General features: G+C 47.0%; 1 protein-coding gene across 2 annotated transcripts; it reads left to right on the forward strand.

Annotated features, from left to right (window-relative positions):
* The first annotated feature begins 19124 nt into the window (after positions 1–19124).
* On the forward strand, positions 19125–86128 carry pdk3a (pyruvate dehydrogenase kinase, isozyme 3a). 2 transcript variants are annotated; one of them, XM_038802237.1, is made up of 11 exons: positions 19125–19479; positions 30323–30464; positions 39993–40064; positions 50652–50836; positions 63327–63416; positions 65537–65614; positions 66393–66469; positions 70242–70343; positions 72948–73058; positions 77222–77335; positions 84240–86128. In XM_038802237.1, exons 1-11 carry the CDS (start codon positions 19167–19169, stop codon positions 84381–84383), a joined length of 1428 nt encoding a protein of 475 aa, XP_038658165.1. In that variant the 5' UTR covers positions 19125–19166; the 3' UTR covers positions 84384–86128. The 2 variants fall into 2 exon arrangements, with proteins under 2 accessions (XP_038658165.1, XP_038658166.1); XM_038802238.1 differs by lacking the exon at positions 77222–77335.
* The last annotated feature ends 46082 nt before the right edge of the window (positions 86129–132210 follow it).

Genomic DNA, 132210 nt, shown 5'->3' on the forward strand with positions numbered 1-132210 from the left:
TACACCAGATACATCGATGACATTATTTTCCTTTGGACCCACGGCGAAGAATCACTGAAACTACTACACAATGAATCAATAAGTTCCATCCCACCATCAGACTCATCACGGACTACTCTCCAAATTCTGTTGCATTCTTGGACACACTCATCTCCATTAAGGACGGTCACCTCAGGACTTCGCTTTACCGCAAGCCGATGGATAACCTGACGACGCTCAACTTCCCCAGCTTCCGCCCTAAACACATTAAAGAAGCCATCCCGTATGGACAAGCCCTCCATATACACAGGATCTCCTCAGATGAGGAGGAGCATAACAGACATCTACAGACGCTGAAAGATGCCCTCGTACGAACGGGATATGGCGTTCGACTCATCGATCAACAGTTCCAACACGCCACAGCAAAAAACCGCACCGAAGTCCTCAGAAGACAAACACCAGTCACAACCGACAGAGTACCCTTCGTCGTCCAGGATTTCCCGGGAGCAGAGAAACTACGACATCTTCTTTGCAGTCTTCAACACATCATCGATGAAGACAAACATCTTGCCAAGGTAATCCCCACACCCCAACTACTTGCCTTCAAACAACTGCGTGACCTCAAACCATTGTTTGCAGCAAACTACCCAGTCTTCAGAACAGCGACCACGACACCACACAACCCTGCCATGGCAATCTCTGCAAGACGTGCCAGATCATCGACATGGGTACCACCATTACACGTGAGAACACCACCCACCAAGTACACAGTACATACTCGTGCGATTCGGCCAACGTTGTATACCTGATACGCTGCAGGAAAGGATGTCCCGAAGCGTGGTACATTGGCGAGACCATGCAGACGCGGTGACAATGGATGAACGGACATCAGGCGACAATCGCCAGGCAGGAATGTTCCCTTCCAGTCGGGGAACACTTCAGCAGTCAAGGGCATACAGCCTCTAATCTCCGGGTAAGCGTTCTCTAAGATGGCATTCAGGACGAGCAACAACGCAGATTCGCCTCAACCGGGACCTGGGATTCATGTCACATTACATTCACCGTCCACCATCTGGCCTGGGCTTGCGAAATCCTACCAACTGTCCTGGCTTGAGACAATTCACACCTCTTTAACCTGGGGTTACCCCTATCTCTGGATCTGTAAAGACTTAATTACCTGCAAGTGCTCGCATTCAAAGCATTGTCTTGCACCTTTGACTTTGTCTATATACATGTTTCTGGAACTTACCTCTTCATTCACCTGAGGAAGGAGCAGTGCTCCAAAAGCTAGTGATTTGAAACAAACCTGTTGGACTTTAACCTGATGTTGTAAGACTTCTTACTGTCAAATTCTGGACAGCCTTCTTCGAGGCAATGTCCAAGGTTGTGGGGCTGCCCGAGTGTGGCAATTTCAGGGCATCAGAACAGCCAGAGATCCACATAGGGAAGAGTTCTGATGCCCTTGCTTTCACTTCCTTCTTTTTTGAAAATCTTTTTATTGGCTTTTCTCATATTTATAAACAGTTGTGTATATACATGACATTTTTCTGCCCGTGCTAATTTACTTTATTTTACAGAGAGGTTTATTTTGTCCTTCATTTAACTAACTGCATGTACATTTCATTGCCCTCTGGATCAGTCTATGATCCCCCCCCCCCCCCCCCCCCCCACCTCTATTGGCTTTAGTACCCTTCCTCCTTGGTTATGGTTTCCCGACCTTCCATACAGCCCCCCCCCCCCCCAACACCACCACCCCCCACCCCGGGTTGCGCAGTCCTTTGGTTCCTCATCTATCTTTTTTTTCCTAGTTTACTCCTCGCTGCTGGCCTCGAACAGGTTTTGGAACAGGCCGACACAATGCCCCCAAGTGTCCAGGAAGCCTTCCTCTGACCCTTGGATGTACTTAATCTTCTCCAGGTGGAGAAATTCCAAGAGGTCAGCGAGCCAGTCTGCAGATTTGGGTGGTGCTGCCGATCACCAGCTAAGCAGGATTCTGCGGCGTGCGATTAGGGAAGCGAAAGCAAGGGCGCTGGCCCCCTTCCCCATGTGAAACTCAGCTTTCGCTTCCCTAATCGCATGCCGAAGAATCCTGCTCGGCTGGCGATCAGCAGCACCACCCAAATCTGCAGACTGGCTCGCTGACCTCTTGGAATTTCCTACAGCTGCACACTGGCTGGTAGACCTGGTGGAATTTCGTCGGAGATGATCAAGTACACCATCCGAGGGTTGGAAGATGGCTTCCTCATGCATGGGGGCAGTTCGTCAGCCTGTTCCAAGACCTGTTCGAAGCCAACAGCAAGTAGGAAAAAGCGAGAGATGGGAGAAAACAGACAGGGACACACAACTCTAAGGGGAGGAAGAGAGAAGGGAACTCAGGGGAACTACAGCGAGAAGCATGGGTGCAGAAACCCCTCCCCCCCCGACCACCCGCCAAACCCACGAGGCAGGCAACAGAAAATATAATGGGAAGGGGCAGGGAAGGAAAGGGGAGAATAGGAGCTAGGGGACAGAACACCCTGAACGAAAGAGGGGGATGCCAAGGAGGAACCATGGAGGTGGGTGGGGCTAGGAGTAGGGAAGGGGGGGGGTGAAACACCAAGAACCAATGTATACATATAAGAACCGCACGTGCAGTAAATATTGAACGTAAAGTGTAACTGTGTATAATTGAAAATGGCAATAAAAATATTCAAGGGGTCACCGATTTAGGACAGGTAGGAGGGGAATTGTTTTCTCTCAGAGGTATTGAGTCTTTGGAACTCTCTTCCTCAAAATGTGGTGGAAGCAGAGTCTTTGAATATTTTTAAGGCTGTGGCAGATAAATTCTTGATAATTAAGGGTTAAAATATTATCTGAGGAAGGCAGGAGGGTGGAGTCGAGGTTATACTCAAATCAGTCTGGCTCGAGGGGCATTCACATGCTTGTAACCGTTCAGACATGTTCTGCCATTCAGGGATATTCTGGTTTATCTGCAACCTAACTTCACAGTTTGCTTTGGATCTGAGATACTGAATGTGCAATCCCCAATGAAGATTGTTTCAAAAAGAACCATCAGCTTTGGGGAATTGGATTATGGAACTTAAAAAGCTACATGTTTGTTGATCCTTTTTGTTGGTGCATTTGGACATAGCAGTCTCTGTCCAGCGACGCCAGAAACATGAAAGGTGTTTGGGCGGAGAATCATGCATGAGGTGAAAATCGTGGCCGGCACCGGGCACCCAACAGAACACCATGCTCCAGTGCCTCGACAGCGGCATCAAAGCATTCTCCACCACATGTACAGTGCATGCCGGTGGGATATCATTAACGGGTCTGACCAGTATTTTACGGGGTCTCTGCAATGCTCCTTCTCCACCAGGAGGAATTACTGACAGCAAATATCACTTGTGGTTTTAAAACTGGAGAAACAGGTGCCATGGCTGCTGAGGGAAAGAGAGGTGGGAAATGCTCCCAGAGGCGTGACCGTGGGCTGCTGGTCTTGTGGGCTAGCTGTGGGGTTGGCGTCTGCTAGAGCTGGCGGTGGTAGTGGTGGGGAGGGGTATCGAGGGGTGACCAGGGGATGAGCCGTGGGGTTGGGGTGAGCGCCCCCAGGACTGGGGTATCCAGGCACGGAATGCCATTTTCACGGCCTGCTGGCAGCCATCTTGCTGCGCACCCAATGACCGCCCACCATGGCCCATTCTTGTGCAGAGTAACACCAGCCAAATGGATGCTTCCACCCCACCATATCCACTCCAACCCCACCCTCCGCCCCAGCACCCCCACCCTCCACCCCACCATATCCGCACTGCAACCCCCACCCCAACCACCCCCCCCTCCCCACCCCACAAACACCATCCCCCCCCCCGCCAACCGGATGTCACCCGCCAGCGGGGAATCATGAGACCCACGCAAGGGCAATGCCCACAGAAGCCCCTACAGGATGGTGCCGCGGAGAGTACTGCTAGCATGGGTAGGGCCTTCCATCCCTTCCCCTGAGGCAGGGATGGGTGCCGGGACCAGAGGCCCCTGCGGTGCCAGGCACCGCTGGGGTCATGTGTGTGGTGCGGAGTGACAGGTGAATGGCTGAAGGTGAATAGCATGCGGAAGGGGTTGGGGGGAGGAGGACATGTGGGGCAGGGGCTGCAGTGCAGGTCGGGCCACCGTGCAGCCTGTTGGACCTGGTTGGCATGGGGGTACACAACTTGCTACCATGTCGTCCTTCCACCCCCTGCAGGCAATGGCACTTGGAATCCAACCAGGAATGGTGGCCTTCATCCTGGCCACCAAGCCCTGGGTTGGACTGTACGAGCGGTGGAGCCTGCTCCTGAGGAACATAAGGCAGTTAGTGAAGATGGAAAGCCGGCCGCCCAACAAGCTGAGGAGGAGGAGGGAAGGAGGCGCCATACGAGTACCCGTGCTTCGAGGATCTACCAGACCGGGCATGCTGTCGAAGACTCCGGCTGAGTCGGGGGACCGTAAGGCATATCTGCAGGATCATGGATCACCTGGCACCGCGGGGATATGGGGGAGGACACCCGCTCCCTGTGGCTGTCAAGGTGACGGTTGACCTAAACCTTTACGCCATGGTTTCTATCCAGGCGCAGAGTGTGGACCTGTCTGGAAACTTAGAGCTTGGTGCACAGGTGCATCTGCGTCATCACTGAGGGTCTGTATGCCCAGTCAGCACAAAATATCAAATTCAATGTGGATCGAGACCACCAGGATGCCTGGGCAGCAGGGTTCGTCATCCTCGCCTGGATGCCCCAGGTCCAGGGGGTGATTGATGGGATGCACTGGCCCACGACGGGCCGGTCCTCACAAATCAAAAGAAATCCAGGTACGACCTTTGCAAAGCCATCAGGGATGCCATGAGACAATACAAGACTAAGCTAGAGTCAGAGGCAAACGACAAGTTTGTGGCAAGGCTTAAACAACATAACAGGCTACAAAGCAAAGTCAAGTAGAATCTCCAGCAGCGGTGCAGGCCTTCCTGATGAACTCATTGTATTCTATGCTCGTTTTGAGCAGGACACCAACAAACCGTTGTCACCTGTCCCAGGAACCTCGGGCACACCCATACCTATCGTCACAGCTTCCGCAGTCAGATCGGCCTTCTTGAAAGTGAACCTCGGGGAGCAACGAGGTTGCCTCGTTCGAGGAGGATGGGCAGAACATGGGGCCAAGGCAGCCACAGGAGGCTGCAGAACAGGTGTGCCTGGGCCGCGTGCAAGTGGCGCCCTAACCACCTCCAGGTTCACCGACTAGGGGGCCTGGTCCGCGGCACGGACATCCCTTCTCACACCCCTTCGCGGCCAACACCCCCTCCCATGACCACTCTCACTGCGCCACCTCTCCCCCCCTCCCCCACCCACCCTTGCAACTGTGGTGATATGCATCACTGTAAATACACAAGGGGTTAATGTAAATACACGTAGACTAGACAGACACTAGAGGGAGCACCAGAGACATGACACACTGACATTCAACCAATAGGTCAGTAAGATAGGACACGACCAATGGGCATTCACGACACACACAGAGGTGACACTACCACAGGGGGGCATTACACCAACCCATATAAAAGGACACGGCACACATGATCTTTCTTTTTCCAGTGGAGACACTCAGTGAGAACAGACACAGGGTTAATTTGAAACACATCACACCCACCACGTGGATTGTAGCAGACTGGTTCGTCAGTCTGAGTAGCTATAGCAGGATTAACAGAAGAGTCGAATCCAAGTAGCAGAATTGTTAACAGTTTAATAAATGTGTTAAAGCTATCTCCAAGTCTGAACCTTCCTTTGTCAGAGTGCACATCAAGGAAACAGCTTATGCTACGTCAAGAGCATAACAAAACATGGTACCCAGGAGTGACCTGTTTAAATCCATATAGTTACAACTCAGCAAACAGTGACAACTACCAACAGCACCCAGGCAAGATAATGTTCAAGATTCCGGTTCCACAGCAGCTCAGGTGCCAAGGCAATCTCAGTGAAAACTGGCGTTGGTTCAAGCAGAGATTCGAGATCTACCTGGTAGCGTCTGACTTAGATAGCACGGCGGATGCTGAGAAAATAAAAACTTCTACTTACCATCGTGGGTCCAGAAGCAGCTGAAATCTTCCAGACCTTCAAATACTCAAAGGGGCAAAACAAGAGCGACTTCCAGGCAGTCGTGGACAAATTCCAAGAATTCTGTGAGGAACATACAAGAAAAAACAGTAAAAGAGGTGCCAAAACTCATCACGAGGCGAAGGTAGGCTTTCCATTGAAGAAATCTGCAGTTTTGATTGGCAGCCATCTTGGAAAAGGAGCCACACATGCGCAGTGGCGCGCAGAGCGCACAGAATGGGAAGGTCCGTTTGCACATGCGCAAGAAGCCGCGCATGCGCAATTGCGAAAAAGGCCCCGAGTAAAGGAACAGCGATATGCGCATGCGCTTCCTACGACCTACGTCACACGCTTCGTGACGTCAGAGGCCCCAGACCACGCCCACTTAAAGGGGAAATGTCCCAAAACATGGAAAAAAATTTAAAGCCGTAAAACCCGATTCTTTCACCTGGAACGACAGCACAATGCCTGAAATTTGACCAGTCGCTGAAAGTAACCTCCGCAGAACCCTGCAACAAGCCGTTAGCACCGCCCAAAGAGATGATACAGTCCTTGAAAACTATGACACAGACCTTGAATTCTTCTTTCGACATCGCAAGCCCAATGCCAGCTCCGACACAAAACGTGACGATATGGTCTTGGAAGACAACGACTCATACGAAGATTTCACCTTGGGAGGTGGCTACCCCAGTACCAAATCCAAACCGCAACTGGAAGAGTTGTACATTGATGACCCCGATGACGTGTTCTTTGGATTGGGGAATCTTCAGTCCAGCACATATGACATCCCGACTCGTGAATGCAGCATATGCTGCGGCCTGACGCCAAGAGACAGAGAGCGTACAAGCCCACAGAGAGCAGCCTGCTGCCACACAGAGAGTGGTCCACGCAACATGAAGAGTCCCTGCCTTCACACAGAGATTGGTCCGTGCACCGCGAAGAGTCCCAGACTCCACACAGAGAGTGGTCCACGCACCGTGAAGAGTCCCAGACTCCACACAGAAAGCGATGAAAGACTCCACAGCGAGACAACCGCACGTCTCCACACAAGAAGTGACTCGAGTGACACAAGCCTCCACAGCGAGCTCATGGACAGCCTCCACGATAGAAGGAACGCAAGACTGCAAAGCACAGTCCTTGCATGAACAAGACCATGAGGGTCTAGCAACCTCCTCTGCGCAACCAGCAGTAGACGATGCTCAAGTGAACAACAGAAAGACTATGACAGTCTGCCACGCTCAAGTGCACAGCAAGAAGACTATGACAGTGTACCACGATCCAGTGAACAAGAAGAAAATTCTGACATTCTACCCAGCTCAAGTGAACAACAAGAACACATTGAGGCTCTACCCACTGTATGTGCGACAAGTGACGACGGCATCCCCTTCCCATACCAAGAGCGAAATTCTCCCCTACCCGGCGGGGGGTCCCGGTGTAGCGGAGTGACACCAACCACTCCGGCGTCGGCCTCCCCAAGGCCCATGCCGGAGTGGCTCCCGCTCCGCCGACTGGCGCCAATGGCCTTTGGCGTCATGCCGCCCGGCATTGGAGCTGACCGAAAGGCCTTCGCCAGTCAGTGTGAGTCCGCGCATGCGCCGGAGCGTCAGCAGCCGCTGATGTCACCACCGGCGCACGCGTGGTGGAGGGGGTCTCTTCCGCCTCCGCCATGGTGGAGGCCGTGGCGGCGGCGGAAGAAAAAGAGTGTCCCCACAGCACAGGCCCGCCCTCCGATCGGTGGGACCCGATCGCGGGCCAAGCCACAGTGGGGGCACCCCCCGGAGTCTGATCGCCCCGCGCCACCCCCAGGACCCTGGGGCCCGCTCGCGCCGCCTGCTCCCGCCGGCACAGAGGTGGTTTACACCATGTCGGCTGGAGAGGGCTGACAGCGGCGGGACTTCGGCCCATCGCGCGCCAGAGAATCGCCGCGAGGGGCCCGCCGACCGGCAGGGCACGATTACCGCCCCCGCCGGTTCCCGGGTGGGTGGAGAATTCCGGCCACGGCGGGGGCGGGATTTACGCCGGCACCGGGCGATTCCCCGACCCTACGGGGGGTCGGAGAATTCCGCTCCAGATGTGCAACGTGACAGACCTCAGCTAGAATGTACAGAGGCACTCGACATTCACAGTGAGACTACTGGTGACTCCGGTGACACCACGATACTTCAAACCTACTTCAAAGTAGGCTCTCCACAGGCAAATGCATTCCTGAATGTTTTGACTCTGGACAGGGAGCATGAAGAAACCTCAGAAGATGCAAGTAAACCTCAAATGACTCCAGACGGGGAGCAACGACAAGCCAAAACTGACTCAGGTGAAACAGACCAGACGGCAGATGGGGAGAATCGACAAGCCAAAGCTGATTCAAGTAAGCCGTACATGACTCCAGAGGGGGAGCACCGCGAACTCAGTGACGGCATGCTCAAGAAGACAGCAGATGCCACAAAGCACGCTGCCACGAGTAACTGTGTGAAGGACTCGTATTATCCACAGAGTGTGGTCCTTGAGCGCAGCAAACACGACAACAAAACCAACCAACACAACAACACCATCAAGGACAGTAACAAGAAGCGTACCAGAGGCAATGCTGACAACAAGCACGACAAAAACAACACCAATGGAACTACAACTGGTACGACATAGTACAACTCTGCCCATGAGGGACATTGTTACTGCTCAGCTCAGTACAATGACATACCATGGCAGGACGACACAGATTGCATACATCGCTACCACAAGCATCGAAAGAAAAAAAAGACTCCAAATCAGACAACAAAGTGATGTGACCACTTCTTGGTTCCTTACGCACAGGGACACTGAAGGCGTTTACAAAGCAATGCCACAATCAACATCACCACCTCACCAACCAAACAAGAGACTCGACCACAATAATTAATGAATTTTGGACTCATGCATATGATTTGGACTTATTGTTTAGTCATCATAACTTGTACATAGCATCACTTACCTTCCTGTTTTTGTTCAATTTTTTTTAACACTGTACAGAAAATATGTAACACAAATAAAGGGGGATGTGGTGATATGCATCACTGTAAATACACAAGGGGTTAATGTAAATACACGTAGACTAAATAGACACTAGAGGGAGCAGAGACATGACACACAGACATTCAACCAATAGGTCAGTAAGATAGGACATGACCAATGGGCATTCACGACACACACAGAGGTGACACTACCACAGGGGGGGCATTACACCAACCCATATAAAAGGACACGGCACACATGATCTTTCTTTTTCCAGTGGAGACACTCAGTGAGTACACAGGGTTGATTTGAAACACATCACACCCACCACGTGGATTGTAGCAGACTGGTTCGTCAGTCTGAGTAGCTATAGCAGGATTAACAGGAGAGTCGAATCCAAGTAGGAGAATTGTTAACAGTTTAATAAATGTGTTAAAGCTATCTCCAAGTCTGAACCTTCCTTTGTCAGAGTGCACATCAAGGAAGCAGCTTATGCTACTTCAAGAGCATAACAAAACAGCAACCTCCTCCGTGATTCATACCTGCCTCACTACGGGGTGCGGGCCCTGGGTTTGTAGTAACAGCAGGTCTGGCCCATGGGATGGAGGATGATGATGGCCGGCTTTCGGATGAGCTCTGCTGCTCCACATCATCTGACAACGTCTCACTCCTGCCCACGGTAGCACTTTACACCGTCCACCTGGGTGATCCCTCTATGCAATCTGGCCATTCCTTCACCCGGTCCCATCGTCCCACACTGGCCTGTTACTCCATGCTGATATACTGACACCAATTTTTACCTTGGTTTTAAAATTCTCATCCTTAAACCTTGGGGTGGCTGAGGTGGGGATAGTGAGGGAGAGTTTGAGCTGGAGAGGGATGGGGGTGGCGTGGAGTACCAGGGCGGGAAGCGGTGGTTGAACTGGGGTCCCTGGCTCGGGCCTGCCCTCAATGTCTATCCATCTCCCCCATCCCCTGCCCCCCAGCACCTCCCCAGCAGCCAACCCATACCCTTCTCACACAGCACCAAGGCTGGTTGCAACATTGTGAACAAATGTTTATTGTGAAGTGGTGAATATTTCTGCACAGGATTTTGTCCTAGCCCCCAATGCTATATTGTGCGCTGCACCCATGTCAACTTAACTGCTGTCTACCTTTCTGGCCTTACGGGCCCTAATGCTACATCTAGGTGAAACCAGGGGAAGGAGTCTGAGGCGCTGTGCAGTTCCGGCACCTCCCCTGCGGGAGTAACTGGCACAGGGCCCATCAGTTCTTCCTCCCTTGGGGTGCCCAGTGGCCCCCGGGCTACCCCTTGGGACATGGGTGCGACCGGAGCTAACCCCCAAGGCTCCTTCTCAATGCTCACGGCCATGGAGCATAGAGAGAGTGCCACATCACCCAGTGACTGTGTCAGTCCCTATGGGACTGGCCACCTCCCTCTGGGACTGTGCCACATCACCCAGTGATTGCGTCACCTCACTGTGTGACTGACTCAGGTTGGCCGGCGCCCAGGCTGATAGCCCCACAGCTCTACATTTGCATCTTCACTGTCAATTGGACCGCCCTTTCCAGAAATGTTCCGGCAGCTAGTCCCTGGGTTCAGGTCGCCCTCCAACTGTCCAACCTCGCGTCGATCCTACCTTCACCCGATGTACTGCAGCATGTGTGCGGTACGTTCCAGATAGTTCCCCAGGAGCCTCTTCACTAACAGGCCCAACCAAGGTGAGTGTCTCTGGGATGGCGGCAGGTGTTGGGGAAAGCTGTGACAGGAAGCCAGTGTAGTCCCCAGACGGGTTCTCGGGGGAGTCTCGGGCTACAGTTTGGGGGTTCTCGTCGCTGTCCGCTGCCTCGTTGTCACAGGTATCCACTTGGGGTTGGGTTCAGGAGTGGAGGACACCAGAAGGGCCCGCTTTGTCACCAGGTGATCCTGCAACACACAATACGTAACGCATGATTGGAGTGGTGGGTAGTGGCGTGGGGATGATGACGGGGTGGTGTGGGAGTGGTGAGGGGTTGGCGTGGGGGCCGTTTCACACGTGCCATGGTGAACCGCAACTCCCAGGGGCTCACTTGCTCACCCGATGCCAACCTCCACCTCGGCAACTGCACTCTCCCCCAGGCTCACCAACTAGGTTCAGTACCCCTTATTCTGCTGCGGTGAGGTGCTGCAGATCTGACCATCTCCCTCCGGTCTTCTCTCTCTCCTGGTGGTTATGCATCATCTTCTCCTGTCGGGGAGGGGGTGAGGAGAAGGGGGAGACAGAAAGTGGATGGTATTCGGTGGTCGGAGGCTTGAAGCACAGGGGGTGGGCAGCTGGTGGCCTCCGTAGCCAGGGCACCTGACCATGGCGACCGGTATGGGTGGTGGCATTTGCCGCAGGATGGATTGGATGCGATCACCATCCAGTTTTGGGGGGGGGTTTAACGGGTATGTGGAATGGGTGTTAGTGTCAGGGACACGGTGATGCCTACTGAATTTGACCGCCCTAAGTAGGTCATGCAGCTTTTTACGGCACTTCTGGCCGTTCCTTGTGGTGGGGCCCTCTGCCACCTGCGCCCAGGCTGGTGTACGCCAGTGGGTGCAGCCTCCTTCCCACCCCAAGGTACAGGATAGCTCGACTCTCCTTCAGGGCAACCAACAGGGTCTCCAGCTCAGCATCTGTAAACCGGGGTGCCGCTCTCCATGCTGCCATTATGTTGGCTGGGGTGAGTGTGTGTGGGGAGTGGAGTGCTAATATGTGGCTGCAGCTTGTCAGCCTCTCGAGTGTCAATCCCGACCCTGGCAAATTGGACACTGTTTTTAATTGGAATTGCTCGAGTTCCACGTCGCGCTGGTTGCGAGCCCAATAATAGTTCATGAATTGATCCATGACCAGCGGCAAGTCTGTTGTCGTAGAAGTCCACCGATTCAGTCCTTGTGTTAACACTTAGGGCTGGATTCTCTGATTTTGTGGCTAAGTGCCGGCGTGGGAATTGTGGAATTTTCCAAAAGGAAAACACAACGCAACACCCGCACAGGTTCAGTTACTTTAAATGGACTAGCATCTTCGCCATGTGGAACGCAATCAATTCCATGGAAACGGTGCCGGATTCGCTAGGTCCGTGACTGGCGCCCATGAGGCTCACACGCCAGAGCCTTAAACAGTCCTTCCGCACGCACACAATGTCCCAGCTAACAAGATGGCTGGAAGGAGAGCAGCACCACGGTTCACGGACGCTGAGCTGGACACCCTCCTGGACGCCGTGGAGGAGTCAAGGATGACCCGGGAGGAAGGTCAGCAGGTGCTGCCGTTCGTCGTGCCTGGGCGCAGGTGGCAGAGACAGTCAGCACTGTGGGCAACATCGCCCGGACTGACATGCAGTGTTGCAAGAAACTCCACAACCTCCTCAGGGTGGCCAGGGTGAGTGGGCTGGCTGTGTCCCTGGCAATAACCCCGCCCCTCCCACACCCGTAACCCAGCCCCTCCCCCTCGGGGGATGGCCAAACCCCAATCCTGCCCCACATGACAGCACCCATGCCATCCGCCATTGCTGGGTCCGAGGGCACCATCTGCCCAACCCCTGGGCTGCATGCATCGGACCGTCTAACGGTGTTGTATGTGTTTGCCCCCCAGAAGAAGGCTGCACACAACTGCCGGAAGCGGGTGAAGACCTGGAGGGGACCACCAGATCTTTTTTAAAACCAATTTAGTGTACCCAATTAATTTTTTCCCCAATTAAGGGGAAATTTAGCCGTGATCAATCCACCTACCCTGCACATCTTTGGGCTGTGGGGGCGAAACACACGCAAATGGGGAAATGTGCAAACTCCACATGGACAGTGACCCAGAGCCGGGATCGAACCTGGGACCTTGGCGCCGTGAGGCAGGAATGCTAACCACTGTGCCATCGTACTGCCCTGCGGGGAAGTCACAGAAGTAGAGTTTGGCAGCGGCGAGGAAGTGAGACCCGGCTTAGTTGCGGATCACCATAACACCTGTGTGGAAACCCTCCCCCCCCCCACCACAACCCCTCACCCCACCCCCCCCTCAGACCCACCCCACCCCCCACACCGCTCCCGGCCCACTGTCTAATCATACTGTGGTAGTATGACTAGGGGTATAACAGTACCTTGGAAGTGAGCTGCTATTGGTGCAGAGGACTCGCTGCCCATTGGCCCGGGTAAGTCATGTGCCTTTCAGCCTATTGGCTGAGGGGTAGGTAGCTCCGCCTACAAGGCGGGATATAAGAACCGGTGCTTCCCGGCAGTCAGCCTTTCTTCTGTACGTCTGCTGCCGGGCACACATCTTGTGCATTAAAGCCTATCGTTTGGATCTCATCTACGTTTCGTGTCCATTCATTCTGCATCACATACATGTCGACTTGTGTCTTACAGGACCTTCCGGAGATGGTGCCGGTCCATCCGGAGTCCCCTGCCCCCAGCCAGTGCCAGAGCCGGTGCCCCCCAGACAACTGAGCACTGATGGGGAGAGCATAATAAGACCATAAGACAAAGGAGCAGAATTAGGCCACTCGGCCTATCAAGTCTGTTCCGTCATTCAATCATGGCTGATATTTTTCTCATCCCCATTCTCCTGCCTTCTCCCCATAATCCCTGATCCCCTTATTAATCAAGAACCTATCTATTTCTATCTTAAAGACACTCAGTGATTTGGCCCCCACAGCCTTCTGCGGCAAAAAGTTCCAGATTCACCACCCTCTGGCTGAAGAAATTCCTCCTCATCTCTGTTTTAATAGATCGTCCCTTTAGTCTGAGATTATGTCCTCTGCTTCTAGTTTTTCCTACAAGTGGAAACATCCTCTCCACATCCACTCTATCCAGACTCTCAGTAACCTGTAAGTTTCAATGAGATCCCCCCTCATCCTTACAAACTCCAACGAGTACAGACCCAGAGTCCTCAATCATTTCTCATATGAGAAGCTGTTCATTCCTGGGATCATCCGTGTGAACCTCCTCTGGATCCTTTCCAAGGCCAGCACATCCTTCCTTAGATACTGTTCTTGAAAATACAGAAAAATATGTCATTTGAAACATGGAAGTCTGGCAATATCTGGTCTGAGAGGATACAGGGAAAGATCCCACAAAAGGTTAATAGCAGCTGCAAAGAGCAGGATTGTAAAATACAGATTATCAAACACACAGGTTTCATGTGGTAAGCTAAAGCAAAGGCTCACACCTTCATGGAATGTAACTATCTCAGGAAGTATCTGGAAAGGCATGGATGAGAGTTTCAATTGACGAATGTTTAAAACAGGCAGGTCTTTCAGTTAAATTTTAGCATACAGCTAAAAGCAAAGTCTCACACCTTAATTGAAATAAACTCTTAGTAAACAGCTGGAAAGGATGGAAGATGCTCAGTCGAATTTGGTGTAAATTCTAAAGTGTAAAATTCTATGGACATCAAGTCAATTAAAAGAAAATTGGAGACGACCTGTCTACGGGAGACACAATTTAAAGTCAAAATCAAAGGCAAAGTTATGAGCTGGGGACAATTGGAAAATTAAGCGATTCGAAAGCACAGAAGTGGAAGTAACACCTATTGAAACCAAAGGAACTTTGAACATCACAAAGGTAATCAGATCTGAGGTGATGTTATGCCCAGGATGAATGATTAGTTGTATTCAAGTGTTTGCATCGAAGATACTTTTTGACAATCAAAGGGAAATAAGTTAATTTACAATAAGGTTCTAAAAACTTGGTAATTGTGAGAAAGAGAATATAAACCCAGGGAGCAGCAGCAACAAAGACAGAAGACAGAGCAAAGAGAAACAGCAACAAGAGATAAGGGGAGGCGAACTCAGAGAGAGAGAGAGAGAGAGAGAGAGAGAGAGAGAGAGCTCGGTCATGGGAAAGACAAGGCAAGCAGCCGAGTTTAAACAGTTATACATCTAAGGAAGACTAGAATTTAAACAGGAGTCAGAGTCAGCTTAGAGATAGCTAGCAGAGTTAGCTCTTATAGCTCAGTACATGGATCGCCAAGACAGCAACAGAGCTAACCAGCGAATACATCCCAAGAAGACCAGAATTTAAAGAAGATTGAGTGTCAAGGTGGGCCTGAAGGTCCCTTCAACCAACAGGAAGGATCCAGAAGCAAGATCTTTTTTACCTTTCTGTAAAGAAAGTGTTTGCAGCTTTTAAAAGAAAAAATATAATAATAAAATAACTTAACTTAACCTGCAAAAGTGGTTTATTCCTGAAAGTCTACGTTACTTACTTAGCAATGCAGGACCCAGGACATCGATGCTACTAAGTGGTAAGTAGATAAAATCTTCGGTGAAGGTATGGGTTATACTGGGGGATAACTTGAAAATATAGTTTGACCTGAATGGCACCCACCGAAGCCTGCATCGGAGTCAGGGAGTGAGAATCCCTGTTCACCATTTAGAATATTGGCCCTTTTTGGTATAGGGGGAATTCTAAGAATAGTGGTGTGTTTTCAAAAACAATACGGGGACCAAAACTGCTCACAATGCTCCAAATAGGGTCTGATCAGAGCCTTATACAGCCTCAGATGTACATCCTATGTCTTGTATTCTAGCCCTCTCGACATGAATGCTAACACTGCATTTGCCTTCCTAACTACCGAATGAACCTGCATGTTAACCTTAAGAGAATCATGAACAAGGACTCCCAAGTCCATTTGTGTTTCTGATTTCCTAAGCATCTCCCCATTTAGAAAATAGTCGATGCCTCTATTTCTCCTTCCAAAGTGCATAACTTCACACTTTTCCATTGTATTCCATCTGCCACTTCTTTGCCCACTCCCCGAAGTCCTTCTGCAGCTCGCCTGCTTCCTCAATACTACCTGTCCCTCTCCAGATCTTTGTATCATCTGCAAACTTAGCAACAGTGCCTTCAGTTCCTTCTTCCAGATCATTAATGTATATTGTGAAAAGTTGTGGTCCCAGCAAAGCACACCACTAGTCACCGGCTGCCATCCTGAAAAGGACACCTTTATCCCCACTCGCTGCCTTCTGCCAGTCAGCCAATCCTCTATCCATGCCAGGATCTTACCATTAACACCATGGACTTTTAACTTATTTAACTGTCTCCTATGCAGCACCTTGTCAAAGGATTTCTGGAAATCTGAATAAATCACGTTCACTGGTTCTCCTTTGTCTAACTTCCTTGTTACTTCCTCAAAGAACTCTAACAGATTTGTCAGACATGACCTCCCCTTGACGAAGCCGTTCTGACACAGTCCTATTTTATCATGCACTTCCAAGTATTCCGCGATCTCATATTTAATAATGGACTCTAAAATCTTACCAGTGCTATCCAGTGCCACCATGCTGCCCCTCCCTCCCTTCTTAAACAGCTGTGTTACATTAGCCACTGTCCAGTCCTCTGGGACCTTTCCTGCCTCCAGTGATTCTTGAAAAACCACAACCAATGCCTCCACAATCTCCTCAGCTATCTCGTTTGGAACCCTAGGGAGTAGTCCATCCGGTCCAGATGATTTATCCACCTTCAGATCATTCAGTTTCCCCAGAACCTTCTCCTTTGTGATGGTCACTGCACTCAGCTCTGCCCCGATTCTCCTGGAACTCTGGCATCCCACTGGTGTCTTCCATTGTGAAGAGTGATGTATTCCGTTCCTCTGCCATTTCTTTTTTTCCTATTATTACTTCTCCAGCCACATTTTCCAGTGGTCCAGTCTATTTATGCCTCTCTCTTATCTTTTATATATTGAAAAAAACGCTTCCTATTTTCCTTTACAGTACTAGCTAGTTTGTACTATTTCATCTTCTCCCCCCTTATTGCTTTTTTAGTTGTCCTCTGCTCACTTTTAAAGGCTTCCCGATCCTCTGGCTTCCCACTAATCCTTGCCACTTTGTATGCTTTTTCTTTTGCAGCCCGAATAGCAGCCCTCTGCCCGAGACTCAGGATACCCTGGAGCTCGGGTCGGAGGATGTCACAGCTGTCTCCTGCACCCTCCACCATCCCAGGGACTATCAGCTCGGTTGGGCACATGAGTGAAGAGGCTCCTGGGACAATATCTGGTGCGCACCACACAACCACGTTCGGTACAGCAGGTGGAGGTAGGAGCAGCCAAGGGGCCGGACAGTCGGAGGGCAGGACGGCCCCAGAAACCAGCTGCCATCCAGACGGGTCCCGGGCTTCTGGAGCATTTGCCACAGTGCAGATGCAGTCAGAGACCAAGGGACCACAAGAGGGAATGACAGGGAGCATCCAGCACCTACAGGCACAGGAGTCCTTCCATGTGCAGGAGCAGGGGTTGGTGCCAGTCAGGCGTGCCACCCAGCCTGACACCGCACGGGTGGCGTCCGCAATGAAGGCATTAGGGGCGATGGTTTCGGCTATGGATCAGCGTGTCCAAGGCCTGGGGCATTCTGCGCAGGCGGTGGCCGAGGCCCAGGACAGGGCAGCCCTCTGACAGGCAGCCATGTGCCAGAGCCACCTGGTCATTGCAGCGGCGCTCCTCAGCATGGCCCAGTCACAGTGGGCCATGGTTGGGAACATCGGTGGCATTGCCCAGACGCTGGCCGGTGCTGCGCAGACATTGCGCGGGGTGGCCCAGTCCCAGAGGGAGATGGCCCAGTTGCAGCGTGATGTGGTGCAGTCCCAGACTGAGATGGTCCACTCCCTGTGCTCCATGGTCGCGAGTGTGCAGACCCTGGTCGAATCCAGAGCGGGCTTCCAAGGCTGGCTGCGTCAGGTGGGGGGTGGGTCGGGCCTAAGGGCATGGCTCTGCTCGCACCCCCGGTCCAATGGAGTAGCCTATGTCCCCTAAACTCACTGAGACAACCCTTTTCCCAAGCAACATTCAATTTTAGCAATTCTATAGGTCAAATCCTATTGTTGACACAATACAGCCCAGGCGACTAAGCCCAGGAAAACATCTCTAACTGGTTCAGGCAGGGTGGCATTAAGAGTTTAATGACTGTAAAAACACCCTCTGCAGCATAATTTATTTGTATATTTATTTGCCAAATGTGAACTGCCTGGGAACAGAGGAAGCTCCGAGGAATGTCTATATCTGGCTGGGCTGCTATGATTGACCTCTGATAAATGTTCCTGTTTCAGATCTGACACAGCCACTCGAGGGTGAATTACTTCCCTTTACTCTGCTAACCGTCAGTTTTTTTTAAAACCCAGAGACTCCTCAGTGCTGTATCTTGATCGAGGGCTTGTGGCAGGACCAAGAAGCTGGGGTGGGTGGGTGCGTAGGTGAGCAGCTAATTGGCGAACGGGAGGAGGACGAGCCCCTTGATGACACTATTTTTGACATGTAATCGTTCTACTAAAGAAAGGCGAGGAGAAATAGCTATGCAGAGCCCTTTACTCATGTTTCCTGATGTCAGTGCTGCCCTCCTTCCCTGGCAACGTGCACTTCTGAACGTCGCCGAGCTGCCAGACTCACATGCTCTCCATCACGTCCACCGCATGCAGATGAACCGGAAAGGAGCATCCAGCGCGCGCTAAACGCACACCACTAAAATAAAAAGAAAATCCGCACCCGCGGGAGAGGGGCACGCGCGCCCTTCACCAGGCGTGCGCCCTGGTGCCGAGGTTCTGTGAGCTGTGCCCGGGAAGTGCACGCGCGATCTGCCAACGGGTTTTTGAAACACAAACAACGAGCCTATCTCGCGCGCATCCGGAGGCGGTGGGCGGACGTGGCCGAGGGAGGGAGTGGTCGTGGCCTGGGGAGGGAGTGGGCGTGGCCTGGGGAGGGAGTGGGCGTGGCCTGGGGAGGGAGTGGGCGTGGCCTGGGGAGGGAGTGGGCGGGGCCTATACAGGGAGTGGGTGGGGCCTATACAGGGAGTGGGTGGGGCCTATACAGGGAGTGGGTGGGGCCTATACAGGGAGTGGGTGGGGCCTATACAGGGAGTGGGTGGGGCGCGGAAAGGGAGTGGGCGGAGCCGGGGAGGGAGTGGGCCATGCCGGGGAGGAAGTGGGCGGAGCCAGGGAGGGACTGGGCGGAGCCGGGGGAGGGAGTGGGCGGAGCCGGGGGAGGGAGTGGGCGGAGCCGGGGGGAGGGAGTGGGCGGAGCCGGGGGAGGGAGTGGGCGGAGCCGGGGGGAGGGAGTGGGTGGGGTGGCGGGCCAGCTGCCAATGCGGACGCGAAAGAGAGGAGTGTGACGGATGAAGGTGGTGAGAGAGAGAGAGAGAGTAGGGAAGGCCGGTAGACAGCGAAGTACATCGCACGGTTCGGTGGCGCAGCGGCTTCGGGTCATCAACAGCACTCACCTCGATGACTGGCTCCGAAAGCCTGGCTCGCTGAAAATAAAATCCTGGTCAGGAAAGCCGCAAACTTGGTCCGTCCGGAGAGGAGAGGGTGGGGGAAGCATCATGCGGCTATTCGGCTTTCTGATGAAGAACCCCATTCCTAAACAGGTTGAATATTACTCTCGCTTCTCCCCATCTCCTCTATCGATAAAGCAGTTCCTGGATTTCGGTGAGTTGGAAAGTGTTGTGTGTTGGGTGGCTTTGGCGAGTGTGTTGGGAGGTTTGTTTTGGTGTCTGTGATGTGATGGACAAGGCAGCTCGATGCACCGAGTGAGTATTTTATTGTCTGGAGACTGCGGGACGTGCCGCCTCTCTGCTTTTAACCTTGTCTTGGCTGCAGCTGGTCTCCCCGGCCACTTGGCTGGATTCAAAGTTCAGCCACGACAGCGTAACAACTAAAACATCCTCCATAAGTACCACAGGACTGGGCACCCTCTGGCATGAGTGTCACAAGTCCCCTTAAAAGGAAACGAATTAACTACGTTAACAAAACGTCTGGAATAGGGAAATGGATACTAGTTTCTTAATAATAGAAGTTAGCATATGTTTCAAACCAAACTTTGTGCTCAGGTATTTATGATCCTTGGGATAAGTTGAAGCAGTACTATTAGGACAGATAGTAAAATGCTTTATGGATAATAAAATTGCTTCTCTGAACCCCAAACTGTATTGCATATTGCAAAGTGTGGTATTCTTTTCAGAATGTTTGCAAAATGAACTTTGAGCTGGCTTTTACAGTACTTGTGGGAAATCCTGGCCGAGTATCAAAATTAAGGAATAATAATAATCTTTATTATTGTCAAAAGTAGGTTTACATTAGCACTGCAATGAAGTTATTGTGAAAAGCCCCTAGTTGCCACACTCCGGCACCTGCTAGGGTATACTGAGGGAGAATTCAGAATGTCTAATTCACCTAACAAGCACGTCTTTCGGGACTTGTGGGAGGAAATCGGAGTACCTGGAGGAAACCCACGCAGACATTAGAAGAAAGTGCAGAATCAAACCCGGTCCCTGGCACTGAAGCAACAATGCTAACCAATGTGCGACCCAAAGAAAAGATTTACTAGAATGGTTCTTGTGATGAGGGATTACAATTGTGTGGATTGACTGCAGAAGCTGAATTTATTCTCCTTCGAGCAGGAAAGGTCGATAAACATGGTTTGCCAGTGCAGACGCAATGGGTCAAATGGCCTCCTCCTGTGCCTTAATAATTCTGCGATTCTCTTTAGATAGCAGTTTTGATGAAGGGTTACAGAGCTGAAATGTTAAGTGTGTGTGTCTGTCTCTTTCTCTCTCTTTCCCTCCCTCATTAGATGCTGCCTGACATGCTGAGTATTTGATTTTATTTCAGCTTTCCAACATCTGCAGTATTTTGTGTCCTATTTCCATGACGTTTGCCCAGTTTCTTTGAAAATATGATGTGCGACCCCTACAGAAGACATTAAGATTCAGCCATGTAATGTGGGATCATAATGGTTTTCAATTTTGCTATCATCTGATTTGTAACTAATCAGATCCTATTTTAGCAGTAAATGGGCTGAGACAGGAACTGAGGCAGGTAGTGTTATGCTGGTTGAAGTAGGTTGTTTTCATGGCTAGGGCAAGAGTCCAGAATCACATAGGCCTTAAAGGTTCCAAGTAATCTACTTCAAACTGAGCCTGGCTGAGAGGAAGATTAAATCTGATGCAAGCGGAGTTTATAGACCAGGCCAAAGAGTATGGCTTAACTTGGGGAAAGTTGCTGCTCATCAAACTGTAGCAAGATGTATATTGGAGAAAGAGGAAGTATCAAGGTAGACCCTTAGTCCAGAGATAATGGATGGGATTCTCTGGTCTCGTCCATGGTGGAACCCATTGTGAGCGAGAATGGAATATTTGCTGTTCCAACCAAAACCCCATAAACTTTTAATGACACTGGAAATTCACAGCCACGAATGAGGACGGGAGATTTTGGCCATGTGGATAAAGAGAGAATAACATTTTTAATAATATTTTTAAAATAATGAATAATCTTTTATTGTTACGAGTAGGTTTTCATTAACGCTGCAATGAAGTTACTGTGAAAAGCCCCCAGTAGCGTCATTCCAGCGCATGTTCGGGTACACAGAGGGAGAATTCAGAATGTCCAAATTACCTAACAGCACATCTTTCGGGACTTGTGGGAGGAAACCGGAACACCCGGAGGAAACCCAAGCAGACACTGGGAGAATGTGCAGACTCCACACAGACAGTGACCCCAAGCTGTGAATCGAACCTGGGACCCTGGAGCTGTGAAGCATCAGTGCTACCTACTGTGCTGCTGTGCCGCCCTAGTAGCCACTGTTGTTGATGCTGTGGCTAGAAATGGATGGCTAACAGTCAAGCCAAGCGAGGGCTGTATTCCTGAGTTGGACATTTTTTCAAAAGGGCATGTGAAAGATAGTAGAGAGGATCTGAAGGCATTATGCACCAGCACTGTAGAGGATGCCATTGGGACGATAACTGGCACCATTTCTGTGCATGGCAAGATGAAAACTTAATTGAACAGATTCAGGCATGGAGTTGTGGGAAAGATGTGCCCAAATTTGGGAGATGACAAAATTTTTGAAGAACTTTAGAGAAGAAAAGGAAGTTGGAAATGTGGTAGTTTGCAAAGACTGAACAGTCAAGAATCCTTTTGTGGGGAGGAGTGAGCTGGTGGTGGTAGGAAAGGGTACAGCTTAGGGAGGATGAATCCGTTACATTGTCAGCTAAAGTGAAAGGGGGCAGGTAGGGAAACTGGATGGCCATCATTTTAATAGGAATGAGGTAAAGGGAACATAGAACAGTACAGCACAGAACAGCCCCCCCCCCCCCCCCCCCCCCCCCCCCACCGAACCTGGGACCCTGGAGCTGTGAAGCATTTATGCTAACCACCATGCTACCGTGCTGCCACATTGTAGTTCTTATGGAAAAGGTGATCTTGGGCAGAATGAGTGAAAACAGGAAAGAAACTAGTGAAAGATGGGCGGGATCCTCTGTCCCGCTGCACCAGTTTGCAGCGCCCCCACCGGCAGTGGGATTCTTGGTCTCGCCAATGGGGTTTCTCATTGTGGGAAGCCCAACTCCGTCGGGACATCCCTGGGCGTGGGTGTGCTGCTGCGCAGTGGAGAATCCTGCCAGCAGAGAATCCAGCCTGTAGATAGTGCAGGAGATTTAGCATGGCAGGATAAGAGTTGCAGAAGGCAACTGAACAATTGTTTTCAGTCTTGCAGTCAAAACGTCCATTAACTCCTCACACTTGTTGGAGGTGGTAGAGGAGAGGAATTAGGAGAAAGGGTGATTACATTTGCTTTCCATGATGATCCTGGGGTTGTGAGCAGTTTTGGGAGAGGAGACCAAGATTATATGGTGCTTGGTGTAACTCAAAGATCTGCTATTGAATGGCTATAAAGCTCTGTGCCAGATGTGCCCAAGTACATCCCTTGGATTGAAGGGGTTAAAGAAGGCTCCAAACCAGGTGTAAAGACTATTTTGTGCGAATACAAGGGTTTTACTGGGACTGAGGGCATTAAAGGTAGAGGTGAGCGAGTGTTTAGAACTCATCTGCGGAATCATCATGGGGAACGAAGAATCAAAAGCTGGAGAGTTGAAAAATTGAAAGTTCAGGTGTAAGTGATTTGGAAGAGAGGTTTCTCCTCTTGGGAGGAGGTTCAGAACGAAATGGGGTGGCTACCATGTTGAAGGCAGTAAACATCAGGAAATTGAGACCATAAGGTGGATGTGAATGAGGAAGGCCCTTTGATGTCTCTTTGCTTATCCATCCAGAAAATATTTAGCATTTTCTTCCATTCATCCCAACATCTTTCAGCGTTTAGTGTCAGAAGGCTTTTCCACTTATTTATCATTCTTTGTATAAGGATGTGCATTAAGATAAGTTTTCAGCTCTTTAAACCAGTGACTCCAGACTTACTTTTAGGTAGACTTAGGTCTACCTTGAAGTAGTTTTTCAGAAATGGTATCCATTTAATAACTTTTGACATTGACGTGAGACTCCATCTTTGAATTGCATTATAAAGTAAATAAAATTAGATTTTGAAAATTGACTTTAGCTAGTATTTCACTAGGAAAGCTTGTTTCTGTCGTGCGGAATGTGAAGTTGGGTTGTTTGGTTCGGTGCCCAGTAGCTCTTTGAACTCTACGGTACAGTGAATACTTCATTTTACGAAATCACACCAAGACAGATTTTGAAGAATGCAAACTAGCGCACAAGCAAATTGTGTCTTTAAAATTTTTATTTGATTGGTATTTGGTTAAGATTGAAGCGTAATTTTTATTTTCCTTGGTCACTGGCAATGTCCAAACTGGTGCAAACACTCTAAATCTTTTAATTCAACCCTCAGTTCAGTTGCATTTAGAGCATTTATTTTGCTTCATTTTTGTTTTAGTCTGTCATTTCACTTGTTAGTATTGAATTTTATCTGCCTCAGCCATTTACAGATTTGATCTAGCAATTTATGATATCCTTTGCTGTCTCAATAGTGTCCACTGGCAAAAGTGTCCCATTTCCACTGTGCATCTGAATCCAAATTGGTGATGTAAGTTAAAAGGAAGGGGACCAACAATGTTGTGGTGAGCAAAGCTGCTGTGTCTTCTGTTATACCTAATGTACCGGTTAACTTCTTGAAAGGGGAAGAAAAGTTTTGCTTCATTTCAGCAATTTTTAATTTGAAAAGAAATGATCTTGCATCATGCAATGTCAATCAAAAGTTATATATTTTATTTCATGATCTATGCTCTATGCAAATGGCATAGCCAGCCACTGAAGAAAAGTTCATAATCTAAATGATTTTTGTGACATCGAAAGGGACATTAATTTGCCGTTTATCTTTTCCTGGACCTTCTTGTTCCCAAAATGTAGTTACCGGGTATTCAGTTCCCATCAATCAACAAGCTTCACCAAAGTACAAGTAGCTCCCCAACAGATGGTAATGAATCTCAATTGTTAATTTTCTCAGAATTCATAGCAGCAATATCACACAGGTGATAGAATCAGCCCATCATCTTTTCAATGTCTGCTGAAATCACAGCAGTCTCTTAACATCCAGGGATGATTTGGTAATTTGGCAGCGGTTTGTTTGTAAAAAGGCTAAACCGATTCCATTGTTAACATAGGTGGATAATAAATGTCTGTAACGAGCAACTGAATTGAGTGGTTCAGACATTCCGATCAATGTCATCTAAATCCAGAAATTTTGATACTTGTTGAATTACTTATTGTATTAAGCATAAAAAAATGGTTAAGTGTAGTTACAAAAAGGCTTTACTGTTAAAGATAAGCAGTTATTAACAGTTAAAGAATGCCTTTCACAATCTTGGAATGCTCCAATGTACTTTACAGTTGAAGTCAGCAAATGTAGTGACCAAATTGCCCTCAGCAAGGTTCCACTGGTGTTGATTGCGGAAGAGATGTTTGCATGCAGTCCAGGAGAAATCCCCATCTATTTTTCAAATTATCCCATTGGGTCTTTTACATCCACCTAAGAGGGCAAACAGCATGCCCCTGACAAGGCAAATAGCATGCCTCTGACAGTGCAGCACCTGCTCAGTAGTCCGACTTAAACCCATGACTTGTGGTCAAGAGTGCTATCACTGAACCATGTTGTACAGTGTCTTTTTTGCACAGCTATTGCATGTGGAGAAGCAAGCTGGTTTTCATTTTCTTTTCATAAACAAGTTTTGTGCAGTAATTAATGATATTTGAGAATAAGTGGCAGATTTGTCATGTCATCTTTTCTTCCAATTGCAGTTACTTCAAATTTTTATATCTTTGGTTAAGGCAATTTCACACATGTTCCAGAACTTCTTTTCAAGAATCAGAAGTACAATTTCAAAATGTGGGTCACAAAAAGTTGAGGGAGCCAGGGTTCGGGGATATCATTAACACTGGAAATGAAATGAAAATTGCTTATTGTCACAAGTAGGCTTCAATTAAGTTACTGTGAAAAGCCCCTAGTCGCCACATTCCGGCGCCTGTTCGGGGAGGCTGGTACGGGAAGACTGAGGAAGACTGACTAAATCAAGCTCACTACCAAACATCCAGTGGGTCTGTAAATGGCAAATGATTATCAATTCACACTTATCTATATTGAAATAATGATAGGAATAAGGAAACCATCTACTTCTTGGAAAGTGAGTCCAAATGCTAAATCCGATAAGGGATCGAGGGATACAGATTCACATATGAAAAATAGCAACACAGCTGAACATAGGAATAAAACATTCAACAAAGCACTGGGGTTCATTTTCTCAAATCTAGAATTGATGAGCAGTGATTATATAATTTATTATAATCTTGTCTAGACCTTGGTTTTACCATATTTTAGAGTACTTTATGTACCCTACATATTATAGAAAAATGATGGGAGCATTGGGGAAAGTGCAGATAGATTGAAAAGGCTGACAACTGGACTGAGAGGGTCTATCTGTCATGAAAGGATGAATAGGCTGGGGCTCTTTATCTGGAAACAAGACTGAGAGGTGACCTGATGAAGGTGTTTGAAGGTATGAATGTGTTTTATAGTTATGACATAAAACTTACAACACAGAAACAGGCTATTTGGCCTGACTGACCTTTGTTTCATACAAGCTCCCTCCAACCTAACTTCACTTGAAAGGCCCCTGTTGATGCATTGATGTTGAGGAGATGTTTCCATTTGTGGAATAGTCCTAATCTAGCAATCATATAAATTAGTTGAGACATTCCTTTACTCAATGTGGAGCTCGCTACTGCATGGAATGGTTATGGCAGATAGATTAGATGCATATAAGGGGAAGCTAGGTAAGTGCATGAAAAAGAAGAGAAGGGCATGTTGATACTGAGATGCATGGAGGTGGATGGAAGCTCGTGTGGAGCATAGATATGCATAAATCTGTTGTGCTGAATGGCTGGTTTCTATGCTCTAAAATTCAAAAGCATCAATTTCTAGTCAGGATGAGGAGATATTTGCTGTATATTTCCTATATGACAAATTATTTTTTTCTTATAAATATTGTTTTCACCGTGCCCATCCTCCTTCCCATACCAAGCTATCAGGAAATCTCGTGATCCAGATGTTGCTTTCTGGACTCCTAGCTGATTGATTAATAACCGATGACAGTACTTTGGATTTGCAGGCCAATAGTCATAAATTCCCGACAGTCCTGTAGATTGAATGACTTTTAAATTCGTAATTGGTCAAAACTTTGGGAAGATACAATTCAAGTTGCTGTCAACAAATATTAAGAATGAATTCAAATGTAATTGTGGCTCCCTGCACATTAAAATAGCTTTAATGGATGTACTGTGATCACAAAATTGTTCATTTAACTCATTTGTTCTTTAGTTGAATGAATACATGGTTCTTTGCAAATATTTGAAGTGTATTAGTTCATCTGAACATTTATGCCAGGGTGCTGGCATGGGACTATGCACCTGCAATTCACTGTAAGATAGGTCCAAATATCGGTTATTGTACAAATGAAGATCTAATGAAAAATTAAAGGGGTAGTTGCTAGCCTCTTTATCCCATGGGAGTTTGAATTTACCAGCTGTTTCCTTTTTAATGGGACATACATTTGCAGTTTCTTTAAAAGCATCAATCCTGTGTGCCAAGTTTTCCTTCCACCATACCAAGCTCACTTTAAAATTTACTGGTGTTCTAGCTCCTTACTGACTATTTTAAAACATAGAACAGTACCCTACTCAAACCCACGTATCCACCCTATACCCTTAACCCAACATACCCCCCCCCCCCCCCTTCATAAGTCCCCTCATCAATGGGCCCAATGACACAGTGCTTGAAGAAGGAGCATGGATGTTGGAAATTAGATTCCCCTTTTTTGTCTGAGTCTGTATGTGGCTAATTAAAGTCTCCTAGAATAATGCCTCTAACCTGGCAGCAAGTCTCCACTCTTTCTCCCCACTATTGATTGAACACCTACTTTTGTTGCAAACCCCTTTTATCCTTGACTCTGTACCTTTTCATTGTATATGTCAACAACATTATTCTTACCACAAAATCCAAGCCAGAACAGAAGGAATTAACATTTATATTGCACCACATCATGTCCTTGGAACATTTCAAAAGTGCTACTTGCTAATGGATTAACGGGTAGTCAGGGTTACGTGGGTAAATACTTAAAAACAAATGTTAAAACAATTGACACATGGCAATGCTCAGTAAGCATTGCCAGAGTGAAAATACTCAGGGAGTCCGGTAATAATAGCAAATACTCAGGGAGTCTGGTAATAATAGCAAATACTCTGGGAGTCCGGTAATAATAAGAACAAAGAAAATTACAGCACAGGAATAGGCCCTTCGGCCCTCCCAGCCTGCGCCAATCCAGATCCAATGAAGATAGCTTCATTGAAAATCTTGAGGCAGTTTCGCCAACACTTCGGGTTGGGGCAGGGTGAAGGAAAATGCCGATTCGGGGGAACCACAGATTTGAGCCAGAAAGATGGGATGGAAATTTTCGGAAATGGGAAGAGGTGGGGATTAAGATGTTAAAAGATTTGTTTCTTAGGGGTCGGTTTGCAGGATTGAGGGAGCTGGAAGCGAAGTATGGCCACAATACCATCTGTAGTTTAATGTTTTACTGTAAAACCAGATTATTTGTTGTTCTGATTTAGTAGTCATTGTAGAATGCTATTTGCTTGAATTTTAGAGAAAGACATTTCCAATTTGTAACTATAAATGAAACTTCTTTCAAACAGTGGGGAAGCCATGTCTGTGGTAGAGCTTCTAACATAATCTGAGTTACACCTAAATGGGAAAATAATTTGGATGAATGCTGTACATGTCCCTTCTAGCATATAACCTGCTGGAACTTTATTACAAATTGAAATTCATTACAAATTGTAACTAGTGATACAATATTGATCAATACAATGCAATATTACTTTTACATGGTAGAGGAACGCAACAGTTCATTAAAATATTGTGGGTGGGATTTTCTTTTTGTGTCTTTTTGCCTTGGGTGTGAATCCCATTATGGCCGCTAAATCTGACGAGAGCTATAACGGTATTTGCATCGGCGAGACCGTGGCCTAAGATTTGCGCAAATTTACATTGATTAAAGTATAATTAAACGACTTTACCCCATACCTTCCTGCCCCGAAACATTAATGTTCCTCCCTGGTGGCATGATGTCATACTGGTGTGAATGACTACTGGTTTTGGAAAACAAGAATCAGTGTGATGACTACGCCAGAGGTGCCTGGAAGACCTGGGGTCGAGGGTCAAGGCTGGGCAGTACCCCCTGGCAGTCGTGTGGCAGGGGTTGGGGAGACGAAAGAGTGGCCTCAGATACTTATATTGTGGTGGTGGTTGGGGGCGGGGCGGGGGGGGGGGGGGGGGGGGGTGTCCTCCATGTCTGTGGGCAAGAGAGTTCGATTTTCTTTCTGATCGGGGCACCATCTGATGTCTGTGCAGCTCGGCTTGCTGGCTCTCCGGCCTGCCCCACCCTGCCAGAGTAACTGGCAAACCGCACCCCCAATTTTGTACATGACAGTGTCAGAAGATCTGGACAGAAAACTTGGCTGTGTTTCTGGAGAGAAAAATGTCAGTTTTCAGTTAGTACCTGACACTTTGCTATTTGTTTGGAAATCCCGCCCTCTGCCTTTCAACATTTATTGTAACTATCTCGTACAGATTATACAAATCTGTAATCTCCTTGGTTATTGTAATTGATTTTTTAACAAACCTGATTTTAAGAAAAGAACAGTGCACAACACTTGCTGGATATGATCTTAGTTTGTAATATATTTGTACCACAGTTGCTGTAAACAAACTTGCAGCAAAGCATTGACCTTCAGTACAAGGATATTTATAGTGTGATCAGATTGCAAATGTCATGTATATGTACATGTATTCTGGATTACTGTTGTGAACGAAAGATGTAGCTACATTAATACATTCAATCAGGGAAATTTTAAAAAAGGTTTGGCATCAAATTAATCTTATACAGTACCTGATAGGGCTTCTAATGGCTCTGATCACAGAACAATTCTAGGCCAAAGGGTTAAACTTTGCTTTTGTGTATACTTCATAATTTCTGTTAAACTAACAATTCTTTTCCTCAAGGTGGAATTGTCATTTGGATTGGCTTGTTACTAGAGTAGCCTTTTGAATTCCAATGACAGCCGTTAAAAGTTTCAAAAATGCCAACCTTTCTGATTCAGAGTTGCAAAAACATAAAATCAGAAAGTGGTGGAAAAATTCAGGATGCCTGGCAGCATCTGTGGAGAGAGAAACAGAGTTAATGTTCAGAGAACTTGAGTCCCGAAGAAACAGTAACTCTTTCTCTATTTTTAGATCTCAACATCCACACCATTTTGCTTTTATACAATAACCTCACATTGTTTCCAAATTTTAAACTTAAAATCACAACTAAATGAAATGTAATCAAGGTGTTTGTGTGTCTAATGTATTGAAATCGGGAAACAGTTATTTTCACAATTTAAAGTAAAATCTTCTATGGTGCTTCATGTTTCTGCTGTAAGTATTTATAACAATCTAATGTTATGAGTGCTGTTATATTTGCGCCTCTCTAGCAGATTACCTGGTCATTTATTGCTGTTTGTGGGATCTTGCTGTGTGCAGGATGGCTGTCTTTTTCTCACTAGCTTTGCAGTGGATGCCATGAGGGAATGCAAGTTGTCACATAAATGCAAGCTAATTTTTCATTGTTTATTACTGAATTGATCCAATTAAAATAAACACCACTTAAGGTAATTGGCATTGGACACTGAACAAAAAGAAATTGGCTAATTTGGCTTTTATGTAAAAGCTGGGATGGCAGCCTAGCCAGTCATACTGTTTTTGATCTCTCAGTTTTTGATTCTGGAGTCAGGATTCAACGGGGCTGAATACCCCACAAATGCATTTTATTTCAACACCTTGCAATGGGTATGAGCCCATATGATTGTCCAAACCCTGCGCTAATTGTGTGGCTATTGAATACATTTTTGCAGTAATGTAGAATGTTTAATTCCTTTTTTTTGCCCTCAGGCCTTGATAATGCATGCAAAAAGACATCTTTTATGTTCTTGCGAAAGGAGCTACCAGTTCGATTGGCTAATACAATGAGAGAAGTGAACTTGTTACCTGATAACTTGCTGAGCAGGCCCTCTGTGAGACTTGTCCAGAGCTGGTAGGTACATACCATACGTTAGAGATTAGCATAGGAATGAAGTGGACTGTGTTTTTATAGAATTTATAGTGAACACCAGTACAGAGAAATTTCTGTACATGAAATCTATTCAAAAATCTAATTCGCTGTACTAAGATTAATGTGGTCATGGTGAAATTATACACTCGCAGTATAAGTTTTAATATAGTTTCTCATGATTTAGAAGCAATTGTGTGCTATTTTCATAAATAACAGCAGATGACTGATTTAGCTAGTTATACTTTAAAATTAACATTGTTGAGAATTGATGTATTTATCCTGTGTAATTTTTTGGCATGATTCTATGATCAGTGTTACCCTGTATAGAAGTAATCTATTTTTGGTGACATAATATAGCACGCAAGTTTCAAAACTTGCATGTGAAATTGCCAAATATTGTTGAGGTTGACAAGCAATAGTTAAATTGATGCTCCTTGGGTTCTTTTCAAACTTATTTTGTCACAGTAGGAACTGGCAGATACTAGACTAAATATCAAAAAAGTATCTGTGATATTCCTTTTACAGCAACTCCTAGTCCCATAATGGCAAAGGAAAGCATGCTGTTTGTTTTATACTAATCTTACAATTTGAAATGAAACATACAGAACTTACTGATGAGGTTTTGCAGGTATTTGCTCTGCTCTCAACAAAAGTGGCATTTTAATTTTTTACTGGCAAAACCAAAATATTCTTGGCACCTTTCATACACTTGGGACATTTCATTGCATGAGAGGTAGAGACATGTAATGTATGATTTTACATTGTGGTTATGTGGGAATGCTTGTGGGTGTGGTGAATGTGATTCACACCAGATCATAACCTGTATATACATGTGTCTATATTGTACGTATATTGTAAGTGCAGTTGCACTATCTGACCTCCAGGGGGAGTAGCTCTGGGAATGCTTGAGAGTTGTACGGGCCTCCTCCCTTGGCTCCGCCCAGGACTCCTCCCCCGGGAGCTGCTGTATAAAGATCAGTGCCACAGGGTCAGCCGGCCAGTTCACCGAAAGTTCAACGGCTAACAGGCTGGCTCTGTTGTAAGTATATTAAAACCGCTATTCTAATCCTACAAGCACGTGTCCGTAGAATTGTTGGTTCCAACAATTTAATGTACTTAGGAAACAGTCGAAGAAATCATGGAAGCAGCCCTCAAGCCCGGACGCCTAGAACTCGACCCACAGGATGCAGAGGCTAAGGAAATTTTTTCCCACTGGCTGAGATGTTTTAAAGCCTACCTGGCAGAAGCCAACACCGCTGGAACAACGGAGGAACAAAAGCTCAGCCTACTGCACGCTAGGGTAAGCCACAGAATCTCCACACAGTTGAATCTGGCCGGTTACTACACCGCAGCGCTGGCAATACTGGACAAAATGTACGTTAGGCCCATTAACGAGGTTTATGCATGCCACGTGTTTACAACTCGCCGTCAGCGGCCTAGAGAAACGCTTGCTGAATTTGTAAGGGAATTGAACAACCTTTCCAATGAATGTAATTATCAAGCCGTTACCGCGGCTGAGTATAGGGAGCTTGCGTGCGGGACGTTTTCGTTGCGGGCCTTAGGTCTAACTATGTGCGCCAAAGACTGCTAGAAAAGGGGGCCCAGGACTTGGACACTACTGTGGAGGCTGCTACCGCTATGGAAGTTTCCTTCCGCAGACCCCGCGACCCCATCGTGGACCCCCGACCAACAGTCCCCCCGGGCCTGTGCAGCACGGCCCCCCAGCTACCGCGCTGCCAAAGCCAGTTACTCTGCTGCCCCAGCCAGCTACTCAGCTGCCCCAGCCTGTCATTTCTGTGGCCAAAGCCAGCACCCGTGGCAGCACTGCCCAGCCCGATCTGCGACCTGCAGCAGCTGCGGGAAGAAAGGCCACTATGCCAGAGTGTGCCTCACGAAAAAGGCCCCTGTTTTTAACTCCCCTGCAGAGAGAACAAATCGCTCCCAACACCAGCGGGGCCCGAAACGCTGCGGCCTACTCTGCCTCCTCCTGCCACGTGCGATCCATGGGGGCCGCCATCTTGGCAAACCCCCACCATGCGGCCGGCCACGTGTGACTCATGGGGGCCGCCATCTTCCTCGCCGCTCACCACGTGCGATCCACGGGCCCCATCTGCATCGGCATGCTCAGAAAGCTCACCTGAAGAATACGACTTTCTCGGGCACTCGCCACGCGACCCGCAACTCAATGCGGTCACCCTGGATCAATCCCGCCCCAAGCACCTAGGAAGTTCGATGGCGGAGGTCCAGATCAACGGGTACAGCACGCTATGCCTCTTTGACTCCGGGAGCACCGAGAGCTTTATACACCCAGAACTGGTAAGACGCTGTTCGCTTTCTATTTTCCGGTGAGCCAAACTATCGCCCTCGCTTCGGGCTCCCACTCAGTCCAAATCCAAGGACGCACTGTCGCTACGCTCACAATTCGAGGCGCTAGTTATTCTAAATTTAAACTTTATATCCTGCCCGACCTCTGCGCGCCACTCGTATTAGGCCTGGATTTCCAGTGCAACCTCAAGAGCCTCACCCTCAGCTTCGGCGGGCCCTTGCCCCCACTCACTATCTGCAGCCTCGCCACGCTGCGCATCTCCCCCCCCCCCCCCCCCCCCCCCCCCCTCCTCTCTTCGCCAATCTCACTCCAGATTGCAAGCCAGTAGCTACTCGCAGCAGGCGATACAGCCTACAGGATAGGGTCTTTATCCGATCGGAGGTCCGACGGCTGCTCAGTGAGGGGATCATAGAGGCCAGCAATAGTCCCTGGAGAGCTCGGGTGGTGGTCGTTAAGACCGGGGAAAAATTTTGCATGGTCGTCGACTACAGCCAGACCATAAATCGCTTTACGCTCCTAGATGCGTATCCCCTCCCCAGAATTACTGACATGGTTAATCAGATCGCCCAATATCGTCTATTTTCCACGGTGGATCTGAAGTCTGCATACCACCAGCTCCCAATCCGCCCGGAGGACCGCCACTACAAGGCGTTCGAGGCCGATGGCCGCCTCTTCCACTTCCTCCGGGTTCCCTTCGGCGTCACCAACGGGGTTTCGGTGTTCCAACGAGCAATGAACCGAATGGTAGACCAGTACGGGCTGCTGGCCACGTTTCCGTATCTGGACAATGTTACCATCTGCGGCTATGACCAGCAGGACCACGACGCCAACCTCCACCGTTTTCTCCAAACGGCACAGAAATTAAATCTCACTTATAACAAGGAGAAATGCATTTTCCGCACAAACAGACTGGCCATCCTCGGCTACGTCGTGGAGAACGGAGTCCTGGGCCTAGACCCGGACCGCATGCGCCCCCTCTTAGAACTCCCCTCTCCCTCATTGCCCCAAGGCCCTCAAACGGTGCTTGGGGTTCTTTTCATACTACACCCAGTGGGTCCCTCAATATGCGGACAAAGCCCGCCCACTCTTTAAGGCCACACGATTTCCCCTGTCTGCTGAGACGCGCCAGGCCTTCAGCTGCATCAAGGAGGACATCGCCAAAGCAGCCATGCGGGCGGTGGATGAATCCACTCCCTTTCAGGTAGAGAGCGACGCCTCAGAGGTAGCTCTAGCAGCCACTTTAAATCAGGCAGGGAGGCCCGTTGCATTTTTCTCCCGTACCCTATCCGCTTCAGAACTCCGACACTCCTCAGTCGAGAAGGAAGCGCAAGCCATCGTGGAGGTTGTCCGTCACTGGAGGCACTACCTCGCAGTAAGGAGGTTCACCCTCATCACCGACCAACGATCGGTTGCCTTTTATGTTTGACAACTCGCAAAGGGGCAAAATAAAAAATGATAAAATCCTTCGGTGGAGGATCGAACTCTCCACCTATAGTTACGATATTAAATATCGACCGGGGAAGCTCAACGAGCCCTCGGATGCCCTATCCCTCGGGACATGCGCCAGCGCGCAGATCAGCCGTCTGAAAGCCATCCACGTGGACCTCTGCCATCCAGGGATCACCCGGCTCGCCCACTACATCAGAGCCCGAAACCTGCCTTTCTCCAACGAGGAGGTAAAAGCGGTCGCCAGGGACTGCCCGATCTGTGCGGAGTGCAAACCGCACTTCTATAGACCAGACAGGGCCCACCTGGTCAAGGCTTCTAGGCCCTTTGAACGCCTTGCGATCGATTTCAAAGGGCCACTCCCCTCCACTAACAAGAACATTTATTTCCTCAACATCATCGACGAGTTCTCCCGATTCCCTTTTGCCATTCCATTTCCTGATATGACCTCCCACACAGTCATTAGGGCCCTGCATAGTGTCTTCACCCTGTTCGGTTTCCCCAGCTACGTGCACGGCGACCGGGGTTCGTCATTTATGAGCAATGAGCTGCGTCAGTACCTACTCGACAAGGGCATCGCCTTGAGCAGGACTACCAGCTACAACCACAGGGGTAACGGGCAGGTGGAGAGGGAGAACGCGACGGTCTGGAAGACAGTCCTGCTGATCCTCCGGTCTAGAAAACTCCAAGTCTCCCAATGGCAAGAAGTCCTCCCAGATGCGCTCCACGCTATCAGATCCCAACCTCTGTACAGCTACAAATCAAACCCCTCACGAGCGACTCTTCATTTTTCCTAGGGGCACTACCACGGGAGTCTCACTTCCGGCGTGGCTGAGGACACCAGGCCCGGTCCTCCTGAGGAAGCACATCAGGGGGCACAAAACCGACCCCCTTGTTGAAAAGGTGCGCCTCCTCCATTCCAACCCCCAGTATGCATTCGTGGAGTTCCCGGACGGTCGCCAGGACACAGTATCCCTTCGGGACCTGGCACCCGCTGGATCCAGCCCCCCTCCTATCCCCACTGAGGAACCCCTTACCCCGTTCCCTATGCTGCCGCTCCCTCGCACCCCCGATCCAGCAAGCTCACCCCACCGGTTCCACGCGCCAGAACCAGCCCGCCCCCAGCGCCCTCAGTCTCCGGTCGAGCCAGAGGTTTATAAAGTTCGGACGAGACCTTCCCCGGAGTCTGCCATCGTACCCCAGCTCTCAACACGCACCCAGCCACCGCAAGAGGCTGCAACCCTGGTGCTCCGCAGGTCGAAAAGAACAATTCATCCACCGTCAGACTAACTCTGTGAGCCACAACCCCCGCTGGGCTCGATTTTTTTCACAGGGGATGAATGTGGTGAATGTGATTCACACCGGATCATAACCTGTATATACATGTCTATATTGTAAGTGCAGTTACACTATCTGGCATCCAGGGGGAGTAGCTCTGGGAATGCTTGAGAGTTGTACGGGGCTCCTCCCTTGGCTCCGCCCAGGACTCCTCCCCCGGGATCAGTGCCACAGGGTCAGCTGGCCAGTTCACCGAAAGTTCAACGGCTAACAGGCTGGCTCTGTTGTAAGTATATTAAAACCGCTATTCTAATCCTACAAGCACGTGTCCGTAGAATTGTTGGTTCCAACAGTGGGCTTTTACTTCTGAATGTTTGTTTAGAGTTAATGGGCGGGTTCTCCGGTTCCCCAGCACACGTTTCTCGATGGTGCGTCATTTCCTATTGAAGCCACCCCATGCCACTGAGAAACCCATGGGTGGGGATGCGCTGCTAGTGGGAAAAAGGAACTCCGGCCAATATTTTCCAAATAGATGGTAGTGTAAGCAGACATTTTAAAATAACACTTTTCAAAAGTTTTACATGAATTTTGTGGTGGTCTTTCTCCAGTGAAAAAGCAGGTCACATTATTAAAATAGAACCAACAGCTAAACACAGGAAGGTATTCCCTGCTCGCAATAAAGAAGTGGAGGGTAGAGATATGAGCACAGACTCTCTGCTTCAGCAAAATGATCCCTTACCTTGTGGTCTGACGTCTTGAATGTGGAACGAGGAGACACTTTTGAACTTGGTCTCAGAAGTGCAACCAAATATTGCAGGCAACAGGCCATTTATTTGAATATGCAAAGTGCTTATGCCAATTTAGACATGGCCCCTGCATGCTTTATTTTTGTTGCTGATACTAAAATAGCAGTTAGCAACTTCTGGCCCTTAATAACATGCAATCCCTTCTGCCACATTGGAGGTTTGAAGGTTACTGAAAACCAGCTGTCAAATTTCTAGGTCAGGATTTTACAAAAGATCAACTTCTCGGGCGAAATTCTCCGACCCCCCGCAGGGTCGGAGAATCGCCTGGGGCCGGCGAAACTCCCGCCCCCGCCGTGGCAGAAATTCTCCGCCACCCGGGAATTGGTGGGGGTGGGAAACACCACCCGCCGATCGGCGAGCCCCCTACGGCGATTCTCTGGCCCGCGATGGGCGGAAGTCCCGCCGCTGGGAGGGTTCTCCTGCTGCCATGGTTTGAACCACCTCTGGTGGCGGCGAGCGGGCCCCCGGGGTCCTTGGGGGAGGGGGGGGCGCAGGGCGATCGGACTCCGGGAGGTGCCCCCATGGTGCCCAGGCCCACGATCAGTGCCCACCGATCGGCGGGCGGGCCAGTGCTGTGGGGGCACTCTCTTTCTTCCGCCGCCACCATGGCCTCCACCATGGCGGAGGCGGAAGAGAATCTTCCAGCGCGCATGCGCCGGTGGTGTCGTCAGCGGCAGCTGATGCACCGGCGCACGCGCGAACCGGCGAAGGCCTTTCGGCCAGCCCCGGCGCCGGGCGGCGGCCGTCAAAGGCCGCTGGAGCCGGTTTGAGCGCCAGTCGGTGTGGTGCTAACCGCTCCGGCACGGGCCTAGCCCCTCAATGTGAGGGCTTGGCCCCGCACCTTTGGGGAGGCCCGAAGCCGGAGTGGTTGGCGCCACTCCGCTGCGCAGGGACCCCCCCCCCCCCCCGCCCGCCGGGTAGGGGAGAATCCCACCCCTCATGTCTGACCAAAACCCAGTTGCTAGGTGTTGTTGTTGCTTGCTGAACTTCTTATGGAACAGAGTTCTGTATTTGGAAATATTTAAATATAGAACAGATTTGGGTGTACAGAAGCGATTCAATGGCATTTTGTAGAGAAGCGAAAGGCTCGAGTGCAGGAGGATTTTTTTTTCTATAACTGTAAACTAGGCCTATATTCCCTGGGGTTTAAATAATATGAGAGGTGATCGAAGTAAATAAATAACATTTTACAAGTTGGATGCTGAGAAGATGTTTCCCTTAGCTGGAGAACCTCGAACATGGAGTCACCGTCTCTGAATAAGTGATCAGCCATGTCAAAGGTAAAAAATTGCTTCAGGTTTATCTTTATGCCAGAGAGCTATCGGTGCACAGTCGTTGAGTACATTTAAGATACAAGTCAACAGTATTTAGCGAATCATGGAGTTATGGGAGTAGTGCGGGAAGATTGAGTTGAGGTAGAATATCGACCATCTCATTGAATATGGAGCAGATTTGAAGTACGAATGGTCTACTCCAACTCATAGTTCTTTTGTTCCTATGTGGCTTGTGAATTACTCACAAATTAGAGGTGCTATATAAAAATGCACATCCTATCAATCCATAACTCTTGCAGAAGGTGTTGAAGTGTAATCAACTTGAAGGTGATGGTAATCCAATCTGTTGGGCACATTGAAGTAAATTGAAATAAAGTGCGCTGCTAATATACTCATTTTTTTGAGGTGGATCTTGGATGATTATGGGAAGTGTACAGCCCTTGTAAAACCAACCAAAGTAACCAAGCCACAGGATCAAATATGCTGTCATAGCTGCTAAGTTGAAGCCTCCGTCTGGATGTCAAATAATTGGTCACCAAATTAAGCCTATTCACTTGCTGTAGCTGAGTTGCCAACCAAAGGGTAAGGGAGGTGGGCAAACATTGTGGTGGTGCGACAAACGCACGGGTTTAGGTATATTGGGTTATAAACATTTGGCAATTTAAGGGTTTAAAGCCTCGGGCTAGTGTCTGTTTGATTGCGGTAGTCATATTTTAAAAAATAATCTTGTTTTGCAGGACCAGAAAACTTTTAGGAGTCAGGTGAAATTGATCAGAGCAATGTTGTCAGCCTGGGCAATGGAATTATTTTTGACTAGGAGGAGTCCCTAAGGAGTGGGGAGTCCCTAAGTAGTTAATGTGTTTTCAGCACAGCATGGAGAATTCATTTGTTTTCAGCTTGGGTGATGATGTCATGACTGGGTGGATCTAAGGTATTCAGACAATTTGAGAAAGCTTTTTGAGGTGAGTTCCAATCTGGCTACCCTTTTGGACCACAGGTAAGGTCTTTTGCTCACAGTAATTGTATTTAAAGCAGAGAAGACTTGGCTGAGAAAAGCTGAAACAAACCAGTTGAAACAGCTTTTGAAGACATCCATTCAGAGGTCTGCAGGGGTTCTAGCAGGAGCCATATCTGTTCTGGAAAGCAAGTATTACTCTGTGCGATTGGGATGTAGGATGGATTAAGAGAGATATGTTTTTTTCATTTCTCGTTTAATTTGGAATAGCAATAGTAATTAAGGGCATTGTATTTGAGTAGTATGTTAAAGGGGTAATTGTAAGCTGTTTTTGGGTGTGATGTTAAAGGGTTTAATATTGCATTAATAATAAAGTTTTGTTTTAAAATATCAAATCAATATTTCTTTGTGTGATCAATCCTGGAGTAAAGTATTCTATCTTATAAAATAAAATATTGGGGTGTTGGTCCAGTATCCTAGCCACTGTTGGGGCCTGGTCTGGGATCATAATTGTGGCAAATCATACACTTATGATTGTAGCCTTCAAAGAGTAGATGGTTCAGGTACAGAGCAGGCACCTTTCAATGAGGGGTATTGTAAGTGCATCCAAAGTTTAAAATATCCTTGATATAAAGGTTAAAATGATACCGAATACATAAAGAAACTGAACACATAAAAGTATGGAGGAGATCTGAAAGAGAGAATAAAATGGAGAGAATAGATTTAACAGCTAACAAAAAAAGGAAACCAAAAGTACTTCATAAGCACTTTAAAACTAAAGGTGGGTGGTCAAAGGAAGAATGGGACCAATTGACAAAAAAATAAGATCTGTGGAGGCAGATTATGGCTCAAGTACAAGATAAGTAATAAAAACAAAGTCCTGGAAATTATCAGCAGCTCAGTCCGCATCTGTGGAGAGAAACAGAATTAGTATTTCAGGTTGATGACCCTGCATCGGAATTTCTGCATCAGTAGTATTTTGCTTTTGTACTAAATGAGCACTTTTCACTAGAGAAAAGGATGCTGCCAATGTAACAGTAAAAGTGATGGCAGACAAGATAAAGATGTAATAAAATTGGGAATATAATTTCAATAAACTTTAATGTAATTGGTTGGCTTATTTGTGGTGTGTGTGTCCCTCGGCCCCGTCATCGTTCCCGTTGTCTATTACCTCCGTAGCCAGTTTTGGTGAGTTTCAATTTTCATCTTGACCTACATGGGGACAAATGCTGCGAATCGTTCCATGGTGTTTGCCTTATTTTTGAGGTTAATTGAACAAGTTCATTTTGCATGGATTTATGTAATCAACATTACCCATAAAATGTTTTTGGTGAAATATTATGCCAGGTACATTGACCTCATTGAGAGTGAAGTCGTTGATTATGGTGTAACTGACTAAAACCTTTTTCTTTATTTCTTTCACAGGTATATGCAGAGTTTTCTAGAACTGCTTGAGTTTCAGAACAAAGGCCCTGAAGATCCTCCTGTTTTGGAGAAGTAAGTATCTGATTTGTTTCCCATTTTGATCAAAGCAGGACATGTTTAACAAACTAACTGGCTTCCATGCTGTCACTCCACTTTGTGGTTGTACATGACTCTGAAATCTGCCAGTTGACCTACCAGAAATGGTCCACTCCTTCCAACCCTATTTACTGCTGATTGTGTTGAAACCCTGGGCGCGATTCTCCGACCCCCACGCCGGGTGGGAAAATCGGGGGAGTGCTGGGCAAATCACGCCACACCGCCCTGGCACCCCCACACGATTTTCCCCCCCCCCCCCCCCCCCCCCCCAAAACGGCATGTCGCGTTTTGCGACAGGCCGCTCCTGAAAATCGCCGCTCCGGTCGAGCGGTGATTCTCCGGCCCGGATGGGCCGAGCGGCCTGCCGAAACCGACCGATTCACGCCTGCGCCAACCACACCTGGTCGCTGCCGGCGTGAACATCGCACGACCGCTGCGTGTGGGGCCTGTGGGGGGCGGAGGGAGGATCGAGCACCAAGGGCGTGCTCAGGAGGGGTCTGGCCCGCGATCGGTGCCCACCGATCGTCGGGCCGGAGTCTCTGAAAGATGCACTCTTTTCCCTCCGCCGCCCCGCAAGATCAATCCACCATGTCTTGCGGGGCAGCGGAGGGGAAGACGGCAACCGCGCACGCACGGGTTGGCGCCGGGCAACCTGCGCATGCGTGGGTGACGTCATTTAGGCGCCGCCAGCCGCGTCATTCAGGCCGCAGCGCTTTAACACGAGCGTCAAGGCCCGGCGTGCGAGATTGACGCGCCGCCGCTCCTAGCCCCCCCGGGGGGGGGGGAGAGAATAGGGGGCGAGGAGCGGCCTCCGACGCGGAGTGAAACACTCCGGGTTTCACTCCGGCGCGGCACTTTGTCTCCCTTTGGGAGAATTTCGCCCCCAAACTTTGTAAGCTTACAGAAGTTTAATTATAAATGGATTGTATTTTATATATTGAATTACTGCTGAAGATTCCCTGAAGTGCTTCAAAAATGGCAGAAACAAAACAAAAGATACAGTTGGGTGGGGGGGGGGGGGGGGGGATTTCTGGGCTCTTTTGCAGTGGGCGCAAATCCTGTTATGGCCACTAACTCTGGCGAAAGGGTCATAAGGGGATTTGGGCTGGAGGGATCACAGAATGAGATATAATCAGGTTCACACACTCCTGAATTTTTAAAAGAGGCTGTCTGTTTGTGCTCAAAACGTGGAAGCTGTTGAGAGGTTAAATGTGGTATCCATCACATTAAAGGGAATACTTTTACCTTTGTCTCTCAGATTTTGAACTTGGCATGCTGACAGACAGTTATAAGGAACTTGTTAAAACCCTCGTCTGGTTTGTGTTTCTCTTTCAATATGTGTCCTACTGGCTGGTTTTAAAATCACAGATTTTTGGTTTTTAACTGGAACCACACCCCCTGCTGCAAGCTGCTATGTGGACTGACCCGGCAGATCCCCTCTCATTTAGTATGCTCTGTGGCATAGCCGGGGATGTCATGTTGATGGACTTGGCAAGCAGCCAATCAGGCCATTTGAAATTCGGGCCTTGGATCGATTCTCGTTTTCAATTGGTGGAGCTTTCCAGAAACCGCTGGAATAGGAGAAGCAACCCGTATTTTGTCAGTTCTGTGAAAGATCCAAGCATGAAGCAGCTTTAAGGCACTCTCTGATTTGAAAGGCTGTGAGCAGGTTCTCCCACCAGGTCTGTAACAGGCTAATCCTTTGTCTAAATGGTGTAGAGGAAAAGCCCAGTCTAAGAACTCTCTTCACGATACAACCAGCATCTCTGCACAAAGATCAGACAAGCAGTTGAAATACAGAGTGGATGTAAAATATGCTAAAAACTCCAGTAATATCTCAGGAAGACTGTGTCCACCTGGTGGCACATGATAGAATTGCACAGACCTAAATTTCCTATGTGAAGGCAACTCGCCAGAGGAAGACCTAGAGCCTGGGTGTTCTAATGGATGGTAGTCCTTAAAATATCCAACACCTCACATTCTGAAGAGATCACCACCCACAAGGACCTCAACTTCAGCAGGAAAGATCTGTAAATCTTTCATGCCTCTTAATCCCTGTCATTTTTGAAACTTTCATATTCCCTTCATGTATCTGTCTTGTGTGTGTCTGGGTGGGAGGGTAGGATGGGTTTTCGGAATGGGTAGACAAGTAGGCCATTGATCCATTATTTCCATCATTTTCGTCTTACTCTTATTATAAATAAACAGTTTGTTAATGTTTTATGAATAAATAAGGTGCCTGTAACTCATTGGAGCAGTCAAGGGTTAAAGATCTCTGGAAAATACTCAAAAGTATTGGTTATTAGTTAATTCACTTCTGCTGGGACTCTGGGGTCTGTGGATCTGGAACTGATCGCGCCATCACCCAGGGTGTAGTAACACAGTTTAAAGGGTTTAAAAGCTGCAAATGGGAAGGCCAGCCAAACGTCCCCCATCCCAGCAAAGACCACCAACCTGAGCATCTCCAGACGCGCTCTTAGTACTCAGGAGGCAATTGTAGGGGATGGTACTCACCCCCTTGCCACCCTTAGAGTGCAAGCTGCCAGGCTGGCACTGCCAAGGGTGGGGCCTGAAGGCAAATCTGGGGGTGAGGGGGGGGGGGGGAGAAGTACTGGGGGGAAGGAAGGGGGTGCTGAAGTGGGTGATAGGGAGGGGTGCTAATTTGTTTGGAGGGCTATAGCAGCTAACTTGATGGAGGGGCTATAGCAGCATTCTGAGATCAGGGTGTCCTCCAGGAGCAGGACCTGTCAGAGAGATTATATTCTGCCCCCTCGGGTCCAACGAGAACCCCAGTGTGCCATTGGATAACACTGAATACCCACTTGAGGGTAAACATTTTCTAAGTGCCCTGCCACATCATCTTGAATAATAACTTCTAACATTTTCCCTATGACAGTTGTTAAGTTAACTGGCCTTTAGTTTCCTGCTTTATGTCTCCCTCCCTTTTTGAATAAACCAGTTATATTTGCATTTTTCAATCAAATGGAACCTATCCCAAACCTTGGGAAATTTGGAAAATTATCACCAATGCATCAACTATCTCACTAGCCACTTTTTAAGACCATAGGATGAAGTCCATGAGGGCACATAGACTTGTCATCTTGCAACTGCAACAGTTTGCTAAGTACCACTTTCCTGGTAATTGTAATTTTCCTGAGTTCCTCCCACCCTGCTATTTCTGAGATATCACTTGTCTGTTTTATAGTGAAGAACAATGCAAAATGCGTATTTACTTCATCTGCAATCTCCTTGTCTTACATTATTAATTCTCCAGACTCAATTTCTATGGGACCATCACTCACTTTGTTAACTAATTTCAAAATATCTATAAAACGCATACCATCTGTCTTCATATTTGTAGCTACCAAAGGATGTCTTCACAATGAGGTAATTCATTAATAATAATCTTTATTGTCACAAGTAGGCTTACATTAACACTGCAATGAAGTTACTGTGAAAAGCCCCAGTCGCCACATTCCGGCACCTGTTCGGGTACATGGAGGGAAAATTCAGAATGTCCAAATTACCTAACAGCACGTCTTTCAAGACTAGTGGGAGGAAACCAGAGCACCCGGAGGAAACCCACGCAGACACTGGGAGAACGTGCAGCCCGTCCGCACAGACAGTGACCCAAGCCGGGAATTGACCCTGGGACCCTGGCGCTGTGAAGCAACAGTGCTAACCACTGTGCTACCATGCTGCCCCTAATCCTATTTCATTGCACAATAACAGGTTTAGTATAGCCTGCTCTCTGATACCAAAATGTGGTGTTCTAAGAAACTATTCCGAAAACATTCTATGGCTTCCTCGTCTAGGTTACCTTTGTCCATCTGATTTTTGAAATCCATATGCAGATTAAAATTCCCCATGATTATCACTGTACCTTTCTCACAAGCTCAGCTCCCATTATTTCTTCCTTTCTACTCTGTAATACTGTATAATTACTGCTAGGGGGCCAATACACCACTCCCGCAAGCGACTTCATCATTTACAATCTCTTCCCAAACTGTTTCTACGTTTTGATTTGAATGATTCATCATTTGAACATTTTTTAACCTCTAGCCTTACCTCCAGTTTTTGTTGTCCCTGCATTCTCTGTCCCTTCCTGTCATGGTATGTTTATCACTTCCACATTATTACCTCTCTCGGTTGTCTTTTCTCTACTCTTTGATTTATTACATCTTCAAAAATGTGATCCCTTGCCCCCACTATTTAGTTTAAAAGCCTCTCTACTTCACCAGTTAGGCAGCTTATTGCAGAGAACAGAATCAGTCCTCCTTACTACACTGGCCCCTGCTACCACTATGTTCCTTTTTGCTCCCTCCACTTGAATGGTTTCCTGTAACATGGTGCCATAGTCAGTTTGCTTATCCATCCTGCGGTTCGCACATGTCCAAACAAGCTGAGAGAATCTGAAACCTATTGGACAATTGCAGAAGCTGACACTCGTGCACCTGTTACTTTTGGGTGTCCTAAACTGCCTCACTCGCAGTCGCATCCTGTGTCCGTGTCTGCAGCTCGGCCTCCAACTCAATGATTCTGAGCCGCAGCTCCTCGGGTAACAAACATTTTACACTGCAGACATGTTTGTTCTGGATCACACCGGCATCAAGTAGCTCCCAAATGCTGTACACTTGACAAAACACCTGTCCTGCCATCCTTAATGTGTTTTAATTAATTACATAATTATGTTATTCATTATTTAAGTTCCGTTTTTAGAATTTTAATTGTACCACCAGTTTGTATACTATTTGAAACTTTGACAGGAACAGTCCATTGCGCGCGCAGTTGCTGAAGTCCAACGATGATCCAAACGCATGTTAGCAGTCCTTGCTTCATCTTGTGTTGTCTGTTTTCCATGTAATCCTGGGGATGCAAGCATAGTATCTATTATTATTTTTGGTTAATATCTCTTTTTATTAGTCTCTCTCTTTACTCCAATTACCTGTTATGATTGTCACCATGTGCGACTCCCTCTTTTTTTTTTTGAAATACCATTTTGGATAGACAAGAAATGCAAATTTTTTAAAGTACAGAGACCCTCTCAGCTTGTGGTCGATGCGGGGAGTGGTCGGACAATTTCTTCGACCAGTCTTCTCTTAAGTCAAAACCATGGGAGGTTGAGGCTTATCTTAACCAGCCGAATTTCAGGGCGGCCAGTTTTATATATTTGTTAGCCGCAATCACATTTGGCCTGGGGTGTAACTAACTAGCATATGGAGTCGGTGAAGTGTGACTGAAGAAGAGAGGAAGGAGAAGAGAAACAAAAATGAAGTGGCATTGCTGAGATGTCCTGCCATGAGAAGTGGCGGGTAAGCACTCAGTTTGCATGGGGCAGCTGGGACCTTGTAGCTGCTGTGGGTGGTGTTCTCTTTCATATCTGGGGGCTAGTCTAACTGGTGGTGGGGGTCTCCTGCAATCTCGGGCGAAGTGTCCTGACTACCCACAGTTGTAACATGACCCACGGGGCACGTAAGGTGGAACAGGCTCTCTGGTGCATTGCTCCCTTGGGTATGGTTCCCTGGGATATTGGACTTCTACTCTACCCTCGTTGATCCATGCGGGTCCCTGGTTAGTCCTAAGTGGGTGCATGTTTGCTTCTATCTCGTCCTGATCTGTCTGTCAGTGTAGGGTTTGTTCCCATGCTCTAGAAAGTCGTTTCAATACTCAAACTTCATTGTGTGTGTGGTCTGCGGGGTCATAGTTTACACAAGCCTTTTGACCTGGGTCTGTGACATGCGAGACTAAGGTGCGGGACCATTTAGTGGTGTTCTCCTCATTTAGCTGTACGCGGTTCAATTGTCTGTAGACTGCCATAAAATGAATCCATAGATGACCAGCAAATGCGGTCGGATGTTCTCCCTTCTTTTCCCTGCAGTGATTTAAACCCTCGACTGGATCTCCTTTGTTATACCTGATGGCATCTAATATGGCTGTTTTCATTTCCTGTAGGGTTTCTCCTGCTACATTTTGGGGTTCTGGCAAAGCTGATCTTGCGGACTGGCCAAGACTCATAGCTATTAGCTTTACTTCCTCCCTCTCATCTGGGCCGTACATAACTTTTTGTTGGTGCACCTCATCAAAGAAGCTGTGCAGGTCTGCAGTGGGCTGGAATGGACTAATTTTCGTGCAAGCTTCTCTTGGGTTATGGATAGCGGGGTGGTGTAAACGCTATCAGGCGCATCCTGATCCGATGACTTGTGTTGTGTGGTGACCGGATTCATGGGGGTCGAATTGTGAGTGGGGGTGTGTGCTGCCTGTGCAGTCGGTGCTGTGGGTGCTTTTCTTTTCGGGGCGTGGGGGGCTCGATTTTGATTTCCCTTGTCCTCTATGTATCATTGGGCGCTTTTGTTGAACTCTTGCCAATTGGGAGCATCTTCCTCATCTAAATCCTGCCCGAAAGTGTACCTGAAGCCATTCTGTACTGAGAGTAGTGACTAACTTTTCTATCTTCTGTCGGCATTTAGCATGGTCAACGGTACTCTGCCTCTGTTCCTTAGTGGAGCTGTGGAGCGCTCTCAAAGCTGCTGTTAAATCTGCGCATTTGCTAGTTAGCTGGGCAACCTGTTCTGTTTCTTCTCTCACCAGGACTGCGTGCTGTGTATCTTGGTAGGCTTTATCGTACTGGGTCTGGAAGCTACTAAGGTGTACTAGAGAAGATTGATGTGCACGTTTTACATCGGCCATTTCCTTATCCTTAGCTGCTAACTGTTCCTGGAGTTGCTCAATTATCTTCTTGCTATTGTTACTGTTTCCTCGTTCTTTTCTTCCTTCTCAATTAACTGCCTACGGAGCGTCTTCACGACTTACTCTGTGCCTCGCAACTGTGCCAAACAGGACACTATTGCCATCAGCTTTCTGACTTTCCCTACATTTTTCTTGTGGACCTCGCTTAGGTTCTCCCACCAAATTTGTCCTATCTTTCCTGGTCCTGACTCCTCATTAACGCAAAAATTCAACCAAAGGGGCCATCCTTTCCCCTTTAAGTATTTCCTTAACTCTTCCTCCCATATGGGGCATTGCTCTGCTCTGTTGGTCGCTGCGACCTCGGGTTCCTGTGGATTCATCAACCTTCCATTGCTTTAGCGGCCATTACTTCTCTCATCTCTTTCTCTACTTTTAATTTGGCACAGGGGAATAAGGTGGCGATTTGAACAGTGGGTATGGCTTACGCTATTTTCCGGTTCACAATCCCTCGATAGTGGTACATAATTCTAACGTGTTTACCTTACTCTTCCTGTTAGGTACACATGCGGGTTAGTACACACTTCCGAAATTCGGTTATTTGGTCGATATGGGACTTGCACTTGTGGTTCTTTCTCTTTCTCACAATTGGATTCAAAGTTTGTGGGTTCTCTCGGAGTGACAGTCATTTCTAATCTAGTTCCGTCAGAGTTTGCCAATAATGTTGCCAATAAGGTTGATGAACCACAAGCCTTCACTTATAATCGATTAAATGACCATACAACCAGTTAGTTCGTTCAAAAGATGATTTATTTACATACACAAGAGTTATCTCGACATGCAGACACAATATCTACTACGAGTTAAACTACACCTATCAGCTACAATAACCTATACTTAACTTCAGGGCGATTGGCACTGTGCAGATGGATAAGGCATTTATCTGGATTTCACTTGGCTGGTTCGAAGAAGGTGGCTCTGTCTCTGCTAGGCTCATCCGTCAGGTAGCGTTTGTTGGTCTTGAACTCGGCTGGCTGTTCCTGCTACGATTGGGTTGGCACAGGCCGGATCCAAAAGAGACCGAACACATGGCTGTGCTCTCTTTTATCCATCTGCGATTTTGCGCTCTTTGGGGCGGTCCTTAACTTTGGACCCAATTGTTCGACAGTGCTCTGATCACTCTTTGATTTCGGCCAATAATGGGGCGGGTGCCTTGGTAGCTGGGCGGGTCCTTAGCAGTCATTGACCTTGGCAATTGTGCTTTCTGAGTAAGGGAGTGGCGCCGATCAGTCTGTCGCTGTACTGGTTGCTTGATTGGAGTCCTATTATCCTGGGAAAATGGGCCATTGAAATGTAAATGAGCGGGGGTTTTGGTCAGGCCTGGTTACCTGTGTTTTAGATACACATAGGCTGTGTATCTGTCTGAGTCCTGACAATCTAGAGTGAACTGGTAGGGAAATAATTCATCAATGGCATTCCGTCCATTATAAGGGCAGAAGTGGAGATATTTGCCAATGATGGTATGCTGTTCAGTTCCATTTGCAGCTACTCCGATGATGAAACAGGGCAGCATTTTCTGGTCCCACCTATCCAGTGTCAGGATCGTCCAGTTCTGTCGAAAGTCAGTGGACTTTTAGCTGGACAGACAAATCGCCCGTGGTGGGTCCCATCACGGTGGGGCTGGAGCATCCCTGTCACTGTCTCTGCTTGTACCAAGCAGGGCTGGAAAATCCCGGTCACTGTCTGTGCTTGTACGCAGCAAAGACTGGGTTGTCGAATCTCCTGTGTCGGGTCCCATCAAGGTGGGGCCGGAAAATCCCAGTCACTGTGCCTGTATGCAATAAAACCTGGCTAATCTTTTTCTCTGTAAATTTAGAGTACCCAATTCCTTTTTTTCCAATTAAGGGGCAATTTTAGCATGACCAATCCACCTACCCGACACATCTTTTTGGATAGTGGGGGTGAGACCCATGCAGGCACTGGGAGAATGTAACCTAGCTAATATTCAAGTGGCTAGTAATAGTTGTGTCAAGTTGCTAAGCGTCGACCATCTTCAACAAGAGAGAGTTATTACTGCCTTCAAATGCCCATTATCCAGGTTCCGAGGATGACCATTGACAAAGTTAACTGGGCCATTCATATACATATTTAGTTAGAAGAGCAGGTTGGAAGCTGGGTTTTCTGCAATTGAGTTCCTATCAATTCTTGACTCCGTAAAACTATCTACAAGGCACAAGTCATTGGAATACTCGCCACATGCCTGGGTGAATGCAGTTCCAAAAAGCTTGACACCATCCAGGAAACAGCAGTCTGCTTGATTGCCTAGCCACCACTTTAAGCCTCCACTCTTTCCCACCACTGGCTCACTAGCTGCATTGTGTATCATCTGGAAAATGCACTACAGAAATGTGCCAAAGCTGCTTCAGCAGTGCCTCTCAAAACAACAACCTCTACAATGGCGTCAGTTGCATGGAAGCACCACCTGCAACTTTCCCTCCAAGTGATTCCCCATCCTGACCTGGAGAAATGTTGCCAATCCTTCATCATTGCTTAGTCAAAATCCTGGAACTCCCAACCCAGCATCACTGTCAGGGTACCTTCCGTACAGGATTGCAATGGTTTCAGAAGACAGCTCCCCACCCTCTTCTTAGAGCAATTAGGGATCAGCAAAATGTTGGATTTGTCTGCAATGTTCGCATTTTGTAAATAAATTAAGAATAACATTCGATTCGGATGTGTGGAATTATTGAGTTTGAAGAATATATTGGTATGGATGAGAATATATTGACACGGTTGAAGATTCCAGCAGGGAAAAGGCTGAGACCAGGGTATATTCTTCTTTAGCAGTTCTCTGCTAAAGGCAGTCTGGTGTACTGTGTCACTACCTCCATCACAGGAATGGCAAGGAGGTGGGTCCCAAATCCAATCCAGCTGGAATGAGGATCAAACTCCGTGCTGTTGGCACCAATTTGGTCCACACTAGCTAACTGTTCCCTCAAGGAGAGCTAATTGCTGTGGCAGCATATACGTTTACCTGCATGTTGTAGCCTGGATAGTCATGGTAGAAGTTCCAATTTCTTTCCATTGTATGGCTAGCCAAGAATTTCTCTCGCTCTTACCGACAATCATTCGTATATGTTGGAAGGATTTACTTTTTTTGATAGAGTTAAAGTACCCAATTATTTTTTTCCAATTAAGGGGCAATTTAGTGTGGCCAATCCACCTAGCCTGCACATCTTTGGGTTGCTGGGGTGAGACCCACGCAAACACGAGGTGAATGTGCAAACTCCACACGGACATTGGGCCGGGGTCGAACCCGGAACTTCGGATTCATGAGACAACAGTGCTAACCACTGCACCATCGTGCCGCTGAGTTGGAAGGATTTACAAGTTGAACTCAACCATTTGACCATATTATGAATGCACCTTTCTTGGCCATTTCAGTACTGGGTGGGACTTGAATCAGGAGCTTCTAGCTCAGAGACAGGGACACTACCCACTGTGCCATAAGCACTCCACAAAGGCATATATGGTGGTATTATGGAAATTGAAGTAGGTGGCTTTTGTGATAGAGATGATATGGAGTCAGAGCTCCGCTCAAGTATATTGAAGTTGCAACCTAGTTCATCCACACATTGTGGCCAGTGAGGACTGGAACTAGTAAACTGATTTTTATTTGGGGAGGGGAGCGGGCGGGGGGGAGAAACTGGGTGAAGGAAAACATTAAAACAAATGTTCTGCAGATGCTTTTGCTATCCTTCTGAAATTTTTAATTTGAAGTTGTATTATTGTGTGTCCTTCCATTACATAGCTTTTGTTTACCTAATATTTAAACTTGGTTGCATATCTTTCTTGAAATGACTGATTTTTCTACCTCAGTTTTCTAGAATCTCTGATTAAAATCCGAAATCGACACAATGATGTAGTGCCAACCATGGCGCAAGGTGTTATTGAATACAAGGAAAAATACGGCTTCGATCCATTTATTAGTAGTAACATTCAATATTTTCTGGACCGTTTCTACACCAGCCGTATTTCATTTCGGATGCTTATCAATCAACACAGTAAGTTTGTTGTCTTGTAATAAAGTTAAAAGCTTATTAAAATATCGTCTATGAAAGAGAGATGCTTTTCCGGCTAGTTTGTTTAAAAAAAAAATTTTTATTAAGATTTTCAAAAACATATCAAAAACATAAAATAACAGCAAGAAAACCGTATTAACAACAACAAAAAGAAATAACACAATAACCCCCAAAACTAACCACCACCACCCCCCCCCCCCCCTCCCGAGTAACTTAAAAAAAGAAGAAATAGATAAGCACCCAGCATATTCAATAAACACATATACACATTTCTCCCTTCCCCTGCAATAAACCCCCTCCTCCCGGGTTGCTGCTGCTGCCGGCCTATTTTCCTACCGTTCTGCCAGGAAGTCAAGGAAAGGCTGCCACCGCCTAAAGAATCCCTGTGCTGATCCCCTCAGGGCAAATTTCACCTTCTCCAATTTGATGAACCCCGGAATATCATTGATCCAGGCCTCCACGCTTGGGGGCCTCGCATCCTTCCATTGAAGCAAAATCCTCCGCCGGGCTACTAGGGACGCAAAGGCCAGAACACCGGCCTCTTTCGCCTCCTGCACTCCCGGCTCCACTGCAACCCCAAAAATTGCGAGTCCCCAGCCTGCCTTGACCCTGGATCCTACCACTCTTGACACCGTCCTTGCTACCCCCTTCCAAAATTCCCCCCAGCGCTGGGCATGCCCAGAACATATGGGCATGGTTCGCTGGGCTCCCCGAGCACCTAGCACACCTGTCTTCGCCCCCGAAAAACCTACTCATCCTCGTCCCGGTCATGTGGGCCCTATGCAGCACCTTAAACTGTATGAGGCTAAGCCTCGCACAGGAAGAGGAGGAATTCACTCCCTCCAGGGCATCCGCCCACGTCCCCTCCTCAATCTCCTCACCCAGCTCCTCTTCCCATTTACCCTTCAGCTCCCCCACCTGAAGCCTCATCCACCTCCTGCATGACGTGGCACATGTCCAAAATCCTCCCCCCTCCAACCCACACCCCCGAGAGCACCCTGTCCCGTACCCCACATGGAGGCAGCAGAGGGAACCCCTCCACCTGCCGCCTGGCAAACGCCCTAACCTACATGTACCTAAACATGTTCCCCGGGGGAGCCCAAACTTCCCCTTTACCTCACCCAGGCTCTCAAACCTCCCATCCACAGACAGGTCCCTCAAACTCCTAATACCTACCCTATGCCAGCCAAGAAACCCACCATTGATGCTCCCTGGAACAAACCGGTGGTTCCCCCGTATCGGGGACTCCATTGAGCCCCCCACCTCCCCCCTATGCCGTCTCCATTGCCCCCAGATTTTGAGGGTAGCCGCCACCACCGGGCACGTGGTCTACCTCGTTGGAAGGAGTGGCAACGGCGCCGTTACCAGCGCCTCCAGGCTCGTGTCCACGCAGGACGCCATCTCCATCCTCTACCATGCTGCCCCTTCCCCGTCCATTACCCACTTACGCACCATCGCTGCGTTGGCAGCCCAATAGTAACCACAGAGGTTGGGCAACGCCAGCCTCCCCATCTCTGCCCCGCTCCAAAAACACCCTTCTCACCCTCGGAGTCCCATGCGCCCATACAAATCCCATAATACTCCTATTGACCCTCCTAAAAAAGGCCTTCGGGATAAGGATGGGGAGGCACTGGAACAGGAACAAAAACCTTGGGAGCACCGTCATCTTGACGGACTGCACCCTGCCCGCCAGTGACAGCGGCAACATGTCCCATCTTTTAAACTCCTCCTCCATTTGCTCCACCAGCCTAGTGAGGTTAAGTTTGTGAAGGGCCCCCCAGCTCCTAGCCACCTGGACTCCCAGGTACCGAAAGCTCCTCCCTGCCCTTTTCAGTGGGAGCCTACCAATCCCCCCCTCTTGATCCCCCGGGTGCACGACGAACAGCTCACTCTTACCCAGGTTGAGCTTGTACCCAGAAAAGCCCCTAAATTCCCTAAGGATCGTCATCACCTCCGGCATTCCCTCCACTGGGTCCGCCACATATAGCAACAAGTCATCTGCTTATGACACTCGGTGCTCCTCCCCACCCCGCACCAGACCCCTCCAATTCCTCGACTCCCTCAACGCCATGGCCAGGGGCTCAATTGCCAACGCAAGGGGGACAGGGGACACCCCTGTCTCATCCCCCGGTACAACCGAAAGTACTCCGATCTCCTCCTTTTTATGGCTACGCTCGCCATCGGGGCCTCATATAACAGCCTCACCCAACTAACAAACCCCTCCCCGAACCCAAACCTTTCCAGCACCTCCCACAAGTACCCCCACTCAACCCTATCAAAGGCCTTCTCCCCGTCTAACGCTACCCCTCCCCTCCCCTCCCCTTCTACCGCCGGCATCATAGATTCATAGAATTTACAGTGCAGAAGGTCGTCATTCGGCCCATCGAGTCTGCACCGGCTCTTGGAAAGAGCACCCTACCCAAGGTCCACACCTCCACCCTATCCCCATAACCTAGTAACCCATCTAACACTAAGGGCAATTTTGGAGACTAAGGGCAATTTATCATGGCCAATCCACCTAACCTGCACATCTTTGTGACTGTGGGAGGAAACCGGAGCACCCGGAGGAAACCCACGCACACTCGGGGAGGATGTGCAGACTCTGCACAGACAGTGACCCAAGCCGGAATTGAATCTGGGACCCTGGAGCTGTGAAGCGATTGTGCTATCCACAATGCTACCGTGCTTCATTATAACATTCAGAAGCCTACGTATATTGGTATTCAGCTGCCTTCCCTTCACAAACCCCGTCTGGTCCTCAAGAATGACCCCCGGCACACAGTCCTCTATCCTTGTGGCCAAGATCTTCGCCAACAGCTTGGCATCCACATTTAACAACGAGATCGGCCTATATGATCCACACTGCAGGGGGTACTTGTCCCATTTAAGGATCAAGGAAATCAGCACCCCTGACATAGTCGGGGGCAAAGCCCCCCCCCACCCCCCTCCCTTGCCTCGTTAAAGGTCCTAACCAACAGGGGGCCCAGTAGGTCTGCATACATTTTGTAAAATTCGACCGGAAACCCATCCGGCCCCGGCACCTTCCCTGACTGCATGCTACCTATCCCTTTGACCAGCTCCTCCAGCTCAATCGGCGCCCCCAGCCCCTCCACCTGTCCCTCCTCCACCTTCGGAAATCTCAGCCTGTCCAAAAAGCGCCCCATTCCCCCACCTCCACCGGGGGATCGGACCGGTACAATTCCCCATAAAAGTCCCTGAAGACTCCATTAATGTCCTCCCCCCTTCGCATCACATTGCCTCCCCTATCCGTCACTCCACCATTCTCCCTGGTCGCGTCACGCTTTCGAAACTGATGCGCCAGCGTCCTACTTGCCTTCTCCCCATATTCGTACACCGCTCCCTGTGCCTTCCTCCACTGAGCTTCTGCCTTTCCGGTGGTCAACAAGTCGAACCTGGCCTGAAGGTTACGTCGCTCCCTCAACAGTCCCTCCTCTGGAGCCTCCGCGTATCTCCTGTCCACCCTCACCAACCTCTCCCTCTCTCTTTGCTCTCCCCTCTCTCTATGGGCTCGGATGGAAATCAACTCCCCTCTAACCACCGCCTTCAATGCTTCCCAAACCGTCCCCACCCGGACCTCCCCATTATCGTTGGCCTCTAAGTACCTCTTGATACACCCCCGAACCCGCCTGCCCACCTTCTCATCCACCAGCAGTCCCACCTCCAGGCACCAGAGCTGGCGCTGTTCCCTCTCCTCCCCCAGCCCAAGGTCTAGCCAGTGCGGGGCGTGGTCCGAAATGACTATGGCCGAATACTCGGCATCCTCCACCCTCGAAATCAGCCCCCTTCTCAGGACAAAAAAATCGATCCGGGAATAGGCTTTATGCACGTGTGAAAAAAATGAATACTCCCTGGCCCTCGGCCTCACGAACCACCACGGATCCACCCCTCCCATCTGGTCCATAAACCCCCTCAACGCCTTAGCCGCCGCGGGCTTCCTGCCCGTCCTGGACATGGATCGATCCAATGGGGGATCCAGCACTGCGTTAAAGTTCCCCCCCAGTATCAAGCTCCCCATCTCTAGATCCGGAATGCGGCCCAACATGCGCCGCATAAAACCCGCATCGTCCCAATTTGGGGCATAGACATTCACCAGCACCAACCGCTCCCCTTGCAACTTGCCGCTCACCATCACATACCTCCCTCCACTGTCAGCCACCACCTTTGACGCCTCAAACGACACCCTTTTTCCCACCAGAATTGCCACCCCCCGATTTTTTGCATCCAGCCCCGAATGAAACACCTGGCCTACCCAGCCCTTCCTCAGTCTAACCTGGTCCGCCACCTTCAGGTGCGTCTCCTGGAGCATAGCCACGTCCGCCTTCAGCCCCTTCAGGTGCATAAACACCCGGGCCTGTTTGACCGGCCTATTCAGCCCCCTCACATTCCAAGTTATCAGCCGGATCAGAGGGCCCCCTGCCCCCCTCCCCTGCCGACTAGCAATAACCCATCCCCTGCCCGCCCCAGGCCAGCGCTCCTCGCTTGGCCCGTTCCCCATGGCGGCATACCCCGGCCCCCCCTGCAGACTGCAGCTCCTTCCTGGCCGTTTCAGCAGCAACCTGGTACCCCCCCCCCCCCCCCAGGGCTAGGACCCCTCCCAGCTGCGTTACTCCCACCATAGCACTTCCATGAGCCAGCTAACTTCTGCTGACCCCGGCAGCTCCCGCCACACCTCCGACCCCTCCCAACGTGGGGCTACTCCTCCTCCACCAGACCCATCAGCAGACCCTCCTCCTCCCCCTCCCGCTCTTGCACGGGAAAAAAGCCCGCGCTTCTCAGCTCCGACCCCACTCCCATCCACCCTCAGCGCGGGAAACAGAAGAAAGGCCCGTGCTTTCCCTCGGCCCGACCCCGCCCCTGGGAAAAAAAGACAGCACCCCACCCACCCTAGAAACAACACACAACCAGCATAAAACAGAGACCTTACCCACCCAAAGTTAACACAGTTCTTTACAAACCCCCGACCCTCAGTCAGAGTCCAACTTCTCGGCCTGCACAAAGGCCCACGCCTCCTCCGGGGACTCAAAATAAAAGTGCCGGTCCTTGTAGGTGACCCACAGACGTGCCGGCTGTAACATGCCAAACTTCACACTCTTTCTGTGGAGCACCGCCTTCGTCCGGTTGTACCCGGCCCTCCGCTTGGCCACCTCTGCACTCCAGTCCTGGTAGATCTGCACTACCGTGTTCTCCCACTTGCTGCTCCGCTCCTTCTTGGCCCACCTGAGCACTCACTCTCGGTCAACGAACCGGTGGAACCGCACCAGCACCGCCCGTGGCGGCTCATTCGGTTTGGGCCTCCTGGCCAGTATTCTGTGGGCCCCCTCCAGCTCCAGGGGCCACTGGAAGGACCCAGCTCCCATCAGCGAGTTCAACAAAACGACCACATAGGCCCCCAGGTCTGACCCTTCCATCCCCTCCGTGAGGCCCAGGATCTGCAACGTTTTCCGCCTCGACCGGTTCTCCATCTCCTCGAACCGCTCCTGCCACTTCTTTTGGAGCGCCTCGTGCATCTCCACCTTTACCACGAGGGCCGCGGCCTCATCCTCTCTTTCAGAGGCTTGTTGTCGGAGCTCCCGGATCTCCACCCCCTGGGCTGTCTGCGTCGCCAGCAGCTTGTCCGTATTCGCCTTCAGCGAGTCCAGCAGCTCCACTTTGAGCTCCTGAAAACATCGCTGGAGAGTCGCCTGCTGCACCTGCGCCCACTGCCTCCATTCCTCGAGGCCTCTGCCGGCTGCCATCTTGATTCTCTTCCCCCGCTTTTTCTTAGGCGCTGCCACCGCTATTCTGCTGGCCCCGCTCCTGGTCAAGACCACAGACCACTGGGGATCCGCTGCAGACACCTTTCCACGTTGGGAAATGTTGAGCAAGTACCGCTGGGGGCCCTTAAAAGAGCCCAAAAGTCCGTTCCTGGCGGGAGCTGCCGAACGTGCGGCTTAGCTCTGCATAGCCGCAACCGGCTCCGGCTAGTTTGGTTGAGCAAATGACCTTTAACAATGCCACTGCTGCCCCATTTTTAAAGTGTCCTTTTTATTTTTGCATTGAGCTAGTTTGAATCCACATTCTAGACTGAAATTTTTCTGTTTGGCGTAGAAAGGAGTGAGGATCCTGGGTAGCTAGATTTCGATTGATTTAGCCTGCTGGCTGTATATGGAAGGTACTGAATGGAACTTGTTTGAAACTGAAAGCCGGAGAATAATTTCCCTGGTAAAACCAGTGATCTGGTAATAAATTCATGGTTTTAAGCCTGCAATGAATTTCTTTATGGAGGTTTCTGTAAGCAAGTAAAAAAAAATCTTTCCAGAGCATCCTGGTTCAGAATCAAAACCAGGAGCAATGGAGCCTTCATTAATTTCTTGATTTGGTACGTACATATGCAGATGCTTGCCTAAGTATTTGTCATCATTTCATTTGATAACCATCGACTTTGGAAATTTTGTTTCAAGTAACAAGTATTGGCATGTATATGTACTTATTTAATTTACTTGAATATTCTTTGAACTTATGCAATGATAGGAATAATTGGGAACAGCTGCAAAGTGGTTATGTTACTGCACTGATAATCCAGAGACCTGGAATAGTGATATGAAAATTTCAGTTGAAATCCACCTCAGCAGCTCGGGAATTTCAACTCGGTTAATTAAATAAATAGAAGTTAGTACATGTAATGGTGTTTTTTTTCACATTTTTATTCTCCTTTATCACATTTTCTCCCGAATTTACACCCACCAACAATAAACAATAATCAGCAACAGGTATGTCAATCCCCATAACAATAACAACGATCCCATCCTCTCACCAACCCCCAAACATCAGCCCGCATGTTTACATAAATGACAAAAAGGAATCAGGGATTACCCATAGTCATCCTTAATATACATAGCCCCCACCTACCCCCCCCCTCCCCCCGCCAACTAATGTTCGATGTTATCCAGTTCTTGAAAGTGCATAATAAATAATGCCCATGACTTGTAGAACCCCTCCGAGCTTCCCCGCAGTTCAAATCTTAACCTTCTCAAGGGTCAAATATTCCAACAAGTCCCCTTGCCATGCCAGGGCACAGGGTGGAGAGGCTGCTCTCCATCCGAGCAGGATCCGCCTTTGGGCGATCAACGAGGTGAAAGCTACAATATCTGCCTCCGCACCCGTTACCAACCCTGGCTGGTCCGACACCCCGAATATGGCCTCCCGGGGTCCCGGGTCCAGTTCCACGTGCACCACCTTGGAAATTACCCTAAAAACCACCCTCCAGTAATCCTCTAGCTTTGGACAGGACCAAAATATATGAACGTGATTAGCAAACCCCCCCCCCCCCCCCCCCCCCCCCCCCCACTCGCTCTCGTGAGGTGTGCTCTGTACACCACTCTGTGTAAGCCCCAACCTCGCACATGAGTTGGAGGCATTTACTCTCCGAGCACCTCTCACCAGACCGCCTCCTCTATAACCTCTCCCAACTCTTCCTCCCACTTTGCTTTGAACATGGTAATTATATAATTACCATTTTTATTTTAGTTTTAAAAATAAATTTAGAGTGCCCAATTCATTATTTTTCCAATTAAGGGGCAATTTAGCGTGGCCAATCCACCTAACCTGCACATCTTTGGGTTCTGGGGGCGAAACCGATGCAAACACGAGGAGAATGTGCAAACTCCACACGGACAGTGACCCCGAGCCAGGATCGAACCTGAGACCTCGGCGATGTGAGACAGCAGTGATAACCACTGCGCCACTGTGCTGCCCTTATAATTACCATTATGTTGTAAAAACTGATCTGACCAGCTTATGCCCTTTTAGGGAATGAAATTTTCTGTCCTGACCTTGCCGGACCAACGGACTCCAAACTGTAACTGTAATCCAAACCTCCCTCAGAAATAGCCTGGCAAGTCACTTGTTTGTCTAGAAGGCGAATCAGCACCACCTTCTTGTTGGCAATTACAGATGACAGTAAATGCTGACCAGTGATGCCCACATCCTGTGAACGAATAAAAGAAAATGCTGCCCCTGTCAGCAGCATGTACATCACAAGTCAGGAATGTGATGAAATGCTGTCTCCTTGCCTGGATGAGTACAGCTCCAATAATACTGAAGAAGCTTGTCACCATCCAGACAGCCCACTTTGAATAAAATAAAATTAGCTTTCTTGAATTCAGCTGCGAACATAAAGTCACAGACATTTCAGAACTGAAGAAGGCCTTTTAGTGAAATGTGCCTGTGTTTTGTCAGCTCCCATTTTCCCCTGTACAGTTTTATTATTTTTCTTGGTGTTTATCTTGGCATCGGCTCTGTTTTAATAACCTTCAATGCATTCCATATTCTAATTATGTTTTATGAAAAAATATTTTAGCCTCTTTTCCCATTACTAGTATTGTGAACTCCTTCTTCTGATTCACTAACCAGTAGAAATAATCTTTTATTTGTTTTCTTGAACCCGTTAATATTTCTATTCAAACGGGTCTTGACTGCGAATAATCTCAAGCATTTTTAACTCCTAACAAAACCCTTTAATCTGCTGAATCTGTTATATCTTGTATTGCTCCAAAATGATGCTTTTAAAAAATGAATTTAGAGTATCCAATTTATTTCCCAATTATTTTTCCAATTACGGTACAATTTTGTGTGGCCAATCCACCTAACCTGCACATCTTTTGGGTTGTGGGGGTGAAACCTATGCAGACATGGGAGAATGTTCAAACGCCACAGATAGTGACCCAGGGCCAGGATCAAACCCGGGTCTTTAGCGCCATGTGCAGCAATGCTAACCACTCCACCACCGTGCTACCCCAAAATGCTTTTTAAATGAGGAGCACAAAACTGGATATTGCAATCCAGCAGTGTTTCAACTAATGCTTGTGCAAATTCATCAATGCTCCTTGCTTTCATTTAACTATTTTATGCATTTTGTTGACTTGAATACCTGTTTTTAATGACATGTTTCTACAACTCCCACCCCCTGATCTCCGCTTTGTTGCATCACATTAAGTATTTAAACTTTTTCTTATCCCTACATATCCTTACCATTCCCACCTACCCCAAACACATACAAAGTTGTATCAGTTATATATATTTATCAACACTCAGCAAGGCACACGTGGATTTTGAATGTTAAACGCTTCAAGGGCCTAATTTTCTCTGTCCTAGCAAAAAAAAAACACCTCTCCACCACTGATGCACTGGTTGATTTTATACTTTATAGTTTAAGTTTACGTCATACCAGGGAATCTGTAAGAAATGGCTTTATTTAACAAACCAAATATTTCCAGTTAAATAGTTTGTCATAGATCTTGCAAGTACATGGCACCTTTTCCAACCTTAGGATCTACCAAGGCACTTCACAGTCAATTGAGTACTTTTGAAATGTAGCCATTTTGTTGTAAATCTGGAAAAAGAAGCGATCATTTAATAATACATGGTCTCATTATCAACATTGGCAGAAATGACCAAATAATCTATTATTGATATTGGTTGAGGAATAACATAAGCAAGCACACTGGGAGAATTCCAATGTTCTTCTCTAAATAATGACATGGAATATTTTTCACCTGAAGAGGCAGACTGGACCTTCCTTCAACATCCTATCCTAAGAATAGCATCTCGGCCATTGCAGACCTTGGAGTAGATTATATGTCTCTTGTAGCCACCTGGGGTGGCCAAGTGCCGATTCCAAAATGGACACTCGCAAAGAGTTCAGGGAAAAATGGACAGCACTAGAAAAACAAGCAGGTACAAGGTTTCCTGTGGATTGGAACTTGCAGAGCTCAGACAACTGAAACCACAAGCTATTAGCATAGTAATGAGCTATCTCCGGGGATAAAAAACAATCGGTACCAAGGCAGACTCCCCGGCGCCAGTGGAGACTAAAACAAAGGCAGGCCAACGGTTACCTAGGGCCCGCCCAGCGATCGGGGAACGACCCTGTTATTGGAGAGAATTGATGCAAACGATTGGGGCATGGTCCAATTAATTAGGACCAAGCCCAGGGTCCGCTCAGAAGGGCGCGAAACCCTTTGGACTATAAAACAGAGTCCCCAAGGTCAGAACGGTCTCTCGGAAGAACTCTTCTTCTTCACCTTTGTAGCCACCGAAGTTGGCCATTCCCCCAATACAAAATGGAGGAACGTAAAGCTTGCAGGTTAAAATGGACAAAGTTTGCAGCACAAGCCGGCTGCACCAAGCCAATGTGTATTCTGTCTGCTAAGAGAGCAGACAGCACCGAAACAAACATTCCGCATACTAATAAGGCAATCTCCGGGATAGTTAACATAGTAATGGAACAATCCCAGGGACAATGGACACAAATAGGGAAGTGATTGCAACAGTGTATGGGAAACCAGACACCCCGGCACCAGCGGGGTTCAAAAACAAAGCACCTGAAGGCCCGCCCAGTAACCGAGGGACAGCCTCAGTATTGGGGGGATTCAAACAAATCGATTGGGAAGAGACCCAATCGATTCCCAGCAGGTAGAGGGTCCGCCCAAAAGGGCGCGAAGCCCTAGGACCTATAAAAGACAGGTCCCAAACCTAGTTTCTTCTTCTTGACCAACCCTCCTCTCTTGACCAGCCCTCTCGACCAGCCTTTTACCGAAGAAGACCTTGACCGAGAGAGAGGAGAGGTTTGGACAGCAGCCGCCAGCAAGTAAGTGTCTCTCAATGATCGCTACCAGAGATAGACACTCCTGACCCCTTTTTAACCCGTACCAACCTGAAGTCTGTGGACCAGTGCAGAGCAAGAGGCCTTGTCCCCTGGTCCGGCAGTTCCCTTTAAGATAAGTATTGGTTTATTTAGTGGTAGGAATAGTTTAATCATCTTAGCGTGTGCATGGGTAGTATTATAATTGTATTATAATAAACTCATTTGTTTGAACTTACTGATTGGTGTATGGTTTATTGCTTTGAACTTGACCTTGAAACTTGTGGCGGTATCTTAACGATACCTGGCGACTCCAGAGCTAAGTAACGAAACAGAGCCAAATCGAGTGTTAAGCACACTCACCCAGAACGAGCAACTCCTTCACCTTGGCCTTTGACTCTCAGCGACGAGAGGCCCGCCAAGCACCAGCCAAGTAAGTCTAAGGTCAATGCACGATGGGCGCTCCTTGCTACTATTCTATACCAGTTCGAAGCCAGCAGTATTAGAACCGGACAACAGCCATTGTTCCTCCGACTGAGTGGGCACCCGAAGCTAAGTATAGGCTTTTAGTAGTAGTTGTAGTTTAGTGAGTAGTTTTGTGCATGAGTAATAATTGACTTTGTGTGTAAATAAATGTGCATTGATTTCAAACTTACTAACTGGTGTATCGAGTCATTGATCAGTATTCGGTTTTGAACCTTGTGGTGGTATCAGAAAGATACCTGGTCACTCTTGAGCAAAGGTAATTAAAACAGAGCAAATTAAGGGAAAGTATAACGAGCAACACTCTGGAATAGGACGCAAATCCACAATCTTCTACCTAAATGTTGAGGGTGCCATCACTAAACAAAGACGGACCATTCGTGATTATGACGTGCAGATGGTTTTGCTGTGACCGTATTTCTACTAGATTACACATTATACCTTGGAAAACTACTTTTAGATGTTAATTTCTTCAAAAATTAATTTCTGGAGTTCATCACGTGCTGATCTAACTCTTAACTCATTTATTGTGTTCCTTGTTATTATAAATCATATAGTATTGTCAAATTGCTTTATTAAATCTGCACTGATATTTGATCTCTGATGTTGGAGTACTACTTTGTAATCCACTCATTCTATACTCTTCGTGTAAATGCATAATATCTATTCTACAAGTTAGTATATTTTACTAATTTTTCTTACTGAAATTTAGCTACGCTCTTGGAAATAAACAATTTGCTTTGTTTTCTTACCATCCTTTGTCAGATTTTTACTCTCCATTGACTCCTTACTGGTAGTCAGTTCAATGGCCATTGATTGCCCTTTAGCAATCATATAATACTTTATGTGGCTCTTGAATATTGGAACAAAATACTTGTGGCATTGTGACAGTACATTCATCATGTACACATTATGACTTGGGATGAAGACCTGTAGTGCATCACAACGAAACCATTTATTAAGGTTATTTATCACAATGAATGCCTTGGTTCACAGAAAGTGAATGTTGAAGCAGAATTGAACGAGGTAATATCATTGAACCCCAGTCAGTGTCTGAGTAAGCCATAAACCAGCAACTTTGAATGTTTGAACGAAGTTAAGCATCAGAATGAGCAATTTTGTTTCTAAATATCTGTCTGTGTGTGCAATTTTGTAACACTGGATTATTCTAGTCTCCCTCAAACGTTTTGCAGACCAGGGTTATTCTTACTTTCCAAATTCATGATCTGTCACCAAAGAAAATATTATCTCAGAATATTAATAACCTTTACACTTGGTGTGATTATCTTTATTAAATAAAGAGCTCCTAATCTATCTTATTGTTCCTTTTGTATTTATTAACTGCAGCTCTCCTCTTTGGAGGTGACACAAATCCAGCACATCCTAAGCATATCGGAAGCATTGATCCAAACTGCAATGTTGCTGATGTTGTTAAAGGTGAGTGATGTTATAAAGAGCAAAATGTTTGTAAGACACTTAATAACGAATTCAAAATAAGTGCTAGTCATGAACTTGGTTCATATTGCTTCATCAAAAGTGTAAGTGTAAGTCCGCCTCTGCTGCAAAGCCGTCAGTGAGATGAGGCGGAGGTGCTGGCCAAATGCTGTCGCGGGAGCAGCGGGGTGACTCCAGGCCAGGGCTGAGGAGGGTGAATGGGCAACTAACCAAAAAGAATAAGGCCACCAGGCCAGATAGCCAGCAGCAGCCAGGCAGCCAACCAAGAGCACACTTGGTCTTTGGGGACAAGGTCCAGCCACCCGAGCAAGAGCAGACCAAGTGGGGAGGTGCAAAAAAGGCCAGGCAAGCACAGGCATCATGTCTCAGTGAATTGGGCCAGCGGGAGTGCGGCTACTCAACCATAGCCAGAGGCCAGTGGGTACATGCCATCAGCTTAAGAGCCCTCTCCTTGTAGGGCGTTGGCTTCTCGGCTCAGGCATGACTCTGGCAGGCTGTGTATAATCAAGCCAGTTGCACTCTGGTTTCTCCTGCAATGAAACGTGTGGGGAGAGTGTAGTTGGGAGTCTTGCCGGCTCAGATGATGATGAAGGCTGGCATGCATGGGACGGGAGTGAGAGCGGGGATGTGAGGAGCAAATTAACTACTGGTGGGAATTTTGGGGGGTGGGGGAGACCATGACAAGTTTTCAAGATGGGACATGTGCTTAGATTAGCAACAGAGTAACAAGAAATGTGTCATGTGTTCTTACCAGGCCTTTAAGATTACTAGTGTTGCAGGCCTGAAGGATTCTCTCCTGGTTCTTTGAAAATAATAGCAGTTGGAATTTTCTTAGATTTTCACCCAAAATTGTGGCTTCTCTTGAGAAAAAATGCATTTGAAAGTAAATTAGCTCCTCTTATCACTGAATGAGGTGACTGTCTGTTTGAGACAGGGTTCCTTTCTTTTTGCTGGGAAATGATCTCTCTGCTGCTGATCCTAGGTGACCTTGCTGGGTTCTCATGTGGAGTAATAAAGGGGCAGAATTCTCCCATCCCACTGTAGTGGTGGGCGGGAGTGGCGAATTTAGCGGGAGCCAAAAGTCGGAAACCTACCAGTGTAAAATCACATTGCAGTTCTCCATATGGTGGGTCTGTCTTCCTTTTGACTGGTGGCATGAATGCAATTTACATCTCGTGAATGCTCATTATAACAGCTATCCTGTCAGGTGTTCCAATCTTGCATTGCACCGGCGTCAAATAATGTTGGTTTCAACCCCGATTTTTAAAATGGCATGCACCACCCATCCTCCGTTTGCAAGAGGCTTCGATGCTAGTGCAACAAAGCCTTTGTACCTTAGGGCTGCGCATTCCTGATGTGATTTTTATCACCCAGGGAAGACCAGTCTCTGCCCTCCGTCTCCACTCTGAGCTGGTCTTCATGGACAGCACTGTGCTTGCTGCTGGACCCATGGACCTTCTTTCTAGCTGCCCTGGATTAGTACTGCGCCTGGGGTTGGGGAGTACAATGAAGACACTGGGCTTGAGAGAGTGACAGGTATGTACTGGACTGGTATTTAAATATAGCACCGGGACCTTTGGACATGACAGCGACAGCGGGCAGACAAATCAGCCCGTCGGATGACTCGGAGGGAAGCTCGCCTGTGCATAATTAATGAGATACAATGTGCAGGTTCTTGTGTGGAATCCCGCATTTCTGATATGCCCCAGTGTCCACCCATTGGGTTTCACCTGACTTTCTGGAAATAACTGGGAGTAAGTGCCCATTATTCCATGTTACGTTTTTAAGAGGAGACCATGGTCAAATTTTCTTTAAGGGCATAACGGGACTATCGCAATGTTGTCCAGCCTGCTGAATATTTCCAGCATTTTCTCTTATTTCAGATTTCCATCACCTTAAGCATTTTGCTTTTGTTGCGGTAACATGATCAAGCTAAATACTAATAGACTAATGGCTAAATACTGATAGACGTGTTGTCATTATCATAAGACACTCTGGCTGCACTCTGCACAGCTGAAACTCTACTTCTAGATATCCTTGCTTTGCATTTTATCCATGTTTTGTACTGTATGCATTTTTGTGATTTCATTTTCTTTACACAGATGCATATGAGACTGCAAAGATGCTATGTGAACAGTATTACATGGGATCCCCAGAACTGGAGATTGATGAATTTAATGGTGAATAAAACTTCCAAGTTTTTTAGCCTAAAATTAATTTGTAAACAATCAAGTGTGATAATAAAGTTTCAGTGTATTGCTTATTTAATGCCTGACACAATGGCAAAAACAAAAATTGTCAGTCAGGATCAACATTATTTACTTATGTGAACTTGCATCAATATTATTTACTTAATATGAAGTTGCACCAACACATCACAAATGTCGTCATCTTCCGGTGGACTAATGCTGACCTCTTATCTACAATGCCAGTCAACTGATTGTTGGGCTACTTAAATATGTTGATTGATCCTTGAAAGTGCTAGCTGGCCAATTCTTTTGTTTGCCAACCAACAGTGGCCATAGTGATAACAACTGTCAGCCATATATGTTTACCTAAGCTGATATTCTATAAGATTCCTGATTAATAGGCACTAAGCAGATACGCCTGGAATATCATTTTTCCTCAGCTCAGCACAACCCCATTGACCCTGTGAAATTGGATGCTTTGGATTAATCTCCAGGTCAAGCTTTAATTTATTTTCCCCAAATATGGGTAGCTTGTTAGCCCTTCTCTACTTTTTGAAATTACTTAATTTCTGAGCTCTTTCACAAGATTTGCTTTTAATGTCTTAATTCCCAGAAAATCCTAACATATTACGCTTTGCTCATTGGCTCAACTGAGTTTGAACAAATGGTTGTCTCCAGAATTGGAGAAATGTGTTTTGGAGCATTATATCACTGACGAGCATGCAAAAGAAAAGTATAACCAATGAATGAACTTGTGTCTTTATTTTAGCTAAAACACCCGTGAAACCTATCCAAGTGGTATATGTACCCTCGCATCTCTTTCACATGTTATTCGAACTTTTTAAAGTAAGTTAGCAATTTTTGTTGCACGTGCATGATAACTTAGGAAGATAGAGACATATTTTTTGTGCTTGAATTTGTGGCAGCTTAAGGGGCTTCCATTATGGTGATTTACCTGTCTTCGTGGGCACTTGCCTGCAAATTTTATTCTATGTCATTAGTGTTTAAAGTTAATAAGATGTAGGTACTGAAAGCTCAAGAGTGTAACAAACGAGTGCTGAGTTTCCTTAACCTTTCTCACCACCTGTAAGAAGGAGGGGAGACCATTCAGCCCTCAAACCTGTTCTATCATTCAACAAAATCATAGCTCATCTCTGCTAACTCCATTTAGCCATCTTGATTTGATATTCCTTGGTAAGCAAAATTCCATCTCCAATTAAAATTATTAATTGAGCTAGCATTACTGCTTCTTGTGAGGGGGAGCTCCATATTTCTACATGCATTTAAAAAAAAATTCTTTCATGGAATGTGGACATTGTCACAAGTTTGTTACAAATCTATTCTCCAGTTGCCTGTGAAAAGGTGGCAGTGAAGTGCCTGAATAAATCTATTATCTATTTCCATTGTTTTTCCTAACTTCTCTCCTGAATGGCCTGTGCTTGTTTGTAAATTTTTATGTTTCCTTATTCTATACTCCCACACCAGCACCAGAAGTTTCTCTAGCCACTCTATCAATTCTTTTCAAAATCCTAAAAGCTTCAATCAAATCATCCCTTAATCCTCTTTATTCCAGGAAATACAAGTACACTCCTTGGAGCCTTGGAACATTCTGGTTAAACTGAGCTGCACTCCTTCCAAAACCAGTATATTCTTTCCCAGCAAAATGTCCTTTCTTTTATATTCTGGCCCTCTAGTTATGAAGGTTTCTTGATTTTCTTTTGCACCAGACTATATTCTAGTGATATCTGTATGCGGACCCCTAAATCTCTTTGGCCCTTTACTGTTCCCAGCTAGTTCCAGGCGACATAGATCAGTAAGCACAATTTAAATTTGGTTGTTGTGCATTAATCATCATTGAAAATGATCTGACGGTATCTTCCAGGCTGCTGCACAGGTGCGTGCACACATTTCAAATAATACTCTGGTCTCAGCTTTTTGGATCCAAAATGAATTATGTCTTATTTATATGCATTGGAATCAGTGTTCCGACTAAGACCACACAACTCTGTAAAAGAATCTAAAGAGACCGCATGCATAAATAAAGTAGCTGCACACTCCAAATTAGCAATCAGTGTTTCTTGGTTGAAATCTAAGTTCTGCCCACTCACTTAATTGATCAATGCCTCTTTGTGGGGGCGATTCTCCAAGCCCCGCGCCACGACGTCCCGACGCTGCCGCGCAATTCTCTGAGGTGTGGAGAATCGGTGCATTTGCGCCGGCACGTTTGCCGCGGGCTGCTGGAATCTCTGGCCCGGATGGGCTGAGCGGCTGCTCCAACGCGGCAGAGTCCCGCCGGCACTGTTCACCCGTGGTCGCTGCCGGTGGGAACTCTGCAGGAACGCTCGGGGGGTGGGGGGGGTAGTGGGGCTCCCCCCCGGGCAAACTTGTATATATGGCTCTCTGTGTTTACTATTGTTTTAGTTAATAGTGAATTGTTCAGGCCCCACCAGAGATGGTTACAGAACATTACTAGTGGCGTCTTTCAATTTGAGTGCATACCCATTGCCCCTACCCCACAATTACAAGCATGTCAAGGTGCAGATGGACAACACACACCATCAGATTGAAAATGTTCCTCTTCAATGCAGAATGGAATTTCACTCACTTCATACATCTGAAATTAATAGATCTGACTGTGACCTATTCAACCAATTGACTGATTTCTTTTTATTAACTAATTTAAGGGGCAATTTGTGACCTATTCAACCAATTGACTGATTTCTTTTTATTGACTAATTAAGGGGCAATTTAGTGTGTGGTCAATCCACCTATTTACTGTTTTATTAAAAAGATATGGTCAATCAACCTACCCTGCACATCTTTGGGTTGTGGGGGTGAAGAGTCAGACCCATGCAAACATGGGGAGAATGTGCAAACTCCACGCAGACAGTGACCTGAGGCCGCAATCGAAACTGGCTCCTTGGTGCCGTGGGGCAGCAGTGCTAACCACTGCACCACCGTGCTGCCCCTCCAACTGACTGATTTCAAGCATCCTCAACCACACATCCATGCCATCATTTTAGTGGCCTATTTCTGCCTCCATAGCGTCACCCAACTCCATCCCTTCATACTGGTCTCCCATGTTCAAATCTTTATAAATTTGACATTATCCAAAACTCTGCTACCCTTGTCCGAGCTTGTATCAAGTCCTGTACACCAATGTTTCCACTAAGTTATGAGTTTTCGCACCTGGGCAGCAGCCTAGAAGATACCATTTAGGCCTTGCTCAATGATTGATGCACATAGGTGGCAGCATTAAAAAAAAGAAACTGAATACTGATAAAATCGACCATCCACTGTAACTAAGTTTTAATTATTCTTGCTAATCTACGTTGTCTGCTTCAATGTCTCAATTTTAAAATTCTCAAACTTGCTTTCAAATTAAGAGCAGCACGGTGGTACAGTGGTTAGCACTGCTGCCTCACAGCAACAGGAACCCGGGTTCAATTTCAACCTTGGCTGACTGCCTTTGTGCAGTTTGTATGTTCTCCACGTGTCTGCGTGGGTTTCCTCCAGGTGCCCCGGTTTCCTCCCACCATCCAAAGATGTGCAGGGTAGGTGGGTTGGCCATGCTAAATTGCTCCTTGGTGTCCAAAATGTTGGGTGGGGTTACTGGGTTAGGAGAATAGGGTGGGGGCTTGGCCTCGATAGGGTGCTCTTTCAGAAGGCCGGTGCAGACTTGATGGGCCAAATGGCCTCCTGCACTGTAGGAATTCTATGAAATTCTTTTTTTAAATAAATTTAGTGTACCAATTCATTCTTTCCAATTAGGGGGCAATTTAGCATGGCCAATCCACCTACCCTGCATATCTTTGGGTTGTGGGGGCGAAACCCACGCAAACATGGGGAGAACGTGCAAACTCCACACGGACAGTAACCCAGAGCCAGGATCGAACCTGGGACCTCAGTGCCATTAGGCAGCAATGCTAACCACTGTGCCACCGTGCTCCCCTAAGCTAGAATTCTACAAAATTCTTCCTTGGCCTCGCTCCCCACCATCTCTGTAATCTCCTCTGTGATATCTGCGCCTGTCTAATTCTTGTCTCTTGAGCTTCCTCAATTTTAATTGCTCCACCATTGGTGGCTGTGCCTTAAGCTGCCTAGTCCCGAGAATCTGGAATTTCCACTCTTAAACATCTCCAATTCTGTCGGGGTCACCTGCACGGCCAACATTTAATACATATTCTTAGTCACCCTTTAACAAAAGTATCTCCTAACTACTGAAAGTATACTTCATTTAAGACCAACAAATATTTTCCCTTTCAGTTAGCCATGGTTGTTTCGCCTACCCATATTCATGTCTTGAATAGAAGGTCTGTACCATGCAACCCTGTCAAACATTAATGACCATGGACTTCTCACCATGGACGGTCAATAAGTTTTTAAGTCAATAATAAATTATTTAACAGTTTTTTGGGGAAAATAGCATCACTATTTTGCATATTTGTATTTTAATCACCTTCCGCTTATTTTTAAACTTGTCTGAATCCAGCCCTCAAAAGTATTTCTTTGGTAAAACGATCACAGAATCTGCAGAATTATGTCGTCCTCTGTGACTTGCACACCATTTAGATGTGTTGGGAATCATCTTGATGTATGGGATTTCTATTTAACACAGAACTCGATGAGAGCTACTGTGGAACTTCATGAAGGGAGAAAAGAAGGTTATCCTCCCATCAAAACTTTGGTAACATTGGGGAAAGAAGATTTGTCTGTTAAGGTCAGTAGAACAATTTTATTATTTTAGATTTTATCCAACACATTGAATATACATAGCTGTACTTTGTTCTACCCATGAATTATGCTGAAATAAGTGATAGCATGTTGATGGAAGCTAGGTACTAAATAACTATGTTGCTTTATTCAGCACTGTTTTCAAGATTTGTACAAAAATAACTTGACAAAGTGAGTAAAGTCTTGTTTATTTTATCAAGATATGCATATCAAGGCATTGCTATGGTCACACTGATGAACTTGTTTCAACAGTATTCTGGAACTTGACAGTCAGCTCAATTCAGACTTGCTGTTAATGAGCAGTAAAAATTTTAAGTTATCAATTTTGGGGAGGGTTTGTGATTGCAGCAGGGAGATTAGGATTGCCTGGAAAGTGGTAATTGAAGTGTGTCACCTGAATCCATGAAGACCTGCACATTTATCTTTAATGCTACAAGTGCCTTGCAGGAATCCAAAGGGAGCAAGTCCATGGTCGGTCATTTGTCTTTTGGCTGTTGATGGTTTGCTTAATGATGAAATACGACATACTACAGGGTATAGTAAAAGTGAATTAATTCTACTTAATTTTACACTGGTAGTCGTGTACATAGTTGTTACATTTTGCTTGTTCATTTACCTTTGTGCTGTGAATTTTTCAGTGCTGTTTTTGAATGAATGTTGCTATTTGAATCAGGGTTTTTAGAATGCAGGTTGCAGGTGGGTGTTGCGATCAGTTGGGGCATTCCCAATCACAGGAGATGCGCCCAACGGCTGCAACTGGTTTTGCCGGCCGCGACCGGCTTTTAAGTTGAGAATGCCAGCTGTGACCAGCCTCTAAATACCAGCGATGGAGTCTTCCCGCCAGAAGTAGCAGCAAAGAGCAGGTCACGCAGCCGACATATACATTGATGTCACAAGCATTGTACGTCCGTGCTTTGGCTCACAATCAAGGAGATGAGGTCCCTCATTTTATAGCTGCCAGCAAGCAAACAACATGACTATGAAGAACTGAAGACGGATTGTTTTGTAATAAGGAAGAGAGGGACTGAGACACAAACGGGCCAGGATTGCACAACTAAATCTGCTGGAGAGAACTTCTTAGGAAAGTCCACGGCAGGACAAAGCAGTGCTGGTATGGGCTATATACAGAGTTCCAGAAACTGGAGAAACTGAAATCGGGAACAAATTAGTATTAAGACGATTTCTTGAGGTACGGCTTTGTTAATTGTACCAATGCAAATCAGAATGCAAAGCCCATGCGTGTTATATGCAGAGAAGTACAGACAGCTGAAAGTTTAAAACCCTCACAATTTCCAAGGCATTTGAAGACTAAGCATGGCAGGTATGAGGACAGACTTCTTAATTTATTTCAAAGGATGCAGCAAACACTTAAATCATCAGCTGAAGTCCTTAGCTGAAATGTAATAATGAATGACAAAGCAAGTGAGATTGTGAGGACCAAGTAGGCTCACCTGTTGCATGAAAGGTAAGCGAAAATGGTGGGCCGCAAAGGTCAGCTGGTATGAGTCGCAAAGTGGGTCCCAGGGGGAAAAGTTTGAAAAACACTGATTTGGATTGTTCACCAGCTAAAACAATAGCATGAGTGAATTCCATAATGGATTTGTGAAGTGTAAGCATACAAGATGCTCAGAGACTGCATTTTGATGCTAACCCCTGATACATCTGCATCAGTGACATTGCTCTCATGCTGGAAGGATCGAAGAAAGGATGTGCTGGCCTTAGAAAGGGTCCAGAGGAGGTTCACAAGAATGATCCCTGGAATGAAGAACTTTTCATATGAGAAACGGTTGAGGACTCTGGATTTGTACTCGTTGAAGTTTAGATGGACATGGGGGGATCTTATTGAAACTTACAGGATACTGCGAGGCCTGGATAGAGTGGACGTGGAGAGGATGTTTCCACTTGTAAGAGAAACCAGAACCAGAGGACACCATCTCAGATTAAAGGAACGATCCTTTAAAACCGAGATGAGGAGGAATTTCTTCAGCCAGAGGGTGGTGAATCTATGGAACTCTTTCCCACAGAAGGCTGTGGAAGCCAAATCACTGAGTGTCTTTAAGACGGAGATAGATAGGTTCTTGATTAATAAAGGGATCAGGGGTTATGGGTGAAGGCAGGAGAATGAGGATGAGAAAATATCAGCCATGATTGATGGAGGAGCAGACTCAAGTGGCCTAATTCTGCTCCTACGTCTTATGGTCTTATGGAGTCTGGACCTGAAACGTTAACTGTTTCTCTCTCCACGGATGCTGACTGACCCGCTGAGTATTTCCAGCATTTTCTTTTCTTCGGTCAGATTTATAACTTCTGCAATATCGTGCCTTTGTATTGCGGATGCACCATTTTGCAAATTTCTCTTGATCCACATTTTTTGTGCACATCAAAAGACAATCTTCTCCTGGAAAAACTATTTTTAACTTTCATGGGTGGGAGTACAATTAAGTAATAGTTTGATTATCTATGATGGTCTAATCATTCATTAAAATTTGCCTTTTTTTGTCCCTCCAACCAACATTTCATGACATCCATAGAGTCTGGGGAAGGTAGTTAAATTTCAGCTTTGTCTTTACTAATTTTTCTACTTCTGCAGATATCTGATAAAGGGGGTGGTGTTCCTCTGCGGAAGATTGACCGTCTATTTAATTATATGTATTCAACTGCACCCAGTCCCAGCCTGCAATCATCACAGGCTGCTCCTCTGGTAAGTGCCTACTATCCTCTGGCTACAAGGATGTGTACAAGAAAATATCGACTTTTCAGATTATAAACTGAACAAGGGCGGCACGGTGGCGCAGAGTGGTTAGCATTGCTACCTCACGGCGCTGAGGACCCAGGTTCGATCCAGGTCCGATCTGTGTGGAGTTTGCACGTTCTCCCCCATGTCTGCGTGGGTCTCACCCCCCACAACCCAGAGATGTGCAGGGTAGGTGGATTGGCCAGGCTAAATTGCCCCTTAATTGGGGAAAAAAAGAATTGGATACTCTAAATTTCAGTTTAAAAAGTGCACCAATTTAGAGATTAGTATATTTTTTCTTTACGGTTTATTAAATTCCAAAAATGAATGTAATTATTTTGAAATCATGGAGGAAATCCACGCAGACACGGGGAGAAAGTGCAAACTCCAGTTACCCAAGGCTAGAATTGAACCCGGGTCTCTCGTGCTTTGAGGCACCAGTGTGCTGCCCTCGAACAATTTGGGTTTATTTTACACTCTAATAGCAAAACAAGTAATTTTGTGGAAAATTGTTTTTTGGCCCTTAGAGGTGCTATTCAGAATGACTGACTTATGCTCAGAAAAGTGGATGCCAACTTTGTCATAATACTATGCGTCTTTCATTTTGAAAACTGATTTTTTTTCAACTTTCAACTGACTGGAAATTTTGCAATTTGAAATGAAACCAAACAAACTATTAATGCAAGGCCATCTTCCAAGGTGTAAGTGAAAAAGCAAACAAGACACCTTGGGGAGTGTGAAAAGAGGTACATAATTGAAAGATCCATCAAAAGTCATCACTGTCTAAGGAAGAGGCATTAAACTGCAAAGTGCTGGATATTGAAACAATGGCTGCCACCGACAGAATCACCCAAATCCCAGGGAAATTCAGTGGCTGAAGTATAACAAAGGGATTCAAGTGACACGGAGTGTCAAGGGAAAGTTTTCAGCAGAGGAAATACGCTGAAAAGCTGGACTTCCTCTTCCTTGTTTGGAAGAAGGAGTGCACCACCCTGTTCAGGAATCCAACCTGACATCGTAATAATATAGTATTCTACATCTGACCACACCCACCAGCTAATCACCATATTCGTGGGTGTGTTTGTTTGGATACTGTTTTTCCCTGTTTAATGGTTCATAAATTTGCTTTCTTGCTCTGACTCCCGAAAACCTATTTTGCTTTGCTCCTCATTGCTCACAGCATAAATAGGTCTACACATTTGGAAAAGGCAAATCCTCATGAAAAAGAAATTTAACACATTTGTTGTGACCAACCAAGGAGGTTGAACAGAGGGACACTTCACTGCACCTCACCTGGTCGTAATAAAATTTGGGGCCCGTGTCTGGAATTTATTCCCACAGAGCGACAAAAGAATTGGAGTGGGGACAATAAATTGTGCCTTCAAAAGCAGTTTTAAAACTGTAAAACATTCCCTTGGGTCTGTAATACTGAGTCCTAAAATGTCCAGATTCAATGTCAATGCTTTCATAGAGCAAGATGAGAAACTGGATAGAAGGAATGACTTTGGAAGAATTAAAAGATGTAGCTAGGCATTTAGAAGTGACATCTCTTTCCAATGGTCAGCCTAGCAGTTCAAATGGCCAGATCTACACTGGTCATTGCTGTTGAAAAGTAAGCTAATTCTTTCTTGCCTGAAGATTGTGCAACAAGCCATGATGCAGCAAGAAGGGCAATTTTATTAGTGCTGGAGTTTTGCCATCAGAAATTCCACCCCCTCCGCAAATGCCTGACCAGACATACCTGGAATTTGAACGGCTTAAACAGCTTGTTTTTGAACAGTGGGCATGGGCGCTTAAAATCGAGGTCACCCAAGAAATGCTTTGTGAGATAATTCTCGATTAGTTCAAAACCTTCATGCCCTTCCAAATATGAACTTGGGAACAGAGAGTAACAGTTCAGGCAGGTAGCAGCCCTGGCCAATGATTGAGCCAAAAACCGTCATTCCAAATGAAACCCTTTCTTAATCACCCTATGCTGTTAATAGTAAATCTTCTAAACATTAGCTACCCATTCATGTACTTGAAGAAAGCCATCATAGCTAACTGTATATACATCAAGATTTTCAGTTGTCTATAAGCTTCCTGATAGCAACTTAGTAGGAAACTTTCTGTCTCAAACACTCCCTCCCTCATTTCTCTTTGTTTCTAAATATTCATGTGTAATATTCATCACTTTGAGGATCTTTTCTGTAACCTGTCCAAGTGTCTTTGTGATACAAATTAAAGGGATGACTGAACTACATCTAGGAGATCCCAGACCTTGGTAAAATAACTATCGGTTCCATTAATGAGATTTGGAAAGCTCCTGATTGTTATCAGGCAAGTCTAAAGTGCTAATTGCCATCAAAATCTGATGGATTACCATTTGCTCTGAGACATTTTAACTCCAACTTGGATTGAAGTTTGCATTCCTGCCTCAGCTTCAGTACCTCTTCCGTATTAGTAGTAAATACTATGGAAGGAAATACTTAGGTCAGGCAGTATCTATGGAGAGAGAAACAATTGATGTTTCAAATTAATTATCTTTTCTTCAGAGCTGAAAAATTATTAAATGTAACTGAAGCATGAAAGGGGGGGGAAGAAAGAACAAAAGGCGAAAGGCCCAAAGATAAAATATATTAAATGACAAAAAGGATGACTTGTTCTTGATCAATTATAGTTATACAGGTTAGCTCAATTAATAACCCTTGTCTCTCAATGGCCAATAATCCAAACCAGAGGAAATTAACAAACCTCATGATTATTGATCTGTCAAATCGTAAGATTTTACCCAGAGGCAAATGAATTGGAATCAAATTCATCAAATCACTTCCTTGGAATCTGTGGTGGATAGCCATATTTAAACAACTTTACTGATGAAGTTTTGGTCTCCTTGGGCGGGATTTTCAGGCAGCTGACACACCATAAGCTGTCAGCGGATCATCAGGTCTATGATGTCTATGCCGTTTTGCGTAATGCACCCTTCCCACCACGGGAAGGGTTCAGTGAGACCAGAAGATCCTGCTGATGAGATAGGCCAGAACATCCCACCCATTATTTTAGGAAGATGTAAATGCATTGAAGGTGGTTCAGAGGAGGTTTATTAGATTGATAGCTGGAATGAATGGCATGAGGAAAGGTTGGACTGGCTGGGCTTGCTCCACTGGAGTTTAGAAGAGGGAGGGGTGTTTTGATTGAAGTGTATTAAATCCTGAATGGTCTTGACAAGGTGGATGTGGAAAGGATGTTTCTTCTATTGGGTGAGTCCAGAACTAGGGGGCATTGTTTTAAAATTAGGAGTCTACCTTCTCAGACGGAGATGAGGAGAAATTATTTTTGAGGTTTGTGCACTTTCGAGCTCTCCAATTCAGAAAGTGAGGTCACTGAATATTTTTGAAGGCAGCAGTAAAAAGATTCTTTTTAGGTAAACAGGTTATCAGGGGTAGATGAAAATGCAGAACTCAACAGATCAGCCATGGTCTTGTTGTATAGTAGAGCAAGCTTGAGGGACCCAAAAGCCTACTTTTACTCCTATTTCGTCTGTTTGAACGATGTATTGCAGCGTTACTTTTGAGATTTTCCATATCCATTTCTATAATATTTTCATGTAGCTGGAATTTGCTTAAAATGGTTTGCTATCTTATTTTATGTCATTGTATATGAAAATCCTGAGGTTTTTGTAATAAACCTTGCATAGCAATGGCCAATAAGAAATATACTTGTTTATATGAGAGATTCCAAAACTGGCATTTCCACCTACCAAAGAGCACCACTTTATGTGGCAACATTGTGTAGTTCATACAACATGGATTCAAACTAATTTTTACATGAATAGTAGTGAAACCTTTGGCATTTTAGATAAAATGTTCCTACTTTTAGATAGTAATTTCCTTTAATGAAACTATTCAATTTATTGCATTAGCTGTTAAAAATTATGTGCTTCTCCCATTTAAGGTAACTTGGGCAGCTATGAACTGACCAGGATATTCTTTATCCTATCCTTTCAAACTTCATTTGCATCAGTTGCAGTCATAAGGAAAAAAATTTAATTCACAAATTACCCTGATTGTTCTGAATCTTTGACGAATCTAAGTTTGACATTGTTATGGTGTTGTATACTGTGAAGTAGCTCACTTTATTTCTGCCTGCAGGCTGGATTTGGATATGGCTTGCCAATCTCCCGCCTATATGCTCGGTATTTTCAAGGGGATCTCAAACTGTATTCCATGGAGGGTGTGGGCACGGATGCAGTCATCTATCTTAAGGTATCTTGCAACATCAGCAAAGTATTCAACTTCCTACGGACAGTTGGTGAAGGAGACCAGAAGTCAATCTTTACTTTGTTTTAGATTTATTCACAAAGTGAAACATTACAAATATATAGCTCCTAATGCTACAAGCCACCACTGGTGACTATATCAGCAAACAATAATCAGATAAACAAATTAACGGAAGAGCAAACCCTTAAAAGGGTACTGTAACTAAAATAAATACTGTAACTGAAGCAAAAACTTCAACAGAAAGTATTGAGTTAAAATATCATGAGCAGGGCTCCTGATGCACTTCAGCACCTACAGCGACCACTGGCCCTAGGAGGCCTCAAGCATGTGCTTCCTTTCCAGGGTTGGAACATTCGGGGTTGGGCATAACCACAGAAGAAAGACAAGCAGTTGGGTCGAATCACTCTCTTAGCCACCCAATCCCTGGACCTGTTTATGGCCACCAATGTCTCTTTAGTTAATTGGTTTATTTGATTCACTCGAGTATAAAGAATCACCCCTTAAAAGGGAACTGTAATAAAAACCAAATCTTCAAAGGAAATTAAAATAGCATTTTAGGGGGAGATGATGCATTCCGGCACCTGAGGCACCCACTGGTCAGGAAGGCCTCAAGTGTACCAGTGGACACTACGTACTCCCTCTTCAGGAACACCTGGGTAGAGACGTATCCACGGAAGAGGGGCAGTCAAGTCAAATTACATCCTCAAATAGCTGCTGCTTGGACCTGTTTATGGCCACCTTGACCATTTGTCTCTTATACTCTTCTAAACAAACATATCAACAAATTAATTAGTTGACAGCCCCATTAAACAGGCACTGCAGCAAAAATCAAAAACAAAATAACTGAGGGTCACAGTTTAAAAATATGGGTCTTCCCATTTAAGACAGATGAGGAGAATCTTTTTCTCTTTGGAACTCTCTTCCTCAAATGGTGACAGAAGCAGAGTCTTTGAATAATTTTAAGTTAAAAATAGATTTTTGATAAGAAAGAGGATGAAAGGTTATCAGGAGTAGTCAGAAAGATAGAGTTGAGGTTACAGTTAGATCAGGCGTGATCTTATTGAATGGTGAAGCAGGCTTGGGCCGAGTGGCCTACTCATTTCTATGTATGTTTGTATGAAACTTATCAAATTAGATTAAAATATAATTCCTGGGACTGATGATGCACTCCAAGCTCTGTGGCATTCACTGGTCACAGAAGGCTGCTAACATAATAGTGGGCACTGCGTGCTCCCTCTCCAGGAACACCCGAGTGCGAATGTAGCTATCGCGAGAGGCAGGCCATGCAGCCTGGACTCTATCCATCTCTATTGTGCTAATACCATCATTAACTAACAGAGCCACCCCTCCACCTTTTCCTCACTTCCTGTCCTTTTTAAATAGCCTACCACTCCTGGTTTAATTACTTCACAAGATAATAGTTTTCCCTTTACCTGTAGCACCTAAAGCACAATTCTTTCCTCTAGTCTCTTCTGTTTTACTTGTATTCATACTTATACTACTTTTTCCACCTGAACACTTTCCAACCCATTTACTAGATTAAAGTGCTCATGACCACTTGGATCCTGGCCCTAACCCAGTTCAGGCGCAGCCTGTACCAGAGGGACAGCGAACAGCTTCTTCCTGTTGCAGTACTTACTCATGCTATTCTCTTATGAAATTGAACCCCTGTTTACTCCATAACTCCTTATCTGGTTATCCCTGTGCCAGTTTGCATGTAGCTCTGCTGATTTGAATGTCAAGTTCCACTTCTGATACACAAGCTGTACAAAATTCCACATCTACCAGAAAAATTCTATTTTAATCAAGATTTTACCCAGTGACAGTTATAATCAGATGACCTGGAAATCTGTGCACCATACATAATATTATTCAGAAATGTACAGCACAAGCTAACCACAGTTGACAAGGTTGGGAACTTGAGTAGGGGCTGGTTTACCACAGTGGGCTGAAAGACTGGCTTGTAGTGCAGAACAATGCCAGCAGCGCAGGTTCAATTCCCGTACCTGCCTCCCCGAACAGGTACCGGAATGTGGTGACTAGGGGCTTTCCCAGTAACTCCATTGAAGCCTACTTGTGACAATAAGCAATTATTATTATTATAAGATTGGGAACTTTTGGAAACTCATTTTGGAACTTGATAGCAAATCAAATTTGGTAAAAGTGACAGGAAAACTGCTGTGCAGCAATGGGTGTGATTTGATTGATGGAAAATACAGTAACCAAAGAAGAATTTATTTCCCCTCTCCAACTTCCCTCCTTTCAAATGTTGCTCTTTCTCCTTTCGGAATGTGTTGACTCCTTCATCAAAGTGCCGCCACTGCACTCCAGAATGGTTATGGGAAACAGAAACGTCATACAAACTTACTTTCCTACCTATCTTTGTGTCATCAGCAAATTTGACAACCATCCCTTTCTCCAAGTTAATTGTAAAACGTTGAGGTCCCAGCACTAATTATAAGTCAGATAGGTTGTGAATTCTGAGTTGTGTTCCGATAGTTTTCTGAAACAATACATCCCAGAACCAATAAGGGGGCATTCATTCCATTTCTGATTTTATAATGAGTAATGAGCCAAATTTAGTTAAATGTTCAACCATCATAGGATATTATTTAATAGATCATAATATGATCATAGATTTTGAAGGGAAAAATATGAAATGTCACTGATTCTAAATTTAGGCAATGAGTGCATGAGACAGACTGTCCACAGTAAACTGGGCAAAGCTGTTGATGGGTAAAGCAACAGAAGATCAGTGGTGGAAGGAGGCAGGTGGTGGTGTTCAAAAAAACATTTGATGAAATACAGAGCCAGTTTATACCTCAAATGAACAAGAACTCTGCTTGCTAAACAAAGCTAATGTACAGCTGAAGAGGTAAGAGATGACATTAAACTAAAAGAAAAATCCCATTCAAAATGATAAACATAGCACAGATTATAAGAGATGCCCAACACAGCAATGAGTGACAAAACAGTTAGGAACAGCCATAAAAAGGGAACATAAATAGAAACTAGGAAGGAATATCAAATCAATAATTTGTTTAGAATTATAATAGGAAAATGATAATAGACAGGAACACTGTGGGTCCACCCAGAAATACTAAGCAGCCAAAGGACTTGTGAAACTGAGGAACCAGAAGGACGTGGTAATAGTAAAAAGTTAGTACTTGAAAAGTTAACTCATTTGAAAGCTGCTAAATCCCCGAGACTAGATGAGCTTCATCCCAGGGCGTTGAAGGAGGTGGCCAGGAGGTGGATGCATTGCTGGTTAACTTTCAAAATTCTATAGATTCTGGAAAGGTTCCTGTGGACTAGAAAGTAGCAAATGTAACCCCATTGTTCAAGAAAGGAGGAAGAGAAAACCAAGAATTGTCGCCCTGTTAGTTTGATGTCAGTAGGAGGGAGACTGGTGGCGTGATAGCATAGTGGTTAGCATTGTTGCTTCACCGCCCAAGGACCGTATTAAATTCCCGGCTTGGTCACTGTCTGTGTGGAGTTGGCACGTTCTCCTTGTGTCTGCGTGGCTTTCCTCCGGGCGCTCTGGTTTCCTCCCACAAGTCCTGAAAGACATGCTTGTTAGGTGAATTGGACATTCTAAATTTTCCCTCTGAGTATGCGAACAGGTGACTAAGGCATTTTCTCCGTAACTTCATTGTAGTGTTAATGTAAGCCTGCTTGTGAAAATAATAATAATAAAGATTATTAAATCTTAGAATCTATTATAAAGGATGAGATAATTGGGCATGGGGGGGGGGGGGTAAAATTGGGCAGAGTCAACTTGTTGGAACGTTTTGAGAATATTACTTGTAGCATTGATAAAGGAGAACCTGTAGATGTGGTATATTTGGATTTTCAGAAGACTTTTGATAAGCTCCCACACAGGAGATTAGTAAATAAAATTAGAGCGCATGATATTGGGGCCAATATACTATATGGATTGAGAATTGATTAACAGAAAGAAAGCAAAGAGTGGGAATAAATTGATCGTTCTCAGGATGGAAGTCTGATAGTGGGGTACCGATCAGTGTTAGGTCTACAGCTATTCACAATCTATTTAAATGATTTAGATCTGAGGACCAATTCTAATATTTCCAAATTTGCTGATGATGTAAAATGAGGTGGGAATGTAAGATGTGAGGAGGATGCAAGAAGGCTTGAAGAGGACTTGGATAGACTAGGTGAATTGGCTGGGACAGCCCATGGCAAATGGAATATAGGGCGAAATTCTCCCCTACCCGGTGGGGCGGGGGGTCCCGGCGTAGCGGAGTGGCGCCAACCACTCCACCGTCGGGCCTCCCCAAAGGTGCGGAGAATTCCGCACCTTTAGGGGCTAGGCCCGCGCCGGAGTGGCTCCTGCTCCGCTGACTGGCGCCAACGGCCTTTGGCGCTACGTCGGCCGGTGTATGCGGTAGGGGGGGTTTCTTTCGCCTCCGCCATGGTGGAGGCCGTGGAGGTGGCAGAATAAAAAGAGTGCCCCCACGGCACTGGCCCACCCGCCAATCGGTGAGCCCCGATCGCGGGCCAAGCCACAGTGGGGGCACCCACCGGGGTCCGATCGCCCCACGCGCCCCCCCCCCCCCAGGACCCTAGGGGCCCGCTCGTGCCGCCAATCCCGCCGGCACAGAGGTGGTTTAAACCACGTCGGCGAGATTGGCCTGTCAGCATCGGGACTTCGGCCGGAGAATTGCCGCGGGGGGCACGCCGACCGGCGGGGCGTGATTCTCAGAGAATTCTGGCCACGGCGGGGCGGGATTTACGGCGGCCCTGGGCGATTCCCCGACCCTGCGGGGGGTCGGAGAATTCCGCCCGTAATGTGAATAAGTCCTAATTAATAAGGGCATGAGACATCATAGTGGGATACAGATGATGTAATTAGTGGGAAGGTAATTAGTGGGAAGAGTGAGGCCTATCTGTGGTTTTGGCAATGTGGCTTTGGATTTGAGTCTGACAAGGCAAGGATTTTCAGGTTGTTCCTGAAAGGGTCTCTCTCCAAAGGTCTGCACAGAGAACAGCACGTAACCCTGATTACTAACTTGATTTATGAGTGGTTTTTGAACTGTATTGGGTTGCTTTGTTGGAATATATATAGAGGCAAGTGTAGATAGTGAGTTAAAGGTTCTCCTTTTATTTAAAAACTGTTTGCTAATTGTAAAACAATTTTAAAGCTAAAGTTAATTCTGCATTTAAATAACGTTTATTATTCCTGGGGTGAAGTATTCTTTCCTCACAGTCTTATAAATTGCAAATTGTTTGGGGTTTCTTGTCTGGTATCTTAACAATATTGGAGTCTGATCCAGTATCCTAACGACTTGGATGATGGAATAGACTAGCAAGTCACATATCCAGATTTGCTGATGACACGATGGCAGGCAGCATTTAAGCAGTGTGATGAATGCATAAAATTACCAAGATATTAATATATATTTGTTTGTATCTTCCAACTATTTTCCCTTTGGGTAATAGTGCAGAAGTATTGGCAGGATTAGCAAGATGATTCACGGCCTGAACTATGAAATGAATGCACCTTCCATGTAAAACAAGCGCTGAACCCAGAGCTTCTAGCACAGAGGCATGGATGCTACCTATTGAGCCACACAATCTCCACATTAATAGATTAACTATGGAAAATTGATTTTAATATTGGCAAATGAAGTCATCCCCTTTAGATATAGATATAGAACAGTACAGCACAGAACAGGCCCTTCAGCCCTCGATGTTGTGCCGAGCAATGATCACCCTACTCAAACCCACGTATCCACCCTATACCCGTAACCCAACAACCCCCCCCAACCATACTTTTAAGGACACTATGGGCAATTTAGCATGGCCAATCCACCTAACCCGCACATCTTTGGACTGTGGGAGGAAACCGGAGCACCAGGAGGAAACCCACGCACACAGGGAACACTTGTTCATGTAAATAGTGGTACGGATTGTGGCGACTGGGGATTTTCACAGTAACTTCATTGCAGTATTACTGTAAGCCTATTTGTGACACTAATAAAGATTATTATTACAAGTTTGGAACTCTTTGCAAACTAAATCCATTGTCAATTTGAATCTGCGATTGAGGAATATGGCCGAAGTTAAGCATGTGGAATTGGGCAAAGATCAGCTATGAATCTCATTGAATGGTAAGACAAACGTAAGAGGCTAGATGGCTTGTTTGTCCCTATGTTGACTTTCTATTTCAAAAACAAAGCAAAGTACAGCACAGGAACAAGCCCTTTGGTCCTCTAAGCCTATGCCGATCGTGAGGCCCTAACTTTAAAAAAAAAACCTTCTGCCCTTCCACAGTTCATATCCCTCTATTTCCTCCTTAGTCATGTACTCATCGAGATGTCTCTTAAATGTTGCTAATGTGCCTGCTTCCACCACATCCTCTGGCAATGTGGCCCAGGCACTCATCACTCTCTGCATGAAAAACTTACCCTGCACATCTCCCTTAAACTTTCCCCCTCTCACCTTAAACCTGTGCCCCCTTGTAATCAACACTTCCACCCTTGGAAAAAGCCTCTGACTATCCACCCTGTCTATGCCTCATAATTTTGTAGACCTCTATCAGGTTTCCCCTCCGCCTCCGTCTTTCTAGTGAAAACAATCTCCTCATAGCCAACACCCTCGAGACCAGGCAACATCCTGGTGAAGCTTTTTTGAACTCTCTCCAAAGCTTCCGCATCTTTCTGATAATGTGGTGACCAGAACTGCATGCAATACTCCAAATGCGGCCTAAGCAAGGTTTCATATAGCTGCAACATGATTTCCCAACTCCTATCTCGGGTGAGAGTGCTCTCATTGACCTAAGGCTGGTGATGTTTTATTCAAAAAATAGTTGCACTGTGATATACTGAAGTCTTTTCAAATGTTAAATATTATTCTGTTTTCTCAGGCTCTGTCAAGTGAGTCATTTGAACGACTTCCTGTCTTTAACAAGTCAGCCTGGCGGCATTACCAGATCACTCCAGAAGCGGATGATTGGAGCAATCCTAGCAGTGAACCTAGGGATGCTTCCAAGTACAAGGCAAACCGGTAATCCTTTTCCATCCTCCGTCTGATGACTAGTGTTCTGCTTTCATAGAAACCAAAGCTTTGTGTGTTTCCTCCCTTGGATCCATCAACAGCAGATGGCCAGTTCATAGTTCTTCTATCGATTACTGTTGAAACTCTTCCTGGAGATTCGGAGCACTTGCAAGGTTGATGGAAAAGACTTGTAATTCAAATGCTGTTTTGCACTTCAGATTGCACTAGTCTCTTTTTAAAGAAAGAATTGTGATGTGAATGTTTTGGCCTCCATCATTCTATAGTGAATATATTTTGTGGAGATTTATTCTGGACTAGTGAAAGATGAAAATGGAGCATTTGCAGCTACACAACAATCTATGGAGCAGTGCTTAAATTAAAACTTTTTAAAATGATCAACATTATTTTGTCAAAAGTAATTAGATTTAGAAAACGTATGTAGAAACATATGATTTCTTTTAATAATAGTAAAAGTGACCGAATTTCATACTATTTTTAAGCTGCTTAAACGAAGGCTTTTGCTTGACTTTTAGCCCTGTTAAAATCCAATTACAATTGACTGTTGATACTTTTCTTTGAGAAATTAATAATGTATTTGCAAAAATGAAATATGTGGAACCATATTGATGAGTATTAATACCATTTCCCGCCATTAAGATAGAAAAATCAAAAATATTGTAAATCAGGTTGGTGAGGTTTCACCTTTTGAACCAGTACAATCATTGGCTTAGATCATAGACTGCTGTTTTGAAAGTTTTCTCACGGAAAGCTGTAATGTGCTTATTCAGAGTGCAGTTTCCAATAAGTACACATTCACAGGATAAAACTGCTCAAATTGTGATGGTTATTTATTTTTAAATTTTTATTTTAAGAGTACCCAATTATTTCTTTCCAATTCACGGGCAATTTTGCATGGCAATTCACCTACATCTTTGAGTTTTGGGCTGGGGGGGGGGTGAAATCCACACAGACACGGGGAGAATGTGCAAACTCCATACAGACAGTGACCCGAGGCCGGGATCGAACCAGAGTCCTCAGTGCTGTGATGCAGCAGTGCTAACCACTGCGCCACCATGCTGCTCTTGGTGGTTATTTACAACCTCACGGGGAAGTTGAATTACCCAGTTATTACAAAATGTCAGTTTTCGATAGCTTAGAGAAATTATTGCATTGCATCATCTTTTTTGCACACATGTACCAGTGCTGGCCAGTTCAATGCTATCGGTTTCCCACCTCTGCCAAAGTTGAAAATAGTAGATTTCTGAAACAGCTATTTTTAGAAGATGCCATTAATTTGGCTTAACAGACGAGATGCTCTGGTTCAGCAAATCTGGCCTTCGGGCAGAGAACTGAAGAAGTAGATGAAGCTGTAGCTTGAACACTGTACATGAATTGTTATGTAAGTACAACCCAGAGGGTAATAGGCTAGACTGTCAACAGCATGCTCGCAAGTGCTTTGTTTTGAGTGATTTATTTATATGGTATTCACCAACTGAAAGAACAAAATGTCTACAGGATATTAATCTCAGTTGGTGGGGTTTTTTGTGGGGGGGGGGGGGGGGTGAATTCTCTTTTGTAGTTAGTAAAAGTATTTATTTCACTTCACAAATACTTTTATGTTCATATATGTATGGTGGATCACAAAATCTGTCAGTAAACAAACAAAATCCCATTTGTAAGTACTGTTTTTTAAAAAGTCTACAGTACATTATCTTTGCACTATTTTTAAGTTATTAAAAATGGCATGTCATGAAATAATGGTCTTTCAGTGGGTTTATGTCTCTCTGCACATAGGTACAATTGTTGATGAAAGCAAACTTAACCTTCAGCAACTCTGCATTCACCTGAAACAGCTTGGCCAAAATGTGCTGGCCAATGAAACTGACTGCAAGCCAATTATTTTGTATATTTTGCTGAATAGGACTTCCCAAGACCTTCAGATTTTAAAAAATGCACATTTTTTAAATTGCCTAGTCATCAGATAAACTTGAATTCTATCAATGCTAAGCGTATTGCTTGTAAATGCAAATTATCTGCATTTTAAGAGCTGTGCAAGGCAAATGATTTGCGGATTTTCACAGAAATATGGGTTGAATTACAGAATGTGCGCCACAAAAGATTGAAGAAATCTTGAAATTTCATGATGAAAATAGAATTTGACTTATTATTTATTTATGGTGACTTATTCACCATAAAACAGTGGCTATAATGTGTATTATATTTCACAAATGACTTATTTACTACCCAGACCAACATCATGTGACAGTATGCACATTATGTTCTCCATGATCGTTTGCCTATGTGCCTCTCAAACAGCCATTTCAGAAACATCCTCAATGGATGGTCGGTGAAAAGGACATATTCTGAAGAATAACAACGTTTGATTTTGATTTGACAACAACTCTTTATTATCACAAGTTGCGTGGGAAAAGTATATGGAATGAGAACTATTTGATTAAAAATTCTGCTAACTGGCGCAGTCACAAAATAGCTAACTGTCTGTAATCCTGTATGGGGTAAATCTTGATTTGTTCCGGAATGATGGTGAAAAACATGCTGCCGACCTACTGTCACACTTGCACTATAATGCAAAGTCAAGATGTACAGCTTGGTGTCCATTTTAACTGGATGGTAATTTACCAGTCAAATTATGTTCCTTTAATAGAAAAACATTGACCCCCTGGTAAAGGAATATCAGCTTTTATTTGAATGTTTAAAGGTTGATGTTCTGATAACCAGTAACTGATGCATAGCAAAATAAATACCTATGATGTGCTACATATGAATTCAAACTCCCGGAGCTCTTAAAAAAAATTATACTTGTTAATTACCAGAACTGGTAAAAATTAATTATAATAGTGTTTTAATTCTGCAACCAACAACAAGCTTTCAATTAAGACATTGTAATTTGAGAAGTGAAGATGTATTCATTGACATTCCTGGTGCTTGTTAGAAATGCTGTTTTCAGACTTCAGCTGAACATCATACGCAGCCTGACCCAGTTTAACAGGCTGTTCACAGACAATTGCAGAAGTGACAAACATGCTGTTCATTATTTCGTTCAAGGTCAACTAGAGGGGCAAAAGAGCTTTTGGAATGGAAACGTTAAACAATTCTAGCAAATAGTTTTTTTTCCTTCCAGGTATTTTTAAAATGTAACTTAACATTCTGCTTTTAAGGACCTTTCAAATAAAATTTATAGTTGAGTCCCTATATTTTGCATGTTTTAAGTCCATATTTATTTGCACTATTCCACTATCCTGCATGTATTGTCAAAAGGAGTCATTATTTCATAGATAAAAGCTTTCAGATGTTTGACATTCAAGATTTGGAAACTCCAATCTTTTGCAGAGTATTCTATACCTATTTATGTAAGTGTTTTACCCCAGGAGCATTGAGTATGTTGAAAGACTTTTAAAATTTGTTTCACAATGTCAGGGGTTGTGAATGTGTTATCACAAAGAATTTAAATTGCAACTCGAGTCCAAGATGAAAGTGGCACGCATTAAACAGAAATGTCAAGTGCTTTCCTTGACGCATCTGCAGCTTACTCACCATTTCTATGATTTCTTAATTAATAGAAGCTTGCGAAGGTTGATTACTGTAATTTGGGACTATTTTTCGCAGAACCGAAGTAATTTCATTCACAACATTAATTTTGGGCAACTAGATTTTGCAAGGTTAGCTTTTAATTATTTGAAAGGTGTTCATAATGTGCTACTGATGGGTAATATTCTTCAGTTTCACATTTTAAGTCTGATTTGTACATATGAAGAGAAACATAACAGATTTTTGTTAAGCTTAAATAATGAAAAAATGCTGGAAATACTCGGGTGAGGCAGCATAGAACATAGAGAAATACAGCACAGAACAGGCCCTTCGGCCCACGATGTTGTGCCGAACTTTGATCCTAGATTAATCATAGATCATAGAATTTTGGACACTAAGGGCAATTTATCATGACCAATCCACCCAACCTGCACATCTTTGGACCGTGGGAGGAAACCGGAGCACCCGGAGGAAACCCACGCACACACGGGGAGGATGTGCAGACTCTACACAGACAGTGATCCAAGCCGAAATCGAACCTGGGACCCTGGAGCTGTGAAGCAATTGTGCTATCCACAATGCTACCATGCTACCCTTAAGAACAAATTAATCTACACTCCATTCTTCTACCATAATCCATGTACCTATCCAATAGCTGTTTGATCACGAATGCGCTATTTTACAGTGTCAGAGAATTTGTGCACTTCAGTCGGAACCTAAAGAGCCAGATTACAACATCAGTGGGCACTGGTGCCATAGTGGGATATTGACTGCGTGCATGTAGTGATCAGAGCTCCCCAGGACCAACCTTCATAAACAATGCACAGGACCACAGGAGACGCATCTTCCAGATGTGTGGTTGGTTCCCAGGGAGATCTCCTCATGATAGATATCTTCATAACACCAAGGTGCTACAACTATTCGAGGCCCCTGCTAGTCTGCAGGAATGGATTCTAGTTGCGGGCTGCCCACTCAAGATCTGATTGCCACCAATCATAAATACTCGATCACCAGCCAAAGAACCTTGCAACATATCCCATGGTTCCACAAGAGCAACAATAGAGCAGACCATTGGACTATTAACAGTAAGGTTCTTCTGCCTGAATGTTACAGTGGCACTTTCCAATATCTGTCTCAAAGGGTCTTAAGGATTATTGTAGTCTGCTGCACATTTCACAGCCTCGCACAAATGATAAGGAGGGAAGCCATATTTCCCATCAGACAAGGATGATAAGGAGGATGTATCTGAGCAGAATGGCCTGCCTGTTGGTGTTTCAGCATTAAATGCAAGGCTATGGAAAGATGCACAAGGACACCTTTGAGCCGCTCATTCGGAACTGGTTTCGGCAACCATGATACGTTTGAAAGCCAAAGAGTCTTGGGCCTTACACCCATGTGATCGCTGCATGTCCACCAGGCATTAAATCACCAATGAGCGTAAGCAAGCAACACCATTCTTGCCAATCCAATTTGAGATTTCAGCACTTCACCTTTACCCATACATGATTGCCACTTACCATGCAATTGATCACCCTGCTAATTAGGTCTCACTGACAAAACATGCACCACACATGAATAAAGTGAATAAGACTATTTCATAGCACTGTAATGTAAGCTGAAATCTAATTTTGGAATATCTGTGCCATTTTTGTGGGACTATAAGCTGTTACATTTGTGCACACCATCACCATAATATTGTGCAACCGTGACATCTGCAGCTGAGGTGGAGGCAGGCTGCTGAGTACAATGAATCATTGCCTGAGGCTACCTTGATGACTGGCAGCTATTGACTAGTCTGGTGAACTTGCACCCCAGTAAAGTCTCCATGGAGGAAGCCAAAGTGCTTGCCCACCTGTGACATGACTCGTCCATCATCCACCCATGTCTGCACAATACCTCTAGCAGCTCCACCAGATTGCTGTCCTGCCTGTCGCAGCATTTCAAGAATATTTTGGGTGATAGTGACCAGAGACCTGCCATCAGCCAGGGGCTCAGTCTGGGCCTGGCTCTCAATAGGTACCTAGGCTGTCACAACTTCCATCAGTTGCTGTGATGTGCTCACCAGAATGTGGCCTGGATTCTACTTGTGATCGTATCGCATATCAACTGAGTTGAATGTGTTTCCGCTGGTGGGGGAAAGGTGTGATGGTGCCCCCTCTGAGTCTTCCATGTCCACCTCCTCACAAGTCAACTGCAGGGTCCCAGACGATGGAACAAGGTGTCCCTCTGGATTGCAAAGACCTGCATTGGAGAACACCGAATTAGATTCACGTTATTCACAATACTTCTTCCCATCCCTCTCTGATGTGCGCTTCTTTTCTGCCCAGAGGTCGGCAGCAAGTACCAAGGCCTCTTCTCTGTCTCCTTTCTGTACTCCTGCTCCACAGTATGCGATTTCCCTGCTCTTTGGCTGATTGAATTGCTTCCTCCTGCATGTGTGGGTGTCCTTATGTTGGACACTCCTCCGACTACCTTTGACATTAGCTGCCTTTACCTCCTGCAGACTGATGGGCAGAAAGAGTTTTGTGTGGATGGATACCTAACCCCACTATCAGCATGCATTGCTCTGATAGATAATACCCTCCTCGGATAACCCATCCACTCTCTCCCCATCATGTCACTTGTACTACAATGGAAGCTTCCCCCGTCCACAAACATTTAATCCCTCCACCACTGATGAGCAGTGACAGCCGTACGACCTGCAAGATTTTACTCCAGGAACTTTGGCAACACCTTCCAAAGCCACGACCACTACCATCTCGAAGGATAAGAGCAGCAAATACCTGGGAACACCATCATCTGGAGGTTCTCCTTCAAGTCACCACCCCGACTTGAAAATATATCACTTGCTTAACTGTCGTTGGGTCAAAATCCTGGAATTCACTCCCTAACAGCACTGTAGGTGTACCTACATCCCAAGGACTGCAGTAGTTCAAGAAGGCAGCTCACCACCTGAAGGACAACTAGGCACAAGCCAGCGAGCCCACATCCCGAAGTTAATTTTCCAGGGATCAGTGATAGAGAGGAAGGCTGAGGTCCAGGGGATGGTTTTGGAATTAGTGATCGAGAGGACGGCTGTGAACGTTCACTTTTGCTGCTGACTTGGCACTGCAGGTATGTCCTCCATAAGAGTGGAAATCCTAATCTGTTAAGTGATTTTGGATTAATTGCACTCTTTGGGATTGAGGGGTGAGGAGATACTAAAGAATGTGCCGATTGACTGAAAGGTGTAAAATGTCACTGACATCAACTTCTGGATTTCCACAGTTAACTGGAATAATGGTGAACACTGACAGTTGCAATCAAACTTTGGGATAGTTTGCCACTGCCATTGAAATATTATCACACTTCCAAAGTTAGAAGTATGCTGTGTGACTGGACAAACCCTGTAGTAATCGATAGCCTATATTTTCCTGAATGTTTTCTTCCATAGAAAGTGTGGATACATAACTGGTTATGCCAGATGATCATGGTCATCTTGATCAGCCAATTGCATTGATTATTGAAGGGATTATCTCTAGCTAATGCATTGTAACCTGCAATTAGAAAATAACTGCATAAATGGTTAAAAAGCTGAAATAATTAACCCAAGATGTTTCCTGTGAATCAGATACTAATGTGAGCCAATAACTGCATTTGGATTCACTAACATAGTTCAAATTTTGTATTTTTAAAAAAGGGTAATTCAATAGGAAAAAATTACATTCTACAGTCTGAAAGTGATTACTTAAATGTCCCAACAAATTATAAATGGTATCAGGAAAAAGATGGTGTTTATTTTTGTAATTATTTTTATGCATTTCTGTTCACTTTACTATAACTGAGAGTCTTCAAAGAATCATTCTCTGGTTTTCTGAAGATGGTTGAAATGAACATTTGTATATGTTTGTGTTCAGGCTGGAGTGTTCTTTTAAGTGTGTTTGATTTGTGAAGAAACTACAGGAATTTTATTGTAAACATTTGTTTCAATTTGAAAATAAATTATGTAGAACCTTGAGGAATTTTAAATTGTTATCTTGCCCATGTAAAGAGTGCTATGTGTACATTTTTGATTTTTGCAGGTACTCTGCAAATATTTCATACTTTTTTATACTATTATCGCTCCATGATTTTCCGTATCTAATAATGTAAAAGAACATTTTGTTTGTAAATATTAATGGTTGCTCAAATTAAAATGAATTATTCCTTAACTTATATTGGTGTATGAATTTTCTGAAGAAAAAGTTCCCAACTTTTTAAAAACTCCGTTGCTTAAACATGTGACGCCTTCATCACCATACAGTTTGAAGGCAAACCAATGGAATTTACTCTGTTGTTTTCTTCAAAACTCCAACAATAAAGGAATATATTTGTTGTTGCCTTGTTTAAAAATAGTATTCTATACACCAAGCCAGGACCAAAAGAATAATCTTTCTATGAGCTGTGACAGACTTTGAGTTTCAAAGTGAAATTCTATAGAGGTCAAAAATGCAGATAACTAAAAATGTATCTGAAATCCTGAATATCCCTCCACCAGTGCAGAGACGGGAAGTGTTCACGACTCATACATGTTGTCGCGGTCTTACATCCCCGGCATGTTCGAGGGACGCCACACCCGGCTGAGGGGTAATATGAGGGGCTGGTTGCTGGGTGACAGGGGTTACCCGTTGCGGTCGTGGCTGGTGACGCGGAGAACAGCTACAATGATGCCCATGCAGCGACAAGGGGTGTGATAGAGAGGTGCACCTGGGACGGAAGGGCGGGCGGGGGGGGGGGGGGGGGGGGGGGGGGGGGTCCGAGGTGCCGCAGTGTTCCGGGACCTCCCCTACAGGGGGACCTGGGATGGGCCCCAGCACCTCCTCCTCACTCGGGGTGCCCAATGGCCCCCGAGCCTCTACATGGGTCGGGGGTGCGAACAGACCGGCCATTCGACGCCCCCCCGACACCTGGCGCTGCCAGTCCTGGAGGCCCGTGCTGGTATCGACAAGGGTCTGCAGATTTGCAGCCATGGAGCTCAGGGCGTTGGCCATCCCTGTCTGTGTCTGGGGGACACTGGCCAGCACCTGGGTAATGGCGCCGATGCCCTCAGCGATGGCCTGCTGAGACTGGGCCATGGCCTGCTGGGACCGGGCCATGGCCTGCTGAGACTGGGCCATGGCCTGCTGGGACTGCGCCATGGCCTGCAGAGACTGAGCCATGGCCTGCTGGGACTGCGCCATGGCCTGCTGGGACTGCGCCATGGCCTGCTGGGACTGGGCCATTGCCTGCTGGGACTGGGCCATTGCCTGCTGGGACTGGGCCATGGCCTGCAGAGACTGGGCCACGGCATTGAGCGCCTCTGCCATCTGCCGCTGGCTCTGGCTCATGGCTTCCTGTGAGAAGGAATCCATGTCCTGGGCCACACATGTCGCCCTCATGGAACGCCCCAGGCCTCGCTTCCTGCTCCCCATGTCTGACACCGTTGCACCCATTGCCTCCACCGCGGACCCCACCCATGCGGTTTCGGCCTGGGTGGCACACATGACCAGCACCACTCCCAGCTCCTGGACGCGGGTGGACTCCTCCACCTGCAAGCCAGCCGTCATCCTGTTCCTTCGTCCCGGGTTTGGTGGCTGCATCGGGTCTATGGGTGGGTGTAGTAACTCCAGGAACCCGGGAACGGTCTGGGCGGCAGATGTTCGCTTGCGCCAGGATGCCCTCCGACCTCCCGGCCCCTCGACTGCTTCTACCTCCACCTGCTGTGTTGTGCACACCAGTGCGTGTACCAGCCGCCTCATCACTAAAGTGCCCAACCGAGGTGAGTGTCTCTGCGATAGTGGAGGGTGTTGGAGAAAGCAGTGGCATTGTGACATGCGCATAGTCAGATACGGAGTTCATGGTCCCCTGGGGTGGCGCCTTGTCTCCACCCGTCCACTGTGTGTCACTGTCCTGTCTTTCAGTGTCATGTGTGTCGGTGTCCTGGGTAAGGAGTGTCCTGGGTAGGAGTGTCCTGTCCTGGGTAGGGCTGTCCTGGCTCGGCTGCGACGGGACCTGTGGCTGCTCCCCTAGTCGCTGGGTGTCACACGCCTGTGTCGCCGCACCCGCACGAGACGGGGGCGTCGTCTCGGTCTCTCCCTCGTGGCCGCCCTGGGGCATCCTGCGGGCGGTCGGCATCCGCAGGGACAGGTGCCTCGATATTTGGTCCTGCAATACACAATACAGGGGAGAGGGATATAGGGGATGGGGGAGAGGGGATAAGGGGGGGGGGGAGGGGATACAGGGGGGGGGGAGAGGGGATATGGGGGGGAGCGGGGGAGGGGATAAGGGGGGGGAGGGGATACAGGGGGGGGAGAGGGGATATGGGGGGGAGAGGGGATATGGGGGGGAGAGGGGGTAAGGGGGGAGAGGGGATAAGGGGGAGAGAGGGGATGGGGGGGGAATGTGGGGGGAGAGGGGATATGGGGGGAGGGGGAATGTGGGGGGAGGGGATATAGGGGGGAGCGGGGGAGAGGGGATAAGGGGGGAGAGGGGATAAGGGGGGAGAGGGGATAAGGGGGAGAGGGGATGTGGGGGGAGAGGGGATAAGGGGGAGAGGGGATGTGGGGGGAGAGGGGATAAGGGGGAGAGGGGATGTGGGGGGAGAGGGGATATGGGGGGAGGGGGGAATGTGGGAGGAGAGGGGATATGGGGGGAGGGGGAATGTGGGAGGAGAGGGGATATGGGGGGAGGGGGAATGTGGGGGGAGAGGGGATATGGGGGGAGGGGATATGGGGGAGGGGATATGGGTGGAGGGGATATGGGAGAGAGCGGATATGGGGGAGTGGGGATATGGGGGGAGAGTGGATGTGGGGGAGGGGATAAGGGGGAGGAGGATATGGGGAGGAGGATATGGGGAGGAGGATATGGGGGAGGGGATATGGGGAGGAGGATATGGGGGAGGAGGATATGGGGAGGAGGATATGGGGGAGGGGATATGGGGAGGAGGATATGGGGAGGAGGATATGGGGGAGGGGATATGGGGAGGAGGATATGGGGGAGGGGTTATGGGGAGGGGGCTATGGGGGAGGGGATATGGGGAGGGGGCTATGGGGGAGGGGTAATATGGGGGAGAGGGGATATGGGGAGGGGGTATATGGGGGAGGGGGTATATGGGGGAGGGGGTATATGGGGGAGGGGGATATGGGGGAGTGGGGATATGGGGGGTATATGGGGAGTGGTATATGGGGAGGGGGGATTTGGGGGAGGGGTAATATGGGGGAGGGGTGATTTGGGGAGGGGTAATATGGGGGGTAGGGGATATGGGGGAGTGGGAATATGGGGAGGGGGTATATGGGGAGTGGTATCTGGGGGAGGGGGGATTTGGGGAGGGGTAATATGGGAGGGGGGATTTGGGGGAGGGGTAATATGGGGAGGGGGGATATGGGGGAGGGGGGATATGGGGGAGGGGGGATATGGGGGAGGGGGGATATGGGGGAGGGGGGATATGGGGAGGGGGATATGGGGAGGAGGGATATGGGGGAGAGGCTATATAGGGGAGGGGGAAGGGCCGTGGGTGGCACACTTGCTGGCGGGCCCCCGACCTCTGCATCAGCAACCTCCCGGCCCTCAGGTCTGCCTGCCAGTTCCAGGGTCCTTTCCTCATGGACGGTGAGTGGCCTCTCATCAGCTGCACCCCCTCCAGTCCTCTGACACTCCCTGTTGTGTGCACGCTTCTCCTGTGGGGGGTAGGCGGGTGGGTGGCAGGGGTAAAGGGCAACAGTGTTAGATAGGTATATGACTGCATGCCAGCGGTTGCGCGTATGTTGGCAGAGGTGCGCAGCACATTAGGGTTAGGGTTGGGTTAGCGTTAGGGTTGGTTGCACCTGGGGGTGTGCTGCACATCGGAGGGGTGGGGGGGGGGGGGGGGGGGGGGGACTCACCCTGGCTGCCCTGATGAGGTTGTTCACCTTCCAGGCTGATGATGATTTTAAAAAAGCATCATAAAAGTAAGATCATTCATTCCAACCATTTATATAGTTTGTCAAAATAGGGGTAATGGAATTTTGTTTATAGCAAGATTACCTGAGGAGTAGATAATTAGACACATTGTGTTTATCTTTAGTCAGATGGTCATAACCAAGTTAGTGGAATAGAGATAACTGGGAGGAACCTGAAGCTGAAGCAGTGAGGTGTGGAGTTTTCAGTTTTCGTTTTCGGTTAGAAGGCGGGCTGAGAAGCAGTTTCTGAAGAATACAGCCAGAGATTGTTCTTTATTCTGACAGGGTGTGATGACTGTAGAAATTTCTGACATATATATTGTATTATATGTGGCTGGTGCAGTAATGGTTAAAAGCCTGGGTTAGGGACTTGCACTGGCGGCCATGATTTGATTGGTCGCACACTAGGTGGCTCTTGCTCAGATGTCGGTTTTGGTCCTTTGCACCCAATTAATGGGAGATGTTGACAGATAAAGTGGGAGGAGAGTGGAGGGTGATTAGTTCTCCCCGGATTGGAATATCTATGGGGTGTCAAACCTGGTTAAAGTCAGTGAGAGTCCATGCCCAAGAGTTGGAGGAGACATGTGGTGTAACACAAGCTGGGAAGGTGGTGTAGGAAGCAGGGTTGTTGTTGATGGTTAAAGTGCCATAAGACCATAAGACCATAAGACATAGGAGTGGAAGTAAGGCCATTCGGCCCATCGAGTCCACTCCGCCATTCAATCATGGCTGATGGGCATTTCAACTCCACCTACCAGCATTCTCCCCGTAGCCCTTAATTCCTCGCGACATCAAGAATTTATCTATCTCTGCCTTGAAGCCATTTAGCGTCCCGGCCTCCACTGCACTCCGCGGCAATGAATTCCACAGGCCCACCACTCTCTGGCTGAAGAAATGTCTCCGCATTTCTGTTGTGAATTTACCCCCTCTAATTCTAAGGCTGTGCCCACGGGTCCTCGTCTCCTCGCCTAACGGAAACAGTTTCTTTGCGTCCACCCTTTCTAAGCCATGTATTATCTTGTAAGTTTCTATTAGATCTCCCCTTAACCTTCTAAACTCCAATGAATACAATCCCAGGATCCTCAGCCGTTCATCATATGTTAGACCCGCCATTCCAGGGATCATCCGTGTGAATCTCCGCTGGACACGCTCCAGTGCCAGTATGTCCTTCCTGAGATGTGGGGCCCAAAACTGGACACAGTACTCCAAATGGGGCCTAACCAGAGCCTTATAAAGGCTCAGTAGCACATCGCTGCTTTTATATTCCAACCCTCTTGAGATAAATGACAACATTGCATTCGCTTTGTTAATCACAGATTCAACCTGCATGTTTACCTTTAGGGAATCCTCGACTAGCACTCCCAGATCCCTTTGTACTTTGGCATTATGAATTTTCTCACCGTTTAGAAAGTAGTCTATGCTTGGATTCTTTTTTCCAAAGTGCAAGACCTCACATTTTCTCACGTTGAATTGCATCAGCCATTTCCTGCACCACTCTCCCAAACTGTCTAGATCCTTCTGCAGCCTCCCCACTTCCTCAGCACTACCTGCCTGACCACCTAACTTTGTATCATCGGCAAACTTCGCTAGAATGCCCCCAGTCCCTTCATCCAGATCATTAATATATATGGTGAACAGCTGCGGCCCCAACACTGAACCCTGTGGGACACCGCTGGTCACCGGCTGCCATTCCGAAAAATAACCTTTTATCCCAACTCTCTGCCTTCTGTCAGACAGCCAATCCTCAACCCATGCCAGTAGCTCACCTCGAACACCATGGGCCCTCACCTTACTCAGCAGTCTCCTGTGTGGCACCTTATCAAAGGCCTTTTGGAAATCCAGATAGACCACATCCACTGGGTTTCCCTGGTCTAACCTACTTGTCACCTCCTCAAAGAATTCTAACAGGTTCGTCAGGCACGACCTCCCCTTACTAAATCCATGTTGACTTGTTCTAATCCGACCCTGCTCTTCCAAGAATTTAGAAATCTCATCCTTAACGATCGATTCTAGAATTTTACCAACAACCGAGGTTAGGCTAATTGGCCTATAATTTTCCATCTTTTGTCTTGATCCTTTCTTAAACAAGGGGGTTACAACAGCGATCTTCCAATCGTTCGGGACTTTCCCTGACTCCAGTGATTTTTGAAAGATCTCAACCAACGCTTCCGCTATTTCTTCAGCCACCTCCCTCAGAACTCTAGGGTGTAGCCCATCGGGGCCAGGAGATTTGTCAATTTTAAGACCTTTTAGCTTTTTTAGCACCATCTCTTTTGTAATGGCAACCATACTCAACTCAGCCCCCTGACCCTCTATAATTTTTGGGATATTACTCATGTCTTCCACTGTGAAGACAGACGCAAAGTACTTATTAAGTTCTCCAGCCATTTCCTCGTCTCCCATCACTAGCCTTCCGGAATCAGTTTGAATTGGCCCAATGTCTACTTTGGCCTGTCGTTTGTTTCTTATGTATTGAAAGAAACTTTTACTATCATTTCTTATATTACTGGCTAGCCTGCCTTCATATTTGATCCTCTCCTTCCTTATTTGTCTCTTTGTTAACCTCTGTTTGTTTTTGTAGCCTTCCCAATCTTCTGATTTCCCAGTGCTTTTGGCCACTTTATAGGATCTCTCTTTTTCTTTGATACATTTCCTGACCTCCTTTGTCAGCCATGGCTGTCTAATCCCTCCCCGGATAATCTTTCTTTTCTTGGGGATGAACCTCTGTACAGTGTCTTCAATTATGCATACAAACTCCTGCCATTTTTGCTCTGCTGTCTTCCCCACTAGGGTCTGCTTCCAGTCGATTTTCGCCAGTTCCTCTCTCATGCCCTCGTAATTACCTTTATTTAACTGTAACACCATTACATCCGATTTTGCCTTCTCTCTTTCAAACTGCAGACTGAACTCAACCATATTATGATCACTGCTTCCTAAGTGTTCCCTTACTTTAAGATCTTTTATAAAGTCTGGTTCATTACATAGCACTAGGTCCAGAATAGCCTGCTCCCTTGTGGGCTCCATGACAAGCTGTTCCAAAAAGCCATCTTGTAAGCATTCCATGAATTCCTTTTCTTTGGATCCACTGGCTACGTTATTTACCCAATCCACCTGCATATTGAAGTCCCCCATGATCACCGTGACCGTGCCTTTCTGACATGCCTTTTCTATTTCCCGGTACATGTTGCGCCCCTGGTCCTGACCACTGTTAGGAGGTCTGTACATAACTCCCATTATGGTTTTTTTGCCTTTGTGGTTCCTCAATTCTACCCACACAGACTCCACATCATCCGACCCTATGTCGTTTAGTGCCATAGATTTAATTTTGTTCTTAACTAACAAGGCAACCCCACCCCCTCGGCCCACCTCCCTGTCTTTTCGATAGGTTGTATATCCTTGGATGTTTAACTGCCAGTCCTGAACCCCCTGCAGCCATGTCTCTGTGATGCCTACCACATCATAATCATTCACGATGATCTGTGCCATTAGTTCGTCTACTAACGGTTATGCTTTTGGGCAGTTATGGATGTGTTTATGTGGGTCCTTGGGGCTAATTGATAATTTATTGTCGGGGCTTCTTTAGGATGTGTGTTGTTCCTTTCTTTGTTGTGGGTACGGGCCTTTGGGGGAGGTGGGTTGGAGAGGTGGCGGTGTAGGGGGATCGGTAAGTTGGAAGGTGTAGATGGGGCCCTTTGGGTCTCTAGGTGAGTGTTGCCATGCTAGCAGGGAATGCTAGTGAATGGAAGCAGAATCAGGGTGGGTACTGTGGTGGTTATCAAGAAGTTCGTCTACTGCCGATGGAGCAATTGATGAGCTTTATTAAGGAGGAATTTCGGCAACAACTAAAGGAGATGCAGGAGGACTGGTCGAGTGCGATTGCGAGGGCAGTAATACCTCATCGCAGGACCTTGGATCGGGTGGAGAAGCACCTGGAGTCGCAAGGAGCGACGATCCAAGAGGTGGAAAGGGTGGTGTCTGACCAGAGTGACCAGATTGTGTCATTGGAGGTGGAGATGGTGATCCTGCAAGGTGCTGCATGTGATGGGTGAATCACCAAGAAATTCTGTCTCGGCGGCAGAATCTTCACATTGTTGGCCTGCCAGAGGGTGTGGAGGGAATGAGTGCCACGGGCCATGCTGCAAAGATGTTCTCCAAGTTGGTGGAATAGAGGATGTTCGACAAGATTCCGGAAGTGGAACAGGCCCACAGGCCTTGAGGCAGAAACTGTACTCTTTTGCATTTCATGTGCCCCTTTGTGCCTTTTGTATCTTTTTGCACCCTTTGTACACGGTTATGCTTTTGGGCAGTTATGGATGTGTTTATGTGGGTCCTTGGGGCTAATTGATAATTTATTGTCGGGGCTTCTTTAGGATGTGTGTTGTTCATTTCTTTGTTGTGGGTACGGGCCTTTGGGGGAGGTGGGTTGGAGAGGTGGCGGTGTAGGGGGATCGGTAAGTTGGAAGGTGTAGATGGGGCCCTTTGGGTCTCTAGGTGAGTGTTGCCATGCTAGCAGGGAATGCTAGTGAATGGAAGCAGAATCAGGGTGGGTACTGTGGTGGTTATCAAGAAGGGGGGGGGGTAGAGGTTTGGGGGTGGGGCAGTTAGCAACACAGTTGGTATGGTGGATGAGTTTGAGTGAAGATGGATGGGGCGTCCATTTTGGGGGTCCGAGTTTGGTGATGATGTATCTTAGGTGAGAGGGAAGGCAGAAACCCTGGTGAGGATTATAACATAAAATGTACGTGGGTTAAATGGGCCAGATAAGTGGTCCCAGGTGTTTCGACCTGAAGAGTTTGAAGGCAGGGGTCAGTTTCCTGCAAGAGACGCGTTTGCTGGTGAAAGATCAGATGTGGTTAAGGAAGGGCTGGTTGGGGCAAACGTTTTACTCGGGGGTTCGCTTGAAAATCAAGGGGGGTCACGATTAAGTTTAGTAAGAAGACTGTGTTTGCAGTGGCCAAGGAGGTACGGGACCTGGAGTGTAGGTTTGTGATGGTGAGTGGCGTGTTAACAGGAGCACTGGTGGTGCTGGTGAATGTGTACACACCCAACAGGGATGACGTGGACTTCATGAAGAAGCTGTTTCAGGTCTATCCCGGACTTTGATTCTCATCAATAGATCATGGGTGGGGACCAAAACCAATATCTGAGCAAGAGCCACCTAGTGTGCGACCAATCAATGACCCTTCAGAGAGACAAGTCCTGGAGGTGATCATATCGATGGACGACGAAAAGGACTTTGACCAGGTAGACTGGCGCTAGAGATCCTGGGAAGGTAGGGGTTTGAGCCAAAGTTTGTGGCTGGGTACGGCTACTGTATGTGGCCCCTCTGGCAAGTGTGAGAATGAATAAGTTACATTCAGGGTATTTTGGGAACAAGATAGGGATGCCCACCGTCGCCATTGTCTGTGCTAGCAATTGAGCCCTTGGCAATTGCGCTCTGGGCTTCATGACAAGGGATTGTGAGGGGGCGGGGGGGTGGGGGTTGGGTAGGGAGCATAGGGTGTCTTTGTATGCCAATGCCTTACCGTTGTATGTGGCAAATCCGCTGGACAGTATGGGGAGAATTATGGATCTGTTGGGGAAATTTGGGGCATTTAGCAGGTACAAATTGAATATGAGGAAAAGTGAGGTTTTCCCTGTGAATGTTCTGGGGCAGAGTGCAAACCTGTGGCTCTGCCGTTTAGTGTGGCTAGGGTCAGGTTTCGGTATTTGGGGATTCAGGTGGCGCACAATTGGGTGGTAGAGGGGGTAAAAGGGGACTTCAAACAGTGGCATACCTTGTACCTGACATTGCCAGGTGGTAAACTATGAGATAGTATTAGATCCAAGGAAGTGGCCGGAAAAAACAGCAGACCTGAGGATTAGGGACGGTTTGGAATTCAGCAAAGGAGGACAAAGGGATTGTTTAAGAAGGGGAAAATAGAGTATGAGGGTGAGTTTGCAGGGAACATAAAAGCTGACTGTAAAAGTTTCTATCGTTATGTGAAGAAAAAAAGATTGGTGAAGACAATTGTAGGTCCCTTACAGTCAGAAACAGGGAAATTTATAATGGGCAACAAAGAAATGGCAGACCAACTAAATACAGAGTTTGGTTCTGTTTTCACAAAGGAGAACACAAATAATGTATCGAAATGTTGGGGAACACGGGGTTTAGTGAGAGAGGAACTGAAGGAAATCGGTAGTTGTAGGGAAAAATGATGGGTTTGAAGGTCGATAACTCCCCAGGGCTGTCTTTTTAAATTCATTTTTACAGGATGTGAGCTTCACTGGTTAGGCCAGCATTTGTTGCCCATCCCTAATTTCCGTTGAGAAGGTGATGGTGAGCTGCCTTCTTGAATTACTGCAGTTCATGTGCTTTAGGTACACCCACTATGCTACTAGAGAGGGAGTTCCAGTATTTTGACCCAGTGACAGTGAAGGAACAGCGATATATTTCCAAGTCAGGATGGTGAGTGACTTGGAGGGGAACCTCCAGATTGTGGTGTTCCCAGGTATCTGCTCCTCCTTCCCTTCTAGATGGTAGTTGTCATGGGTGCTGGTGCTGCCGAAGGAGCCTTCGTGAGTTCTCTTGCAGATGGGACACACGGCTGCTATTGTGCATCGGTGGTGGAGGGAATGGAAGGATGCCAATCATGCGGGTTTCTTTTTTCTGCATGGTGTCAAACTTCAAGTATTGTTGGAGCTGCACTCATCCAGGTAAGTAGGGAGTATTCCATTACAGTCCTGACTTGTATCTTGTTGATGGTGGCTTTGGGGAGTCAGGAGATGAGTTACTCGCCACAGTATTTATATGTCTAGTCTAGTTCAGTTTCTGGTTAATGGTAACCCCCAGAATGTTGATAGTGTATATTCCGTGATAGTAATGGCATTGAGTGCCAAGGGCCCATGGTTTGATTCTCTCTTATTGGGGATGGTCATTGCGTGGCACTTGTGTGGTGTGAATGTTACTTGCCACTTGTCAGCCTAAGCCTGGATATTGTCCAGGTCTTGCGGCATTTGGACGTGGACTGCTTCAGTGTCTGAGGAGTCGAAAATGGTGCTGAACATTGTGCAATCATCAGCAAACATCCCCACTTCTGACCTTTTGTTCGAAGAAGTCATTGATGAAGCATCTGCAGATGGTTGAGCCTATGACACTACCCTAAGGAACTCCTGCAGTGATGTCTCAGGACTGAGATAACTGACCTCCAACAACCAGAATCATCTTGCTTTGTACCAGATATGACTCCAAACAGTTTATCCCCAAGTTCCCATTGAATCCAGTTTCGCTAGGGCTCCTTGATGCCATCCATACTCGATCATTGCTGCCTTGATATCAAGGGCTGTCACTCTCACCTCACCTCTGGAGTTCAGCTCTTTTCTCCATGTTTGAATCAAGGCTGGAATGAGGTCAGGAGCTCAGTGACCCTGGCGGAACCCAAACTGAGCGTCCGTGAGCAGGTTATTGCTAAATAAGTGCCATTTGATAGCACTGTTTCTAACCTCTTCCATCACTTTACTGATGATTAAGAGTAGACTGATAGGGGGGGTATTTGGCAGGGGGATAATTGGCTGAGTGAGTTTGTCCTGCTTTTTCTGTAGAGGACACACCTGGGCAATTCTCCACATTGCCAGGTAGATGCCAGTGTTGCAGCTGTACTGGAACAGCTTGGCTTGAGGCGCAGCAAGTTCTGGAGCACAGGTCTTCAGTACTATTGACATAATATTGTCAGGACCCATAGCCTTTGCAGTATTCAGTGCCTTCAACCATTTCTTGATATCATGTGTGCTGAAACAAATTGGCTGAAGACTGGCATCTGTGATGCTGGGGACTTCTGGAGGAGACAGAGATGGATTGTCCACTTGGCAACTTCTGGTTGAAGATTATTGTGACTGCTTCAGCCTTGTCTTTTGTATTGATGTGGTGCGCTCCTCCATCATTGGGAATGGGGATATTTGAGGAGTAGCCTCCTCCTCCTCCAGGGAATTGTTTAATTGTCCACCAGCGTTCATGACTGGATGTGGCAGGACTGCAGAGCTTAGATCTGATCCATTGGTTGTGGAATTGCTTAGCTCTGCTTATCACTTACTGCTCATGTTGTTGACATGTAAGAGCCCTGTGTTGTAGCTTCACCAGGTTGACGCCTCATTTTTCAGTATATCTGGTGCTGATCCTAGCATGCCCTCCTGACACTTTATTCAACCAGGGTTGACCCCCTTGCTTGGCGGTGATGGTAGAGTAGGGGATATGCCAGGCACGAGGTTACAGATTGTGGCTGAGTACAATTCTGCTGCTGATAGTTCACAGCGCTTCATGGATGTCCAGTTTTGGGTTGCCAGATCTGTTCTGAATCTATCCCATTTAGCACAATGATAGTGCCACACAACATGGAGGGTATCCTTCTCAATGTGAAGATGTGACTGTCTCCACAAGGACTGTGCAGTGGTCACTCCTACCAATACTTTCATAGACAGATGCACTTGCGGCAGGCAGATTGGTGAGGATGGGGTCTAGCATTTTTTTCCCTCTTATTGGTTCCCTCACTGCCTGTCGCAGACCCGGTCTAGCAGTTATGTCCTTCAGGATCCGGCCGGCTCGGTCAATAGTAGTGTTACCAAGCCACTCTTGGTGATGAACATTGAATTACCCTCCCAGAATACATTCTGTGCTCTGGCCACCCTCAGTGATTCCTCCAAGTGATGTTCTACATGGAGGAGTACTGATTCATCAGCTCATAGTGCATGGTATGTGGTAATCAGCAGGAGGTTTCCTTGCTCATGTTTGACCTGAATCCATAAAAGGTCACGGGGTCCAGATCTGATGTTGAGAACTCCTAGGGCCCGTCCCTCCCAACTTTATACCACTGTGCCATCACCACTGTTGGATCCGTCCTGGTGGTGGGACAGGACATATTCGGGGTTGGTGATAGTGGTATCTGGGATGTTATCTGTAAGGTATATGAGGGCCATGGAGTGTCCAGCACTAATTTGCTGAATCAAACAGAAAGTAACTTTTATTTACAACAGTATTTACAAGGCACCAATAGTTCATGATTGGTTCTCTCTCCAGCCAGTACCATACTGGCCAGCTCTATTTATACAGCTGAAAGGTTACCGACTGCCATGCACCCTTATCGTGGGAGCTCATATTCCCCAAGATTCCGGGGGTAACCAATTGGCCCCAGCCAATAGGATCCAGGCAGGTTACAACAGTATGATTCCGTAAGTATGACTGTGTCAGGCTGTTGCTTGACTAGTCTCTGGGATAGCTCTACCAATGTTGGCATCATTCTCAAGATGTTGGAAGGAGGTCTATGCAGGGTTGGCAGGGTTAGGTTGGCTGTTGCCTTTTCTAGGCTGGCGGGGCACTGCCATTGTGCTGGCCTGGCAGTGCCAAGGTGCCCAAGTGGCAGTTTACCCAAAGCAGGGGATCGGGCCCAGGGCTGCCCTGCCCTTTTGAGCAGGGGTGAGGGGGGGGGGGGGGGGGGGGGTGGGCTCGAGGACAACGTAAGAGGTATGTTGAGGCATTGGGGAGGGGGGGGGGCGGGTCTGGAGGACACTGTGTGGTGTCGGTGGGTGGGGAGGCGGTTGAAAAATTGGTACGGCTCTGCAACTGTTGGGTCAGCTCCAGGATGATAATATGATATGTGAAACTGCTCCAGAACTCAACAACCAAAATATATCTCACATATTTCCACTTCCAATCTAATGGCAGGCTATTGTACAAACAGCAATACCCAAATTTAATTGTTTCAAGTGCAGAGAAACAAGTCATAGACAGAATTGGATTCATGTAAAAATAAAACGATCTCCCCTACCTTTGGAAAAAATACATGTTAGCCAGTAATTTGGCCCATAGTACTAGCGAAAGATGTTCAACATTAGGATTCCACAGTTGTTTAATTCATTACTGTTTTTACAAATCCTGTGAATTTAAAAAAAAAAGTATTTTATTCCAAACTCAAACAAAATTGGGTTACAGAAACCACCCACAAGCACAATCATTACATATAGTTTGTAACATTTTTCCCTTTAAACCTAACAGATCCTTGAACATGGATAGAAATGGGCGCCACTGCGCATAGAATCCTTCCTCCCACCCTCGCAGTGTAAAATTGGCCTTCTCCAGGCTCTAAATGTTGAGCGGGATCCCTATCCCCAGTGGGTGTTGTCAATTGCCAGTTCAGCGAAATCCTTTGCTGGGCAATCATGAGGTGAAGGCCATCAGATCGGCCCCCTTCCCTCCTGCTCTGAGACTCCAGGAATCACACAAGGGGCATGGTGTTACATTGAACCCCGCTATCTCTGACAGAGCCTTAAACACTTCTTCTCAAAAGGTCTCCAGTTACTCAACCCCCCATAACATGGGCTTTGTTCTCCGACCCCCGTCCACATTTTTTACATCGATCCTCCACACTAGTGAAGAACCCACTCATCCTGGTTTGCGTTATATTTATCCTGTGCACCACCTTAATTGAATGAGACGCATCCTCGCACATGAGGACGGCGCATTTACCCGGTGCAATTTCACACGCCATATCCCCCATCCTAGCTCAGTCTCCAACTCTTCTTCCCCAACTCTTCTTCCCACCTGCCCTTGATCTTTTCCACTAATGTTGTCTCTTTCTTCCCCAACCACCCATAAATATCACCGATCTTCCCACCCCCTCAACTCGCCCACCATCTGCAGCTAGCAGCTTTTCCAGTAACGTATACTCCGATATTTGAGGGAAGGTGGACAGCTCCTTCCACGCATGATCCCAAACCTTTGAGTATCTGAACTTGCTCCTGTTTGGTAACTAAAACATCTCCTGAAGCTCCGCCAAATCTGCACACCGTTCTCCTAAAAATAGTTCCCTCACCCGTTACACCCGTCCCTGCCCTCTGCCACCTCTCATACGTCGCGTCCATCCGTCCGGGCGCAAACATATGATTCCTGCACAACAGGATCAGTACCAATCCCCGCCCCAACATAAAATGCTTCCGGATCAGGGCAGCATGGTGGCACAGTGGTAGCACTGCTGTCTCACGGTGCCGTGGTCCCAGGTTCGATCCCGGCTCTGGGTCACTGTCCGTGTGGAGTTTGCATGTTCTCCCTGTGTTTATGTGGGTTTCGCCCCCACAACCCAAAAATGTGCGGGGTAGGTGGATTGGCCACACTAAATTGCCCCTTAATTGAAAAAAAAAAATGAATTGGGTACACTAAATATATTTATATTTTTAAACTAATTCCAGATCTTTATCGATGACACCACCACCGGGCTATTAGTATATTTCCCTGGTGCAAACGGGAGTGGAGCCATTACCATAGCTCTTAAACCCTTACAGGAGTCCTCCTGCATTCCACCTCTTCCTTCTTCCTACCATTCTCTCACCTTCTCCACGTTAGCTGCCCACTATTAGTGCTGGACCTTTGGAAGCGCTAACCCCACCCCACTCACCCTTTCCTCTGCAAAAGGGCCCTGCTGACCCTCGATGTCTTGCCTGCCCACACAAACTCCAAAATCAATCCATTATTCTTCGGAAAAAGGCCTTTGGGAGAAAAATTGGTAGAGACTAGAAGATAAACAGGAACCTAAGCAACACGTTCATCTTAAGAGCCTGCCAACGACAATGGCAAGGTGTCCCATCTCCTCAGATCCCACTCAACCCCCTCCACTAGCTCTGTTTAGTTCCACCTGTGCACCTTTACCCAATCATGCGCCATCTGAATCCCCAGATATTGGTGAGAGGAGAGAGATCCAAAAAGGTCCAGAGGGCAATTCTTTCACACACAGGGTGGTGAGTGTCTGGAACGAGCTGCCAGAGGCAGGAGTAAAGACGGGTACAATTTTGTCTTTTAAAAAGCATTTACACAGATATATCGGCCAAATGCAGGCAATTGGAATTAGCTTGGTGGTAAAAACTGTGTAACGTGGATAAGTTGGGCCGCAGGGGATCTGTTTTCATGCTGTAAAACTCTATGACTCCAAATGGCAAAGCCCTGAGATTCGCACTCCTCCCCAAATTATTCACTGGGAAGACTTCTTTTCTCCCATAGTCAATTTGTACCCAGAGAAGGCCCCGAATTTCTCCAGCACGTTCACAATTCTTCCCATACTTTCCAATGGGACCATAACATAAAGCATAAGTCGTCAGCATGTTCTTTACCCACCCCTCACAACCCCCCACCACTCCCCCTATGTCTGGAGCGCAATCACCAAGGGCCCTATCGCCAATGCAAACAATAATGGCAACAAAGGGCATCATGCCTTGTTCCCCTGTGCCACCTAAAGTATTTAGAATCCATGCTGTTCTTTCGCACACTTGCTGTGGGGGATGCTTAGAGTAACCGTACCCGTGCCACGAATGTTGGCCCAAATCTCCTCAAAGCTTCAATCAAATGCTGCCACTCAAATTGGTCAAAGGACTTCTCTGCGACCATTGACACTATCACCTCCAGCACCCTGCTACCCAACGGGGCCATAACCATGTTCAATAGCCTCCTAATGTTGCTTGACAGCTGCCACCCCTTCACGACCCCCATCCGATCTTCTGATATTACCTATGGCCCCCTCAAGCGCCTTGCCAACAATTTGTCCAATATCTTCACATCAGTATTTAGCAATAAAATGGGTCAACGGTGATGCATAATCAATGGACATGAAACGTAGGTGAAGTCCGAAACAAAAGGCTTTAATCAGCAAGAAGTGAGCCCGGCAGCAGACGTACAGAAATGGCCTGGCTGCTGGGGAACACGGGTTCTTATACCCTGCCTCGTAGGCGGAGCTACCTTCCTCTTGGCCATTAGGAATACAGAGAACACGATACTTAGGCCAATGGGCAGCGAGCCCTCTGCACCAATGGCAGCTCACACTCCCAGGTACCGTAATACCCCTAGTCATACTACCACATTCATCCCTTGTTGAGAAAGGAACCGGGGGGGGGGGGGGGGGAGTGTGTACGGGGAATACGGACATGGAGAGAGAGGGGGGTGTGTGTCCCGTGTGACTGGGTAAGAGACTGGTAGTATGACTAGTGATGTTGGATCATACCTCTCCAATGGTGGCTGCCCACTGGCCCGCAAACTATGTACAGGGTCGAGTCAGAACACAGTAACTATATACAGATTTGAGAGAAAAAAAACGAGAGAACAAGCAAGAACAAGGGTCCATCAACAGTTCACAGACTCGATCAGCCGATCGGGGGCCTTGGACGTCCTGTGCGGCCTGCGCAGCTTCGCTGGAGACATTGGAGATGTGGCGTCCGTGACTCCGGGAGCGATGATCCGGTCCTTGTGGCTGCGTCCGTACCCCCAGGCAGAGCTGGTGAGGGCCGGGCCGGGGGAGGGTCGTCCGGTCCTCTAGGCGGCGCGGGTAAGGGTGTTGGCGGGCCAGGGAGGGGAGCGCCTGCTGGGAGCAGTTGCGGTTGGGGGGGGGCTGGCACCGGGGGCGATGGCTGGGATCTGCCGGGTGCCAGGTCCCGTAGGGAGACCGTGTCCTGTCGGCCGTCGGGATACTCCACATACGCGTATTGCTGGTTTGCATGGAGCAGCTGGACCCTCTCGACCAACGGGTCCGACTTGTGCACCCGCACGTGTTTCCGGAGCAGGATGGACCTGGGGGTAGCCAGCCAGGTCGGGAGCGGGGTCCCTGAGGAAGACTTCCTGGGAAAAACAAGAAGGCGTTCGTGAGGCGTTTGATTAGTGGATGTGCAAAGAAGTGACCGGATTGAGTGGAGGGCGTCTGGGAGGACCTCTTGCCAGCGGGAGACTGGGAGATTTCTGGACCGTAGGGCCAGCAGGACAGTCTTCCAGACCGTACCGTTCTCCCTCTCGACCTGCCCATTACCCCGGGGGGTAACTGGTCGTCCTGCTAGAGGCGATGCCCCTGCTGAGCAGGAATTGACGCAGTTCGTCACTCATAAAGGAGGACCCCCTATCGCTATGAATGTAAGCGGGGAATCCGAACAGGGAGAAAATGGTGCGCAGGGCTTTAATGATGGTGGGTGTGTTCATGTCGGGGCAGGGGATGGTGAATGAGAAGCGGGACCATTCGTCAATCACGTTGAGGAAGTACGTGTTGCGGTTGGTAGAGGAGAGGGATGCTGAGGCATTCAAATGGGCGGGAAGCCTTTATCAGATGCGCTTTTTCGGGGTGGTAGAAGTGCGGCTTGCAATCCGCGCAGATGTGGCAGTCCCTAGTGACTGTCCTGACCTCCTTGATGGAGTAGGGCAGGTTGCAGGTCTTTACAAAGTGAAAGAAGCGGGTGACCTCCAGGTGGCAGAGGTCCGCGTGGAGGGATCGGGGGCGGTCCATTTGTGCATTGGCACAGCTGCCGCAGGACAGAGCATCAGGAGGCTCGTTTAGCTTCCCATGACGATACAAGATGTCGTAGTTGTAAGTGGACAATTCGATCCTCCATCGCAAGATCTTGTCGTTCTTTATCTTGCCTCTCTGTGCGTTGTCGAACATGAAGGCCACTGACCGTTGGTCTGTGAGGAGGATGAACCTTCTGCTGGCCAGATAATGCCTCCAGTGTCGCACAGCTTCTACTATGGCCTGAGCTTCCTTCTCGACCGAGAAGTGGCGGATTTCGGAAACGTGGAGGGTCCGGGAGAATAAGGCCACGGGTCTGCCCGTTTGGTTGAGGGTGGCTGCCAGAGTTACATCGGACACGTCGCTCTCGACGTGGAAGGGGAGGGACTCATCGATAGCTCGCATCGTGGCCTTTGCAATATCTGCTTTGATGCGGCTAAAGGCCTGGCGGGCCTCCATCGACAGGGGTACATGGCTGATTGGATGAAGGAACGGGCCTTGCCGGCGTAATTGGGGACCCACTGGGCGTAATATGAAAAGAAACCAAGACAGCGCTTGAGGGCTTTGGGGGAGTGGGGAAGGGGGAGCTCCATCAGGGGGCGCATGCGTTCCGCGTCAGGGCCTATCACTCCATTTCGCACCACGTAGCCGAGGATGGTTAGACGGTCAGTGCTAAACACGCATTTGTCCTTGTTGTAGGTCAGGTTCAGGAGTTTTGCGGTTCGGAGGAATTTACGGAGATTGGTGTCGTGGTCCTGCTGATCGTGGCCGCAGATGGTAACATTATCGAGATACGGGAAGGTTGCCCGTAAACCGTATTGGCCGACTATTCGGTCCATCTCCCTTTGGAAGACCGAGACCCTGTTTGTGACACCGAAGGGAACCCTCAAAAAGTGGTAGAGCCGCCCATCTGCTTCGAACGCAGTGTACTTGCAATCACTCGTGCGGATGGGGAGTTGGTGGTAGGTGGACTTGAGGTCCACCGTGGAGAAGACCTTGTACTGCGTGATCCTGTTGACCAGGTCAGATATACGGGGGAGAGGTACGCGTCCAGCTGCGTAAACCTGTTGATGGTCTGACTGTAGTCTATAACCATCCTATTCTTCTCCCCGGTCTATACCACCAGAACTTGTGCTCGCCAGGGGCTGTTGCTAGCCTCGATGATCCCTTCCTTCAGAAGCCGTTGGACCTCGGACCTGATGAAGACCCAGTCCTGGGCACTGTACCGTCTGTTCCTGGTGGCGACAGGCTTGCAATCCGGGGTGAGGTTTGCAAACAAGGATGGGGGATCGACCTTGAGGGTCACGAGGCTGCAGACAGTGAGGGGGGGGGGGGGGGGGGAAGGGGCATAGGGCAGCCGAATTTGAATGTTATGCTCTGGAGGTTACACTGGAAGTCTAACCCCAGGAGTGCTGCCGCGCAGAGGTAAGGGAGGAAGTATAGCCTGTAGTTTTTAAACTCCCTCCCCTGGACTGTGAGGTCCGCTATGCAGCACCCCATCTGTACTGAGTGAGAGCCGGAGGCCCGGGCGATTATTTGCTTAACCGGGTAGACAGGGAGAGCGCAGCGTCTTACCGTGGTGGGGTGGACGAAACTCTCTGTGATCCCGGAATCCAGCAGGCAGTTCGTCTCGTGGCCGTTGAGTAAAATCTTTGTGGTCGCTGTGGAAAGGGTACGGGGCCGAGACTGATCCAGCGTGACTGAAGCGAGTCGTGGCAGATAGTCGGAGTCTTCATCAGGCAGGGAGTAGTCACCCGCGGGGTCCTCGGTGCCGATCCAAGATGGCGGCACCCATCGGCCGCACATAGAACATAGAACATAGAACAGTACAGCACAGAACAGGCCCTTCGGCCCTCAATGTTGTGCCGAGCCATGATCACCCTACTCAAACCCACGTATCCACCCTATACCCATAACCCAACAACCCCCCCCCCCCCCCTTAACCTTACTTTTATTAGGACACTACGGGCAATTTAGCATGGCCAATCCACCTAACCCGCACATCTTTGGACTGTGGGAGGAAACCGGAGCACCCGGAGGAAACCCATGCACACAGGGGGAGGACGTGCAGACTCCACACAGACAGTGACCCAGCCGGGAATCGAACCTGGGACCCTGGAGCTGTGAAGCATTTATGCTAACCACCATGCTACCCTGCTGCCCTAACATGATGGGGGGTGGACAAAATGGCGGCGCCCGTTCCCCGCATGTTGAGTCGGAGGTCCAAAATGGTGGCGCCTGGAGGTCGCACATGGCATCGGGGGCGTAAAATGGCGGCATCCGGGGATCACACGTGGCGTTGGGGGGATGGGGGCAGCACGGGGCCCCTGAAAAGAGCGAGGGGGCGTCCCGTGGTCGCTGCTTGGGACCGCAGCGGCCGCCTTTGCCTGGCAAATGGCCATAAAGTGGCCTTTCTTTCTGCAGCCCTTGCAGGTTGCGGCATGGGCTGGGCAGCGCTGACGGGGGTGCTTCTTCTGGCCGCAGAAATAGCAACGGGGCCCCGCAGGTTTTTTGGGGCGCCTTGCGGCACAGGCCTGGGGGTGGGTCCGAGTCCGTGGGGGAGAGAGAAGCCGAGTTCCACGCTGCCCAGGGGGCCGCCGCGCGGTCGGGGGTGTACAAGCGTGCGTTTCGGTTTGCGACGTCTAGGGAGGAGGCGAGGGCCCGTGCCTCCGTGAGGTATAAGTTTCTCTCTCCAACAGTCTTTGGCGGATCTGTGAGGACTGCATACCTGCAACAAAGGCGTCTCGAATCAGGAGTTCAGTATGCTCAGCAGCAGACGCCTGTGGGCAGCCGCAGTTCCTCCCCAGCACGAGGAAGGCATGGTAAAAATCGTCCAGTGACTCACTAGGTATCTGCTGCCTTGTGGCTAGTAAGTGCCGAGCGTAGACTTGGTTCCCCGGCCGTCTGAAATGTCCTTTGAGCAAGTCCATAGCCGCGTTGTAGTCTGTTGTGTCCTCTATGAGCCTGTATACGGCAGTGCCGATGCACGAGTGGAGGATGTGCAGTTTCTGCTCCTTCATCGGGACATTTTCCCCCGTGCTAAGGTAACTGTTGAAGCAAGCCAGCCAGTGCTTAAATGCGGCTGTTGCATTCGCAGCGTGAGAGCTGAATTGAAGACACTCCGGCTGGATGCGGAGCTCCATCCTTTAAAAATCTTGCGGATTAAATTGTTGCACAATCACTGGATGCGAAACGTAGGTGAAGTCCGAAGCGAAGGCTTTAATTAGCACGAAGTGAGCCCGGCAGCAAACGTACAGAAATGGCCTGGCTGCTGGGGTTCACGGGTTCTTATACCCTGCCTTGTAGGCGGAACTACCTTCCTCTTGGCCAATAGGAATACAGAGAACACAATACTTGGGCCAATGGGCAGCAAGCCCTCTGCACCAATGGCAGCTCACACTCCCAGGTACCGTAATACCCCTAGTCATACTACAACAAACGGATCCTTATCTTTCTTTGGAATCAAAGAAATAGAGGCACCCGGCAACTCCCTGGCCCCTCACCAGTGCCTCATTACACTTACTCAGGATATGCGGGACCAATCCCCCAAAAATGTTTCATAAGAATCCACTGGGAAGCCAGCTGGCCCTGGAGCCTTCCCTAACTGCATTGACCTCCCACCCCCTGCCAATATCTCCTGCAACCCCAGTAGCTTCTCCAATGCGTGCCACTTCTCCCCCACCTCTGGAACTCCAACCCATCCAAAAAGCATCCCATATCTGCCTCCAGTTGCCCCCCCCCCCCCCGACCCGTGCTCAGAGCTGCTATGCAACCCCCGATAAAAGGCCTCAAAATGCCTCATTAATTTGCTTTCCTGCCGTCACCACCTAACCCCCTGCCGCCCTTATGTGTACAATTCCCTGTGCCCGCCGCCGCTTGTGTCTCAACTGTTGGGCAAGCAGACAACTAGCCTTCTCACCATACTCATACCGCTCACCCCTAACCCTGCGAAGCTGACCCCACCGCCTTTCCCATTGTCAGTCAGTCAAACTGCCCCTGCAATTTCTCACTCTCTGCCAAATGTTCCTTGGTCGGGGCTGCCGAATACCTGCAGTCTACCTTCACAATTCCCTCTCCACCTTATCCCTATGAGCCTTGAAAGAAATCACCTCCCCTGGACCAGCGCCTTTAATGCCACCCAGAAAGTGGCCACAGAGGCCTCCGCATTCTGGTTTAAGTTCCACATAATTCTTTTATGGCCAATCGCACCTTTTCGCAAAACTCTATCGGCGAGTAACCCCGAATCAAATCTCCACATCTTCATAGTGCAGCTGTGTGATGGGATATGCAAATTAGCTTGGCAGCAGGGAATATTCTTTTTTCTCCACATTTACATCTTGCGGTACATGGGCTGAAACAGCTATGCCTGCATACACCTCTCCAGCCACATATAGTATGTTCGGGAGTACACCCAATGAACCTGGGAGAAAAAAGAATATTCCCTGCTGCCAAGCTAATTCGCATATCCTGTCACAGAGCTGCATTTCTTATCATAGATAATCATAGAATTTACAGTGCAGAAGGAGGCCATTCGGCCCATCGAGTCTGCACCGGCTCTTGGAAAGAGCACCCTACCCAAGGTCCACACCTCCACCCTGCCCCCATAACCCAGCAACCCCACCCAACATTAAGGGCAATTTTGGACACTAAGGGCAATTTAGCATGGCCAATCCACCTATCCTGCACATCTTTGGACTGTGGGAGGAAACCGGAGCACCCGGAGGAAACCCACGCACACACGGGGAGAATGTGCAGACTGCGCACAGACAGTGACCCAAGCCAGGAATCGAACCTGGGACCCTGGAGCTGTGAAGCAATTGTGCTAACCACAATGCTACCATGCTGCCCTAAACAATTCCTCTATCATCCCATTCCTTAAACTTTTTGAAATCCATTCTTAATTTTATATTTTCTTCAAAAATCTTGATGCTAATTAGATTGTTGCCGGAGTACTGTGAGCAGTTCTGGTCACCAGATTACGGGATGGACGTTGATCACACTAGGAAGTGCAGAAGAGATTTACCAGGATGTTTACAAGAAAGGCAAATTGTGGCCATGAGGAAAACATAAGGTGTGATTGTGTTGTTTGGAACTGAGGGGAGCTTTAATTGAGCTATATGAACTTGAGGGGCCTAAATATAATGGGTAAAAATGACCTATTTCCATTAGAAGAAAGGTCAATAACAAGGGAGTACAGGGTTAAAGTAAATGATGAAAGTATTAGGTAGCACAGTGGTTAGCACTGTTGCTTCACAGTGCCAGGATCCCAGGTTCGATTCCCGTCTTGGGTTGCTGTCTGTGCAGAGTCTGCATGTTCTCCCCGTGTCTGCGTGGGTTTCCTTCCGGGTGCTCCGGTTTCCTCTCACAAGTCCCGAAAGACGTGCTTGTTAGGTGAATTGGACATTCTGAATTCTCCCTCGTGTACCCGAACAGGCGCCATAGTGTGGTGACCAGGGGATTTTACAGTAACTTCATTGCAATGCTAACGTAAGCCTGCTTGTGGCACTAATAAAGATTATTATCATTAGAAGGGATCTTTGAAATTATTTCGCCCAGAGAGTGGTGGAGGCCTGAAAATTGCATAAAAGGGTGTTGAAGCAGAAACCTATTTTAAGAAATACTTAGACATGCACTCAGAAGTAGTGAACCTTACAGGGCTCAGACCTAGAGTTGGAAAGTGGCATTAGGTTGCATAGTTTTTATCTGGCTGGCACAGACACATTAAAGTTTCTGTGTTTCTGAGTGATCTCAGCCATACTTCCTATGTTGCCCACATTGTTCAAGAAAATATACTCCCAGCCAGCTTTTTAAAAAAAAATACCCCAACTTAACCAGTTACCTTGTGTGCTGCTGACAAAGTGCATTTGTGTTTATTTTTTCCATGCTGTCTTGTATGCCTCAATTAGCACTCCACTGAGATACTTTTGAAGCGGATGAGCTCTAGCATATTGACTTGCCTCTCATTGTTTATCCTAATCTCTTACCTTTTGTCCTGCCTCACTGGCTTTATGTTGCAGTGACCAGAATTCTGTACAGTCCTCCAGCTGCTGCCTCGACTAGAGTATCAGGTGTCTGGAGTATGACCGATTTAAGCTGTCAGTTCAACCGTGCACTAGCCCTAAAGGTAATCTTCTGCTTGCAGAAACAGTATTGCATAATGTGAGCTGTGCAGGGCAGGCCGTAGCATTGCATGACATATCTGGAACAGCTTTCAAACTTCGATTCTACTAATTTTCTTCCATTATGCGTTTGACTTGCTTCTCCAGAAACTCCATACAGTCTGCAGAGGAAGGATGTGCCAGCAATCCAGAGCATACAGATGAGACTTATAATGATTCTGCTAGAAATGGAGCATTTTAATGATGAGGAACAATAGGGTGAGTTGTGATTGTAGGTGATAGTCACCAGTGGTGGTCTTATGCAGAAAAACTCAAAGGTTGGCTAACTGATGGAGAAGCCGATATTTTCAAGATACCTTTCAAATGAGAATTACTTCCTGCAAAGCTCACTGGGGTAGATTATTTGATTAAGAAATTACTTATGTCTTTTTTAAAATAAATTTAGAGTATCCAGTTATTTTTTTCCCAATTAAGGGGCAATTTAGCATGGCCAATTCACCTACCCTGCACGTCTTTGTGGATTGCGGGGGTGAGACCCAAGCAGACACAGGGAGAATGTGCAAACTCAACCCAAACAGTGACCTGGGGTCAGGATCGAACCCGGGTCCTTGGCGCTCTGAGGCATCAGTGCTAACCACTGCGCTGGCGTACCGCCCCGAGAAATTACTTGTATCTATTCAATTAAAAGGAAAATAGAACCTTGTATTTATTTTGGGCTGGATTCTCCGATTGGCAAACTAAGTTCTGACGCTGGCGTGGGAACAGTGCCGTTTTACGGCAGGAAAAATGGCGCAATAGCTGCACTGATTCTGGTACCATTGGGGGGCTTGCAGATTTGTGCTCAGTAAGTTCCCATAATTAATGAGACGAATGAGCAATTTGATGTGACCATCAATTCACAAGACACAAGATTGGAAGTGAACAATGGTTTTAATAGTCTTACAACTGAGCCTGCCTGCGACGAGATGAATTGGCAGCAGGCTCACAGCTGCAGATCTTAAATGGGTTAAATGGGAGAATCCGACTGTTGGGGAGTCGCTACATTAGCGAGCAGGCTGGTGTACAGACCAACAGTGAAGGAGGAGGCCACAGTGAGGGAGTGCCTGGCAGAGGGGAACGGAAAAACAGAACTTCAGGGGAAACAAAGGGTGAAAGGGGGGAGGGGGTTTCTGGGTAAATGGGGGTTGTGGGAGGATAGAGAAAGGGGGAGGGGGGTTCTGGGAAAATGGGGGATGTGGGAGGATAGAGAAAGGGGCAAAGCATGAGGGAGAGATTAGGAGGGAGGAGCACAAGAGTAGGGGAGGATAAGGAGGAGAAACAGAGGGGGGCTAGTGGGAGGTGGGTATTAGGAGGAGAGAGCACAAGGGTAGGGGGTACAGGAGGAGAAATGAGAGGGGTTAGGGGAGGAGGTAGAGGAGGGGGTAGGGTAGAACGCTGGTTGCAGCAGATAACGTGGAGATGGCGAAAATAAGGAAGTAGTCAGTGGCCATCTTGAATGGCCCGTGACCAAGGACAGGCCCAGACAAACAGGGCCAGATCCATAGGGTGAGTATGGTTGACACTACGTGGGGGCGTGGGGGGAGGGTGGGGGGCGATAAGAGACATGAGGGGCCTCAATGGGCCAGTGAAAAGATCCAAACTCCTCGCCTATATCAAGAGTCTGGGGGTAGACGTAGCCTTCCTACAGGAGACAAACTGAAGAGAGAAGGACTTGGAGGTTGGATGTGGGGTTATTGGCAGATAAGGAGGCTTGCAAGAAGGTAGGGGTGGTTATCCGGGATTATGTGGATCAGAATAAGACGGGGATGTTTCACATTGTGGGAGGCGCTGAAGGCAGTGGTAAGGGGAAATTTATCTTGATTTGGGCATATAAGGAGAGGGTGGAGCGGGCTGAGAGGTTCAGGTTGATGGAGGCTATTCTGAGGGTTGAGCGGAAGTACTCGGCGACGCCTGACAAGGTGCCGTTGAAGGAGAGACAGAAGCTCCAGATGGAATTTGGACTTATATCTACAGGAAAGGCAGGGGGGCAATATGAGTATGGGGAGAAAGCCGGCAGGATGCTTGCGCATCAGTTGAGGAGACAAGCAGCGGCAAAGGAAATTGGGAGGATGAGAGATGGCGGGGGTACGGTGGTAACTGATTTTAAAAAAGGGTTAAAGGCATATGAAGAACATGATAGGGAGGTGGATTTGAGACCAGGAAGAGGTCAGCCATGATTGATTGAGCAAGTTTGAAGGGCTAAATTCCCTACTTCTGCTCCTAATTCATTTGTTTCTATGTAACGGAGCTGGAGGAGGTGACTGGGGTATTTGAGGCTTTCCACCAGAAATTGTGTGGAGGAGTCTCCAGTGGGGGATGAGTGTGTAGGGTGGTTTTTGGATGGAGTGGAGTTCCTGAGAGTGGTGGAGGCGAAGATACAGGGATTGAGGGCCCTCATTAGACTGAGGGAGGTGATGGATTGCATGGGGCCGATACAAAGGGGGAAGACCCTGGGTCCAGAAGTGTTCCCAGCTGAGTTCCTGGGTCGGAGCGGTGCCTTATTGGTCGTGATATATAATGAGTCGATCGTGAAGGGAGAGCTCCCCCTACATTGTCTCAGGCTTCAATACCGCTAATTTTAAAGGACAAGGATCTGGAACAGTGACATCGTAACGGCTGATTTCAATGTTGAATGTAGATGTGAAGTTGTTGGCGAAGGTGCTGGTGAGGCAGAAAGAGGATTATGTGCCGAGGGTGATAGATGAGGACCAGACAGGCTTTGTGAAAGGGCGGCAGCTGTCGACGAATGTCTGGAGATTATTGAGTGTCATTATGATGCCCTCGGTGGGCCGAGAAATGGAGGTGATTTTGGGGATGGACGCAGAGAAAGCTTTTGATCGGATGGCGTGGGCATACGTTTTAGAGGTGCTGGGATGGTTTGGGCAGGCGTTTGTGGACTGGGTTTGGTTGTTGTACAAGGTGCCCAAGGCGAGTGTTCAGACTAACAGGGTCAGCTTGGATTATTTTGGATTGCACCAGGGAACGAGGCAGGGGTGTCTGCTCTCTCCACTGCTCTTTGCCCTAGCGAGGGAGCCCTTGGCAATAGCGCTCAGGGCCTCGATGGGGTTGAGGGGTATTGAGCGGGAGAGGGGTGGTGGTGGTGGAGCACCAAGTTTCGTTGTGTGCGGGTAATCTCCTGCTGTATATTTCAGACCCGATGGGAGTTTTGATAGGATCATGGAGACTTTGGGGGAGTTTGGGTCTCTTTTCGGGATCTGAGCTCAACATGGAGAAAAGTGAGATATTCCCAATTAATGCCCGGAGACAGGAGAGGGGTCTGGGGGTGGGAGAGGGAGGGGGGGTTGCCACTTCGACTGATAGGGATGCGTTTTCCTTATCATGGGATACAAATGGCGCGGTGTTGGGCCCAGCTGCATAAATTGAACTTGGTGCGTTGGTGGAGGAAATGAAGGCAGACTTTAAGAGCTGGGATCTGCCATTGCCGTTGGCTGGTCGGGTCCAAACGGTAAGATGGCGGAGTTGCGGATGTTTTTGTTTGTGTTTAAGAACCCAACGATATTTCTGCCCAAATCCTTTTTTAGGAAGGTGAATGGGGTGATTTAATAATAATTTAATAATCTTTATTAGCGTCACAAGTATGCTCACGTTGACATTGCAATGAAACCACTGTAAAAATCCCCTAGTCGCCACATTCCGGCGTCTATTCGGTACACTGAGGAAAATTCAGAATGTCCAATTCGCCTTACAAGCACGTCTTTCGGTACTTGTGAGAGGAAACCGGAGCACCCGAAGGAAACCCACGCAGTCGTGGGGAGAATGTGCAGACTCTGCAAAGACTGTAGCCCAAGCTGGGAATTGAACCCGGGACCCTGGTGTTGTGAAGCAACAGTGCTATCTAATGTGCAACACGCCACCCATTTGAGGTTTGTGTCGGCGGATAAGGCTCCACAGGCTTGGAGGGTGTTCTTGGAGCGAGATCGGCGGTGCGTGCGGGGGGGGGCGGGGGGGGGGGGGGGAACGTGTTGGCATTACCAAAGTTGCAAGACTATTATTGGGCATCAAACATTGCGATTGTTAGGAAATAGGCGGTGGAGGAGCAGTCGGTGTGGGGGTGGATAGACGCAGCCTCATATAAAGGAATCAGTTTGAAGGCACTATTGCTGGCAACCCGTTCTGTTCTTATCAGCCAGGTACTCTATAAGCCCCATGGTGGCATGCGCGTTGAGGGTGTGAAACAAGTCCGGGCTTCATTTTAGAATGGAAGGCATGTCTTTGTGGGCGCCGATCTGCGACAACCATCTGTTTGCTCCTGCGGTGTTAGATGCGAGGTTCCAGGGGTGGTGGCAGGTAGGGATAGAGTATTGTCGGAACGTATCTGTTGGTGGGAAGTTTGCAGACTTGGAGGAGCTGGAGGGGCCATATCAGTTGCCAGAAGGGTTCAGGTATCTGCAGGTGAGCAACTTTATGAGGAAGGAGGTGTCTTCATTTCCGACGGAGCATCCCTGGTGCTTCACATAAACGTCTGTCTGAGGAGGAAATTGGAGAGGGCAAGGACTCAGATACATATGGGGAGCTGTTGAAGAGAGAGAGTTCAATGGTGGAGAAAGGCATAAGTGGGAAGAGGAGCTGTGGGGGGGGGGGGCATTGGGGGCTGGAGTGAGGCTTTGTGGAGGGTTAATGCATCCTTGAGTTGTGTAAGACTAAGTCTCATCCAGTTTGAAATGGTACACAGGGCCCACAGGTTTCTAGGATGAGTCCGTTCTTTTCTTTTTTTTAGAAATTTAGAATACGCAATTTTTTTTTCAATTAAGGGACAATTTAGTGTGGCCAATCCACCTAACGTGCACATCCTTGGATTGTGGGGTTGAGACCCACACAGACACTGGGAGAACGTGCAAACTCCACACAGACAGTGACCCATGGCCGGGGTCGAACCCGGGTCCTCAGCGGAGTTGGTTCTTAAACATTATGGTCAGCAGAACCTTGGAAGGGGCCCCGGTACTCTTGATAAATATATATGCCCCGAACTGGGACCACGCAGAATTCTTCAAAAAAAATTAAGGCCAAAATCCCAGACCTAGACACCCACTAACTTATCATATTGGGGGGGGGGGACTTTAACTGCCTACAGGACCTGACAATGGACAGATCAAATTCCAGGACAAGAACCATATCAAGTATGGGATGAGAATTGAATGCCTATATGGAGCAGGTGGGGTAGACCCATGTAGGTTCAACCACTCGAGAGAAAAATAATTCTCCCATGTTCACCAGGCCTACTCGTGTATAGACCATTTAGTGGATGGGAAAAGGGTGTACAGAGGCGGAATACGCGCGATTGTAATCTCTGACCATGCGCCACATTAAGTGGACGTGAGATTGGAGAAGGGACAGGCCCAACAACCCCCCCTCTCCCATGGAAGCTGGATGCAGCTCTCCTCGCCGATAAGGAATTTTGTACAAAGATATTCAAAGCCAGCGACAGTTATGTAACCTGCAACCAGAACGGGCAATCTCACCCTCCATGTTCTGGGAGGCACTGAAGGTGGTGACCAGAGGGAAGTCATAGCTTGCATAGCCCTTAGGATCGACTCCATACCCGAGGTGGACCGGTGGTACTCTACAGCCCCAATCGTGGAACAGCTGGCGGAGCGGAAAAAGCTGCAGATGGAATTTTATCTGCTATCCACAGGGAAGGCAGTCCACCAGCTCTGCCAGGCATGGGGGCTTTCTACGAACATGGAGACGAGGCCAACTGCATGCTGACACACCAGCTAAGAAAGAGTCACAAAAGAGATTCAGGTACAGAAATAGTAGGATGGTAGCGGTCCCAAGTGTGATTACCGGTGCCTTTGTAAACTTTTACCTAGGGCTATATACCTTTAAACCCCTGGAGGGGGACTCGGTGATGGATCAGTTCTTTGCCAGACTAGGTATACCGATGGTGAGGAAGGACAGAAAAAAAGGGTAGGAAGCACTGCTACAGCTGCGCGAAATCGTGCAATGCATTAATTCCATGCAGTCAGGGAAAGCACTGGGATCAGATGGGTTCCCAGTAAACCTATACAAAATGTTTGCACTGGCCCTGCACTTGCACAAGCTGCTCAATGACTCACTGCTGCCAGGGCCGGCTCAAGGTACCGGCAACTCGGGCAGTCGCCCGGGGCGCCATGTGCTAGGGGGCGCCATCAACGAGTGCGTGACCGGCGTCAGAGACCTGCCGACAGAGAGACCGGCCCGCCAATCGGTGAGTCCCGATCATATACCAGGTCACTCCGGCCCCCCCCCCGCCCCCGACCCGACCCCCCCCGACCCGACCCCCCCCGCCCCCGGCCCGACACCCCCGACCCGACCCCCCCCGCCCCCGACCCGACCCCCCCCGACCCGACCCCACCCCCGCCCCCGACTCGACGCCCGCCCCTAACCCGACGCCCCCGACCCGATCCGACCCCCCCGACCCGATCCGACCCCCCCCCCCGACCCGATCCGACCCCCCCGACCCGATCCGACCCCCCCCGACCCGATCCGACCCCCCCGACCCGATCCGACCCCCCCCGACCCGATCCGACCCCCCCCGACCCGATCCGCCCCCCCCCGACCCCGACCCCGACCCCGACCCCCCCGACCCGATCCGACCCCCCCCGACCCGATCCGACCCCCCCCGACCCGATCCAACCACCCCCCCGACCCGATCCGACCCACCCCCCGACCCGATCCGACCCCCTATCCGACCCGACCCCCCCCCCCCCCCCCCCCTGAAGGGCGCCGAAGTTCAGCTTGCCCGGGGCGCCAGCAACCCTAGGGCCGGCGCTGACTGCTGCCCACGTTGACCCCTGTCTCGATCTGACTGATCCCCAAAAAAAGGACAAAGACTCAACAAAATGTGGATCCTACAGACCCATATCTCTCTCAAACACCGACGCAAAAGTCCTAGCGAAAGCTCTGGCGAAGTGCCTGGATAGATGCCTGCCAGAGGTGATCGCGGCAGAACAGACCGGGTTTGTCAAGGGCAGAAAACAACAGCGAACATCAGACACCTGTAGTAATGACCTCCTTCGGGGAGGGGACACCAGAGGTGATTGTCTCCCTGGACGCTGAGAAAGCCTATGATTGAATAGAATGGAGGTACCTCATGGAGGTGCTTGAACGGTTTTGGTTTGGAGCAGGTTCACCGCTTGGATGAAGCTTCTGCACAGCGCTCCTTGGGCAAGCATAGGGACGACCACCACCAGCTCCGAATACTTTCTTGCACAGGGGAATGAGGCGGGGTGTCCATTATCCCTGCCCTGTTCGCACTGGCAATCGAGCCACTGGTCATCGTCCTTAGATCGGCAGAGTGGTGGACGGGCATTTGAAGAGGGGGCAGAGAGCACAGAGTCTCATTTTGTGCGGGTGACCTGCTCCTCTATGTGTCAAATTCCCCAGCTAGCATGGGAAAGATAACAGGACTGAGGTAATTTGATGCCTTCTTCGGTGACAAACTCAACCTGGGAAAGAGTGAAATCAAGGAAAATAACCCCAACCTATCCAATTTCTCCTCATAGCTACACTTTTCTAGCCCTGGCAACATTCTTGTGAGCCTCCCCTGCACTCTCTCCATCCTGTAACGTGACCAGAACTGCACATAATACTCCAGTTGTGGCCTCACCGGTGTTGTATACAATTCCAACATTTGTTGGAAAGATTTCTTGAACTACTAACAAACTATTAAGAAAAAATAAAGTGACAAATCACTTTGCACTACAACTGATAGGTCAAGGTAGCAAAATCTCCTTGGTATGTTTCTGTAGAGAATTTGAATAAGTCAACTATAAGGCGAAGGAGAGTTGGGGAATATGAGTGGGAAAGGACACCATAACAAATGCTGCAGCTTTCCCTAGATGCTGCTAAGCAGAAGCAAGTAGTAACGGTAAAACTACTTGGGCTCACCTGTATTTTTACAGCCAAATTTTGTTTTTTTTCCCCCTGAGAATTGGCAACGGTTGATCGGAAGCCTGGAGGTAAAGATTCTGCCTAATCATTCAAGTTTCCACCCACATTTGTTCCACCCCACAAGCACAAATATTAAAAGGTCCATGAACAGCCCAGTCAGTGCAATGGAATTTGTCAAAATAAAATACTGCAGATGATGGTAATTTGAAAATGCTGGAAATACTCAGCTGGTGAAGCAGCATCTGTGGATTGAAATAAAGTTAGCCTTTCAGATTAATTACTCCTCATCAGAACTAAGGAAAAATGGAACATGATTTGTTTATTTTCTTTGCACTGAAGTTCAAAAGCATTAATTGATATATTTAGGAGCAGTAATCCAGTACAGTTTAATGAATACATTTGTAAATTTGTTGATCACAAGAAAAAGCGTTTTTAATAAGGACCTCCACCCACAAGTAATCTGATCTTAAATCACTAGTTTTATTGGTGTGCAGTAGTTAGGTTCTTAGTAAAGTGAATATTTTAAATATGTAAATTATTTTAAAACATGGTGCATTATTAGTGTCCATGTGCCACCAAAAAAGCTCAGGTTAACTTTCTTGAACTGTCACAAACTGGGCAATTGGTGGAATATTGGCATCATAATTTTGATCTGGGCATGGGATCAGTTTTGTAGATGGGGCTAGCTTCAGGCAAAATGATTTTTAATGATCTAAAAGACTAGATAAAATAATTAAATATAAAATAAAGAGAAATGATTTTAAGCCAGCATTGAAGGTCATAAGAACCAGATTTATGCATGGTGTAATTTGTTGGCTAAAATTCCCCACTCTTTCGCACTACTGTTCAGCCTATTTCGCCTATTAGGTGCCTCAAATTTAAGGAAACTCTCTTTGGATACTACAAACTCGCCATTGCCTCAGTTAATTTAACAAATGTCTGAGACACAGACATAGTGCAAATGGTGCACTACTTAGGCAAACATCAAGGACCAGTTTCTCTCCATCTCGCCCTTGAATCACTTTTAGAGTTGATTGAATCTCTAATACAAGGCATGTAGAAATATTTTTGTAGCAAAACAAAGTGCTGGAAAAACCCAGAAGATCTGGCAGCATCTGTAGAGGGAGGAACAGAGTGTTTTGAGTCCAATATGGCTCTTTGGAACTGAGGTTTCTTCACTCTCTCCACAGATGTTGCTAGACCTGTTGAGTGTTTCCATTTTTTTTTTGGTTTCAGATCTCCAATATCGGCAGTATTTTTCTTTTATAATCTTTGTAGTGATGGCACTTGCAGTAAGTCGACTTCAGTTGGACTCGGCACACACAGCAACTAACTGGAGATCACGTGCTTTAAACTCAATTTTTATTCTTTTCTTAATCAGTACATCTCAATAAATAAAAATTACATTAAAGTGTGTGACTGATAATATCATTTAAAAAATGAAGTTGAAAAGAATGGCCACAGGAACAACATACAGTTCATCATGTGGAGATGGTATGTTCATAAACTGGAGAATTAATTAACATTTCAGAGTATAGAATCCATGGACAGAATACAAAAAATGCAAATAACATATATCAAGGTATGACTGCTCAAAGCACCTCAGAGGTCAGAGTGGAGAACACCTTTTTGGTCAACTTGGGGAGGGGGGAGGAACCAGATATAAACTAGAATAGGCAACTTCCATTCATCAGTTTTCAACTTTGGTCATCTGAAAGCCGGAAAAAGTCACTTTTGCCATTTACAAAGTTTTCCTGCATTTTGAGTTTTGTGCTGCTCTTGGCACTTTTAGTCTATTGAAGCTCATCCCTCCACTTACCATATTACTTGTCAATAGAAGGGATGCAAATCATTCGTTGGTAGGAGTAATTTCCTCTGTTTAATGCTCGACTAAATGTTTAGGTGAAAAAAATGTAAATTTGGGTTTTACTTGTCTTTTAATCGCATTTCACCAACCTTCCATAACAATGGAATCCCTCCAGAATCCATTTTACGTTGCACACATGCAACACCTAAACTATAGATAGAAAATCATGGAAATAAAATTGTAGCATTTAAGAACTTCAGTTGCTAGACCTGTCCATGTAAGCTAGAAATGCCTGGCTAGATGTTCTGTTTTACTTGTACTGGATTTTTATTTGCTTCAACCTAATGATATCTAATTAGTGTCCCATTAGGAAGTATCTGGTACTTATGGAAGCTCTATCAACAGGAGATGATAACTTTAAATCTAGAATGACTCTATAGCTGACTACCCTCCTTAGGAGTTTGTAATTAAGAAGTTTACTGATGTGGAGTTACCGTGGAAATTATTTCAGACAGAAACTTCCACAAGTTATGCATGGCTTGTAGCCATGTTTTACCTACAAGTGTAAACTGTCTCCAGCAGCAGATCCCTAGATCCCCTAATCTAGAGGGGGTCTCCTGCTTTTGAAGCCTTTGTGATTAATTGGGAACATGTTCCCATTGTAACCAATGAACAAATCAGAAAGAATGGGGATAAGTCATCCTTTGTCCAGCTTGCAGCTGACGATGAACGCTTGAATAGTAGTGAAGCTATCAATGCACTTCTTATTTTACACCATTTTCTTCATTATAAGGAATTTGCACCCAGTTGAGCTGAGGTGAAGCTTTAAGCTAGATTTGTGATCCATTACCACCCAAAGATAGTTTTTATTTCTGGTATTAACAAACAAAATTCTGCAGTAAAATAATAAATATAGCACAGCTTCCTGCTGCAAAGGAAAATTTTGAAAACTGCCACAAGGTGCTGGTCATCATAATAAGCTGCTTAGAAATGCAACACAGAAAATAATCAATCTAGGTGCCTGCAGAAACAATGTAAAGTGTGTTTACAAATGATATAGGAGAGGATTTGTTCACTTGAGGATTTGTTCACTTGAGCTGCAATATAACTGCTACCCCAGACTCTTCAATCATAATTGGACAACTTCCACACACAATTAAATATTCCTTTCATCTCGGGTACCCCTGTCATAAAATGGTTCTTACCAAAGTCTTAAATAACACCCTATGCGATTGTGACAAAGGTAACCTTTCCCTCTGCCTCCCTCTCTGCAGACTTTGATACATTTGACCATGTCATACTACTACTACTAATAATAATCTTTATTGTCACAAGTAGGCTGACATTAACACTGCAATGAAGTTACTGTGAAAAACCCCTAGTCGCCACATTCCGGCGCATGTTCAGATACACGGAGGGAGAATTCAGAATGTCCAAGTTACCTAACAGCACATCTTTCAAGATTTGTGGGAGGAAACCGGAGCACTCGGAGGAAACCCATGCAGACACGGGAGGAACGTGCAGACTCCGCACAGACAGTGACCCAAGCCAGGAATCGAACCTGGGACCCTGACACTGTGAAGCAACAGAGTTAACCACTGTGCTACCATGTTGCCCAATGCTTCTACACTGTCTTGCAGCGTGGGTTTGTTCTCACGTGGTTCCATTCTTATCTAGCTCATCATAGCCAGAATATCACATTCGATGGCTTATTTTGGTGCTAGCACGCCATTACCTCTGGTGTCCCCCAAGGATGTATCCTTCCCCCCTCTCCTTTTTCTCATGTAAATGCTGCCCCTTAGCCACATCATCCCAAAGCACAGCATTAGCTTTCACATGTACACTGTCAACATCCAGTTCCACCACACCATCACCATCTTGGCTCCTCTACAATTGCTAAATTGGCCTGTTTACCCAATGCCCAATGCTGCTTGAACAGAAATTGCCCCCAATTAAATACTGGAATGACTAAAGCCATCATTAAGATTATTTCCACCCCCATAACATCACCTTACCTGGCCCTGTCTCAGCTTGCCAGCTGCTTAAATCTCCTTTCATGATCTTGAAACCTCTAGGCTACTTTCTTTTACAGGTTGTTCTCCCTCTCTATTTTCTGTAAACATGTAAACAAAGCTGTGTTACCTATGTCTTAACTCACATCAGGCCCCATTCCTCTATCGCCCCTGTGCTCACTGTCCTATATTGGCTCCCGGTTGATTTTAAAATTCTCATCCTTGGTTTTTTCAAGTCCCTCCTTGGCTTCATTGCTCCTGATCTCTGTAATCGCCAGCCCCACGGTCATCTGATACATCTGTGCTGATCTAATTCTGGCCTCTTTAGCATCCCAATTTTAATTGCTCCGTCATTGGTGGCTACAATCAGTTGCCTGGGCCCTAATCTCCGGAATACCCTCTCGAAAACTCTCTAATTGACTTTCCTCTTAAAACTGACCTGTTTCACCAAGTTTCTAGTCATCTGACCTAATAACCCTTTTTGTGGCTCGGAGTCATATTTTGTTTTATACTGCTTCTGTAAAGTGCCTTAAGATGTTGGGTGCTGTATAAATGTAAGTTGTTGGATGAAATAAGCTCGGAGTACTATTAATTTTAGATTTTAAAGCCATGCATCTATCAGGCCAACTACTCATTGCTAACTCTGTGTCTATGTGTTTATACATGCAAAGTCTTATTCGGAGTCACAGTAAATTTGTTCTTTCCTTCATTGTTGACAGCAGTTATTATTCTCATATGGGCCGGGATTTTCCAGCCCTTCCCGCCAGTGGGATCTTCCAGTCCTGCCGAAGTTCCCAGACAGTGGGGTGGGCGAGTCATGCAACAGCCCATTGACTTTTGCGGGAACGGAAGACCCCATCGGCGGCCAAATCCCAGCCATGGAAAAAGTTTCAACTTGTCTGTAACTTAACTTAAGCTTTTAATGCTTAAGTATTATACTTCTCAAAGTCTCATATCTTACAGAGGTTCATTTGAGGCTTTGGTAACATCGTTAAGCATGAGAAGTTTGTAATATCCTCTGAACCTTTGAGATTAGAGCCATCTAATATGAAAAGATAAAGAGAAAGAGCGGTCCATGGAGCCGTTGATTTTATTAGTTTTGGGTCCTTTTAATGCCAGCAGAGACTTTCACGGAAGATGCTAATAATCACTGATCTCTGCTGTTGAAGGATCAATTAATTTTAACAATAGATTCCTGTGGGCCTGTTGTTGACTATTAGAAAGGATATTGGATTAGTACAGCAATATCTACTGCTCGAATAAGGAACCTTCTGAAAGGCAACACTGGCGTGGAATTTAACATAGTGTGTTGGAATAAATAGAGCCTGGCTTTAAATTTATTAAAGAGACCCTATTGCTACTGTCTTCCCCTGCAGGAATGGCACTGTTCAAAGAATGAGTCTCTCTTCACCACTAATGAAGTTCAGTATTGGCTATAATTTGCTTTTGATTCTTGTTTCTACTATATACTGTATTGTAACAATAATGGTCTTGTCATTGGGCATTCTGGTTATAATTCTAAAGCATATTTCCAATGCCCAGCAATTGGAGAATAATAGAATGCAAACTTATAAAATTTTCTTTTATTGACCTCCCATTTTCAATGCCCATTGCTGTTGTATATATTTAAACCTCTCCCATGGAGAAGGCAGAGATAGTGTTTGGCATTGGTTGTCTCAGAGATACAACAGTGCTAATTAGAAGATGGATTTTAACTTGGTGAGCATTGTGCCACCTTCCTTTCTAAAGGTGGAGCATCCAGCATTTGTCTGTGCGTAATCCAGGGGCCTTTAGAAAATTGAATAACATTTAAGTTTTTAATATCTATAGATAATATATCAAGAGTCATATTATCTGGGTCAACTTCCTGTTAACGTTTACATAAGAAATTCCAATAATGGAAACTGCCACTGTAAACTTTTCACATTATAATTATGCTGCTGTAATAACTCATTTTCAACTCTCCCAGCTCCTCAGTACAAAGTTGCTATGCTCCAACCAACTCTGCTTCTCAATTTCTCAAATTACTGTAAAATATGCTATTTAACAATATGTTGAAATAACCATATCATTTGACATGTGGACCAAATATCTGATTTTGAAATAGAGGATGAGTTGCATCTGTGCACACTGGTCCAATCATTTCTCCCCCTTTAATCCAGTTTCAACTAAAGATTATACTTGCTCTTGACTCTGTGGGTGGAATTTTATGGTGCCTCCCGCCCAAGTTAGTGGATGTTTGAATGGCTCGCTGCATTTTATGGCCCCACCCTTGCCACAACAGGCCCATAAAATTCTGCCCCTTGGGTGCATCCACAAATGAAGGGATGGGCAATAAATGCTGGCGTAGCCAGGGAAGCCCATACTTTGAATGAATAATTTTAAAATAAATTGAGCAGCAAAGCAATGAATTGGAAGAGATAGGACAGATGATGCATTTATATTGATGCTTCTCCAGCACTAAGAAATAGTTTCCACTCTACATGCTGCCAAAATGTTCAACTCTGCAACTTGGTCCTGCCTTGACGGATGAGGCAATGAGAACCCTGAATTGAGCCTAGAACTAGAGGGCACAGGTTTAAGGTGAGAGGGGAGAGATCCAAAAGAGATCAGAGGGGAAATTTCTACACACAGAGCATCTGCAACGAGCTGCCAGAGGTAGTGATAGAGGTGGGTACAATTTTTTCCTTTAAAAAACAGTTAGACAATTACACGGTAGGGTGGGTATAGAGGGATATGGGCCAAATGCAGGCAAGTGGGACCAGCTTAGTGATAGAAAACTGGGTGGCATGGACAAGCTGGGCCAAACATCTATGACTGAGTAGTGAACACAGCCCAGTCCAATTATAGGTTGAAGCTAATGATGTCTATGACAGGTTGTCTGACTGACGTGGGCTGGAAACAGCATGGAGTGTCCCTTTCATATAATGTTATACCTATTTTAAAAAGTGCCATAAAGATGTTTTATTATAAGTTGAAGCAGAGGTTGTGAAAAGCGTTTTGAGAAAGTGAGCATTCATGTCTCAAAACATTCACAATTTGCTATGTCGGACTGCAGTTCAGTGCATTGCACAGCCCATGGTGGAAATGCAGTATTGCCAGGCATAATTCATTCATTGTAGATTCTGGTCTCACACCTGTGTCACAGTGACCCAGAGTTTGGAATGTGGCATTTTTCAGCATACCCCATTATTAGTTTGCTTCTTCACCTTTCAACTGAAAAGCTTGCATGTCAAATTGCTAGAATTGCGATTTAATAACGCTGAGGCAAAATTAGTGAGGCGTCTGGGGCCGTGGTAAACAATGGGAGCGACAGTATGTCTCCTTAACCAATGAAACTAAAGGTACAGAAAAAAACAATAGAATGATAGGCTGAATTAGGATCAAGTTAGGTAGAGAAAGAGAAAGAAAGATTGAATTAAAAGAGAGATAAAATACAGCAAGAATAAATAAGATTTTTAAAAATTTAATTACTAACAACCTCAATTTTTAGATTTCAAATGTTCCTTTTCTGTGCCACAGAGGCATGGGCTAGCTTTGTAGGAACATAAATATCAACATTAAAATAGTCTCTACATTGTTAGGTACCAGCCCTAACTTTGTCTGGCAAGTTTGATTCTTTTTAACAGCACAAATGCAATAATTCCTGGAAAATTCATGGGTAGGTTAACAGCAGACACCTGCATTTCTGAGGCAGAGCAGGGCTAATCTTTCAGCAATTTGTGGTGATTCATGAGTTGGCATGTTGGTGCAGTGGTTAGCACTGTTGCCTCACAGCGCTGAGGACCTGGGTTCGATCCCTGAAAGTGGGGGTCAGCGATGATACCTCTTAAAACTGAATAGCTGGCATGCCACTAGAGTAGTTTTACATAAGCTACTTTACTAAGGATTGAGATGAATTATAGGGAGTGTACTGAGTAATCATTATTAACCATTAAACGTGTATTTTTAGGATATAGCAGTAATAAGTAATCAAATGGGATTTAGGATAGCTAATTTGACCAAAAGGACGTCACTTCTGATATTTTGTCTTGGTGAAACAATCCAGGATGCTGGTTTTGCTGTCCTGCTTCTCAAAGACAATGAATGCACTAGTAATTTGCTGTGCATTCATTGTCTGTGAGAAGCAGGACAGCAAAACCAGCATCCTGGATTGTTTCACCAAGACAAAAGATCAGAAGTAACGTCCTTTTGGTCAAGTTAGCTATCCT

This window comes from Scyliorhinus canicula, chromosome 7 (genome assembly GCF_902713615.1).
Source record: "Scyliorhinus canicula chromosome 7, sScyCan1.1, whole genome shotgun sequence".
Classification (NCBI taxonomy): Eukaryota; Metazoa; Chordata; class Chondrichthyes; order Carcharhiniformes; family Scyliorhinidae; genus Scyliorhinus; species Scyliorhinus canicula.

What these genes read in the sequence shown, in the direction of transcription:
- pdk3a (XM_038802237.1), top strand. Translation starts at nt 19,167, where the DNA reads ATGAAGGTGGTGAGAGAGAGAGAGAGAGTAGGGAAGGCCGGTAGACAG. An exon ending in TGTTGCTGATGTTGTTAAAG is followed by an intron (nt 63,417 to 65,536) that starts GTGAGTGATGTT and finishes TTCTTTACACAG; the next exon opens with ATGCATATGAGACTGCAAAG. An exon ending in TGTTATTCGAACTTTTTAAA is followed by an intron (nt 66,470 to 70,241) that starts GTAAGTTAGCAA and finishes TATTTAACACAG; the next exon opens with AACTCGATGAGAGCTACTGT.